The following is a 122209-nucleotide window of genomic DNA, read 5'->3' as shown; positions in this document are numbered from 1 at the left end:
GATCCCGCACCTGCCAGCCAGATGGGACCTACATACAGCAGGAGCTTAATAGATGCAGAGCAAAGGGCTGCCCAGGCCATGGGGTGGGGAGGGCAGAGGAGGGGTCCAGCCAGGCCCCTGGACACTGTCCCCCCTGCGGGGCCCTGCTTGCTCTTTCCCTTCTTCCCCTCCTCCCCTCCCCTCCCCCTCCCCTCCATCCTTGCCCCCCTCCACCCCACAGCTCTCCCACTTCTCGGGTCCCTCTCAGGAGCCATTAGCAGCAGCCTCTCCAGGTGCCCCGCCCGCCCGCCAGGAGGAGCTGGGTCAGGACACGCTGCCACCCGCCTGCTGCAGAGTCTGCAGTCCTGTCCGGGCCCTAAGGGGCAGCCGCTGGGTGGGGACCCGGAAATAATGAGCCAGGCAAGCCTCCGGTCTCCTTTCCCTTCAGCCAAAGCCTCCAGGCCATTCTCAGGAGGCACCAGCAGGGCGGGGAGGGGGGGGTAGGGGTGTGTGGGGTGTGGGGGGAGGGCCACAGGCCCTGGGGATGATAGAGATGCCCCAGGTGGGGCACCTGACACATCCCTACCCCATATATCCCCTCAGGTTTCCTCCAGGCCCCCAGGGACCCCCACCCCCAGAGGGGCCTGCTGCTGGAGGTGAGCAGGGTTTGCCCAGGCCCAGAGGAAACATTAGGGGCAAAGGCCCTGGGGCAGGAAGCACTGTGTGGGAGGAAGGAGGAGAGGGCGCTGATGCTGGCTGGGCACCAGCCTCGTGGGGTCTCCTGGGCTGCGGGGAGGCCTTGGGTCTTTCTCGGGGGGTGTACTGGGGGAGGGAGGAGGGAGGAGGAAGGCGGCAGGCTTTGACCTGCTTTGACCGGGCCCTCTGGGTGCTGGGGGCAGGGAGGAGGCCGCAGCCAGCAGAGCCTGAGCTCAGGCAGGGATGGAGAGATGGGCCGGGTCCCAGAGCCCTGGGGGTGGGGTGGGGGGGGGAGCCAGGTGGCAGGAGGGGGTCCGGGGCCAGGAAGGGGTGCCGGGCTGTGGCCGTGGGCCTGCTGGCCCCTCCAAAGCAGTAATTAAGGGCTCCCGGCGTCCCCGCGGCATGATGTATGTGCGCCTTAACTAATCATTTATTAGGTCACTGATGTTTCGTCAATATTAATTCATTTATTTAAACAACTCGGCTCCGTAATGAAGATGTTGCCTGAGAGGGGAGGCCGGTGGGTGGCGGGCCAGGGCTGCAGGGAGGGGGCTCAGACCCGGGTCTGGGGGTGTCCAGGGCGTCAGGGGCCAGCTGAGGGGGTCATGTCCCTGGAGGTCATCCCGCTGGGCCGGTGGAGAGACTGAGGCCAGAGCAGACGATGAGCTGCCCTGAGGCCCCTGGGCGGTCCGTGAGGGTGGGTGGGACTCCGTGGGACCCCTCCCTGCCGCCCTGCCCCGAAAGGCAGACAGTGGCTGGGTGCCCACTGCCTAAACTGCTAAAAGGTTGGCTCTTTTTTTAATTTTATTTTTATTTATTTTATGATAGTCACACAGAGAGAGAGAAGCAGAGACACAGGCAGAGGGAGAAGCAGGCTCCATGCACCGGGAGCCCGACGTGGGACTCGATCCCGGGTCTCCAGGATCGCACCCTGGGCCAAAGGCAGGCGCTAAACCGCTGCGCCACCCAGGGATCCCTCTTTTTTTTTTTTTTTTTTAAGATTTTATTTATTTATTCGTGAGAGACACAGAGAGGGGCAGAGACCCAGGCAGAGGGAGAAGCAGGCTCCCTGCGGGGAGCCCGACGCGGGACTCGATCCCGGGACCCCGGGGTCACGCCCTGAGCCGAGGCAGACCCACCGCGGAGCCCCCAGGTGCCTGAGAGGCTGGCTTCTCCTTTACCCGCACCGTGCGGCGGGGACGTAGAGGGGACGTAGAGCAAGCGCCCCCGCGTCCGTCCTCTGCTCCAGAGCTGCCGTCTCCCCAGTGCCCGGCGAGGGGACCCACCCCTGTCTGCCGACCTCCCTGAGCACCACCTGCCCCCATCACGTCCCTCGCTCCGCTTGTCTTGAGGATCGACCTCCCTGCCGTCTGTTCCCCGGTCCAGCCTCACCTTGGGGTCTGTTCCACAGTGTGGGTGACACCCGGCATCTGCCCCTCTCCCGGAGCAGCAGACTCCGTGGGGCCCCCGCAACCTCAGCACAGCTCCCCGCTCCTGGCACCCCGGGCACCTGCTCGGAGGCCGCTTCTCGAAGCGCCCGAGGTGCAGGGACCTGATGGCTGAGCGGCAGCCCCGTGCCCTTGGCCGTGACCACCCCACGGGGTGTCCCCAGTGGCCCCTCGCCTCAAAGACAACCTACCTCTCCGAGTGAGCCCCGCTCTTGGCCTCAGCTTCCGGGGAGCCCGCATCGCGATGCCATGGTCGGGGTGTCTGAGGCCCACGCGTGTGAGCAGGGACCGCGGACCTCGTCCTTCCTCGGGACTCTGCCGTTTAAACTCCGTGTGTAGGGGCGCCTGGGGGCTCCGCGGTGGGGCGTCTGCCTTCGGCTCAGGGCGTGACCTGGGGGTCCCAATTCGAGTCCTACATCGGCTCCCCGCAGGGACCTGCTTCTCCCTCGGCCTGCGTCTCTGCCTCCCTCTGTGTGTCTCATGAATAAATAAATATAATCAAAATAAAACAAAATAAGCTCCACGTGGAAACCCAGGCACCTCCTGAAACCTGCATCGAGGGGCAAACACACATGAGGGTGGGGAGCAGGGGGCCCTGGGTTCTGGATGTCGGGACCCCCGGATATGGAAATTGGGCATTTTAGGGTCCGAGATCTCAGGATCCTGTGAACTCTGGAGGCGAAGGGCTCCTGTGTCCTGGGGGATCCGCGGGCCGTGGCCACTGGGCGGTCAGGGGTGGACACCGGAGGTGACGTGGCCACCAATGCCCAGGCCAGGATTCGGACGCCTGCCTTGAGCTGGGATGCCTGGTCTCTCCCATGTGCATCTGGCAGCGCCCTCTCCCACCCACAACCTGCCGGGGCTCTCCTGTCCACAGGTCAGACCCTGTGCGGCCCGGGGTGCTCCCCTCCTGGCCTCGGCACTCGCCTCCCTCCACCTCCCTCTGCAGGCGGAGCTCAGGCCCCCCCTGGGACCAGGAGTCTCAGCTTCTGCTCACCGGGCACGTGCAGGGGTCCCTGGGGAGGCGGCCAGCGGCCCTCTGGGCCTCCCTGTGGGGTTGTCGCGAGAGGAATGTTGGGGCGTCACTCCCTCCCTTGTACATGCCGGTGCGCCGCTCTGTCCAAGGAAGGGGGTGTATGTAAGGGGGAGGGCGAGCCCGGCAGAGGGCGGGGTGGAGGGCGCCCCTGGATGCTGCGGGCTGCGGCGGCGTGGGTGACCCTCAGGCAGAGGCCTGGGTTCCGGGGTCTGCGGGGTCCGTGCCCCTCGGCAAGGGCCCTGGGGAGCCTTGGGACGGCTCAAGCAGGGGATGGATGTGTCCCTGACTCGGCTCCGGGTCTATAAGGCCACCCTGGGTGCGAGCGGGAGCAAGACGCGCTGACTGAGGGCCCCGAGCTCAGGCCCTTGTCACTGGCCCGGGCACAGCAGGGGGGCCCCCCGCGGGCTCCGTCTGTGTGCCCCCCAGGGCCTCCTGCGCCTTGTGCAGCGGGAAGCCGTGAGGCTGGCGGAGCTGGTCGGTGGCCGGCCCGGGGTGTGGGGGCCCCGCTCGGCCTGGTCCCCCCTGCGGTGGCGCCGGCGGCGGAGTTAACTTCCCCTTAAACAGACCTAATCGGCCCGTCCAGTCCCGCAGGAATGGCCACGGTGGCCACAGAGGCTGCAGCCAGATGGGTGGGCGCGGACCGCGGAGTCCCCGGAACACGGATCTGCTGGCTGCATGGGCCCCGCCGAGGCCTGGGGGCGCGCAGCCCCGCCCCAGCTCCAAGCCTCAGCCTCCACCTGTGAAATGGGGTGAGCCTGCCAAGGAGCCCGAGGGGAGACGCCAGGACAGCCGCTCGGGGACACCCGCCCGCCTGAGGAATCCCCCGCTGACCCCCGGCCGCACCTCTGCTGGGTGTCCCCACGGTGATGGCAGGGCCGGGGCCCCAGAGCCTAGTTTAGCCACGTCCTGGGGGGACCTCCTGCTCCGAGGTCACCTGGGGCACTGATTGTGCGCCTGCTGTATCCGGGAGGAGGCCAGGAGGGGCTGAGAGTCCCCAGGACGCCCTGCACCCCAGACTCTGCGGGAGGAAGGCCCCAAGTCCTCAGGAGTCACTAGGCTTGAATAGGATGCAGGGGGGGTCCCAGGAGGCGAATGTGCAGGCTGCTCACGGGTCACCCTCTGGACAAGCCTCGTCCGGTGGACATGCCCTCCCAGGGGGGCCAGCGGGGGTCACTCCAGGGCCAGGACCCGGCATGCTGCACGTCTACACCTGTGTACCGGGTGCCTCCCGGGCACTGACCCCTGACCTGGGTGCTGGGGACATGGTGGCGGCGGCAGCACGCCAGTGACCTCTTCCTGTTGGTAGAGACAAACTGATGAATGTCTAAGTAGAAAACTGGAGGGCTCGGGGAGGGCTTCTTGGAGGCGGGGGTGTTGGCTGAGACCCGGGGGAGGCCTGAGGGAGAGGGAGGGGTGGTCAAGGGGAAACTGAGGCCACCGGGAAGGGACGGAGAGCGGGGGAGTGCCGAAGGGGCTCCAGAAAGGCCGAAACTTGGAGCCTCCTGGAGGAGCCTGCGGGAAGCAGGGCGGGTCAGCAGCCAGAGCCGGCAGGGTCCCTGCAGTCCCTGCGGGGGGCCTGGGGTCAGTCAGCAGGGCCTCCCCCCCCAGGGAGAGTTTGGACAAAATGGAGACTGATCGCCACCAGCATTGTGGGGCCCAAATGAGGCCTGAGAGAGGGAAACAGGGCTGGGGGAGGCCCCTGAAGGGGCGACGGAAGCTCTGCTTGGGAGGCGGGGAGACCTCCCCAAGGAGGGGGCTTCGGAGAAGGAGAAGGTGCTGGTGCGGTGACGTGCCAAGGCCCTGAGGCAGGCACAGCACAGAGGAGGCTTGCTTGGTGGGGCTGGGGGCTGGCGGTGGCGGGGTTCAGAGATCAGCTGGGGCAGGGACCGTCGGGAAGGGCGGGAACCCTGCGGGGCTCCGGCAGCTGTGGAGGGAACAGTGGGATTTTCCTTCAGGAAAGTCTCCTCTGCTCCACGTGGCGACTGTGGGGGGGGTGGGGGGGTCCAGGCAGAAATCTGGGGGGTAGGGGGCAGGGCAGCCCAGGTGGCTCAGCTGTTTAGCACCACCTCCAGCCCAGGGTGTGATCCTGGGGACCCGAGGATCAGAGTCCCACGTCGGGCCCCCCACAGGGAGCCTGTTTCTCCCTCTGCCTGGGTCTCTCTCTCTCTGTGCCTCTCATGAATAAATACATAAAATCTTAAAAAAAAAAAAAGAAATTGGGGGGAGGGAGCAGCCTGGCCCAAGACACCTCCCTGCTGGGCGAGGGGACATGGAGGGCGCCTATCCCCGACCCCCAACACCACCCAGCCTCCCCCCCAAGCTGTTTGGAATATTTTTCACTAATGCGCATCAGGCCCAGCCTCTCAAGCCCGCCCCTCCCCGCCCCCCTGCAGGAGGCGCTGCTGACAGGGATCTGGGAGCTCCAGGCCTGGGGTGGGGGCGCGGCTGGGGCGGGCATGGGGGTCCCCCTCTCCGGCCTCAGTGTCCCCATCTGGGTGTGGCTGCGCGCCAGGCAAACGCACTAAGAATGAAGGTGACGCTGGTGGGTCCCCACCATGGCCGCTCCCTGGGCAGCTGGGCTTCCATCCCTGGGCCCCGTGGGGGGTGGGGGGTGGCCTGAGAACCCTGCTGAGCCCGGCTCGCCCCTCCCCTGGAGGCCCGTGTGAGCGACTCCCAGACAACCCCTCCCAGTCTCACCAGTCTGAGTGCGGCTCCTCCCTGCCTGGCCCCCTGCGGGCTACTTGCACCCCCCCAGGGACAGGGAGCTCACCCCCTCCCCAGCTATGGGGGAGGGTGGGGGTATGTGTCAGGCTGGGGCCTGGGGACAGACCCGGCGGGGGGGGCAGTTCTGAGAATAGGTGGGAACAGTTCTCAGAAACCTCGAGACCCTGGGGACTCCCCTCCCTTCTCAGAAGTGCCCCCCCCCCACTCCAGAACTGTGGGTGGTCAGGGCACCAGGCAGGGACCCCCTGGTCTCCCCCTGCACAGCACGGTGCCCCCGGGACAGCATCCTCGGCCTCCCCGCCCTCCCGCACCCCTCGCCAGCGTCCCTGCTCCCCTGCCCTGAGCTCTGTCCTCCCTCCCTGGGGACGCTCACTGCCGTCCACGCTTCTCTGCCATCAGCAGATTCGGAGGCTCCTCTGGCCCTGTGCCCCCGCCGTCCAACCAGTAGGAATGGGACACTCTCCCCGCCCCCTGAGGGCCCCCAGACCCAGCTGCCGGGGCCCCAGGGTGATGCTGGACAGAAGCAGCCCCTACGGAGTGGGACATCTCTGGTCCCCTCCCCAAGAAACAGCCTCAGGCCGGGGACCCCCAGGTGCCTTGGTTGGCGGCCCTGGAGCGGTGGGGATGCCTGAGTGTCAGGGCCGGGAGGGGCCCCACCACGCTCCCTGCTGTTCTTTGTGCTGGGGGGGGTCTCCCTGGGGCCTCCCAGGACGGGAGGCACTTATCCCCATCCAGGTGCAGACTCACCCAAATCCTGATGGGGTCACCCTGGTGGCCGCGGGAGGATGGTGGGGCTCCGGGCGCCTGGGCAGCAGCAGCAGTGGGGGGGGAAGACCCCGCTCTGCTCCTGTGCTCCACTCAAGGATGTGTGGATCCTTGCATGCTCGTACCCCCCCCACGGAGCAGCCACGGCCCCCTCAGGATGGGCACCCCTGGGACTCCCGGCCTGTCGAGCTTTCATAGCCTAAAACTTCTCCAGTTTCAGCTTAAATACCGGCACCCATCACAGCGTTGTCAGGCGGGGGACAGCCTGAGGGGGAGGGAGCCCGCGTGGGCGAGGACCTGCGCTGCGGGAGGCAGGCAGGCTGGAGCGGGGGCGGGGGCCGAGGCCGATGGGCCCCGGGCCTGGGCGGGCACAGTTGCAGCCTCAGGGGCAATCCTGGAGCTTTGGAAAAGTGGGGTGACGGGTGCCTGGGCGTGGCCATCGGCTGAGCATCTGACTCTTGAATGGGCTCGGGTGCTGCTCTCAGGGTCCGGAATGTGCTGGGGGTTCTCTCCCTCGGCCTCTGGCCCAGCTCACCCCTGCTCTACATAAATAAACACATAAATACCTAAAATCTTTTAAAACATAAAAATGAGGGATCCCTGGGTGGCGCAGCGGTTTGGCGCCTGCCTTTGGCCCAAGGCGCGATCCTGGAGTCCCGGGATCGAATCCCACGTCGGGCTCCCGGTGCATGGAGCCTGCTTCTCCCTCTGCCTGTGTCTCTGCCTCTCTCTCTCTCTCTCTCTGTGACTATCATAAATAAATAAAAATTAAAAAAAACATAAAAATGAAAAGCCGGGTGGAACTGCCGTGATGTAAAGCTCTACACGAGAGCCCACGGCTCAGTGGTTTTTAGGGCACTCGGTCCCTTCTGCCGCATCCGGGAGCAAGCCGTGCGCGCTCCCCCGCAAGGACACGGGTGGCTCCCCTGCCCAGGGCTGGCGGGCGTCCTGCTGCTGCCAACGGGCACCCCGCGGGCTCCTGTTCCTTGGGGGTAGGTGGCAGTGGGGTCACTGGGTCGCACGGTGACCTTACATTTGTCTTTCGTTGGACCTGCCGGACTGTTGCCCAGGCAGCGGCCCCACCAGGGCTCCTCCATTTCACCCTCGCCCTCCGGGGAAGAGCGCGTGGGGGTTAGGGTGACGGAGCCAGAAGGCTTGGGGCGGGGGCCCGCAGCCCAGCCCGACCCCTGCAGACCTCCGCTCAGCACTGCTGGGTCTTCCGCCTGCTGACCCACAGTTTCGACCGTGGGTTTCGGATCTTCGCCCGGAGCAGCAGAACGCTTAGTTCGGGGGACCGATCTGCAGGAGGCCGGTGGTCGGAAGGATGAAGCAGGGTCCTCTCCTCCAGCTGCGTGCGGTTTTGGGGGCATGGGGGTTTCCTGGTGCTGCTCTAATAGGTCGCTACCAACTTGGCCACTTAAACCAACTGCTCACACGGATGCTCTGATGGGCTCAGAAGTCCTAAAACCCAGGTGCAGGCAGGACTGGTCACGCCCAGGTCAACCCCTGGGGGCCCCAGGGAGACCCCCTCCTGCTCTCCACCTTCCAGGGGTGCCCCCTCCCCGGCCCACGGCCCCTCCTCCGTCCTCACCACCAGCAAAGTGGGGTCTGCCCGTCTCTGGGGCTTCCCCCCTGCCTCCCTCTTGGGGGGACCCGGGGTCCTTGACCAGGCCCTCTCTCCACGGGAGGTGACATGCCCCAGGTCCTGGGATCATGGGTGAACGTCCTTGGGGCCACCGTTGGGCCCATCGCAGAGGACGCCGTCCCGCACTAGACCTCCCTCGCCCCCAATCCTACCGTGGAGCCAGGACACTGTTCACAGTCTCTGAGGCTGTGGGCGCAGTTTGAGCCCCCTCGGGACTCGATGCTCTCCAGCCTCCTCGGATCCCTCGCTTCCTGAGTGAGCATTTATTCAGCACCTGCTGTGTCCCAGACCTCTCCGGCAGGGTGGCTTTGTGGGCGCATGACCTGTGCAGCTGCCCGGAGTCCACCCTTGGTCTAATGCTGTGCTGTCACCGCCTTGAAACTCCTGCTAATTTGCTATTTGAACACATGTTCACTAGTGGAGTCCGATGGGACGAGGGAGCAGGACACGGGGGCGGGGGGAGGCCGCGGGCCCACATAGCTCGTCCTTGCTCCTTGCTTCTCCGTTTGCACCCACTGGCTTCTGCATGTCAGCAGCATGTTTGCACGTCCACGGCGACACATGGTGACGTGAAAGCAGGTCGGTTTTGCACAGTGCAGTGTTTCAATCATTCTGGCAAGAACAAAACGCGTAGGCGTGAACAACCTGCGCGATGCGACCGTGCACTTCCGGGGACCGCGTGGACGGGCGGCGTGCCCTCCGACTCGCGGACACTTAAAATTGGCATTGCGTGGCAGAAACGGGAACATTCCCGCCGATTGTCCTAATGTCTGGTTTTTCTTTATTTACATGATGTGCGCGGAACAGCAAGAGGAGGACGCCGTGACGGTGGAGGGAGACAGAGCCCGGGAGAACGGGGAAAGCGCCGCAGTTTACCGTCTTGGATGACTCTCCCTTTCCTGCTTTTTGAACAAGCAGCGAGCCCTGCGTTTTCACGTCCCAGGGAGCCTTGCAAATCCTGTGGCCGCCCCGAGCACGGGGGTCCTGGGGACAACGTGAAAGACAGGGACCAGACCTCCTAGTGCAGGGAGATGGGTGAGAAATAAACGAGTATTTTCAAATGTAAGTTATGCAAGAAGGTGGTGTGAGCCGTGGGTGAAGTCAGGCGGGGGGCGGTCGGGGAGGTGCAGGGTGTTTGTGTGTGACATCCGTTGAATGACCATTATGTGCTGGTGACGTCGAGTTGTGTGGGTAGAAGCGGGGCCTGTTTCTCTCTCTCACGCCAGCCTCCCCGCAGGTTGGGAACACGTCCCCGTAAGGCTGAGCCCATGGCCTTCTGGCTCCTCAGTTCCTCCCTGCAGCTGAGGGAAAAAATCCCAGGGAAGGTTTTGATTGGCCAGCATGGACCACATGTCTGTTCCTGGACCAATCACCACAGCCGGGAGGAGGAGCTGCCACGTGATTGGCTGGTACCCATGGTCACGGCCAACACATGATTGGGAAGGATCATCAAGATTGGGAGAAGACAGGGCTGGACACCTATTTCCAGGCCCAGACAGTAAGGACTGGGTTGGGGAGTGGAAGGGCAGAGGCCAGGGCGTGGTTAAAGGCTATGCTTGGGACCCAGATGCCAGTTCCCAGAGAAGGGGGTGTGGGGGCTGGGGCTTTGAGGGATGACTAGGAGTTGGCCCAGTGAAGGTGTTGGGCAAAGGGAAGACCGTCAGAGAGAGAGAGAGAGAGAGAGAGAGAGAGAACAGCTGTAAAAGGGGTTGGTGTTGGAGACAGGCTAAGTTAAATCCTTCCACTCCAAGCCAGGAGAGGGGGACGTTTTTCCCCAGGCCGTGAAGAAGCACAGAAAAGTTTTAGAGCAGGGAGGGTATGTAGCAAGTCTTCAAGTGAGAGGGACGCCTGGGGTCTCTGCGGTTGAGCACCTGCCTTCAGCTCAGGGTGTGACCCCGGGGCCCCAGAACGGAGTCCCGCATCAGGGTCCCCGCAGGGAGCCTGCTTCTCCCTCAGCCTGTGTCTCTGCCTCTCTGTGTCTCATGAATAAATAAATAAAATGTTTTTAAAAAGTTCTTCAAGTGAGGAAGAGCCTCCTGAAGTCAGTGTTGAGGCGCTCTAGGTCAAAAGTCAGCGAACTATGGCCCAAGGGCCAAATGAGGCCCTTGGCTCGTTTTTATAAATAAAGCTTTATTGACACACAGTCATGCCGAGTCCTTTGTTCACCATCCGTGGTGCGCTGACAAGGGCAGAACGGGGCGCTCCTCACAGAGGCTGCCGGGCCCAGGAATCCAAACATATTTAGCGGCCAGCCCTTCACAGGCTGCTCTGGAGGCGAGGGCAGAGGTGGGAGGCCCGGGGGGACACGGGGCCACCGGGAGCTGCGGGGGAGTCTGTGCCGGGGGGACTCAGGGCTAGATGGAGGATGTTGGAGACTGAAGGTGGGAGCCGGTGGGGGGGCGAGGAGACCGCGCGTGTGGCTGGGAGGCGGGTACACGGAGGGTGGTCGCCGATGGGGACACGGGAGGACTCCGAGGCCAGGTGGCTGGCCGAGTCACGGGCCCAGGACGAGGGAGGGGCTCCCGGAGAGGCCTGGGGTGGCCGCGCAGGCCTGGAGCCTCCCGTGGGGCTGGCGGGGCTGGGCAGGCCTGTGGGGAGCCCCGGGGGCCTGCCGGCTGTGTTCAGAAGGGCCCCGCGAGGCTGCGTGGGAGGCAGACCGCGGTCCGGGAGCTCCTTGGGCGGCCCCGCTGCTCCGGGGGCTGCTGTGGCCTCAGGGAAGGCCTGGGGTGCCAGGACGTCCCGCCCGGGCCCCCCAGCCACCCGCCGCGGTGCTTTCGGAGTCTGTGCAGGCACAGTCCAGCGCCAGGGCCGAGGCGTGGGTGCCGGGCGCCCATGGGGCTTGGGCGCAGCCGGGCAGAGCTCCGGACACCCACCAGAGGCCAGGGGCCGGGCCCACGCACAATGGGGACCCTCGGCCTGCACCAAACGCTCGCCGGTCCTCCTGTGCCCCGTGAAGGCTGCCGGCACGGGGCCCCCAGCTTGTCCGGGCGGCTGCCCCTGCCCAGCACACAGGAGCCTGGCTGGGCCCCCGCGGGCCTCCCTCGGCTCCCTGTGCCCTGCCTGGCACGGGCCCTGGTGTTCCGAGGGTGCCCGGGAGGACGGGCCGGGGCAGGGCAGCGCGATCAATAGTCCCGGCAGCCGCTGGGGCGGACGGAAGCCAGACCCGGGTGGCCGCCTGCTGTCCCCCACTCCACCCTCCAGGAAGGCGGCTGGGACTCGGAGACCCTCTTGAGCGAAGCCGGGCACCCGCCTGCCACCCGGCACCCCTATCTGCCGCCGAAGGGCTCAGTTCCTGAATTGCTCCCCCGGCCGGGCCGCAGGCCTTCACCGGAGCCTCTAATAGCCTGGGCCTAATGTTTTATTGTTGGTTTTAAAAGTGTAATTAGTTCAAGTGTAAACAGAAAAACCTGCTTAATTAAGAATTTTTAAACAGGGGCATAAAGCGCTAGCGGAAACGTTGGCGAACCCCGAGCTGCTTTCATAAAATCGATCGCAAGAGGCTCCGCGCGCGGCGGGGCAGGGCGGGGGCGTGGGGGGAGCCGCCCGGCCTTCCGGAGGATGCCGCTCGCGCGGCGCGGGCCCCGGGGACCTGCTGCTTTACGATCGGGGTCTCGGCCCGGAGCCTAATGATTTTTACGCATTATTGGAGAGGACAGGCGGCCGGCACAGACTGCTTGGGAAGCCTTTGTGGGTGGCTCGGAGCTGTCCGGGGACCCCGAGGCTGGCCGGTGGCGGAACCCCCACCCTGGCCGGGGAGGCCCTGGTCCCGCGTGTCCAGCCCCGCGAGGCACCCTCCGCAGCGGCGCTGTTCTGGGCGAGCCCGGCGCACAGCCGCGGACCCAGGCCGCAGTCACTGGGTCCTCGCCCGGCCGGCCAGGCCTGTCCCCGCCGCGGCTGTCGTCCTCCCCCAGCCTTGAGGGTTTCCACTGCTCCCTTCGTGCAGGCGACGCCGCCTCCCACCGGAGATGGGGCAGTGTCCAGGGCGGCGGTGCAGGGCTGCCATGAACCGGGCCGCGAAAGAGATCCGTGGGACCAACACCGGGGAGGCACTGGTGGGTGGGACTGTCACCTATTGCCTGGAGGTCGCAAAGGCCCCAGGTGCGGCGCAAACCCTCGCTCCACCTGGGAGTCTGGCTGTTGCAGACAGCACAGGGCTTGAGAAGCAGCAGAAAGTTTCCAGGCGGCAGAGTGGCCGGTGGCACTGCACCCGTGGGGACCGGAGCCGGGGTCCGCGGTCCTGGGGCTGGGGGCCGCGCGGGCAGGGCCTGGGGCGTGGGCTCGGGCCCAGTCTCGCTCTGTCCTCTGTGTCCCATCCCCTCTTCCCACCCCCGCCCCAGCCACTTTGCGAGAACGAGAGTACCTGGCGCTGTAGACGGGTGCACAGGTGGAGGCTGGCGGCTGGGGTCCCACTTCCAGCCTCGGGGCCTGGCAGATGGAGACGGCTTGGTGGTGTTCTTCACCTCGGCCCCCCAGGGACCCCAGGACCCTCCTCGGGTGTGCCCAGCCCTGCTCCTGAGGGTGGAGACGCGAGGAGCCGCCTGCCTGAGGCCCCTGCACGCCAAGCGCTGAGGGAGGCTGGTGCTGCTCTGGCTGCATCCCAGGTGTCGGATCCACCTATGGTGGCTCCAGGGCCTGAGCTTGGACCGCCGGGTGCCCTGGAGACCACTGGAGAGAGTCCAGGTCCAGGCCCCAGGAAGAGACCCTCTGTTTCCAGAGCAAATCCCTGGAATCTGGGAGGAAGGGGGTTGGGGGACACCTCTCGAGCCATCACGGTGGGTCAGGATAGGGGCCCAGGACCTTGGCCTTCCTCTGCCCCCACTTCTCTTCCTAAGAAACAGAGATGAGGTGGGTCCCCCTTGGCCCACCTGCCCGCTAGTGTCGGCAGCTGGCCCCCCAGGGCAGTCGCTGCTCCCAAAGCATCCTAACGATTACGATGCAGGGGGGAGGCTGGCGGCCAGCACTGAGGCCTCTGCCTGGAGCCCCGCCTGCTCTCAGCGGCGACCGAGGCAGATCAATAGCTGGTGAGACAGCCGGAGGGGGGCTCTCTCTCCCCCGACTGGGAGGCGATCGCCGGGGCCGGGGGCGCTGGGTGCCCAGCACGACCTTGGGCCAGCAGTCAGGGTCAGCCTCCCCGGGCCGCCCTCTGTGGGTCTCCCTCGGTCCCTGTCCCTCCCTGTGTCTCTCCCGTCTGCCCCTCTCTCTCTCTCTCTGTTGGAATCCGAACGAGGCCCTGAGACGTCCCTGAGACGGCACCCCCCGGGGCCTGCGTGCCCACCCCGCAGGCGAGCCCACCCCAGGATTATCCCCTCCCGTGGTCTTCGGGCCCCCACCCTGGCCCTGCTTGGGTCTCCTTTGTCTGCAGTGTTCAAGTCTGAGCAAGCTCCCCACACGGAGAGTCCGTGACATTGCCATGGGAAATCCCACTGGCCACGGGGCCACCGCGGTCTGTCTGCCCGGAGGGGGTCCAAGTCCCCCAGCACCGCCTGGCTCCCTGGGCACAGCCAGTTTGGACCGTGGTCATGTGTGAGGTGGGTCTGGGCTGCGGATGGACCAGCAGACCCAGGGCTCCCCCGCCTTCCCCTCCACGCCCACCCCCGCTCCAGCCCCTCCCAGGGGGACCCTGGCCCGGTCCTCAACCCTGTGGAGCTTCAGGCCTCTCATCTGCAACGAGGGGGCGAGTTCCAGGAAAGGAGCGCGGTTCCCTGACATGAGCAGGGCTCCGTCCTGTGGGCGTGAGAAGCAGGAGCTGGATTCCAGGGGCCCCAACAACAGAACCCCGGAATAGACAGCGGCTGCAGGTGAGGCTTGGGCCAGTAGCACAGCCTGGTCACCGGGACCCCGAGATGGTGGCCAGTAGCCTTGCCTCCCTCCTGCCCAGAGGTAGAGAGAAGGAGAGACAGAGACACATCCCTGTGTCCATCTAAGCAAGGCAAGGCCTGGGACGCTCTCTGACTGCGTCAGCCCGGGTCACATGGCCACCCGGGTCCCTCCCGCAGCCCCAGGATGGGCAGCTCTGACTGGCCCTGCCTGGGGCCTGTGAATTCCCGGGTGGGGGCCCCTGGGAGGGATGAGGGAGTTGGGAGGGTCTGCAGCCAGTACCTGTGCCCCGGGGTTCCTTCTTGGAGGGGGTGGACCGAGGGGCAGCAGTGCCTGCACCCCTGGGGCTGTTGGGGCGCCGAAGTGCCCACCACGGTGTAGCCCCCACCTCTTTGCACCCCCAGTGAATGTGCCCCTCCTGCAGGCAGCCTTCCTGACTCCTGCAGGGGCAAAGAGGCTCAGAGAGGCCAGGAAGGGTCCTGGGGTCACACAGCAGGTCGAGCAGTCTGGCCACAGAGGTACGCGGAAGGGGCCTCCCAGAGACAGGTGTGATGGGGGCCTCCGGGCGGCCCCATGCTGGCACCTCGGTCTCTGCGTCCCTCCCGCAGCCCCACCAGGTGGATGGCTCCGGGGTGTTTGCAGCCCAAATGGAAACAGGTGGGAGCTGGGGGCAGTGTGTGGACGCGGAGCACAGGCGTGCCAGTGTGTGCGTGTGTGCACGTGCGTGTGCTGGGGCAAACAGCAAGGTTGCGTGGGGCACCTGCACGTGCCTGCGTCAGAACCTGTCTGCACGCCCGTTGCCCGACGTGGACGTCCATGTGGTGTGCGCAGGTGTGTGTGACTGTCTGTGCTCGTGTGGAGGGGTGTGCGCCCCCGGTGCGTGCCCGCCGACTGGCTCGGGCTCCGGTCCGAGGGGGAAAGGTCACCCCTGGCCGTTGGCGGTGGCAGCAGGACACCGGACGACACCGCCCCCCGTGGACACCAGGCTGCTGATCCCGCCGGTACAGGAAGGGGCAAGGCCGGCGGGGCCTCCGGGGGGCACCGGCCCACCACCCCTACCCGCGTGAGCCTCGGCTCCACTCGCAGCCGCAGGAGGGGTCGTGCAGGAGGGGTCCTCCTCTGCCAAGGGCAGACTTTTCTCCTTGCTTTGGGAGCCCGGGCCTGCCTTCTGGCCAGCCAGTGCAGGGTCAGCGTGGGGGTCAGGGTGGGGGTCAAGGTGAGGGCCAGGGCGGGGTCCACAGTGGGGTCAGAGTGGGGGGAGGCAGGGTGAGGGGAGGCAGGGCGGGGTCACGGTGGGGGGGGTCCAGGGTGGGGGTCAGGGCGGGGAGACCCCACAGCCCATGGACGGAGCCCCGTGTTTGCCCCCCAGCCGTTTCCAACCTCATGCCCAGAGTGTGCCGCTCTCCTGAGAGCCTCACAGGCTCCCCATCGCCCCCAAGATCAAACAGGGACACCCCCCCCCCCCCCCCCCCCGCAGAGGGCCTCAGCCCCACTTCCGAGTCAGGCTCAGCTCCTCAGCTCCGATGGGCGGGAGAGGAGCTCCTCTTGGTCCAGGACCCCCGGGCCCCCCCAGGACAGGGAAGCACAGGGCGCTTATTCCCGGGAGAGCCCTGCTCCTGGCCTGGTGACTCGGCGGCACACGGATAGGCCTGCGCCGGAGTTGAAGCTCTTAGTTCCAGGGCGCAAGTTCCAGGGCAGCGGGGTCCGTATGTGCTGAGGAACTGGGGGCAGCGAGACACGGCCGTGACAGCGAAGGAGGGACGAACAGTGTGGACACAACGTGGACAAACGATGTCCCATTTGGGCCACTTGGCATGGAGACCAAAAGGACCACAGGGCCCAGGCGTCGCTGCATTCCAGCAAACTGACCCTCATCCGGGCCCCAGATTATCCAGAAAAGTCACAGTCCATTCCTAAGCCTTTGTTTATGTATTTATTTATGTATTTATTATTATTTTTTTAAAAGATTTTATTTTTCAGTGATCTCTACGCCCAATGTGGGGCTCGAACTCATAATTAGGAGTCACGTGCTCCACTGTCTGAGCCAAGCAGCTCCCCCTCTCGGCCTCTGTTTTCTTTTTTTTTTTTTTTTTTAATTTTTATTTAGTTATGACAGTCACACACAGAGAGAGAGAGAGAGGCAGAGACACAGGCAGAGGGAGAAGCAGGCTCCATGCACCGGGAGCCCGACGTGGGATTCGATCCCGGGTCTCCAGTCTCCAGGATCGCACCCTGGGCCAAAGGCAGGCGCCAGACCGCTGCGCCACCCAGGGATCCCAGCCTCTGTTTTCATAGGTCAAATCTGATCAAATCTCTGTCTCTGTTTCTGATTTAGTTTTATATATTAAAATAATCTGGCCTTTATTCTCCTTACAAAGGTAGTATCTTAACATAGCAGACATTTTGGAGAATGCCTGTAAAATTAGCAGAGAAAATAAAAGAAAAATCAACGCAGTCTTTCTGTTGTGGGTTGAATATAGTGTCTCCTAAAATCCACGTCCCCCTGGGACCCTCAGAACGTGACCTCATTTGGAAATAGTCTCTGTGCAGATCTTGAGATGAAATTGTCCTGGATTTAGGGTGAATCCTAAATCCAAAGAGCCGTCCTCGTAGGTAGGAGACGAGAAGGGACGCAGAGACACAGAGACGGTGATGCGGAGGCAGGGGACGTGGGGCCACCAGGAGCTGGGAGCGAAGGGCCTGAGGTGGCTTTTCCTCCAGAGCCTCCAGGAGGAATTGTGGTAGTTGACGGGGGGCGGGGGGGATGGAGAGACAGCCGCAGGGACAGGGACAGACGTGATAAACAGGCCGCCCAAAGGATGGGCTGGTGGGTGGAGGTGCGTGGGAGCAACGTGGGAAGAGCTTCCAACGGGGCCAGCAGAGGGTTAGCTTTTGGTGGGGCTGGAAGGAGCTAGACAGCGGAGCAGGTGAGCCTCTGGGTGGTACCAGGACTGATGAATGAATGACTGAAGCTGTGATGGACAGGCCAACGCACAGGTGGACCAGACGAGGAAACATGTGTCTGCTTCAATATGTAAGTAAATGCTTGGGGGGGCCGGGTGAATGGACAGACGGGGGGATGGTGGACGGCTGCCTGGTTGGCTGCATCAGGATGGATGGATGGATGGTTGGATGGGTCTATGGGTGGGTGATGGGTGACATAGGAATGTGTGAATGAACATATGGGGAGATGGATGCAAGGACGTATGGAGAGAGACGGATGGATGGTGGACGGATGGAGCTATGGATGGGCGGATGGGATGGATGGGTGGGTGAAGAGAAGGGTATGTTGTGGATGATAGATGGCTGGATGGCCAGAGGGCTGGATGGCTGGATGGCTGGACCACAGATGGACGGAGTGTAGGGGGATGGACGCAGGATGTAGGCTAAATGCATAGACGGAGTGACGGCGGGGTCTATGGATGGATGGAAGGATGGAAGGATGAAAGCCTGCACGGACGGTGGCTGGACAGATGGGGAGGTGGCGAGGTGAACAATTGTCCCCGAGAGTCCCACATCCAACCAGGCTACAGGCCATCCCTTCCAAGGCCATGCTGGCTGGCAGGTGCTGCTCCTCCAAGACTGGACGCAGCCGCGGCCGCCCTCTGGGTCGCGGTGTCTCCTCACAGGCTCCCCCCGGGGAGGGGACACAGGGCCCCGGAGGTGGCTCCACGACCCCCTGCCACACCACCCTGCCTTCCTTCCCCCCAAGAAGGGTAGGTCCGGGAGCAATAAACGGGGTGAAGACGCAGAAAGGTAATTAATCTACGCAGGGGGAGGAGTGTTAATACCTTGAAGACACGGGAGACACACTGTCAGCTCCTACCAATTAGTGGCCTAACCTGTGTGGGTGCTTTCTGTGGCGCGGCTGAGTTGATTACTCTAATTAATTTTGCATCGACCTCATGGATCTGCCGGGAGAGCACTGACTGGCCCGGGAGACGGATGCGGCCCGCCCGCCTGCAGCCCCCCGCCAGCCTCCCCTGCACCGAGCCGCTCGGGCTTCCCTCACCGCCCGGTCCCCAAGGTCACGCGCGTCCTCACCTGGCCTTCGAGGTGCTGGGGACACCCGGACCGGCTTCACTGTACCCCTGCGGCCCAGGCTCCTTGTGGCAGTGGTGGACAGGAGGCATCTCCCGGGGAGGGGTGGGCAAGTGACCCCTCAGCTGGCCTGGACACACCCGCGGCCTCCGGCGGCTGCCCCACGGGACGGGGTTCGGGAGGGGGCGCCCCACGAGTCAGATGCTGGTAGCTGATAAAGCTCCTCTCCTGTGGCTTCCGGCCACAACCAGATGCACCCTCCCTGAGCCCAGGGAGCTTCCCCTGCGTCTGGGGGGCGGGGGTGTCCTTCTTCCACAACAAATCAGCACAAACTTGGTGGCGTAAGACCCCATGGATATATTTTCTGACGATTCTGGAGATCAGGAGCCTGACATAGGCCTCCCGGGCTGCTGGTGGTGAGGACGGCGGTGGGGGGAGCTGCAGGCCGGGGAGGGGGCGCCTCTGGACGCGGACCAAGGCTGGAGGGGGTCTCCCCGGGGTCCTCAGGGGGAAGAGGCAGACCAGCCCTGCCCGCCCCTGGGGCCTGCCTCCCTCTCAGGGGGACCTGGTGAGGACACCGGGCCCCCCGGGAACCCAGGGTTACCCCCCACCTCCAGGCCTTAATGTCACCTGCCAAGTCCCCTCTGCCACTAGGTTTCATACCGTGGCCCCCAGGGCTGCGACGGGGACGTCACTGGGGCCGTTACTCGGCTGAGCACACGGGCACACTCACTGAGGCGGGCCAGGCCCCCAGCTCCATGGGCAGAAGCTGGACGCAGCCGTGCCTGAATGGACCTTCGGGCGTGGGGTAAACAGCCGCACGTCCAGGGAAAACGTGGGACCGGCCCCGTCCCCACAGCACCCCGGGGTCAGGTTCGCGTCACCAGAGGGCTCCGTGTGGTTTACGGCTAAAAGGGTACACACAGGCAGGCCCGTGACCTCCACCCCGAGGAAGACCTACGACGTTCCCTTCACCCCAGAGGGTCCCCTCGGGCCCCCAGCCTATGCCCCCTGGAGGTGATCACTGCCCCGACCGCGGTCGCCAAAAGTTAGTTCCACTTGTTCTTGAAATTCTTATCAATTGAAGCTTACGTGTGTTCTTTTCTTTTTCTTTTTTTTTAAGATTTTATTTATTTATTCACGAGAGACACACAGAGAGAGGCAGAGACACAGGCGGAGGGAGAAGCAGGCTCCCCGCGGGGAGACGATGCGGGACTCGATCCCGGGACCCGGGGTCACGCCCTGAGCCCCGGCAGACGCTCACCCGCTGAGCCACCCGGGCGCCCGTGGGTGGTTTCTTTTCGCGAACACGTCTCAGAGACGCAGTCATGATGCTGGACGCGTCGGCGCCTTGGCTTTCCTATCGCTCCGCAGGATGCCCTCGTGCGACTGTCGGCTCGCCCATTCATGCGTCAGCCCCGCCGTGGGCATCGGGGCGGACGGACGGACGCCCAGGCTCCGTCCAGCTTGGGGCCATGGTGAGGAAATACGCCGTGATGGACCCCGAACGGGCTTCTGTTGTGGACATACGCCCTCCTCCCTCGGGGTGGAACTGCCCGGGCACAGGGCGAATTGATGCGGCCAGTCTTCTCAGGTGGTTGAACCAACTCACACCTGCACTGGCGTGGATGAGGGCTCCCGGCCCTCGGGTCCGGGAGGGATGACCAGCAGCCAGGACACCCCCGAAGAACCCACGACCACCATTTGATAACAGAGAGTGATCATTAGGGACACCCGAGTGGCTCAGCAGTTTAGCGCCTTCAGCCCAGGGCGTGACCCCGGGGTCCTGGGATCGAATCCCGCATCGGGCTCCCTGCATGGAGCCTGCTTCTCCCTCTGCCTGTGTCTCTGCCTCTCTCTCTCTGTCTCTCATAAATAAATAAATAAATAAATAAATAAATAAATAATAAATTTTTTAAAAAAGTTCAAAAAAAAAAGAAACTGAGAGAAAATCTAGAAGTCCTGGAGTTTGGAGATGACTTTTCTGACGTTACTCTGAAGGCGTAACCCAGGAAAGGCGTCGCTGGTCACCTGGACTGTATTAAAGCTTGAAAACTCACACTGAGAAATGCCACTAGAAGGACAAGAAGACACTCTGCAGACCAGAAGAAAATATTTGCACACGACGCCTCTGATAAAGGACCATGATCCGCAACACACAAAGAGCACGGAAAACTCAACAACAAGAAAACAACCTGATTGAAACATGGGACAAAGACCTGAGCAGACGCCCACCAGTGAAGATGTTCAGATGACAAATGAGCAGGTGACAAGGTGCCCTGCTTCACGGGTCGTCATGCTTGGCACAACAAAGAGGTGAGCAGACACGCGGACTGCGCTCCACCCAGACGCGGGAACGTCATTCAGCCCCGGAAAGAAGCGAGCCGTGGAGCCAAGCAGAGACGCGCAGAAGCCACACACGCGTGGCTCCAGGTCTAGGACCTTCTGGAAGCAGAGCCACGGAGGAGGCGTGACAGGGTCCGCAGTGGCCGGGGTAGGGGAGGGTGATTCCACAGAGCAGAGGGTCTGTAGGGCCGGGGCCGCCTCTGTGCAAGACCACACGCGACATTAGGCAGCGAAAGCCGTGGCGCGCGCGTCAGCAAGGGCGAGTGCGCGTGGACCATGCAGGCTCACCGAGGGTTACAGATGTGCCCCTGATGGGGGACACGGGTGACAGGGAGGCCGTGGGCGTGTGGGGGCCGCTCATAGCTTCCACTCAGTTTTTCTGTGAACCTACAACTGCTCTAAAAAAAATTAAATATACATTTTAAAAAAAAAGGCAAAAGACTGGATAAAGCCCAGAAAGGGCCACAATTCTGACATCGGACAAAAGCAGGCTCAGAATAAAAAGAGCCCAACACCAAAGGAAGGCCATTCGTTGTTGTTACAAAGATAATGCCCCCGAAACGTGGCATGCGGCTGTCACCGAAAGGACAGAGCTTCAGAAATCCAGGAGGCGGTGGCCGGAGGCCTCGCGGCCGTCCCCGCACTCCTCAAGGTTAGAGCGACACGGATCAGCGTAGTCTAAGTAACGAGATCGGGCTAATAAGCACGTCAGGCTCTGCTAGGACAGCGGACAGACTTCCTCCCCGAGACCCGGGGGGCGCGTCGTCGGGAAGGCGGGCGGCCTCCTGGGTCCCGGGCGGTGCCCCACAGCCCTGGCCAGGAGTGCAGGCTGCCAGGAGCAGCACCAGAAATAAAAACAAAGACTTTTATTTTAGATTTTATTTATTTATTTGTGAGAGACACAGGAAAAGGCAGAGACACAGGCAGAGGGAGAAGCAGGGCCCCTGTAGGGAGCCCGATGTGGGACTCGACCCCAGGACCCCGGGGTCATGACCTGAGCCAAAGGCAGACACTCAACCACTGGGCCACCTGGGCAACCCAAAAGAAAGTCGTTTTAAAAAATATTTTATTTAATTTAATTTATTTTTTTTTGAAGATTTATTTATTTATTCATGATAGAGAGAGAGGGAGAGAGAGGCAGAGACACAGGCAGAGGGAGAAGCAGGCTCCATGCAGGGAGCCCGACGTGGGACTTGATCCCGGGACTCCAGAATCGCGCCCTGGGCCAAAGGCAGGCGCCAAACCGCTGAGCCACCCAGGGATCCCCCCTAAAAATATTTTATTTTTAAGTCATCTCCACACCCAATGTGGGGCCTGAACTCACAATCCTGAGATCCAGAGCTGCAGGCTCCCACCGGCCCCCCTCGACTGAGCCTGGCTGTGCGTTCCTCAAAGAAAGTATTAAAAAGAACTAATTTGGGGATCCCTGGGTGGCGCAGCGGTTTGGCGCCTGCCTTTGGCCCAGGGCGTGATCCTGGAGACCCGGGATCGAATCCCACTTCGGGCTCCCTGCATGGAGCCTGCTTCTCCCTCTGCCTGTGTCTCTGCCTCTCTCTCTCTCTCTCTCTGTGACTATCATAAATAAATAAAAATTTTTAAAAAAATAAAAAGAACTAATTTTTGGGTCAACATAATTCTAGAGTATTTAGGAATAACAATAATGGGAATTCTCTCCACCAAAATATACAGGTGGTGGCCGGGCACAAATCCATTGCCTTAAATGCTTTCATCGTTACAGAAAAAGAAAAAAAAAGTGAATATAAATAAAGTCAGCAACTCAGGAGGAGAGCAACAAGCCCAAAACAGAACTAATGAAAGCAGAGGAGCAAATTAATAAAGATAAAAGCCAAAATTAATGGCTTAGAAAAGGGGAAAACAGCAGAAATAATAAATAAATCCCACGGCTGGTTTTCTGAAGAAAAAGAAAAAAAAAATAAAGCACTCTAAAATAGATAAACAGGCTGTGTAATCAAGAAAAACGGAGAAAGAAACACAAATGAAAATTAGGGATGAAAGAGCCTACGCAACCATAAATACCAGGGACGTTCAGATGCACCAGGATAAAGGCCTCTGTGCTAATGAACTTGAAGGCGGGAATGAATGAAATGCACGATTTTCTTGCAAAAACACAAATCGCCAGAATGGACCCCAAAAGCGGCAGGACGCAGAAAGAGAAACATGGGAGGTGCTTCCTTTTCTTGAGGCTGCAGGTCTCTGCCCAAAACAACTGGGAAGAGGGGTAGTGACAAAAACCTGCACACAGAGGACCCTGAGCCCACGGCGCTCGGGGAGGGGACCAGACACAGGAGCTCCATGGGCTGTGAGTCCACGCGTGTGACACGCAGGACGGGCTCGTCCACAGACGGGGAGGGGCCTCGGGGGGCCGGGAGGGGGTGAAGGCTGATGGGGCAGGGAGTTCCCTTGCGGTTAAAGAAAAGAGAAACAGCCTTGATTCCACTCACCATCCTGAAGCCTAGAAAAGGGGAAACACCCCCGTTCTGGGTCCGTGTCCTGTCTCCCCAGCTCATGTCCCCTCAGAACCTCAGCAGGTGACCTGATTTGGAAGAAAGTTCTTTGCAGCTGTTACGCGGCTACGAGGTCATGCTGGAGCAGGGTGGCCCCGAATCCAACGACGGGAGTCCCCGTAAGAAGGCCGTGGGGGAACCCAGAGAGCCTCGCGGGGGAGACAGCTGTAGCAGGACAGAGGTGCAGGTCCGAGACCCCCCACGGCGCCCCGGGACTGCCAGCGCCTCCGGGAGCCGAAAGGACGCAGGACAGAGTCTCCCTCGGAGCTTCTAGGAGGAACCAGCCCCCCGGAACCGCCAGGGGTAGACGTTTCTGTTGTTTGAAGCCACTGTACTTTGTGACTCTGTTCCAGTCGCCCCGCGAAATTAAACCAGCCCCGTCCCCCGTTACAGTATCTTACAATACCAGCAGACCCCCAATACCCAAACCCCGCCGGAAATAAGACGACGAAGAAATCTGCAGGCCGCTCCCATCCATTAAAACATAAAGGAGCACAGAGTCAAGCTCTTGTCTGGACGAATCCAGAGATATTTGAAGAAAAAGCAAAACAACAACAAAAAAACCCACCGTCATCAAATAAGGCAGAAGTTGTGGTCGGCGTTAGGACATCCGTTCCCACACTTCAATATCCCAGCGGGTAGGAGGAGATGAAGTAAAGGCTTCGTCGGCAGGTGCCAAAAGCCTTCCACAGAAATTCTAGGTGAGACAGGAATAGAAGTCTCTGCCCTTAATGTGATAAAAAAAAAAAAAAAAGAAAAGAATCAGCCAGCCTCGTTATTAATCACAGGAAATCTTCACAAAATCTTGCAGAAAGAGGTTCTTGAGAGGACGCCTGGGTGGCTCAGCAGTTGAGCATCGGCCATCGACTCAGGGCGTGACCCCAGGGTCCCGGGATCGAGTCCCGCATTGGGGTCCCTGCATGGAGCCTGCTTCTCCCTCTGCCTGTGTCTCTGCCTCTCTCGCTGTGTCTCTCAGGAATAAATAAATAAAATCTTTAAAAAAAGGGGGTTCTTGATAATCTCTTCCGCTTTCCCACTGGTGTCTTGTAAGCGCCCTGAACAGGGACGCAGTGGCCATGTGGGAGCTGAGAGTGGGACGTGAGGTCCACATGGGACGCTGCCCTGAGTGACTGTCCCAAGTCTCTGAAGTGCAGGCCCGTGGACGGTGAGCGCCGAATGGGGGCCCTCTGGTGGGGTCAGCCCCCTTCTATGTGTTTTCCAGGAAGCCTTCTGGTCAATGCCTGTTACCGGAAGGGAGTTGGCAACTTCGCCAGCGTGTTTTCACGCCCACTGGAGGTGCCAGCCCACGTGATAAGACAGGATAATGAAATAGTCTGGGTTAATGATGCAGCAGGTGAGCGGATCTCCTGCCGGGGCTCTGAAGTCCGTGGAGGGCACCAGTCCCCCACCCCTCATTGTTTCCAGAGGGTGTCATCCTATCACGGAAACACCAGGAGGACTTACGAAGAAGAACCAGCAGGCAGCTTATTCGAGGCGGTTACAACGTAAATATACAGCCTCCCCCAGTCTGGCAGCCTCCAGTGAGAGCATATGTTGCAAAAAATAATAAAAACAATTCATCCATGACAACAAGGATGAGAACAAAAACTCAAAAAACTCTTCAGAAAAAAAAAGAAAAATGGGCAGCCCCAGTGGCTCAGCGGTTTAGCATCGCCTGCAGCCCGGGGTGTGATCCTGGAGACCGGGATCAAGTCCCACATCGGGCTCCCTGTGTGGAGCCTGCTTCTCCCTCTGCCTGTGTCTCTGCTTCTCTCTCTCTCTCTCTCTCTCTCTGTCTCTATGAATAAATAAGTAAAATCTTTAAAGAAAAAAAAAGAGAAAAAAAACCCACTTAAGGCACATGCAGGCTGTAAAAATATCAGCTCCTGAAGGACACACACAAAAGCAGCACGGAATAAACAGAGATGCCCCAGTCGCTGAGCGGAAAGACCCAATAATGCAAAAATGTCGATTTCCTCTAGATTAATCCATACATTTTTATTTCAATACCAATCAAAATACCAATCAGTTTTTTCGTCTCCCCCCACGGGGTGAAGGAGAACTGAACAAAACGATTCTAGAGTTCGCGTGGCGGAAAACACACTTGGGAGTTGCCAGGATTTTAGGAGCCGTGGAGTGTCGGGGGGGACTTGTTTCCGCGGAAAAGAAAAGGCAAGGGGGAAGGTATTGTGAAATTAGAATAATCAGGGAGTTACAATAATCACGAAGCTCCCCTGTCAGTGGCCTGAGAAGCACATGTCTCGCTAGTGTCGCGAGGATCGAGGTGTCTTCACTTGCAAGTCGGGGGCTGCTGTTGGCCCAGCAGGTAGAGTGAGGGGGCTGTTTCCTTCGTGACTCGGAAGAAAACCCGCTCCCGAGGGCCTGGAATCTCTCCCAACCGCAGAGATCGTTGTAGGATGATCTTTGCAGCATATTCTTTGACTCGTTTTTTTTTTTCTTTTATTGGAAAGAATATAAATGTCTGCATCAATCAGGGTCTCCACCACAGCAGATTGATCGCAAAACAGGCTCAATCTTCAGATTTTCTTTCGAGAGCTCTGCCTCGGCGGGGAGGGCCAGCGGTCACCCCCCCACCCCCCCCACCCCCACCGTCCCAGCTGCGCCGGGAGGTCGTGAGCCCAGCAGCTGCATCAGCCTTAGCGTCGCGGGGGGACTGTGTCGTCACCGTGCTCAGGTGTGCAAGGAGGCCACCCCTGCGCAACACAGGACAGCGGTGTGAGGGCCCCGGACGACCCCCCCGGGGACCTTGCAGTTTCCTGGGTGGGATTCTGGGCCCCGCCAGAGCCGCAGTGGCCTGGTCACCTGGCCGCGCTCCTTCTGCAGCCCAGATGCCTCCTCTAGGCCCCTGCTTATTGGCAGGAGCCAGATCCTCACAGCGGGGGCCGCGGGGACCACGGGCTTCCTCAAACCAGCAACCGGGACAGGGACAGTCCCAGCCGCAGGACTGGCCATAAGGAACACCCGGGCCCCCTTTGCATGAGGGCCCCGGTTTAGGTGAGGCCCACCCCGGGTCACCTCCTGGTCACAGGTAACGGGCCAGGTGGGTGTTCAATGGGAGGGGTCTAGACGAGGCTGTGACTCCTGGGGGGGGGGTCACCGCTGGTCTCCGGAGCGCGCTGCACACCCAAGTCACCCCGGCCGACCCGTCAGCCTCGGCGGCGCAGACAAGACCGGCAAGCCCACCGTCCTGACCGAGTCAGCGGCGTGCCGGCCCGTGTGTTGGTGTAAGTGCAGGTGTCGTGCAGCATCTCTGAGATGCCTGGGGACTGACGGACCCGCCGAGGAGTCTGTGCCGGGGAGAGATGGTGCATGCACATGAGGAAACTGAGGCATTTCGCTACCCACCACCGTGGTTCAGTTTTCGTGTCTGCTTTTATGGAGGCTGGACGACTCGGGAAGACACGGGGACGGTGCCTCCCTGCGCGTCTCCTCGCCCCTCCCATCGCCCGTGAGAGCTCCTTGGTGGCCGAGCCCAGATGGGAACCAGGGAGCACAAAGCCCCGGGGTCCGGCCTCCCAGGGCGTGGAGCAGGCTGGCAAGGGGCCCCCGAGCGGGGAGACAGGTTTGTCCAGCGTGACGTCTGGCATACAGCAGTGGCTGCGTCCCCGACAAGGCCTGCACACGCACTTGCAGGCACGCAGGACAGTATGGGGCCGCGGAGCCAGACGGCGCTGCCTCCCTACCTACACAGGACAGACGCACCTGCCCAGCATCTCCCGTGAAGGGACGAAGCCAGGGACGTGAGGCTCCTGCTTGTGTGAAGTCACACACACCCACATCCTCTCCTTATCTGGGGGGTAGGAGTGAACGTGGACGGACGGACAGCCGGCCTGGGATCAGAGCCGGGCCCACCGCGGGCCAGCTGTGTGACCTTCAGCAGGTGGCTTGAGCTCTCTGTGCCTCGGCTTCCCGACCGGGATGCTGGCTAGTGAGCCCAGGCCACGGGTTCCTGTGAGGATTGCGCGACCCTCTGAGCGAGCACTCAGGGCAGCCGCGGCACCGAAGCGAGCACTGCGGGAGCACGGGTCTCCCTCCTACTGAGGGCGCTTCTGCGCTGTTTGGGCTCCTTTGTGAGGAGCATGCAAGACCATGAAAGGGGATAGATCCCCATAACTAAGGACAGTACATCCAGCCACACTGAAGGACACGTGGCGATCTGGGGATAATTGAATGTCCGTTGGGATCCCTGGGTGGCGCAGAGGTTTGGCGCCTGCCTTTGGCCCAGGGCGCGATCTTGGAGACCCGGGATTGAATCCCACGTCGGGCTCCCGGTGCATGGAGCCTGCTTCTCCCTCTGCCTGTGTCTCTGCCTCAATCTCTCTCTCTGTGACTATCATAAATAAATAAGAAAAAAAAAAAAAAGAATGTCCGTACCTCGGGGTTGGAGGGAGACTTTTACAGCGAGAAGCCCAAGGCAGACGGTATAAGGCATAAAATGATAAGTCCTGTGACAGAACATTTAGGCAAAAATGACAGCAAATGATAAACCTACGAAAGTGTTTAAGAGTGAACGTCAGCAGGCTCCGTTGGTGAGGCTTCTGCCTTTGGGTCAAGTCATGATCTCGGGGTCCTGGGATGGAGTCCCGTGTCAGGATCCCCACTTGGCAGCGAGTCTGCTCCTTCCTTTCCTGCTCCCCCTGCTTGTGCTCTCTTTCTCTCTCTCTGTCAAATTAATTAAAAAAAAATCTTAAAACTGAATGGCAAAGTTAATATCCTCAATTTACAAAGAGATTCTCTACCTTGTTAAGAAAAAAACATAGGCTCCCCGAATGAAAAATGGGCAAAACATCAGAACAAGCAACTCACAAAGGCAGTGACAATGGCCAGAACCTGATGAGACGATGAAGATGAGATCAGCAGAACTGAACAGAGTGACAATCCCTACTGTCCCGGTGGATGTGGGTGTCACCGGCACTCCGGTGAGAGCGTGGGGCGCACAGCACTTCACAGGCCCATGTAGCGATCGTGCTCAGAAGACCTCTTCTCACTCGGCGGCACTTCAGTTTGCGAGGCCATCAGAGAAGATGCAGCACAAGGATGCTCATCACGGTATCACAACGCTGCTCTTTTTTTTTTTAATTTTTATTTATTTATGATAGTCACACAGAATGAGAGAGAGAGGCAGAGACACAGGCAGAGGGAGAAGCAGGCTCCATGCACCGGGAGCCCGACGCGGGACTCGATCCCGGGTCTCCAGGATCACGCCCTGGGCCAAAGGCAGGCGCCAAACCGCTGCGCCACCCAGGGATCCCCCACAGCACCGCTCTTAATGAGAGAAAACTGTAGAGGCTTAAATGATAGGTGGCTGAGGAAGTGAACCATAGGGTCACCGTCTGACCCGCCAAGCCCACGCAGAGGTGTAGACCCCAGGAAATTGAAAACAGGTGCCCAAGCATGTATGCGTACACACGGGCCCACAGGAGCAGGACTCACAAGTCGAAAAGTGGAAATGAGCCAAGTTCCCATGCACACTTGGATGGATACACACGATGTGGTCCATGTGCCCACAGGGGTGTCCCTGGGCCACGAACCGGAGTAAGGCCCCCACGTGCCACCCCTGGGGATGGACCCCAAGCCCACGACGGTCGGGGAGGGAACCAGACACAGGAGGCCCCGCAGGGTGTGAGTCCACGTGTGTGACACGTCCAGGACGGGCTCATCCACACACAAGGAGGGGGCTGGGGGGCCTGGGGGAAGGGAAGGGTGGGAGGTGATTATTGATGGGGATGGGGCTTCTTTCTGGAGTTTGATAGCAGACGTGATTGCATGACTGTGACTATCATAGAAACCATTTAATCGTACACTTTAAGATGTTTAATTTTATGATATGTGAATTTCACCTCAATCTTTAGAAGAAGGAAAAGGGAGATAAATAAACTCGGTTATATTGGCAGACACAATGCAGCTACCGAAAGCTGTGAAAAAGATGTTTATCTACTGGCCGAAAAATGTTCACAATATTACACTAATTGGGAAAAAAAAAAAAGAAGTCACAAAACAGCGTTTCGATTGCCTATTTATAAGACCGGTGTATTCACATCCCCGAGTATACCTGCGTGAGAAAAGCCCTAATGAACATGGATCAAAACGCGATGTGGAATCCTACACGGGATTCTGAAAAACCTGGCAAAATCCGAGTCAAGTCCGAAAGCTGTAACACGGAGCTCGCTTCTCACTCGTAACACACACACGGTGGGAGTGTAAGATGCTCCCGCGGGGGGAAGCTGGGGCCGCGGGGGCTGTCTTACCTTTGCAACTTCTCTGTGCATCTAAAATTATTGCAAAATATAAAGTTCATTTAAAAAAAAAAAAACAGAAAAAAATAAAAAAATAAAGAAAACAGAACAAACTGCATTTAAATTTTTAAAATGTCAAACTAAAGAAAGAAAAAAGGGAAAAAATAACATAAATTTAAAAAAACAGAAACAGCAGTTCTCAGAAATGAAATTATCAATGATCACGTTTTTCTCCATGAAATTTTCAGCATTTGCCAATCGTTTGTGACCCTGGTGATGTGTTTTTTAACCAGAAAGAACAGCTAACCTCTTGGTCGCGACGTTTGAAGCCATATTTGTAAACTTCTTTAATATTCAAGTACGATTATTTTTACACAAACAGGTATAGGGTTGCGTCTGAGAAATCTCAAGGTTTCCCCCCGGAATGGCAGCACAGCTCTTTTTTCACGGTGGTGGATGCTTCTCGTCATTTTACTACAATTGTGCCACCGTACACAGGCGGTGTTTATGTAATAAAAACTAATAACGGGATTTATTTTTTTTCTACCCCTGAAACTTCCCCCATGGCCTCGTGGGAATTTGCCCAATGACCTTTCCCGATACCCGCAATAATTGATCCTTAATCAAATATTCAAATGGGTGCTTCAGGGAAAGACACAGTGATTCGGCAACTTTGATGATAAATACTATTTCCCTGCCTTGCTCCCTGCCCCCCTGCCACTCGCTCCCCCAGCCCCCACCCCAAGTCTGGCCCCAGTGTTGCCCCCCGCCCCACTTGAGTCCTGCAAATATCTTTTGGTTTTAAGAGTTCCCCGGGGAAGCCTTGTTCTAAATGAGGTGTAAAAATCTAAGCGGCACAAAAAAAAATAGCGCGAGGTTGGAATCAATATTCTCTTCACAGCTCCATCGATTAACAACCATATTCTTCATTTATTAATTATGAAGGGGGTTTCAGAGCCGCTGCCTCCTTCTTTCGCTGTGACATGGCAGCTTTCCCCATCCCTGCTCCCCGCGGCTGCCTCCCCGGCTCCGGGCCCGTGGTGCTGGGGGTTCGGCCTCCCCAGGGCCCGCAGAGGCAGGCAGGCAGGCTCCCGTCCCCAGGGCCCCGCCAGCCGCGAGCCGAGGGCTTTGGAATCAGCCTCGCTGCAAATGATTCCGCTTCTTTGCTGCTTTCTGTTTCGTTTTGTTTTGTTTTTTTTACTCTGTCTCCCCAAGTAAAACACAAGCTCCATGTGGGGCCTCAACTGCTTCCCCCACCTCCCGTTGTTTCAGAAAAGATTTCGGGGGTGGGGGGCGCAGGCGGAGAGAGAAGAGGGACAGCAGCCCTGGGTGAGGGCAGCCAGGAGGAGCAGAGTCAGAGAGCGAGCTTCAGCCATGGTCAATTCTTGTGGGGTGGCCACAGAAGTCCCGCTCTGACCGCCACAAAGGCGACAGCTGGCCGCCCCTCTCCCCAACTGTGCAGGTTTCTTTTTTTTTTTTAACTTTTTTTTTTAATTTTTATTTATTTATGATAGTCACAGAGAGAGAGAGAGAGAGAGAGAGAGAGAGGCAGAGACACAGGCAGAGGGAGAAGCAGGAGGCTCCATGCACCGGAAGCCCGATGTGGGATTCGATCCCGGGTCTCCAGGATCGCGCCCCGGGCCAAAGGCAGGCGCCAAACCGCTGCGCCACCCAGGGATCCCTCTGTGCAGGTTTCAATTTGCTCTTCTGTACAACAGCACCTCCTTCACATGAGGGGATACCTCACGTCAGCCCTTGTCTGGGCTGGACCTAGTTCCTCGTGCGTGGGTGCCATGTCCTTGGTCTCGGACTCATGGTGTAGAACTGGGTCGGACTCACCCTTATCCCCAGACTGCAGCATCAGGATGGCCCAGAAATGACCACAGAAAGTGCATGTGGTAGACATGAGGGGACAAGTCGATTGGTAAATCAATGAGTGGGTAGGTGGGTAGATGGGCGAGTGGATAGGCAAGCGGATGGACAGGTGGACAAGAGGGTGAATGAATCATTGGATGTATAAGACGGTAGTTGAATGGGTGGTTGAGTGGAAGGGATGATAAGTAAGTGGGTGTGTAGGTGAGTGGGTACATAGGTAGGTACGTGAATGTGTGGAAGGGTGGATGGATGGGAGAAAGGGTGGTGGACGAATGAGTGAATGGTGGAATCGGCGAATGCGTGGCTCAGTGGGTGAGAGGTTTGGTGGATGGATGGATGCAGGGATGAACCATTGGGTGTGTTGGTGAATATATGGCTTGTTGACTGTGTGGGTAGACGGCTAGAAGGATCGCTATACGGATGCATGAATGGACGGATGAGTTGGTGAACGCAAGGGTAGCTAGATGAGTGGTTTGGTGGTGGGTGGGTGGATGGTTGGCTAGACGGCTGAGTGGATCGGCGGATGAATGAATAGGTGTGTGATGTGTGGAAGACTGGACGTATAAATCGGTGCGCGTGTGGGTGGGTGGACGGATGGATGGCTAAAAGGATAGATAAATGAATGGATGATGGGCAGGAGGATGGATGGGCGAATCGATGAGTGGGTGAGTGATGGACGGATGGGCGAGTCGCCGGTACAGTGGGGAGTGTGTGCTTTGTTGGCTTGCGTGGGCGGATGGTGCATGGTTAAATAGATGCGCCTTGGTGAAAAGGCAGGTGTACAGGTGGGCTGGTGAGTGAATCAATGGGCAGGTGGATGCTCAAACACATGCGTGGGCATGTTGGGAAGGGGGTGGACGAGTGGGCATATAGATGGATGAACAAAGCCGCTTTAGTGGGATTGTTTTGCGCAGGTTACCTGTGCAGCCTCTGTGCTTTGTGGGAATCCCTTGCTAAGTATTAGGTGCCGTGGGAGCAAATCTCATGCTGGCTCAGGAGCGCCCAGCGTGGTCTGTGGAGCATGACACCCGGGCCCCGGGGGAAGGGGGGATCTGTAGGGAGCAGCCCAAGAGGCAGAAATAGCCACTGAGTTAGGAGCTGGGATCCGGCCTAGGCCCGGGGACGGGCAGCAGGAGATGGCTGGAGGTAGGAGCCTAGAGCCCCAGCCTCTGCCCTCCCCCAGCCGGGCCTCCTTCCCCGGGGAGCTTCTAACACCCCACAGCCACTCCCCCCGCCCCCGCCTTCCAGGGCTCTCCCCCCTGCAGGCTGACACCTCCTCCCCGTGGCCTGTCTGTGCCCCCCACCCCCAGTCCTTCAATCCGGGCAGGGTGCTGGGCCGCAGAGCCAGGCAGCAGGAGCTGTCAGCGCTGGATCGTGGGGAGGGGCGCCTCCGCCCGAGGTCGATGGGAGCGGGGGCCCAGGCTGCGGTTTACACTGAATCCACGAAAATCACCGAAGCTTGAAAAGTGCTCAATACGCCATCGATCGCTCTCTGCTGATCGGCGCCGCGGCAGCGAGCTGGGAGGGAGGGCGGGTGCCCCCCCCCCCCGGCAGCCCCACGCGGGACCGGCACCGCGGCCACGCACCTGCCCCGCACAGCCTGGGCTCCCGCCCCACTGTGCGCCCGCAGAACCCGGCTGGCTCCAGCTCCCGGGGTGGCTGCAGGTGTGCGGACGAGGCACAGCGCCCCCTCCCGCTGCCCTCAGACGGCTCCGACCCGTGCCCTGGCCGGCCCAGGGAGCTGTGGCCTCGTCACCAAATGCTTCTCTAGGGGTTTTGGGTGACTTGGAAGTGACACAGAAAGCCTGACTCCTCCACTGCCAGGCTGTGTGACTTCCAGGGCGTTTCTCGACCTCTCTGGGCCTCAGTGGCGTTCTCTGTAAAATGGGTATTGCGGCACATGCCCCGTGGGGAATTCGGGCTTCCCCAGGGTTGACCGGTTCTGCATCTCCCTCATCTTTCCGGGGCGAGCGTCCCCTTTCCCTCCTGTCCCTCTGAGCCGCGGGAAAGGTTTTCAGGCGGAGGCAAAGGGCAGAGGCTGGCGGGCTGGACACGATCTGGGGCCCTGGGGAGACCCGGAGGCCGCGGGGCCTGACCTGTCCTGGGAAGGAGGGTGAGTGGGAGCAAGGTTGGTGCAGTGTTGGGTGCAGCTCCGGTTTTCGGTCCCCAGGGTGGTGGGGGGGGACAGCGAGCCTCGGGATTCTGAGGGACAGGACCGGGTCAGCATCTTTCCCTCCCAGCTCTGCCCGGTCCAGGCCCGACCTGGCCTCCTCTGCCCCAGCGACAGTGCCCACTGGCCCTTCCTCCTCGGGACTCCCTCCCCGGCTGATGCCACCCTGGCTCCCCAGGGACCTTTCTTTCTCTTTCTCCCCCCTGGGGACCTTTCAAGTCCAATCTGGACCACCTCTCCCCTGCTGAGTCCTCCCATATCTCCCCATGTCCCACGGCCCATCGAGCTGCACATCTAGCCACCGCCAGCCGTCCTGCTGAGCTCTGCCCATGCTCTAGCACAGCCCAGCTGTTCTCACTGGTGCTGTCACCCCAGCTGGACTTTGTCCTCCTGCCTGATTTCTGTCCCCACCCAACACCGGAACCCCTCCCAGCCCCCAAGCTTCTGCCCCCCAGGGCCCTCCCGGGCACAGTCTCCCGGAGACTCCAGCGCTGGGGCTCCTTCAGGCTGTGTGGGTGTGTGTCCCCCAGGCCAGGACTGGGGGCTCCCAGGGGCCTGGGCACGTGGGAGGGTCAGCGCAGCTGGTGAAGGAGAAGGTAGGAGGTGGAAGAGTGAGACATTGTGGCAGAGACTTGGGGTGGGGCATGTTCTAGGGGACGCAGAGCCAGAGCCTGCCTCCCACGGGTGGGAGATTAAAGCCCAGCTTGGGGGTCCTGGCCCCCAGGCCCTCAAACCTTGGTGCCCAGCCCTCATCCAGCCTGACCCTGCACCCCCAGCGGCCCTCGAGAGGGAGGGAGAAAAGGGAAATAGGCCAGTGGCTTCCCTCTCCAACTGGCTTCATCAGGCCCCTTCTCCAGACTCCCAACTCCTGGGACTCCTCCCTCACCCGCCCTGGTGTCTCAGCCCTCGCCCCGGAACCCCCACGGGACCTCTGCTGGCACAGGGGCCGCCCCCTCCCCACCCCCGTGTCCTTCTCCCCAAAGGTCAGGGAGCTAATTTCATTCCTCTGTATCTCTCACACCTCGATGATTAATAATTGAAGAAAATGTATTTCTTCGGGGGCCCGGGATAAATCAGAAATAACTACAGCATTCGTATGCCGCTGGCGGGCTGGGGATGCCCGGGAGGGGGGGAGAGCCGGGAGGGGGCTGGCGGCTTCTGAGGGGCTGGCAGTCGGAATACCACAGGAGAATCATTTCAAAACCATCATAATAGCCGCAGCAAGAATCATTCGCTGAGGACTTGCTCTGAGTGGCCGAGGCACTGTGCTGAGGCTTTTGTGGTAAAGGATCTCACTGCTTCCATTTTACGGATGAGGAAACTGAGGCCCAGATCAAGGGAACTGATCTGCCCAAGGCCATGGGGCTGGGATTCAGACTCGGGGGGTCCTGCCCCACACCTAGGACTCTGCCCAGGACCCCTCTTGGCATCTTCCCTGTAGTTGGGACCTCCAGGCTCAGTCTCGTGTGGGGTGCGGTGGTGGCCCCACATGGGACCTGTTCACTGCCCCAGGTCCTGAGAAGATCACAAGTCACTGAGGCACATCCATGTTCACAGCAGCAGGTTCCACATGGCTAAGTGGTGAAAACACCCCGTGTCCGTCAGTGGTTGAAGGATACACACAGGGTGGTCCGTCCACACCCAGATATGACCCAGCCCCAGGTAGGAAGGGACCCCGGCCCCTGCCCCCACATGGACGGACCCCGAGGACACCGGGCTCAGGGAGGGGACCCAGACCCAGAAGGACGCCTCCCGCAGGACCCCACTCCCAGGAGGTCCCCAGAGGAGGCCCGTCCACAGGGACAGAGAGGAGGTGGTGGGAGCCAGGGGTGGGGCAGGGAGCGGGGTGTGGGGAGATGGAAGGTTCTGGAAACGGTGGTGGGGGTGGGGGTGCTTCATGCCGCTGAGCTGTGTACCTAGAGACGGTCACAATGGTGAATTTTATATATATCTTACCACAATTAAAAAATAAATTCTTTTTTTAAAGATTTTATTTTTAAGTAATCTCCACATTCAGTGTGGGGCTCGAACCCGCAACCCTGAGATCCATCGACTGAGCCAGCCAGGTGCTCCCAAAGGGATGCATTTCTGACACGTGCCACGCCGTGGACGAACCATGAAAACACGGACGTTCGGGGAAGGAACCAGGCACACGAGGCCGCATAGCGTGTGATTCCATGTGTGTGAAATGTCCGGAACCGGCTCCTCCTGGCAGAAAGTGGGGCAGTGATGCCAGAGGCCGGGGCCCAGTGGTGGGGAGCGGCTCGTGCGGGGACAGTGTTCCGTTCTGGGGAGATGGAAACGTTGGGAAGTGGGTAATGAGGGACAGCGGCGCCCTGTGAACGTCCTAAGCCCCTCTGAATGGTACCTTTTAAAATGTCGAATTTTTGTGCTATGTTTTGCCTGAACTAAAAAGAAAAATAGGCAAGGCTGAGGCAGCACATCCTCCTCACGGGGAGCCTGCCTGGCTTGGGGGTGCTGGCTCCCGATGGGGCAACGTGCTTCAATTACTTTGGCTCCAGTTCCAGATGCACAGATGCGGGCTCTCTAGTGCCCACAAGCTCATCCCTAAGTGATGCCGTCCTGCTCCACCCCCCAGACACCATTTTGCCGGTTCCCAGAATGAAGCGCGCTGGGACCAGCCCTGCTGCCCCAGTGGGGGGGTGGGGGGTGACAGGCAGTCACGCCTCTTCTGTGGGTGGGATGCTGGGTGCCTATTAAAGGTGATGGGGGAGGAGAAAATTCAAAGACACGGGAATATGCCCACACGATAAAGTGAAAGACCCAGACCACGTGACAGCTGGAGGTCACACGAGCCATCCTGTCAAAGCCTCAGGCCTCTGTCCACATCTTCTCAGGGTCCAAGCCCAGAGCCAGTTGTACCCGACAATTCCTGGGACCCTGGAGAAGACCTCTGTGCCCACCTGTAGCGAATTGAATAGTGTCCCCACCCCCCCGAATCACATCCACCCAGAACCTCGGAATATGGATTTCTTTGGAAACATAGTCTGCACGTGTAATCCACGTGGATGAGGTCATCCTGCATCACGGGGACCCCTAAGTCCCATGACTGGTGTCATTATAAGAAGAGGAGAGACCTACAAAGGCACAGAGACAGTCACGGGATGATAAAGGGACCGGACGATGCATCTACAAGCCAAGGGATGCTAAGAGCTGCCAAGGGCCCCCAGAAGCCGGAAGAGGCTGGAAGGACCCTTTCCTGGAGCCTCTGGGGGGAGCACAGCCCCGGGACCCCTTGGTCTCGGAGTTCAGGCTCCAGAACCAGAGACTGTAAATCTGTTGGTTAAGCCACTCCGTTTGCGATACCGCATCGCAGCTGCCCCCCAGGAAACACCACCAGCCTTGGGCAGGGCGGAGGAGGGCAGGGAGGTGCAGGCGGACACGCTGTGGCCTGCTGGCTGCTGGGCGCGGGGGCTCTGTTCCCCACGTTCGTGCCTCCCGCGACTCTTCATTCCCACACACCCACTGGCTCTGCTTATAAAGCCGGAGGACAAACGGTGGTTTGGAAGGGACAGGCCAGCAGCTGGAAGCCACGCAGCAGGCCTGCGGGCCAGGTTGGAGGGCCCCTGTCATGGGAGGGGACGGCGAGGGGTGGCTCCAGGCGCCCCAGCTGACCCTGTGCTCCTCCCCGGCCGCGGCCCTCACCCATGTGGGGCTGAGCAGGGGCTGGCCCGGGACTCAGAGACCTTTCTCACGTCAGCACCCAGAGAACCTCTGGGCTTTAAAACCAAAGACCTCAGAGGATGAGGAGGTGAACGGCGGGTGCAGCGAGGAGGGAAAGGCGGAGAAGAGGAGACGGTGGAGGAGGAGGTGAAAGGAAGGGGACCACAGGGGCCTCGTTTGGGACGCTCTGGCTTTGCCTTTCCTGTTTCCTCATCTGCTAAGCGGGGACACCTTGTCCAGCGCCCGGGATCTGCCGGAACCGATGCCTTCCACCGGCGGAGCACTTAGCACAGTGCCCGGCTCCCTGCGACGACGCTCAGTGGCTACTATGCAGGAGACGAATCCCAGGCCCCCAGGCCGAGGGGAGGCAGGAGGCTGGGGAGAGGCTGTGCTGTGGCCTCGCTGTCCCTGAGCCGGGGACTTCCCTCCCCGGGCCTCAGCCTCCCGCCTGATGCCCACCGAGAAACAAAACAAAGCGCTGCAAGTCACACCTCCCTGAGTCCCCAGGCCCCCCTCCTCCGCAGGCACTGTCTTTACCCCCAGGTTACAGGTGTGACCCGCTGGAGGGGTGGGCGGCGGGGGCGGGGAACAGCCCAACGCACACCTCCCACCTCCGGGACGGAGCCGGGCGCCGAGCGACCCCTTGACGGCACGCGGGGGGACGCCGGGCGCGGCGGTCCAGCAGGCGGGAGGCGCTGGAGGAGGGCGGCCGCCCTGGCTGTTGTCGTTATTATTACCGACGGGAGCGGGAGGGGGGGCGGCGGCGGCGGCGGCGGCGGCGGCGGCGGGGGCGGGGGCTCCCGGGCCCCTCCCTGAAGCCCTTCTCCGAGCTTATTAAGCGCCTCGGGCCGCGGCGATCGATGGCCACTGGGCGCCGGCTGCAGCATCCCTCCCGGCCGCGGGCGGCGCATGCGCGCGGGCGCCCGATTGATCGCGGCCGCCTCGGCTCCCCGGCTGCGCCGGCCCCGCCCCTCCTCCCGCCGCGTTGCCCGGCAACCGCGGCTCGGCGCGCTCCCATTGGCCGGCGGCGCGCGGGGCTCCCGGCGGCGTGGTCAGTCGGTCAGCGCGGCGGGCGCGTGGCCGGGGGCCGGGCTGCGGGCGCGGGTCGATGCCGCCTCCCGTCTGACCTTTCCCGGCGCGCGGAGGGGGCTGCGGGCGGGAAGGGGCCCGGAGGATGCAGCGGCCCGGGCCGCCTCGGAAAAAAGTTTATTGACCCGTTTCTTATCTCGGGGCCGCACGGCTTCCCGCGGTGGGGGCGGCGGCGAGGACCCCGGCCCGGCCCTCCCCGCGCCCCCAGCCCGTCCTGCCCGTCCTGCCCGGAGCTGCGAAAAGCCAGACGACCCAGGGGCTCGCCCCGGGTCACCCCGGGTCACGGGGACCGAGGGGCCGGAGGTGGCCCAGGGGCTTGGGGGGGCCCCCCGCTCCTCCCCCCACCCCCCAAGGAGGCCAACACTGCATCCACTGCTCCCACTGCTGGGGCTCTGGCCCCCACACCCTCACCGCCCCTCGCCCACCGCCCTGCAAGGAGGCACCGCGCACCTAAAGTGAAATGTGATGTTGCAAAGGGCCCGGGATGCTGTGTGATCTGGGGCCTGAGCAGCAGCCCCTCTCTCTCACGGAGGGCCAGGGAGGGCCAGGCCCTGGCTCAAGGCTGCAGACCTCATCACAGACACTGGTTAGTGGGGGTGGGGGTGGGGGTGTGTGTGCCCTAAACCTTCCAGCGCAGTGAGAAAACAAAATCCCAAAGTCGCCGACAACTAACTGGGTTTGTTCAAATGAACAAGTGGAAATAAATAAAATTTTAAAAATGAATAAATAAATAAAAGGGCAGCCCGGGGTGGCTCAGCGGTTTAGCACCACCTTCGGCTCAGGGCATGATCCTGGAGACCCGGGATCGAGTCCCACATCGAGCTCCCGGCATGGAGCCTGCTTCTCCCTCTGCCTGTGTCTGTGCCTCTCTCTCTCTCTCTCTCTCTCTCTCTCTCTCTCTGGGTCTCTTCGTGAATAAATAAATAAAATTCAATAAAATATAAAAGTTAAAAAAATGAACAAGTGTATTTGGTCAAAGGAAACTTTATTGTAAAGATAAAGATGCTGTTTATAACATGCTAGGGTTCCCTGGATGGGGGCAAAAAAATTTTTTTTCTTCCTTCTTCAGGGGTGATAAACAAGACTGGATCGCTAGCTGTGAATGGGTGGGTTTTTTCTTAATTTAGTGTACACAACGGTTTTGATATGCATGGCGTGCCAGGTCCGGTGCTGAGAGGTTTGTTTAAATGATCCCAGTTAACTCCCACCCCCACACCGGCTGTATCAATGCGGTTTTACCAACGGGGAAACTCTGAATGCGTTGCTAGTACCGCTTTGGAGGAAGTGGAACAGGACAAATCTGTTGGCCACTACCTCGCCCACCTAAAATCAGCTGCGGTCACTTTGCGGGGTGGGGGGCCTGGCTGGTGCCGCTCACAGACATACCCTACAGGGCTGCTGGCTTGATGTTGCCCCCACCTACAGTTTGCATTTATGTTATTTTATTTTTCACATAATGCTGCACCTGAGGAGTGTCCATCCCCTTCCGTGGCCTTTGCATTTCTAATTCTTAACAGCTGAGGAAGGCTGCATTGACCGGTGGATTGTGTGGGGGTTATTTTTGAAAGCAGATGCTGGAATTCAATTTTTATTTTAACCTGGTTATTGAGTGGGGAGGGGGAGGGAGGCGGCGGTTAGCCAATTCGTGTGCAAGATGAAAAAGCTGGATTTTATCAAAGGATGAGCTATTTTGAAAATGGCTGCTTGGGTCTGTAACACGTGAATGGCTCAACAGCAGCTCTGAATGTGTGTGTGTGAGTGTGTCCGAGTGTGAGTGTGACTCCATGTGCCTTTTAGTGTAGGATCGTGCAAGCAGATGTGCAAGAGTGGGGTTGTGTGTGTGTGCATGCATGGGTGTGAGCAGGTGCCTGTGCATGTCTGTGTCAATGGGCACGAGTGGGTGTGTGTGCACTGCATGAGGGAGGGCAGGAAGGAAGGGAAGTGAAGACTGTATGCAAACATGTGTGTCCCTGTGTGTGTGTGTAAGTGTGCACATTCATAAGTGTAAGGGGTGAGTGGGTGCGTGTGTGTGGTGTGGGTGCATGAGTGCATGTGAGTGTATGGGTGCCTACACATGAGTGCACGCCAGTGTATAACTGTGAGCGTGTATGCATGTGAGGTGTGGGGGGTGATCGTAGGTTACTTGTGAGTGTGCATACACACGTTCCTGTGTACATGCATGTGCATGTGAGGGTGTGTGCAATATGGGAGAACCTGTGTGTGTGTCTGCATGTGTCGGGGTCGTGTGGAAGCACGTAGGTGGCGTGCATGTTGGTGCATGTGTGTAGGCGTGTGTGAGTGTGCCTCGGCCCCCCCGGCTTTCTGCAGCTGCTCACCCCTGCCTGGCTCTGCCTTCTCTCCTGCTGTCCCCACCTCAGGGTCTCTGGTCTGTCCCCGCCATCTGCTCACCTGCTCATCCTCCCTCCTGGGTCCGCCAGCCCCAGGTGCCTCACCCGGGGAACCTTCCACGGTTCTACTTACGTGCTCATTTGGTAAATGCTGGAGCTCTCTGAGGGCGGGGGCCTGCACCGGAGCCCAGGACGGGCCGGCTGGACAGTCGTCGCTGGGCCACGACACTGCCGGCCCCGGCTGCACGCACCCAGCACCCGGCACCACCGCCAGGGTGGGGGCCCCCTTGATAGATGGAGAAGCTGAGGCCCAGACAGCGGGTCTCCCACCCCAGGGGGTGCCTCCTGGCCCACCCACACGCCAGGCCTGACGGGTGTCAGCTCCTAGAACGCTGTCCCCGTTGGACATGCCCGGGCACATGGATTTCCGAAGTCATCTCCCCATCTGGCTGCTTTATTAACCCAATTCGACTGATCGAATGATTGACATATTTGCTGATTGGCTTCTCCTGCCCCTCCAGGGACCTGGGCCAGGTGCCCCCTACCTCCATCTCCACGAGTCCAGGAGGAGAGGGGAGGGAACCAGGAACCCCTCGCAGCCCCGTGTCACACACACACTCACAATTACGATGATACACGTCTGGTGATTGGGTCAATGTATGTGATCTTTCTGGAAGGCAATGTGCCAACATCTAACGAAATTAAAAGGGCAAATTCAAGGTGCAGGGGTGGTGAGGACAAGAACGTTTATCCATCATGTTCCCTGCTGGGTCCTGACAGCTACGCCAGCGCATCGTAGGTGCTCCCTAACAGGTAACTGGATTTCCCCGGCCCGCGTGTTCCACTAGAAATTCGTCCCATGGTACAGGCACAGACGTGTGCCAGGATTGATGGAAGGGTATGCCCCCCGCGGCCTTCCCCATGTCAGTGCCAGTGTGGACGCCACCCGGAGCCGGCAGCAGGCGGCTGGCGGGACGCAGCACAGGGCGCTCCCCGGCTGCACCCAAAGGACGGTGCTGACTTGGCGAAAGGCCGCCCCGCCCCGGAGGGGTTGGCAGCTCACGTCCATGCAAAAACCTGCACATGGACGCTCACAGCGGCTTGGTAGTCGCCCAGGCTCGGGCGGCCAGGACGCTGCCACGAGGGTGGACATGCGGACCGTGCTCCACGCAGACGCGGGAACATCGTTCAGCCCCGAAAGAAGCGAGCCGTGGAGCCAGGTGGAGCCACGGACCAGAAAACGCACACGCGTGGCTCCAGGTCTACGACCTTCTAGAAACAGCGACGGGATCGGCGGTGGCCGGGGTGGGGGCACAGGGGGATGAACGCAGCCCCGGGTCCCGAGGGCAGCGAAACCCTCCCTGCAAGGCCCTAACGGCGGGCGCGGCGTCACGTGCAATGAAAACCGTGGGAAAAAAAAACCGTGGAAAGTACGAGGCAGGGTGGGGACCCTAATGTTCCACGTTAGTTCACGTGCAAGTGTCCTGTGGCGGCCCTAACACAGCCGTGACTTAGGCAACAGACATTTTTTTTTAAAAGATTTTATTTATTATTTGACAGAGAGAGGGAGAGGGGGCAAAGCAGACTCTCCACTGAGCAGGGAGCCCGGCGCGGGGCTCGATCCCAGGACCCCGGGATCACGACCCTCCCACCGCTGCAGCCCCGGGCGCCCCTAAGCAACAGGAAGGTATTGTCCCTGAGCCCCGGAGGCCAGAAGCGCAAGGGGGGGCTCCGGCGGTTGGGGGGATCTGGTGCTTGGAGTCCCTCGGCCTGTGGAAGCCTCACCCCACCTCCGCCCTCACGTCCACCTGGCTTCTCCCCGTGTGTGTCTGTGTCCAAACGTCCCCTCTGGAACGGACACCGGTCCTGCCGATGAGGACCCACCGCGGGCCCCCTCTCCACCTGCCCGCGGAGCGAGCCCCGCGCCTCAGTGAGGCCACGTGCACAGGCCCTGGTGGTTAGGACGTCACCACCTGCTGCGGGGGCCACGATTCAAGCCGCAGCCATTCCTGATGATGTGGAATATCGGTTCGTTAATTATGACAAGCGCGGCTCGCGGGGGACAGCGGAGGAAAGGGGGGGTGTGTGCGAGGCCCCACGATGCTCAGCTCTTCTGCAAATCTAAAGCTATTCGGGGGGCGCCTGGGCCGCTCGGTCGGTGAAGCGCCTCGGGCTCAGGTCACGATCCCGGGGTCCTGCGTGGGGCTCCCCACTCAGCGGGAGCTCTGCTTCTCCATCTGCCCCCCTCCTTAAATGAATAAATAAAATGTTTCTTTAAAAACATTTTTTAAGGGGCAGCCCGGGTGGCGCAGTGGTTTAGTGCCGCCTTCAGCCCAGGGCGCGATCCTGGAGACCCGGGATCGAATCCCACGTCGGGCTCCCTGCGTGGAGCCTGCTTATGTCTCTGCCTCTCCCTCTCTCTGTGTCTCTCATGAATAAATAATAAATAAAATCTTTAAATAAAATAAAAACATTTTTAAAAAAGAAAGAAAATAAAAATAAATAAATAAATGAGAAAGAAAAAGAAAGAAAAGAAAGAAAGAAAGAAAGAAAGAAAGAAAGAAAGAAAGAAAGAAAGAAAGAAAATGTAGCAAAAGAACGTGAAGATCCCTCAGGCCCCTCTGCTCTTCGGGTGACTCTGTGGGAGGCTGTCTTGTGCCCTGAGACCCCTGAGACCCCCGAGACCCCCCCTCTGTCCTCCTAACTCAAGAGCTTTGAGCGGGAAGGGGGCGCAGCGCGTATCTATGACTCCGTTCCCCTTCTATACACGAAGATAACGTCGCCAGCCTAACTGGAAACAGCGCTTATTGTCACTAAGAAAATAATAGTAACTGAACCCCATCTCACCCCGGCTTCAGCCCCTGTCCCGGCAGCCCCTCACTCTCAGGGCAGGGATGCACCCCTCATAACCCCAAGCTCCTCCGACTGCCGGGCCTTAGCATATGCTGTTTCCACCGCCGGGAAGGCTGTTCCCGTTTGTCTTCTGAATTAATGCCCACTCGGCCTAGGCTCTCAGGGCAAACAGTTCCCTTCTCAAGAAGTCTCCGGGGCCCCTGCCCGGCCCCCTGCCCGGCCCCCAGCCCCTGCCCTCAGCCCCTGTTGTGCTGTAAGATCTGCACGCACCCCCCAGGAGCTCCCCAGCTCCCTGCGCGCACAGTAGGTGCAGGAAAGATGCTTCCAGCAATCGCAAGCCAGATGAAGCGAAGCAGAGAACCTGTGGCTGCAAGCAGGGCCCTTCGCAGCCGTCTGGAGCCCCCTCCCTGAGCCCCCAAGCCCAGGGGAGGGGGAGCAGAGGCCCCTTTAAGGGCCCAGCGCCACCTTCTTTTCTCAGCCCCAGGCACCCACCCACCTGAGCGAGCCTCAAGCAGCCCATTAAGCGATTTTTTCCCTCCACTTACAGCTACCGGCATCGACAGGGATACTCAATATCTGAGGGGCCGCTGGCCTTGGAAGAGAGATCGCAGCCGCCTCGATAAAATATTCTCTCTTGTCAGTGGCTCCCCCACCCCCGCGACGCCCCGTGCCTCATCCCCTCCTCTAATGAGCTCCGCTCTCCCCTCTCTCCCTCCCCGGCCCCTCCTCAGCCCTCCAAGCTCAGCTCCAGGCTTGGGGGGTGGCGGTGCGGTGGAAGGAGAATCATTCCCACTTCCGACCTGTCCAGGTCCTCGTGGGACCACTTCCCCCAGGAAGTCCTCCTGGATCGCTGCAGCCCAGACTCCAATGCCCGCAGCCCTGATCATCTCAGGCTGTGAGGTTGCGGGGGCGGCGGGGACACAGAGTGACTGGGGTCCACGTCGGGTTGCACAGAGGGTCCAGGTGCTGAGATCCTCCCCTGTCCATTGGCCCAAGAGGGAGAGGCAGAGGTGGGCTCCGTGATTCCCAGGGCTGAGCCCAGGCAGAGCCAGGCAGGAGAGGGTGAGGGCAGGGGGCAGCCGAGACTGCATGCAGGGGGCAGCGGTGATGACCTGGGGGGGCATACAGGCCCAATAATGGGGGTGGGCCATCCACCCGCCGGGGAGGGGGAGGGGACCGCGGGGCCTGAGCCCGGGGCAGGTGGGGACTCAGATGGCAGCCCCTCCAAGGCCCCCTCCCCAGGCCCGAGCTGCCCATTCACTTCAGCAACAAAAACAGCTCCTATACCCACCCCCGCCTGGACGGCCCCCCATCGCGTGACCCCTAGATGGACCCCACTGCCTCCTGGCCGGTCTGCGGGGCCTCCAGGGACCCCCTTGGGCCTCAGTGTCCTCATTAAAGTCAAAACAGTGCCTCGTCCTCAGGAAGCAGGGAGGATGGGGGCAGCGGGGGGCAGCATTGTTCGCAAACTAGGGTTCCTGGTTGCGGGCCGCGGTTTTCCTCAGCACCTAGAGCACCCCAAAGTCTTCACACGGAAGGGACTCAGGCACACATGAATGTCTCCAGGATTTCTTTTCTTTTTTTAAGATTTTATTTATTTATTCATGAGACACACAGAGAGAGGCAGAGACCCAGGCAGAGGGAGAAGCAGGCTCCACGCAGGGAGCCCCATGTGGGACTCGATCCCGGGTCTCCAGGATCGCACCCTGGGCTGAAGGCGGCGCTAAACCACTGAGCCACCCGGGCTGCCAGTCTCCAGGATTTCAAATCGGATCCTGACCCCTTGTTTATAAAAGGGGAAACTGAGAGGGCAGAAGGATGGGGCTCAGCCCCTCCTTCCCAGCCGGATTCCAGAATCTTCTCTCCAGGCCTACAGGCCTACTGCGCAGGGGGAGATGGGGAGGGACAGAGGCCTCTGGGGGGTGGGTGGGAGCACCGTCACCCAAGTACTGATCCAACATGTGGGGCGATGCCAAGGTCCCCGAGGGCCAGCTCCAGCCCTGCTCTCAGGAAGCACACAGGCCTGGGGGGAACCAGAGGGAAAGCTCCAGGGTGGGGGGGCTCGGGGGGGGCATGAGACCCGCTGGGGCTGGGGTTCTTTCTGGGAAGGGAGCAGAAGGTGGAGAGAGGAGGAGACATTGGAGCTGGGCTCTGCAGGTAGAGTAGGAGTTTCCTAGGGCAAGCAGAGGGACAAGGGAAGAGCACGAGGCTGGGCAGGGAGGTGGGAGGACACGGCCCACTGGGGAGGTGTCGGGGGGGGGCTCCCCGCTCCTGGGGAGGACGGAGGTGGACTGAGGGTTGGGCTTGCAACTGAAGCCTGCAGGGGCTCAGCCTCGAGGAGGAGGAGCGGGTGGGTAGTGGGGGGGCGGGGGGGCTGGGGTCGAGCTGCACGGAGGGACCCAGGCACCCACGGGGGCTGGGGGTGGGGGGAGACGGGACCAAAGCCTCACCCTCCCGCCATTCACCAGACATCAAACCCAGTGTCTCCCCCTTCCAGGATATTAATCTTTCAGAGAAGAAAATGCTTTTTATTTTTTTTTTCGAGGCAAAATATTGATAATGGGCTTAATGTGCCTTTCCTGCTTTTGTGTGTTGAGAGGGCTTTTCCGTCCTGGTTGCTACAGAGGCTGCACACCGCGCCCCCCGCCCCGCCCCAGCCCCCATCCGCAGCCCCTCACTTGGCCGCCCGTGTCGGGGAGGGGGTGTCGATCGCTGCTGAGGGCTGGCGCAGCCGCCTCCCGCCCCGAGCCCCCCACCTCCGCCTCCACAAAGCCAGACACTCGCCGCCCCACGGTGGGTCGATGCGCCCCGCCAGGGGAGCTGGTGTTTCTGGCGGCTCCAGGCTGAGATACATTTCAGGTTGTTTGAAATCGCCTTCCTTTCTCTCGTGGCCACGGGGAAGCAGGAAGGTGGGGAGGTCCATTCATCCACGCACCCCCCGGCCATCACCCCTCACTGTGCACCTACTGTGTACCTGCCGGGCGTGGGGCCACAGCCAGCACTTGGGCAGACCCCAGCCCCTGGCTCCCTGGAGGTGGAGTCTGGGAGGGACAGGAGGGCGCTAAGCAGAACATTCCTGGAAAAAAAAAGAAAAAAACCACTAAATCATGACAAGACCTTGTAAGAGAGACACAAAGTATGAGATCATGAAACGGCAAGGGGCTGATTTGAGCTCGGGGCCCGGAGGCCTTTCCTAAGGGGGGGGGGTGACACTAAGTGGGACCTGGAAGAGCAGGAAGAGTGGCCCCTGCTAAGTGGGACAGTGAGGAGCTCAGCCTTCCTCTGCAGGGAGCAGCCTGTGCCAAGGTCCTGAGGCGTGAGATAGCAGAATCTGCTCCCTCAGTGGTTCTCAAGCGTAAACATGCACCAGGATCCCCCGGCAGGCCCCCCGAAGCCCAGCCAGTCAGCCCCCCACACCTGGGGATACCCTACAAGTAATTCAGCAGGTGGGATCCTCAGCCGCTGCACCAGCGGAAGAGCGCCAGTAGCTTATGAGATGCAGGCCTGAGCCAAACCCCGGGGTGGGCCAAGGGGGCCCTGGAGCCAAACGACCTCTGTGTGTGTGTGTGCTCTGGGGGTGCTCAGGGAAGCCTCCCGGCCTCCACCTCTCCATCCCCAAAATGAACACCATGAGCACCCCAGTTCCCTGCAACCGGAGAAAGGACGGACCAAGAAGCTTGGTGCAGAGCCCGGCACACGGCAGGTGCTCAATAAACGTAAGTGCCAGCAACGAATGTCTGTGTGATTTTTTTTTAAGATTTTATTTATTTATTCATGAGAGACACAGAGAGAGAGAGATACAGGCAGAGGCAGAAGCAGGCTCCCTGCGGGGGGCCCGATGTGGCACTCGATCCGGGACCCCAGGGTTACACCCCGGGCCGAAGGCGGCACCAAACCGCTGAGCCACTGGGGCTGCCCTGTCTGTGTGATTGACGACGGAGCAGGAGGCCTTTGCTGAGCCAGGTGCCCGCTCAAGATGCAGGAAGCAAGAGCACGTCACCCACGTACTCGGTAGCCATTGCTGCGTAATAAAGACGCAGGACCCCCAGCGCCAAGCGAGGCGCATCTATTACGTCTCGGTTTGCAGGCATCACCAGGCTGTGCGTGGCTTAACTGGGCCCACAGGCAACACTCAGAATTCAAGTCCTTGTGGCTGTAGGACTGGCGTCCGTGGTTGCTTCCGGGCTGTTGTCTGGGAGCGGGGCTGCTCTGAGTGACCAGAGCTGTCTCCCGACACGTGGCTCCCTCTGCGGACCCCAAAATAACACGGCAGCTCGTTTCTTCGAGGCCAGCAGGAGAGTGTCTGCTAGCAGCACGGGGTCCTGTATCACATGACACGGTCACAGCAGAGAGATCCATCACCTCTGCTCTATTTTGCTGGCTCTAAGCGTGTCACGGTAAGGGACAGGGGCTCTGCAGGAGGCCACACCAGTCGACGGAGGCGACAGAGACCGAGCCAGCTTGCTGCTCACCGCCCAGGGCCCCCGGCCATGACTCCCGGTGGCCACAAAACTGTGAATGGCCATAGATACGGGCCTCCGGGCCTCCGTGCAAGTGCTTCTCTTTTTGCGTCGCCTGCTGGGGAGCTCAGAGCCAACCCTGAGGCCCGCCTGGGACAAGAGAACCCCCTGACGCGGCTTTAGTGAATGAATTTGTCTGCCAGCTACAGCTTCTCTCAATGACGTGTCTGATTTCTCCCCCTCTGGCTGCCTTGCCGACTGCCACCCCTCCGCCTCAACTTTCTGGACCCCGAGCGGACCCCTAAGGACGGCATTTGAGCCCCGATGTCTCAGCTCAGTCATGCAGCCCCCGTCCCTGGTGCGGACAGGGCAATGCTGCGCAGGGCAGTGTGAGAAGCGGCCCGAGAGCCCAGCAAGGAGGTGGGTTAGGGAATCGGGACAGAAGCGGGGCCGGTTCTGGGGCGTCAGGTCTGAGAGCTGGGGCTTCGGGCACCACACGCCTTCAGTCAGAACGTGCACAGAGACGAAGCGACCTCCGGCAGGTTGGACCAACCAGGAGGGTGACGGCTCGGCAGCGACCTCCTGCCCAGGTCCTGCACCCAGGCCTGGGATGGGGGCGGGGGCTGCCCTCGGCATAATCACGTACCTGCGTGCCTGCACCCACACGTCATGCATCTGCCGGCAGGAGAGTCAGGCCGCCTCAGGGACACATGGCGGCTGGGGACCCACGCCAGGCCTGCCCAGGACCCCTCTAGCCACCGAGCCCCCCAGATGGGAGGGGAGGGCCCAGCGCCATGGTGTGTGCTTCCTCACGCTGAGTGTTCAGCTGTCCTCGTGAACTGGATAAGCCCTGACCCCACACTCCGGGTGCAGTAGGGCCGACCCCCACCCCATGAGCACGCTCCTAGTGTGTGCCACCTGGCCTGAGCAGGGCCCGGGACACCAGGGCACCCCGGGCCCTCTGCGTGCCTTCCCAGGACTCCCAGGCTGGGGAGAGAGACAACAGTCAACGGGGAGGGGACCCGGTGGTGCGGGGAGCAGAGATCCCACAGGACAGGGTGGGATCAGCTTAGGGCCCCCGTGAGGTGCTGTCCTCGGACGTCCTCCCCCCCCAGCCATCCTCTTCCCTGAGCAACCTACCTGCCTCTTTTCGGCCTGGCCTGGCCCCCCCACCCGAACCCAGGGCCAAGTCTGCATGAGGACCACGGCTAATGCGGGTGAGCGCTTCCCACGCACCAGGGCCTGCTCCGACGCGCACCTAACTTGTATCAACTCACAACAATTCAATGCGATCCCGTTTTCCAGATGCGGAAACCGAGGCACAACACATTGGGCGCCTCACTCAGAGTTCCTGAGCAGGGCCCTGAGTCCGCACCGCAGTTCTGGAACTGTCAGGTAGCCAGAGAGCCGAGGCGTGAAACAGGACGATCGCCCTGGCCTTGCCCACCAGCGGGGGGGGGGGGGCACCTAAACTGAGGCTGACGGACTCTCCAATGGTGCCCAGGGATGCTGAATCCAGGACCGCCGCCCCACTCTGAGCGACCCCCAGGACGCCTGACTCTGGCCTCTGGCCTGCTTGCCCCACTCTCAGCCCCCTCATCTGTGCCCCAGCGAGAGGAGTCCGACAATGAGGGGGGTTTGTGCACAGAACACACGTGAGGCGAAGGCGGGTCAGCCTGAGGCCGCCTGCCCCACCTGCTGTGGCCCTGCTGCTGCCCGAGCAGCTGGGGGGGAGTCCCCACCGGCTGTGGCTCAGCCGCACAGCCTGGAGGGACAAGGAGCAGCCCCCCTGCCTGCCCAGCTCCTCCCTGTCCCGCACCCTCTTCTCCTCCCTCCTCCCAGGCCCAGCTGGAAGCCCAGGCTCAGGCCCTGGTCCTCTGGGTCCCTCTGGCCTCACCGCCCACCTGTTTTCGCTCCCTCAGCCCGGGGTAAGGACACAGCTGGGTGGCCGCACCTGCCACGCGCGGTTTCTGAGCCTCTGCCAGGTGCACCCGAGTTTGCCCTGCATGTGTGGTTTGTGTCCATTCCACGGCTAAGCCAGCGATGGGGGTGAGGGGGTGCTGGGCTGGCCCCGGATCGTGCGTGGGCACCAGAAGGCCCTCAGTCATGTTCCCCATCATCGCTGGGCACCACGGCACCCACGGGACGATGGCACCCCACACGCTAGGGCTCAGTTGCCCCACAAAGGAGCCAGGGTAGGACTCAGTCTCCCCATGCGGGAAATGGGCAAGTGCAGGAAGCTGCCCCTGGGGGGCTGAATCAGCCACAGCCCCACCTAGCGAGGGGGGGGCTCGGGGCTCAGCCTACACACACCTCCTGCACCCCCCATCTTTCTTTCTGCATCTGGGATCCGCAGGTCTTTGATCTTCCCAGGCAGCTGAGAGGCACCTGCTCTGGGAGGTGGTCTCACCTGGGACACAAGCAGGGGTGGACCAGGTGACCCTCCGTCCTTCCGACCCCTCCCGACAGGGGGCCCTCCCCACCAGCCTGTGCCCAAAGGACGCCCCCACTGTCTGTGTCTCCCCAGCTCCAGGCAGGGGTGAGGGGAGGCAGGGGCTCGAGGAAATTCTGTCCTCCACCAAGTCGCCCAGCCAAGTCCCAGGAGAGTCCCGAGAGGGGACACAAGCCTCCCAGGCGCAGGGATTTCAATAAGAATAGAAATGTGTTGTTTGTTTTTTAAAAAATGTGGGAGGAAGAGAGGAAAGCCCAGCGATTCCTCTCGCAGTCGCAGAAGTGCGGGGATTTATTACGGAGGCAATGACAGAGGGAACGTGGGACGTGGGGGCTGCTCCGAGGGGCCGGGTGCTCGGGAGGGAGGTGGGCTAACCCGCAGTTACAGCTGTTAGCAGTGGGTGGGGGGGGAGGGGGGAGGACAGAGGAGGGAGGAGGCCTGAGAGGAAGAGAGTGGGGAGGGGAGGGGCAAGAGGGGGGTGAGAGGAGCTGCACGACTCCCCTTCCTTACCCGGGGAAACTGAGGCGGCCCTCAGCGCCCCCAGGTCCCAGGGCTCTGCTTCTCCACCGCCTAGGCTCCCCCAAGGGTCAGCTCTCACGGTACAGGTGGGGGTGGCCGTGTCCTTCTGGGGGGGGGGAGCCCGGTTGACCCTTCCCCTCTGGGTCCCTCTCATGTTTAACCGGCTGCTGGGCGGCGTGGGAGGGTCCAGGCTGTGAGCAGCCCAGCACCCGGCTGCTGGTTCCCAAGCCCCAGATGCAGGGGCGGTGGGCGGGCTGTCTCTCCCCATCCCTCCCACGGCCTCCCACAAACCTGCGGTGGGGAGGGGGCATGGGTCCCTGGGATTGTCACATGACTGATCAGAGGAACGTTCCGTGCACCTGAAACCCCTGCCTCCCAAGGTCACCGGGACGCGGACGCGGCGCTGCCAGCTGGACACACCTACGTGTCCACGCAACACGTGCAGACTGCAAGCCCCTGAGGGCGCGGAGCCAGGCCACCCAGCCCTGCAGGCCCTGCGGTCGCAGGTCCGCAAACCTACCTCCCGGTGCCTGTTTCCTCATCTAGAAGGGGGTATAATCAGAGCGGCTGCCCCGCAGTCCCACCTCCAGCAGCTCCAACAGCTCGCAGGAGGCACGCGGGGGAGGGGCAGGCAGTAGAAGGGGGTTCTGCTGGGCGTCTGACTCCCCGGGGGAATCTGGGACCCCTCACCCCTGGGCAGGGCGGAGTGACGCAGGGGAACAGCACCTACCCCCCAGCAGGGACTCACCTGCCAGGCTCAGCTAAAATCTCTGCCCCCCACACACACATGCCATGGGCTCGGTCCATCCCCACCACATCCGTCCTGAGCCCCACTCGTGCACACCGAGTCTGGGAACAGTTGTTCTAGAGGCTGCCTGTCCCTCTCCTGCTTGGCGCTTTGCATCGGGACTGGCACTCAAGGCTTGGCCCTGACACTGCCCCACTCGGTCCGCTTTATCTCATTGACTCATTCAACAAGTATTTCCTTAATGAAGGCCTGTGAAGGGCCCAGGGACCGAGAACGCCAATCTCCGGGGCCCTCCCCTGCCCCTGCCCCCCCCTTCCCCGATCCTAAGGGGTCTTTCATCCCTTGCACCCACCCCATGCAACTCCTACACATCCCACAGGACTCAGCCTCAAGGTCCTCTGCAGGGAAGGCCCCTGCCCTGCCCCTGGTCCTTACCAGGAGGAAGAAGGACCAGAAGGACGGTGTCCATCCCTCCTCCCCCTCATCCCTCCTCCCCCAGCCCAGGAGCCCCGGGGAGGGGCAGAGAGGCCTCAGCTCTGGGGAGGGGCTGCCCGGGGAGCTTTGCTCAAATCCGGGAGCGGCCCAGCCCCGCCCCCCCCCACCTGTAGGGCCTGCACCCGGACCCCAGGGCCCCTCCGAGAGGGCCCCCCACACCCAGGGAGGCAGCGAGGGGGTGGGGGCCGTCTGCCCTGCGGGATGGACGCGGAGTCTCTGCCTCCCCCTACTTCCTGGCCGGGCGGAAAGGGTGCCATGTGTTCAGATAAATGGCGCGTTAATGGGGCGCCAGGTCGGGGCGAGGCTGCGCAGCCGGATGCGCCCGGTTACCTGGCGCGGGGCGCCCGACCCTCCCCGAGCAGGAGCGCGGCGTCCTCCCGCCCGGCTGGGGCCTCGGGCTCCGGGCCTGTGCCCCCCGCCTCGGCGCGGCGCCCCGGGGTCCTTGGCCCTGCGCTCGGGGGTGTCCCAGCGGGGGGGGCGGGCTCCGCAGGCCAGCGCCGCGCCCCGGGAGAGGCGCCCCGACAGCGCCCCAGGACCGCCGGCCTCCGCAAGGCCCCGCCGCGCCCCCGCGCCCGCTCCGGGGGTGCGCGCCCCTTTCCGCCCCGCGCGGAGCTCCCCGGATTAGATGGAGACGTTTACGTGTTTAATTGTTGCAGGAACCTGCCTTCCGGGGAGGGCGGGGGCGCTCGGGCTGCGCGGGGGCGGGGGTCTCGCTGGGCCGCGGGGGCCGCAGCTCCGCGGGGGGCGGCGGGGGCCCCTCCGGAGCCGCGCGCCTGACGCGGGTTTCGCTGCGCCCGGGAACCTCCGCCCTCCGCGCCCGGCCCCCAGCGGCGAGCGGAGCTGGGCAGTGCGGCGGCTCCAGCGGCTCCCGCCCCCTCCCTCAACCCCCGGAGCCCGCGACCCGCGTCCGGCCGACCTGGCCTCAGTTTCCCCGACTGCTCGCCGCTGGGTAGACTCGTAGTGTCCTCTCCAGCTCGCGAAGGAGGAGGGGTGCTGTCGACCAAGCCCGGACGAGAGGGTCGGGGCCTGGCGTGGGGGGGACGATGGTGCCCCCGGCCGCTGGCTGCGCCCCCCACCCCACCGGGCCTCACCTTTCACTACTTGGGCGTCGCAGGCTCGCCCTGCCCGGCTCCGGACCGCGCCGCGCTGGCCTGGCGCAGAGGAAGGGGAAGCAGGTGGAGGAGGAGGGAGGAGAGGGAGCCGACTTCGGGCGCCCCGGGGGGTCACTCTCCAGATGGGGAGACTGAGGCAGGGACGGGGGGGGGGGGGTTCCGGGCGCCCTCCCCTCCCTCCGGCCTCCACCGCCCTCCCCGGAGGATAGAGGGGGCGCGGCGGGGGAGGGATCCCTCTAACTGCATCCCTGCCACTCCCGGCCTGCGGGGGCCACGTCCCAGGGAGGGGACAGCACCCGGGGCCCCAGGGTCACACACAACCCCGCGCCCCGCAGACGCCCGGCCCCGGTGCCCCCGCGCAAACAAGAGCCTTGTTTGCCGAGAGCGCGGCGGGCGGCGCGGCCCGGGAGCGATGAGGATTCGATGGAGCCGCGCGGCGGGGGCAACGGAGCCCGGGCGGGCGCGGGGATCGATCGGGCGCAGCTGTCGCCGACCCGCCCGCGGGAGCATCCGCCCCAGGCCCAGCGCCCCCGGGCACGGCGGACAGCGGGCGGGCAGCTTCGGTCCCGCCGGCCGCCAGGGGCGAAGCCCCAATGTCTTGGCGCCCCAGGGCCGGCCCTGGCGCCCTCCCCGCGCCCAGCCTCCGGAGGTGGAACCTCTGCGCCCAGCCCTGCCCGGCCGGACCAGGATCCCCACGGGGCCTGAAAAGCCTCGCACCCTCCCCCCAAATCTGAATCAAGTCCTCCGACCCCGCCTGAACGAAGGCGCAGAAGTCTGGCGGGAGGCTGCGGGCCTACCGAGCCCCGGCCAGGATTTGGGGGTGTGGGCAGGTTCCGGGGACTGGAAGTGGGCCGGTGCGAGGCCAGGCTGCGGGGCAGCTGGAGGGGGACACCGACCCCCACTGTTTATTAAAACCTTCCTCTAATAAAGACCGGGGTGAACAGAGGCCGGTGACTTTCATTTCGGTGGGGACGAATCGAATCACAAAATCAGCCACGGGGCACGGAGGGACCTGGGGGAGGCCCCAAAGGGGAAACCTGGGGTCTGTCCCCCTTCTCTGCTCAGCTGCGCCGACGAAGGGGCCAGAACCAGACGGGAGGGGCTGGACCGCACTTGGTTACGGAGAGTTTCCAGCTTGGGAGGGAGACGTGCTTGAAGCCCCGGAGGCGGCTGGGCTCCCGGGGTGGGGAGGGGGCCGGAGCCGGGCACAGAGAGGGTGGGCGGCAGCCGGAGGCAGCCCAGCGCGCACAGACGCGGGGCCGGAGTTAAACTCAGTTTTCCTGTGGGGGATACTGAGGCTGGAGAGCTTCGGAGAGGTGGCCAAGGTCCCCGTAGGAAGGAGGATGGGGGTTTCCCTGCCCCCATCCAGCCCACCCCCCACTCCCACCACCCCCCCCACCGCAATTTGCCTAATGACCCAAGATCGATCAGGGCCTGAGCCTCCCGCCTGCCCCGGAGCCGGCTCAATTCTATTTTACTAATTACTAAAAAGCCGCTGGTGGGGGAAGCCGGTTCAGGGGTTCCAGGGGGCCTCCTTCCTCGCTGGATGCTGGCAAATTTTTGTTCAACTTCCCAGTGGGAGCGCTGCCCCTCTGGGGAGCGAGATCCCTGTTCCCGAGGGAGTCCCAGGCCAGGTCGATGGGGGGGGGCTGCTTGAGGGGGGGCAGCCACCCTGCGCTGCGGGTCTAGGCCGGGGTGTCCTGAGGCCGCGGGGCTCCGCCTCCAAGCCCCTGGCTGGCATCTCTTTTTTTTTTTTCAAAATGGAAGCTTTCTTCTAGAGAAGAGCCCTACAGGCCTGTGACATAAATGAAGTGATAATGGAGCTGGGGGAAATACATAAAGAAGGAAGCAAAAGCCTGCATGATGTGGGTCCCCGTGGGGCACCCTGAGTCCGCACTTGGGGGTACTTTCTTCTGCCTTGGTTTTCCCACCCCGGCTCCTCCACCCTGCCTGAGCTGCACCTCCTGGGCCTGGGATGTGATCATTTTATGGAGCCTGATTGATTTTTAGATCCCGCGATTATTTTTAATTATCTGTGATTGTTGGAGGGTAGGAATGGGGGGCTCAGGCTGGGGTTCAGCACTATCGAACCCACCTCCCAGACTCCGTCTGCATGGGGAGGGGGATATTCAGTGATCTGGACTCGCCGCTCTCCATCTCTGTCTTCCCACCTGGAAGATGGGTGTAAGAGTGGAAAATGTGGAATCACATACAATCCCCAGAATGGAAAAGCCCGGGGGCCCGGACCTGGGGCAGTGTTAGCACTTGGACAGAACCCAGCGACCAAGCGGAAGGCCAGCCCTGGCACCACCAGGACTGAGGCTGCGAATGGTGGCTTGACCCCTTCTTGGGACTACGTGAGGAGAGAGTGCGTGGCTGGAAAACAGGAGGCAGCTACTAAAAGCTGAGTCCTGAGCACGAGGCACTGACCCACTGACCGGTCCGCTTTAGCCCTATCCTCCCCAGGACTTGGACCAGGCCGTTCTCCTGTGTGATCCCTCCAAGCAGGGGTCCTGTTCATCCAGGCCCCCCAACTCCCTTGCGCTTAGAGACAGCACCCCTCCCCCAGCTGGCTCAAAGGTAGCGGGCAGGAAAGCAGCCCCCCATCATGGAGGGGAAGGCAGACACAGAAAGGGCCCTGGCGCAGGGGCCAAGCTCAGCCCTGTTCCACATCCACAGGGGAGGTGAGTGGTGGTGAAGGGGGGTGGAGGGGGGTGAGGGGTTTGCATGGAGTGGGGGCTGGCTCCCTGCCAGGGTCTTCCCTCCCCCCACATCCCCCCCCCCCCAAGCAGCAGCTAACAGCCCAGGTCCTCCCAGCAGAGATGGGCCTGCCTGGGGGTGGGGGTGGGGGCTCCAGCAGAGGCCTCCCTGCCTTTCCCCACAAAAGGTTAAAGGGTGGGGTTGATTTGGGGATGCCCTCCCCACTCTGGCCTTGAGACAGAGGCAGTCTTTGGTGACAGGCCTGGTCACGGGGGTTTCCCCTCTGTGATCCACCTCTTACCCCACTGGAGGGATCCCGGAAGGGGTCGTCTTTCTGAGGGCGGGAGCCTCCCTGTGTCTCCCAGTTCTCAGGTGTCCCTGGGCCTCAACTGTCTCCAGGTGGGGAAAGGAGCACCTTCACTCCCCCACCCAAAAGAGCAACCTTGGCCTTGGACACGGAGGCTTCTTAGGAAGGAGAGAAGACGTGTTGTCTGCCCCCCTGCGCTGGAGAAGGACAGGGGCCTTTAAGGGTGACCCCAAGCTGCTCCCACGCTGGAGACGGAGGAAACTAGGAGAGCTTGTACGTGGGAGGTGCCTTTGGCACCCTGGAGGTCCGGTGCTGCAGTGTACGGCTAGGGAAACTGAGGCCCAGGAGCAGCTCCAGACACTTGGGGCAGAGAGCCCCTGAGGACCCCGCTTTTCAGCAGCATCCCCTGGAGAGGTGGGAGGGGGCCGTGACTCCCTGTCGAGTGCCGGTTAGGAGGACGCTGCCTCCCCGGGTCTGTGTGCGCCGTGGAAGCGGCCCCCACCCGGCCGCATTGCTACGCACTCCCTGGAGGCGGACTTGGGGGGCGTCGCGCGGGACGGTAGCCTCCTGACCCTCTGCGAAGAGGCGCAGACAAGAGCGCCCAGCCGCACCTGGGGGCACAGTGTGCCCTGGGGACGCCTCCCCAGGTGCGCGGGCGGGACCCCGGAGCCCGAGCCTGGCCCGGTGGGCGCGCCCGGGCTCGAGGGGGCCGGGGCGGGCGGAGGGCGAGGCGGGAGGCGGCGGCAGGGGAGCGGTGGGCGGGGGTGCTGACGTCAGACCCGGGCCCCGGCGCCGGCGGCCGCTCCCCCGCCACATCCTGGTGGCCGCGCTCGCAGCCGGGCCGGGCGGTGCGCCGCGCAGCCGGGCAGCCTCGCAGCCTCGCGCAGCCAGCGGGGAGCGGGCGGGGGCCATGCGGCGGCCTTGAGCGCGCCGGCCGGCGGCCGAGCATGGAGCTGAGCCTGGAGAGCCTGGGGGGCCTGCACGGCGTGGCCCACGCGCAGGCGGGCGAGCTGCTGAGCCCGGGCCACGCGCGCTCGGCGGCGGCGCAGCACCGCGGCCTGGTGGCGCCCGGGCGCCCGGGCCTGGTGGCGGGCATGGCGAGCCTGCTGGACGGCGGCGGCGGCGGCGGGGGCGCCGGGGGCGCGGGCGGCGCGGGCGGCGCGGGCGGCGGCGCCGACTTCCGCGGGGAGCTGGCGGGCCCGCTGCACCCCGCCATGGGCATGGCCTGCGAGGCGCCCGGCCTGGGCGGCACCTACACGACGCTCACGCCCCTGCAGCACCTGCCGCCGCTCGCGGCCGTGGCCGACAAGTTCCACCAGCACGCGGCGGCCGCGGCGGTGGCCGGGGCGCACGGCGGCCACCCGCACGCACACCCGCACCCCGCGGCCGCGCCGCCCCCGCCGCCCCCGCCGCAGCGCCTGGCGGCCAGCGTGAGCGGCAGCTTCACCCTCATGCGCGACGAGCGCGCGGCGCTGGCCTCCGTGGGCCACCTCTACGGGCCCTACGGCAAGGAGCTGCCCGCCATGGGGTCGCCGCTGTCGCCCCTGCCCAACGCGCTGCCGCCCGCGCTGCACGGCGCCCCGCAGCCCCCGCCGCCGCCGCCGCCGCCGCCCCTGGCCGCCTACGGCGCGCCGGGCCACCTGGCCGGGGACAAGCTGCTGCCGCCCGCCGCCTTCGAGCCGCACGCCGCGCTGCTGGGGCGCGCCGAGGACGCGCTGGCTCGCGGGCTGCCCGGAGGCGGCGGCGGCGGCGGCGGCGGCGGCGCGGGCGGCGCGGGCACCGCGGGGCTGCTGGCGCCGCTGGGCGGGCTGGCGGCCGCCGGGGCGCACGGGTCCCACGCGGGCGGCGGCGGCGGCGGCCCGGGCGCGGGCGGCGGCGGCCCCGGGGCGGGCGCGGCGGCCGAGGAGATCAACACCAAGGAGGTGGCGCAGCGCATCACCGCGGAGCTGAAGCGCTACAGCATCCCGCAGGCCATCTTCGCGCAGCGCATCCTGTGCCGCTCGCAGGGCACGCTCTCCGACCTGCTGCGCAACCCCAAGCCCTGGAGCAAGCTCAAGTCGGGCCGGGAGACCTTCCGCAGGATGTGGAAGTGGCTGCAGGAGCCCGAGTTCCAGCGCATGTCGGCGCTGCGCCTCGCAGGTAGGAGCGCGGCGCGCCCGGCGGGGCTGGCTCGGCCTCCCCAGCACCGAGCAGGGTGGCCGCGGGGTGCCCCAGCGCCTTCTCCCGCGGGCCCGGGACTCCCCGGCAGGAGGCCCGAGTGCGATCTGTCCCCTGCCCGCCCCTACCGTCGCCGCCGAAAGGGAGAAAGGGCTTGCGCCGCCTCGCCCCCCAGCAGCCCGCCGGCCCTCCCGGCTGGGGAGGCGGCCCCGGCTCCCTCCACACTGTGGGGAGGGTCCCCGAGGCCGCCTGCAGGGTCGCTCATTGTGTGTGTGGTGCGTGCAGGGGGCGGCTGGAGGCAACGCCGCAGCCCCGGGGCCCCTCCCCTCCTCCCGCAAGGCCCGGCCGCGCTTCCCGCTCGGGCGGGAGCCGGACCCCACCGGCCGCGGCGCCAGGCGGCCAGGCCGGGCCCGCGCTCAGCCCTCGGCCCAGAGCGCGCTTCTTTGTAGCTCGGCCTGGGCGATCGATAGCCCCCTCCCCCTCTCCGGCCGCTGGCAAAGGTCACCGGAGCGGCGGGGGAGGGGCGGCCCCGGGGACCCTCGCCCCGCGGCCCGGAGGCCTTCACACCCCGGCCGCCCGCTCGCCCGCCCGCCCGCCGAGCGCGGGTGCCAGGGCTCCGGTGCGCGCCCCCGCCGGCCCGGCTTTTCCCTTGTTTCCCTCATCTCCACCTCCGCCGGGGCTAACCGGCGTCTATTTATCTTGCACTTGCTCTGGCTGTGCTCCCGCTCCTCCTTCCGTCTCCCACTCTCCGTCCCCTCTCGGTCCCCCTCTCTGGCTGACTCTCAGCCCCCGGCCCTTGGGGACCAAGCTCCCTCCCCCCTCCCAGCTGGCAGCAGCTGTGTCCACACCTGCCCCTGGCGAGGCGGCCTGGCCGGGCTCCCTTCTCCTGGGTGCCTGTGGGGTGCAGGAGAGCCCCTGCCACTGTCACCAGGATGGGCCTGCCCCCGAGGGGGTGTCTTTCCTTGGCGGCAGGGGGAGGGGGCTGCGGCCGCCCCTGCCTTGGGGACAATAGCCGGCTCGGGCTCTGGATCGATCGCTTCTCTGCACACAGGGGCAAGTGGCGCTGGAGTGGCTGCCTCTCAAACTAGGCGCCCCTGGAGCAGGGAGGGGGGAAGGATTTGTGCCGTGAGTCCACGGGGAGGGAGGGGGCGAGGAGGGGGCATAGGTTGAGGGATGGAGAGGGGTCTGTGTTCGTTCCTCCCCTCCCCCGGCATACTGGGCAACCCCAGGGAGCCTGCACTCACACCTGGCCTCAGTTTCCCCTTCTGCGGAGTGAGGTGACAAGCTGAGCCTCCCATAGGCTTCTTAGATTCTCCACTTGAGGGAACGGGAAAATAAATTCTCCTTCCTCTGTGGCAGGTGACCCAGCGTGCGGGGAGGTCGCCGTGACGGTAGAAATGGCCTTAGGAACCTAGGCGGGTTTTGAGGAAGGGCAAAGCTTGCTCCCGTCACCCGTGCAAGGACGCGGGTGTGCTCACGGAGCACGCTAGTCACACCAACACACAGCCACAGCCTGCTGTGCCACGGAGGTGACAGTGGTAGCCTAATGGACACCCGCATGCCCTGCAGGGCTCTAAGGTGTTAGACACTAAGTGACATCCTCCAGACCTGGCCAACCCGGTCATTAGATGTGTGGCCAGAGCAGCCACCTTCTACCTCCCCCTCCCAGCGCATGTATTTTGGGGGACATGGTGTCTGGCTTGGGTGCACCCCCAAAGAACGGAGGCCACTTTCCATTTTTCTCACGGACACGTATGGGGCCACACAATTCAGGGCTCCCTGGAAGGTGCGCCAGGGCCCCCCCCAGCCACAGACCCACAGATCGCGGGTCGGGCGACCCTGCAGAGGCCCATGCGCACTTGGGGCATCCAACCCTTCCTTCCGGCCGCCGGTTGCACTGCAAGAGGGGAAACTGAGTCCTCGTTGGCGTCCTGGCCGGGCCTCCTGGGCTCTTGTGGCTGTGGCTGTGGCAGCAGGCTCACCTCCGCACCTCAATTTCCCCTTCTGAAGAAGGAAAATCAAATCCGTGGTGGGGTCAGGAGCACCTGAGGGGTGAGGGGCGCAGGGGTCGCGCCTGGGGCGGGGTGCTCGGCCTGGGACTCTGCTCCTCCACCGCTGCCCACGCGGTGACCGCACCCACCTGCGGGCTCGCAACCCGCGCGCTCCAGGCCACGTCTACACCGCGGGGCTCGGACTGCGAGTTAGAGGTGGCGGCGGCCCAGGGCGAGGGGTAATTAGGCGCCGGCGGCTCAGAGGCCTTTAGTTCCGGTCTCTGCGCAAATGAAAAGCGGTTAAGTGGCGGCAAATCGCCCCAGTTAGGGGGAGGCAGCGGGGCGTCCCCTCCCGCGCCCAGCTCCCGGCCTGGAGGGCTCCCGCCCGCGCCTCCCCCTGCACACTCCCACCCCCACCCCGCAGGACTCGCAGCCCCACAGCCAGGCCCGGTGCTCGGCTCTCCCGCCTCCGGCGGGGCCACCCGGTGACCGCGGGCACAGGCACAGGGGCCACACGACAGACAGGGCCCACGAGGGAGGAGGACACATGCGGAGAGATGGACTCGTGGAGGCAGAGCCGGGTCTGGAGAGACAGAGACAAGACAGAGAGAGAGAGAAGATAAAACTGGAGAGACGGAGAGACGGAGAAGCAGAAACAAAGACGGGGACGGAAGAGAAACCGGAGCAGAAAGAGAAAGACAAAGAGAAAGGGAGAGAGACAGAGGCAGAGACGGGAAAGCTCCGAGAAGGGGGGGGCCGCGGAGGGCAGTCGCGCAGGGTCCCCCCGCCCCCCAGCTTCCCACCTCCCTCCTTCCCAGATCTGGGCCCAGGGGCAAAGGGCTGGTGGCTTTGCTTCTCTGAGGCAACTGAGGAATCCGGCCAGGGGCCTCAGGGTCCCCCCCCTGCTCTGTGCGCCTCAGTCTACCCATCTGTAAAATGTGTGTGGGGGGCGGGGGCGGGGGAGCCAGGTTCTGGGTCCGAGATTCTGGGACGGGACCGCGAGTCCGGAAGGCCCATCCTGCAGCCCCCTAACCGCTGCTGGGGGCCTCATCTGCCCACCCCAGGGTCCTCACGGAAGCCTCCCTGGCTCCAGCTCAAGCAGTGATTCTGGGGGGGCCTGGGGGAGGGGGGCTCTCGGCTCTGGGGCGGGGTGGTCGATGAATTCGAATTACCGTCTCTAATTCATCACCGCCGCGGGTCGATAGCTTTGGCCGTCTTCAAATATTGTTTAAATTGCGACTCTGGAGGAAAAGTATGTTTTGTAACTGATCAGAAAAAATATACATAAAATAAATACCGGATGGAGGCGATTGGCCTCCTTCTTGCCTTGCTGGTGAGTCAGGTGCCCACAGCCCTGAGGGGTGGTGGAGACCAGCAAGGGGAAACTGAGGCAGGGAGGGGACCATGTCTGGAACCAAGTTCCTGAGGGGGGGGTGGCGGCGTGGGGCCGGGCTGCGGGTCTGGAGGGGAGGGTAATGGACAGGAAAAGGCAAAGGGGCTCCTCCAGCAGGGTAAGGCCGCAGTGCCCCCCAGCCTCCCCCTGCACCCACCCAGCTTCCACTCTGCAGCTCTACCCAGACTGAGGGGCGGGGGGGGGGTCTTGAACAGGAAGGGACCCAGCCCACAAAGTCCAACAGCGTCCCCCTGGGGGGCTGGCTGTGCAGCCTCCGTGAGCACCCCCAGGACCCCTGCACCTCTGTAAAAACCTCTGCGTGAGCAGCACGGGCCCACGCCTCTTACACATCCTGCCAGACCTCCCAGCGGGGGCCTCGAAAACCTGGGACCCCTGGGCTCCCTCACTGACAGGTGGGGTGAGTGTCCGAGGCTCAGTTTCCTCATCTGAGAAGTGGATGGAATAAGATGCCACCTCGTGGGCGCTTGTTGTTGTTGAGGTTTTTCTAATCAGTGGCTCCCTGTGACAGCCCTGGGGGTGCCCCCACGGGCTCTGCACCCTGAGGTCACCTTGCTTAACTGCTCCCCATGCGCACAGGTTTCCTCATCTTCAGGTGGGCCCAGGGCACCCGGGATCTGGAGATGCAGAGAGTGGACAGGGAGATGGGACCCCTTGAGCCCCTACAGGGGTGCATGGGGTTATGGGGACTGCGTCTGGGATTGTGTGATCTCTGCAACATGCCCAGGGTGACCCTGGGTGCCCCCACACACACTCACCAGGCCCTCCTCCAAACCACAGGACCCCGTCTGGGACACGGCAGGACCCTGCCCCCATTCAGTGCTTCTGTGTCCCTGACACACAGACAGGGGGCAGAGGGGACGGCAGGCTCTCAGATGGGGAGGGGGCTGGCTGGGGGGCCTGAGGCCCTCCCCGTCTCCTTGGCTCAGCCACCAGGGATGAGAGATGGAATCATCTGGAATGACCACTTAGGCTGGATGTGATTGTCGTGCCCACTCTGCAGAGGCCGAGGCCGAGAAAGGAAGGCAGTTGCCCAAGCCCCCCCGCCCCTCCCCACACCCTGTGAGAGGGAGTCCGTTTCCCGTTTCCCGAGGGGGGCTGAGTCCTGAGGGGCTACCTCAGGGCTTGAGAGGCCAGGGCTCCCACCTCCTGCAAATGGGGGGACACTCCAGGTGGGTGGTCCAGCGGGGACAAAGGCTGGCAGAGGCCTCAGTGCCCTGACGCCAAGGACAGTGGGCATCTGTCAAGGTCATGGCAAGTTCTGGTCTGTAAGCGGCTCCGAGGACCGCAGGTGGGCGGTGGGGCTGGCTGGCCCGGCCTGCGGCTTCTCCTCGGCCCCTCCGCGGGTGACAGGACCCACGTGGGCCCCCACGGACCAGGTGTGGGGCTCAGGCCCCAGCTCCCTCCCATCCGCCCACAGCCACCCCTGGATCCCTGCCTCTGCTTCTCCCTGAAGCTGGCCCTTGGGTAAGAATGGGCCCAGCCTCGGCTTTCCAGCCCTGCTGGAACCCGATGCCCCCTCCCGGCCTGCAGGATAGGGGTGGTCACCCCCACATCAACACCCCCCCACACCACACTTAAGCACATTGACAAGCCTGCAGCGTGTGGGGGTGAAGCTGGTTTCTTACTCCTTTACTCTGAAATCCCCTTCGCCTAAAATCCTGGACCGGGCACTCTCTTCCCTAACTTCTCTCCCTTTCCTATGCTGCTTCCCCATCAGCCATCACCACTCTAGTCTGAGCGACCCACCCAGCTCCGGGCAGCCCACTCCCATCCCCGGTGCCGCTCCTTCAAAGCTGGAGGGGTCACTTTGGGGCTCATCACACACCTGCTCAGCGTCCTGCCACGAAGCCCCTCGCGGCCGTCGGGATATAGGGGAAGCTCCCTGCTCGCGGGCCCTGGGGCGCCCTGACTCCGGCTGCTGGACCCTTGAGGACAAAGGACGCGCGGGGAGGCGCGGGCAGCTGCGCGGCCTGGGTTGCTGGCCCTGCGGCTGCCCGGCCTGCGCCTTTGTATGGAGCAGCAAGCCCAGCTACCCCGGCAGCTCAGGCTGGTCTGAATCAAGTTTTTAATTAAATGCGGCCCCTGATCAATAAGGACAGCAGCGCTGTGGGGGAGGGGACAGGCAAGGCCAGGAGCCAGGGGCTGCCTGGAGGCCCCCGGGACCTCAGGCAGTGCAGGGCACCTGCGGCCTCAGTTTCCCCTCTGCCCAGCGGGTGTAGGTGTGGGTGTGCTTGGGAAGCGAAACCCTCCTGCCCGTGGACTCTTGCCTTGTACGCAGACGTGGGGAGGGGTCCCCTTAGACCCAACAAGTCACAGATTCCCAGCACATGGACACAGGGCCAAGGAGAGGCACTGGTGACCAGCACAGACTGCGGAAGGGAGGTGCTGCCCGCAGGTGGAGGTGCGCCGGAGGCTGGTGTAGACCTGCCCACGTTCACAGCGGGACAACCGGGCGCAGACTCAGGCTCAGGAACCCGATCCTCTCCGTGCTCGGATCCCGGATCTGGCCTGTTCGAGGCGGCCTGTGGCGCTGGACCGCGGGAAGGGTCCCTGTCTCTCCTAGACCTGTGTGGCCACTGGGAGCCGTCCATGCGCGCCAGCTGGGCTTGCTGGAGCACCTGTCTCTCCCGCATCTACGCAGTCACTGGACTCACTCTGCAGTGCGTGGGGGTTGAGAGGGGGTCGCGTCCACCTACAGTGACGGGGAGGGTGAAAACGGGGCAGCAGGGGCCCGGCTCCGTGTTGGGGGAGGTGTCAGCGCCTCAATGTCCCCCGCGAGGCCACCGGGAGGTGTGCCGCCTTCTGCACGACTGTCCTCTGCTGGGTGGGGGGGTCCCCTAAAGCGGAGAGGAGCCTGGAGTGCCCTCGCCTTCTGCAGCCTGGCGGGGTGCGCGCAGCCCCACAGAGGCCCAGAGCCCTGCAGGGCGGCAGGGAGCGCGGGGTACGGGACTGGGCGCGGGACTGGGCCCGGTGGCGGCCTGCAACGACGCTGGTGACCTTGGACAGTCGCTTCCCCCTGTGCACTTCCCAAATGGAGACTGGAGTCCCCAGGCCCAGCAGTGGCGCCTCCACAAAGCCCCCCCCCCGTATTATTATTTCCATTCCCCTGGCTCCAAATTGATAGAGCAGGACGGCTCCTCCGTCACCCCCCTTCCTGCGAGCCAGTGTCCGCCAGTGTCCGCTCCTCCCGGAGGCTGCCCTTACTCCCGCCGCTCCTAGGGCGCCTTCCTCCGGTTTTGGTTTTCCTTTTCCTCTTTTTGGACAGAAAGCCCGGTTCTGTTTTGCTTCCGCCTCCTCGACACCCAGAACTTTCCACAGCAGGAGAGAGAGAGCCTCCAGGGTCTGCTGGCTACTCTTCTCGTGGGCCATCCCCCTGTTCCCCCGGCCACCCCGGCCACCCCCTTCCCCGAGGCCAGTCAGGCCAGTCCAGACGGTTCTCCCCACCCGCGCAGGTGAACGCAGGGCGCAGGGAACCCGGTTCTGGGAGTTGATCTGTTGACTAGTGTCCTAATCACTGACGTGCCCGGTCATGCCCCCTTTTCTGGGTTGGCCTCTCTGTTCTTTTCTTTCTTATCACTGCTTCCTTTCCCGTCATCTTTTTCAAATCTATTTTCAACCGCTGGCCTCGGTGACTTCTTAATAGGTTTTTAAAAATCCAAGCCGTGCGCAGGCTGGGTACGGGTGTGTCCGTGCACCAGCGGGTCTGCCCCTGTGCGAGGGTGTCTGGTGTCTGAACGGTTGGGGGGGGGGGGGACTCTCCATGGCCGACCGTGTAAGTGTGAGCTGCCCCTACACACCCCAGGCCCCCACCCCGTGCACTGCACCCCAGGCGGCCTGTGGTGGGGGGGGCACCCCAAAGTCCTTCATTTTTCTGATTAGTCTTTGAAAGGCTCAGAACTCCCCTGCAAAGGTGGCCGTTAAGGCCCCGTCTGGCGGAGCAGTGGGGAGGCCTCCCCAAGGCTGGGCGCTGGCCCAGGTGCGCTCAGGAGGCCTGGGAGGGGGAGGGGGAGGGGCAGAGTGGGCGCCGGGAAGGCAGATGAGGACGGGCTGCCGGCTGCCTGCCGAGGTCTCTGAGGGTCCTGGCCTGAGGGCAGGGCCTGGCTGTGCACCTGTCTCCTTGGAGATGACTCCGCCCGAGCAGGAGCCCCTTTCTGGCTCCCTCCGGGGTACAGTGTAGATAAACAGGGTCAGTGTCCCTACTCCAGGCCTCTCCTGGTGACTCACTGTGTGACCTTGGGCAAGTCACCCACCGTCTCTGGGCTGGGGAGGCCTTGGCGGATGCCCAGGGCAGCTCAGCCCAGTGGGGACAAGCCGTCAGGGTGGGGGCATCCGTGCTCCCCACATCTGGGGCCGGGGCAGCTGGCGGCTGGGGCGGGACACGTCGCCAAGGAAACCAGTCATCATCCCAGCCGGAGACCAGGCTCCGTATTGAATTGTCTGCTCTGCGAAGCCTAAGCTGAGCACAGGAGGTGGCCAGAGGGGAGGGGACAGCCCTCGGCTCCTGCTCCACACCCCTGCACACCCGAGCCTGTGCCCAGGTGCACTGCGGTGGGGGGAGGGACAGGCGCTCGGTGCAGGCAGGGGCACACGGGAGCGCCCACTGCACACGGTGTCCCAGCTGAATTCTGGTGCCCCGGTCTAGCTGCTGTCCTTCCCTGGCAAGCCCAGCCCTCCCGGTGGCCCTCTGGCTCGTCCCTGTCGTCGTGGGGCTTCACGAGACGCCCTCCCCCCAACCCGAGACCCGGGCTGGGACCCCAGGCCCGCAGTGCTGCATCCCTAGCTCCACCCCACCTGGAGGCCTCCTAGAACCTTCCCCCTCCCCAGAACCCCGGTGCCACCCCACCCTCGGTGCCACCCCACCCTCACCGCTCCGAGGGGGAGCCTGCACTCTGTTTGGGAACAAAGTCAGCCCTGGCTTTCCACGTCTCCTTGTCCGTGGGATTACTAGCCTGACCCCTCTTACCCATGAGACCGTGGCTGCGTGAGGGGAGGGGGCGTCCTGCCCCAGCTGTCCCCAGCAGCACCTGGCACACAGTAGGCGCTTGATAAATGTATGAAGCAGGCAAGGAGGGAAGGAATGGGCCGATCCAGCTTGGGGGCACATTGAGAGCGTGCCTGAGCCTCATGACGGCGCAGGGTGGGACTGACCCGCAAGGACGGCAGGATCACGGGGTCGCTGCCTTCACTGGCCTGGTGAACCAGGAGACCGACGTCGCAGAGCGTGTGTGCAAGGGCTGGTGAAGGGGGTGGGCGGGGCCGGGCAGGTGGACGGAGCGTCCTGAGGGCCTAGATGCTCCCTGGGCTGCCTGCGCTTCCCCTGGGGCACCATCCGCCTTGGCTGTCACCCACCGTGTCACCTCACCACACTGTGTCCCCTGCACCCCCGTGGCCAGCTGCAGGCAAGCGTCAGGCTGCTGTCCGCTGGCCCCGGGCCTCCCACACTGCCCAGCGACCCAGCCACGCCCTGGGGCCTCTCCCCACCCAGCACCCTCCAGATCCCACACCCCTGCCTGTCACGTGCAGACTTGCTGGGTCACAGGAGGTCCCTGGGGCTCACGCCCCTGTGGTTTGTTTACCTGTGGACACCTGCCCAATGGTAGTGAAGTGCACTGCACACACCTCAATGACACGTAGCCCCTCACCCAGCCGGGCACTCATGGCGGCTCCACGTGGACACCCCAACACGATGGGGCCACAGACAGATGCCCGAATGGTCAGCCCAGGAATGGCCCAGGACAGGCACAGCAGTGGCACTCCCCTGCCCCCAGGCACCGACCCCCCCCCCACCGAGCACCTCTGGGGGAGGGGATGGGAGGAGGGGGAGGAGAGGAGCAGTGAGAGGAGGAGGGAGGGGGGGAAGGAGAGGAGGAGTGGATGGGAGGAGGGAGAGGAGGGGAGGAGGGAGAGGGGGAGGAGAGGAGGGGGAGCAGGGAGAGAAGGAATAGCGCATCTGCGAGAAGATGGGGGTGACCAACCAGTGACTCCGCTCCTGGCCCTGCAGACCCCATTGCCGATTGTCCCCCACCCACCGTGCAGGGGCGGGGGGGAGGGGGAGGCCCCACCTCAGCCGCCTCAGCTGCTCCCTCCCTGACTGCAGATGGGTGCCCGCTGCTGCGGAGGGTGCCCAGGGGTTGCCCCGGGGGTCCCACAGGTGGCCACGAGGGGTATAAGTCGTCGGGGAGGGAACTCAAGCTCAGGACTGGGGACCAGGGGGAGCAAGCCCAGCTCTTCTGGGATCCAGAGAAGGATTTCCTGGGGGAAGGTCACCGCCGTGGGGCCTCGGCCTGGTGGCCGAATCCCTACTCCCTACCTCAGTTTCTCCATCTGGGCCCTGTCCTGGAAGATTTGGGAGATGCAGAAGTCTGAGGCTGAGCCTGAGGTGGGGGGGACTTTATGGCCATTCTCTTCCAAAGGCCCCCTAGATGGGGCCCCAGAACCTCATCTCAGCCCCCACCGTCCAGGGTCCAGGACGTTTCTGGCTAAATCTCTTCCCCTCGCTGGGCGAGGCAGGGACCAGGATTAAGAGCGTTCAGTTGAGGAAACGGAGGCACAGAGGGCTGACGCAGCGAGGTACTGCAGGGGGGCAGGGCCTGACCGCCCTCCTGGCCTTGGGGGGACCCGGGGGACCAGATGGTCTGCAAGCCCCAGCGCTTCCCAGGAAGGCAAAACAGAGGGGCTATGGGGGAACGGTCCAGGGGCACTTGAGGGTCCCCCCATTCACCCTGGCTCCCACCTGGATGAGGACCAAGGAGCCCACCCCTCCTCCCTGGAGCCCCGCCCTGGGCCTGGACGGGCCCTCCTTGGCTGGGGGCTGGGTACCCATGAGTGGCTCAGACTTGGGAGTAGGCCCGTGGTCTCTCCTGGGCCACCTGTAGTCTCTTCCCAGGGCCTTGGGGGCCCCCCAGGACCCAGCCGCAGCCCAGCATCATCCCTGGACTCCAAAAAGACAGAGGGAGGTGGGATGGGGGCGGACACCAGTCGCTCTAAGATCAGAGCATCTCTGAATTGGTGTTCTTATTATGTTTCTGAGTCCCTGGAGGCATGGAGAGGGGCCCCAAACCCACATTTGAGGGGGGCCCTGGATAGAGTGGAGGCATCACTGTAATGCTATGAAGAAAATAAAAGAAAGGAAAAGGGGGCCGTGGAGATGAGAGCAGAGAGGCGGCGGGGTGGGGGTGGTGGGAGGAGGAGGAGTGGTGACGGTGCGCTGAGGGTGTGAGCTGAGGGACGTGTGACGTTTGTGACTTAGGCGGAGGGTCCTGGTTTTGCAAATGAGGAGCCTGAGGCCCTGTTGGGGGACCGGTTGGCCCAGGGTCCCTGAGCAGGTCTGGTGGCCAGCTGGTTCCTCCCCCAGCTGCCATGGCAACCATGGTTGGTGGTGAGGGTCTGTGCCTGGGGCCACTCCCTGTCCCCTAAGCACAGGCCCCGGGGTTGAGTCCTTCTGCGATGGGCTCTGCCTTGAGGAGAAGGGCGTAGGAGGAGGTGCTGGTGCAGGTGTGGTAACAGGAGGTGGGATGGAGGGAGAGCCCTAAAGAGAAAGGTGGTGTGGGAGCGACTGCAGGGGAGGCCATGAGGGTGGGGCAAGTAGAGGAGGTGAGAGGTCAGAGGTGCCATAGGTGTGGTGATGGAAGCCCAGGTGATGGAGGTGATGGTGTTGAAAGATGTGGTGGTGCTGGTGACGGTGGAGGTGGAGGTGACAGGAGTGCAGGTGGAGGTGGCACTGATGGTGGAGGAGGTGATGATGATAGGATTGGCGCAGGTGGTGGAGGAGGCCATGGAAGCGAAGTGATAGTAGAGGATGCAATGCAGGTGGAGGTGATGCAGGAGGAGGCGATGGGGGAGGTGATGGGGAGGTTATGGGGGAGGTGATGGGGAGGCGATGGGGAGGCGATGGGGGAAGCAATGTTGGTGAAAGGGATGCAGGTGGAGACAATGGTGGAGGAGGGGATGATGGTAGGATTGGTGCATGTAGTGGGGGAGGCAGCGGTGGCGGAGGTGATGCAGGAGGTGATGGAGGTGGAAGGGATGCAGGTGGAGGTGGTGACAGTGGCGGAAGTGGTGATGGCAGAAGGGCTGCAGGTGGTGGAGGAGGTGATGGGGAAGGTGACGGTGGCGGAGGTGATGGAGGTGGAAGCCACAGTGGCGGTGCCCGGTGGAGCCCATCCTGGAAGAGGTGGCCATAGCGGTGGCATCCCAGTAGGAAGCCGGTGGTTGGCGCTGTGGGTAAGTCCGGGTCCCCCAGGCGCCCTCCCCGCCCCACCGTGGGCAAGCGCGTCCGCCAAGGGGCTCCCGCCACAGCCTGCCCTCTGCTTGGGGCACCCGGGCCGGGGGTGGGGGCATCTGGGTGCCGGGCGGGTGCCGCCCAGGGGAGGGTGGTGATGGCGACAGTGCCCCCCCCCACCTCCGGGCTGGCCTCGGGCTGGGCTCCGGGCCTGTGGGGGATGGACGCAGGACAAAAGCGGCTCCCGGTAAACAGCTCTGACTGGAGCCCAGATCGATCGGGGCTGTGAGGAGCTGTAATTAGATTGAACACTGGGAAAGGGGAGAGGGGAGCCTCTTTTTGCTGCGATCGACAAAACACGAAGTTTTTTTCATGACTCTGCTTGGCCCAGCCCCTCCCCCTGCCCTGGCCTCTGGGTCCCCCATTAGGACTTGATTGGAGAAGGGGAGAGCGCTGGGTGGGGAAGAGGGGAACCCCGAACCCGCGTCTTACCTCCCTCCCCTTCTGGGCTCCGGTCCTGCCCCTGCTGGGACCTGCTGCAACCTTGAGCACGTGGCTCCCCTTCTCTGAGTAAATCAGGAGAAGGATCCCTGCCTCCTGGAATTATCATAAGAGTAAAAGATAAGAGACGTGCAGGGTTCTTGATGTGTAAAGCTCTTTTTTAAAAAGACGTTATTTATTTATTCATGAGAGACACACACGGAGAGAGGCAGACACACAGGCAGAGGGAGAAGGAGGCTCCTCACGGAACCGATGTGGGACTCGATCCCGGGACCCCTGGATCACGCTCTGAGCCAAAGGCAGATGCTCAACCGAAGAGCCCCCCAGGTGCCCCCTGGGGTTTCTTTATGCAGACAAAATAGGAGCATATGTTCCTGCTCCCCAAGGGCTGCCTGGTGCACTCTTCACCTGCCCGGGTTCGGCTCCCCGTCCTTGCACATCCGTACCACACCCCCTCCCTCTGCCAGCTTCTCACTACACGTACAGTCTTTTGCCTAAATCGATATCCGGCATTACATCGTTATGCTTTCGGTGAATATTGTCCACAGCTGAGCCACACAGAGTACTAGGATTGCATTTTTCAATTCTTATCTGACTGTTTGTTTTTCCAGGAGTTAGTAGTTGCCGATCACAAGTTCTTCCCACAGTCCCTACACAAAATGCAAACCAACTCAGGATTTTTCCATACATATTAGGTCATGTCCCCTTTCCACTTGCCTTGGTGCTGGATGGGGCTGCACTCCATGACCTGGGTGCCTCTGTTCCACAGTCTTCTAGGCTCTGTCCTCCTTGTCATCCAGAGGACTCTTCCCTTTTCCTGAAGGTTGAGTCTGACTTCCTGGATCCCACTTTTTTTGGATTCCACTTTTTTAAAATAAAGATTTTATTTATTTATTCATGAGAGACACAGAGAGAGAGGCAGAGGTATAGGCAGAGGGAGAAGCAGGCTCCATGCCAGGACCCCAGGATCACACCCTGAGCTGAAGGCAGATGCTCAACCACTGAGCCACCCAGGTGCCCCTGCACATTTTTGTTTTTTAATTTCCCTCCTCATTTTGGTGAAACACATCCTCCAGGAGCTTCCTGAGAAAGGGTGCACAGAAGTTGATTTTTGGAGGCCTTGATTTGGCTGAGTAGGTCTTCACTCCACCCTTCTGCTTGATGTTTGGCTGCGTATCCGATTCTAGAATTTCTGTCAGAATTTTGAAGGCATTGCTTCACTCTCCTAGTTTTTGAGAAGCCCAAAGCCACTTGACTCTCATCCCTCCCAGAACATCCGGCTTTCCTCTCCCAGGAGCTGTTATTGCCTTCTCCTCACTCTGGGTCTCAGAGAAGTCAAAAGGATGAGCCTCAGGGCATATCTTTATTCATCCATTAAGTTGAGCACTTCCTGGGCTCACTTATTTATCTATTTATTTATTTTTAAGTATTTTACTGTGCACTTGTTTGAGCAAGAGAGAGAGAGGAAGAGTGCATGAGTGGGGGGAGGGGCAGAGGCAGAGGGAGAAGCAGACCCCCCTCTGAGTAGGGAGCGTAGGGGACTCCATCCCAAGACCCCGGGACCAGGACCCCAGCCAAAGGTAGATGCTTAACCAACCAAGCCACCCAGGTGTTCGTGGGCTCTCTTACACAGGGACTCTTGTGTCCTCCAAACATGGATCTTTTTCATTATTTACTTGGCAGTCTTGTCTTGTCTTTTCTTTTCTTTTTTTTTTTTTACTTGGCAGTCTTTTTGTCCAGTTTTTGGTTGCCTCTGAATCAGACGGCCGGCCTGCTCCATCCACCCTGTATTATGCCCTTTCTCCCATTTCCCATCTCTGTGCGTAGGCCCTGTACTATTTCTGGTGGGGGGGGGGCTTCCTGGCGCTGGCTTCCAGTCCTGATGTTGATTCCTTCCAGCTCTTACAGGTTTCTTCCTAAGAGCACAGCCTTCCCTCTTCGTTGCCCTTTGTGTTGAATAGCAGCCTGTTCTTGTTTCGTGGATACAGTACTTTTACCCTCCAAGAGCTTTGCCTCTTCTGACAGTGTCCTCCCCCTCTCCCCCTACCATTTTTTCTCATTTGTCTACTCTGTTTCTCCTCCCTCTTCCCTCCCCTTTCTCTCTCCCTCCCTCCTCTCCCTCCTCTCCCTCCCCTCCTGCTTCCTGTCCCCTCTCCTCTTCCCCTCCTCTCTCCCCTCTTTCTCCTCCTCCTTCCCCCACTTAGAGACTTTTCTAAACTACCCAGTAATCTCCAAACACAACCTTTATTCAACCATAAAACCTGAAAGAGCTGTTGGAAGCGCAGTGTTTCAGGTCAGAGGGAGGCAGAGTGAAGGGGGTGTCGGATCTCAGGGGAGAACCCGTTGTCTCTGAGAAATGAGCCACTGCTACAGGGACGATTTATCTCCTTTTGCAGACGTGTGTGGACATTGATCTGGCCCGCCATCTGGTTCTGACTCTTCCAGAACCAAAATAAGCCAGTGTGGTGTGTGGTCCCTGTGGGTCACGGGGGGGGGGGGGGGGGGGGGGCTGGTGTGCACACCAGCACATGCGGGGGTGATAGTGGCCGGTGAGAGTCCTGGGGAGGCAGGCTCTGTGCCTTGTGCAGCCCCTGGTCGTGCAGGGCAGGGAACTGGAGCCTCTGACAGTTTGGTGCCTGAGCCTCCCCCCCACCCCTGCCCTGGAGGGAGGTGGCCGCCCCAGAGCAGGCTGGCCCCGCTGCATTGAGGGGAGGGCTCCCCTGTGGAGCTGGGGCCCCGAGGAGGAGCCTGGGGTCCTGCTCTGCTCGGGGCCCTGATGGGGTGCCACCTCCTATAGGCAAACATCCATCAGCCGGCAGCCTTCTCTATGCTGCAGAGGGGGAGCTGGGTCCTACGTGCCCCCCACCCCTCCTTAGATCCCCCAGCTCCAGGGGATCCCTTGGGCATTTGAGGGAGGCCAAGCCCAGGCCTCAGACTCCAGGGGTGGGGGCAGGGGTGGGGGCTCAGCTGTGCCAGGCAGGGCTGTGGCACTGTGGGCCCGATGACCGGCCCCTGCGCGCATCAGGCCCGGGAGCACAGCCGGGTAAGGAGGCACAGACTGGTCCCCGGGTCACCGGGCGGGCGCGCCCCCAGGACCCAGTAAGGTGCGCTTCTCCAGCCGGGTCTACACCGGGCCTCCCCGCAGGGAGGAAGCAGGGGAAGCGGGGCCTGAGTGCCGGCGGCGGTGGGGCCGCGCTGACGCTATCCCGTCTCTGTGTCCCCCACGTCCCCGTCCCCCCCCGCCCCCCGCAGCCTGCAAGCGCAAGGAGCAGGAGCAGCAGAAGGAGCGCGCGCTGCAGCCCAAGAAGCAGCGCCTGGTGTTCACCGACCTGCAGCGGCGCACGCTCATCGCCATCTTCAAGGAGAACAAGCGGCCGTCCAAGGAGATGCAGGTCACCATCTCGCAGCAGCTCGGCCTGGAGCTCAACACCGTCAGCAACTTCTTCATGAACGCGCGGCGCCGCTGCATGAACCGCTGGGCCGAGGAGCCGGGCGCCGCGCCCCCGGGCCCCGCCGGCAGCGCCGCCTTCTCCAAGGCCTGAGCCCCGCCGCGCCGCCCAGTGCACAAGAAGGGCCCCCTCCCCTCCAGGCCAAAGGGAGCCCTGCGCCCCCCGGAGGGGAGGGGCGGCAGGAGGGGCTCCCCAGCCCCCTCCTTCAGGACGCAGAGGGCCTGCGAAAGCCAGGGCTCCCCCGTGTCCCCGAAAGCGGGTCAAGAAGCACATACTAGAAATATAAACCGGGTATTTAACAGAAGGAATTTTGAGAATCACCCCCCTCCTCGGCCAGGCCCCCCTCCCCAGGCCGGAGGAGCCCTCCTCCCCAGCGGTCCCTCCAGCGCCCCGCCCCCCGCCCCAAGACCAGCCCCTCCGCCGGCAGCACCGCCCACAGCCGAGGCCCCACCCCACCCCACCCCCACCCCACCCCCAGCCCCGGCGGCCAGGGTTCCTCGTGCCAAGAATCGCCTGCCTTAACGTCTGGGGAGGGGGCGCCGCGGAGCCGAGGGCGCACGGCGGGCCCCCCGCCCCCCGGAGCGGACGGCCAGCGCACACATGCGGGTACAGTCCAGACGCCTCCCCCGCGCCCCCGGACCCGTCAGGTCACTTTACCTTCAGGCACCTTGATGACACTGGGAGACACGGATCGGGAAACAGAAGCAGAAAACCCGCCCGCCCGCCCGCCCCAGCCAGACCACGGGGGACGAGGCGCACGGACGGAGCGCGGGGGCCCACCCGGAATCCGCGCGCGCGCCCCGCGTGGAACCTTCCAGAAGCCCGGCGCTCGGGGGGGTGGGGGGGTGCCGCGCTGGGCCCGAAGAGGGGGCAAGGGCGAGCCGCGCTGAGACTCTCTCTCCCAGGGGACAGGACGGAAGACGCTGGAGACGGTGGAATCCGCTTGCCCTTTTTATTTTTTATTTTTTTTATTTTTTTTTGCCAAAAAAATTGAGGAGGGGGAAGCAAGGGTGAGAAGGGACGCCGGCGGCACCCCGAGCCCGGCGCCTCCCCTCCGGGTGACCCCCAGGGCTGGCGGGCAGCCGGATCCCGAGAGCCCCGCCCCCCACCGTTCAACATCTGGAGGCGAGAAGGAACCTCACCCCGAGCCCCCGCGCGCCCGCTGCCTCCCAGGGAGGTAGTCAGCCCCTCCCCCCTCGAGAATGCAAAAGACATTTCTAGAGAAATGCCCTCCCCCTCCCCCAGGTAAAGGCTACCTCACTCTAACGTTCTTGTCTGTGATTGGATAAATCACGCCTGATACCAAAGATTCCCCCCAAGGACCTGTGCTGGATGCTGGAATTCCCGCGCCTGGGACCAGGGGCGCCCCGCAGGTGCGCCCCGCTCCCCCGCCTCGATGGGGGGAGAGAGACAGAGAGAGACAGAGAGAGAGAGAGAGAGGGAGGACGGAGAGAAGGAGGGGAGGAGAGAGAGACAGAGAGGGAGAGGATACTGAGGTCGATGAGTGCCTTTTTCTGGAACCAAAGATGTGTGTGACATGTTCTCTTGTCCTTATCGACTCGCTATTCTCCCAGCTTTTTAAGCAACCGATCTGAGTGATGCTTCTAGAACCTCTGGGTGTTGGGGAAGAATCCTAAGCGTCCCTGTCCCCGCTCAGCAACCAACTCCTCCCGCACACGCACACGCACACGCACACACGCGCCGCTGCCCTGCGCGGGCGCCGGGCCCCCTCCTTGCACCTCCGCTGTCCCCGGGCTCCGGGGCGGCGCACCTGCTGGCGGGGGACAGGGCTGGGTAAGGCGCCTGCTCCCCCAGCATTTAAGATCCGCGGCTCACACGCCACAGGTGTCTGTTGTGGCCTCTGTTGGAAAGTTAGGAATTGGGGGGGCCCTGCTGCTGGTGGAACTCTCGAGCTCTGGTGACCTGTGGTCAGGGCGGTCACGCCCCACCAGCTCCGGGCACAGAGGAATCCCCGGACTCCCGGGTCCCCATCAACCCCCCAAACACTCACGCGCGCGCGCGCGCGCGCGCACACACACACACACACACACACACACACCCGCCTTCCCCCACCCGCTCCCGAGCCCCCTTGGGCCCCACCCCGCTGTCCCCAACACCCAGCTGGTTGTCACAATACCAAAGACCATTCTCCACGCAGGGAATGACACCTCCAGCACAGCTCCTTAGAGCCTTTGACAATTTTCTCTGAAATACCTCAAAATATTTAATGTATAGTTTATGTGATAAAAAGAAAAATCCTTAGCTAGTTTTTGGAATACGTGACTTGAAGCTTTATACCGTTAAATTATAATTTTGCAGACGATGGTATGTCATTTCTTTGAAGAGTTCCGTGGGAGACACATTGAATGTCAGGGCAGCGAGCCGGGTGGTGAGAGGCCGCGGGCGAGGCGGCGACAGCAGAGGCCGCGGGCGCGGGGACCGGCGTTTACAGATTTCTTACCCAAAACGAGTCCTTTTAGGAAAGACAGGAAGAGAGAGAGAGAGTGTACCTTTCTGTTCTCCGGCGTGTTCTGTTTCTCGTTTTTTGGAGTCGTGTCTGATAAGAGTATTTATTATTCTATGTGTTCTGTGTTCAAATGTAATTTAAGAAAAAAAAAGTAAGAAAAATCCCAAAAAAAGACAATGGAATTTGATTTGCTGCATGACTAATGTACTCTTTCTTGACGCTGATGTGCTGGGGGGCGGGGGGGCGGGGCGGGGCCCCGGGGTCCGTGTCGCATGGTTGTGTTTCACGCTCCAGTTGGGTCGTGCTCCTTTGCGCTGCTCTGTGTTCGTGTCCCCCTGTCTGAGGGTCTGTGTCCAGCGGCGGGAGGGGGGCGAGGCCTCGGGTGGGGGGACGGGGACGGGGGACTGGGAGGCGGGGGAGTCGCAGGGCCTCAGCCTGAGCCCCGTCTCCACCTCCCGGTACCCACGTGCCACCTGCCTGTGCCAACTAGGTGGGAGATCCTGGGTCTCCCATTCCTGGTTCTTGGGGGGCCAGTGGGTGTGGCCGCCACCCCGGACCCCCTACCCCAACCCAGCTGGTTTCACGTGAGCATGAATTCCCAAGTGTCTTGTTCAGAGGAGAGAGACAATCAGCCAATTCGAGTCTTGTCGCCCAGGGTGGTGGGGGCCGGGGCGCACCCCGACTTCCCGAGATGCTGAGTGCCCTCCTGAGACAGTCCCCCACCCCCACCCCCGCCCCGGGCAGGCACCCAGGCTCCAGGCCCTGGGCTGGACGGGAGTTCACCTTTCTGTCTGGCCTGGGATGGGGGGGGGGGCTCGGCTGTGGAGCCCCCCTCCTGGCTCCTCCCAGTAAGATTCCCGAGAGGGGGCTCTGGGGTAGTGGTCCCACCTCTGCTGAGCTCCCACGGGGAGGCCCCCTCGAGCCAGGCCCCAGGAAGGGGCCTGGGGGAGGCGGGACCTCACTCTGAAGGTCATGGAGGACCCCCTGGAGGCCCGGGGTGGGGGGCAGGCTGCAGGGCCCCTCCCGTCCAGCCCAGCACCACCTGGGATTTGGGCCGTTCCACTCTGGAACCAGAGCAGCGTGAGCCCCCCCAGCAGCCCCTCCTGGGCTTCCCCGCTGGGGCCCCGGCACCCCAAGGGCTGGTCTTTGGGGGGGTTCTCTCCGGCAGGAGGGAGGGAGTGCCAGGAGCCCATGTGGCCCTGAGTGTTTAATCAACACTGGACACTAAGGCTGCTCCCACGGGGCACCGGCTGGGTCACCCGAGTCCCCCCCAGGGCTGGAGGGATCAGAAGCCCTCCCCCTCCCTCCCTCAGGTGACAGGCTGAAAAGTTAAAATCATCGTCATTGTTAACCATTGCTGTGCTGGATTTGTTGTTTTGTTTTTCTCCAATAAATTATTTTCTACTCACTCCGCTGATTTGCGTGTTGGGGGACGGGGAGTGTTGGGGGGCGGGGGAGCGTGTGTCTCCCCGGGGGGCCTCGGCCTCCCGCTTGGGGCCCAACGCGGTTGCTCTGAGGGGGCGCCTTGGGGCAGCCTGGATGGGGCCGACCTAGTCCCAGGAGAGTCGGCAGGGCGGAGCCGCGCTGGTGGGGAAGCTGCTCCCCTCCCCGCTCCCCTCCCCTCCCCACTGCCCTCCCTGCTCCCCTCTCCCTTCCCCGCTCCCCTCCCCTCCCTGCTCCCCTCCCTGCTCCCCTCCCGGTTCTCCTCGCCTCTCCCCTCCCCCCAGGACTCTTCCTGCAAATCGCCCCTCGGGCCAGCAGAGGGAGGTGTTGGGGTCGCCCGCGCGGGCCGGAGCGAGCCCGGAGGAGCCGGGAAAGGTGGGTTATCGGTTTATTAGCAAAGGACACGGGCGCGGAGCGAGCGGGCCGTCACTGCTCCCCGCGGGCCGAGCGCTCGGGGTCGGGCGGCCCCCGCCGGACCGGCTGCAGCAGCCTCCGCCAGCTGGAGGGCCAGGTCCCCCGGGGCGGCGGCGGGACCCCCCACCGCGACGCCTTCCCCGGGGCCTCGGGCAGGGGCTGCGGCGAGCTCCCCGCGTCCTGGGCCGCGCCGGGCTGCCGGGCGTGCCGCTGGTCCACGGTGGCGCAGGAGCTCGCCGTGCGCGGCTCGTCCTCCGAGGACACCCTGCCCTGCCGCCGCCTCCCCACGAACGACAGCGTCCGCGGCAGCCGGGGGGCCTCCGTGGCGCCGGGCGGCGGCTCCCGCGGCGGGTGGGCCTCGTGCGCCAGCAGGTCGCTGTCGGGGCCCGGCGCCCTCCGCAGGCTCGTGCCCTGCGTGATCAGGTCCGCGTAGCCCTCGCGGTGGGAGAAGGCGTAGCTGGAGCGCCGGCCCCGCGACTCCCGGCGGAGCTGGGGCCCCTCCGCCGCCGCCGCCGCCTCGCTCGGGGCCGCCTCCGCCTCCTGCACGCGGGACAGCCCGGTCACCGTCACCTCTCGGGACCCGCCCCCGGGCCGCCCCCGCCCTCGGGGCCCCGACCCTGGACGACCCCCGGGTGCCTTGGGTGCCCCCTGGTGGCGATGCCCACACAGGTGGGCCTGGGAGGCCGAGTGTGCAGCCTGAGGGCAGAAGGGGGCAGGCTCGGGTCCGCTATTCCGCTCAGCCCTGGGGCCCCTCTAGGCGTCGGTCATGGGAGCCCCTAAATTCCCACACACACTTGTTTTCTTTTTAGCAGAATACGTGTAACACAAAACGTACCTCCGTGACCCCCGTAGGTGCACAGCTCAGGGCACGGAGCACCCTCACCCGCCGCGCACCCACCCCCACCACCATGTCCAGAACCTTCCATCTCCCCACACAGAGACCCCGTCCCCAGGAAGCACTGACCCCCGCCCCCCTCCCCTGGCTCCCACCACCTCCTCTCTGTCTCTGTGCACGGGCCTCCTCTGGGGATCTCCTGGGAGTGGGGTCCTGCGGGAGCCGTCCTTCTGGGTCTGGGTCCCCTCCCCGAGCCCGGTGTCCTCGGGATCCATCTATGTGGGGGCAGGTGTTGGGGTCCCTTCCTTCCCAGGGCTGGGTCGTATCCCGGGTATGGACGGGCCACACAGTGGGTACCCGTTCCCATCGGGTGTGGACGGACCCCAAGTTGCTCTGTCCTGTGGAACCCCAAGCCTGACCATCTGAGGGTGACCCTGGGGCCTGTTACTTGGTGTCCCCTGCTCCAAGGGCACCGGATGTGTGCCCGGGTCTCCACTCCTCCCACCGCCCCCTGTGTCTTGGAGCTTCTGTCTTCCCGCACAGGCTGTGGCTGAGGGGTCCCAAGAGAGTGCAACAGGGACCCCTGGCTCTCACCTTGGGGCGAGGCTTCTTGAGGGCTTGGTAAATGACACGCAGGGCCAGTGTGGGCAAGGTGTTTAGTGACACATTCAGCAGGATGACCAGCAGGATGGAGGGGTGGGACAGCACGTTTCGGTCAGCATCTAGTGACAGGGCAGGGTCACAGCCCAACCCCGGCTGGAGCCTCCACAGAGCCTCCTGACACCCAACACCGTCCCCTCCTCCCGCCCCCCTGCATGCACCCCTGGGGCAGCTGAGAAGACAGAGGCTCCGAGAGGGGCAAAGCGGGTCCCCCTCTCCAGGGCCCACCACCCACCCCCTGCTGGGGGCTCACACAGAAATGGGAAGGTCTTGGGTGAGATTTGGAAGAGCCAGAAACTCTGGGTGACCCAAGTTACAACCACATAGAAGAAGAGGCTGAGGACAATGGCCAGCACAGACAGGACTGTCCAATACTTGATGATGAGTATGACCTGAGTGGGGAGACAGGACGAAGCCAGGGTGGCACCGAGGGCTCCAGTGGGGGCCAGATCCCCGGGGCCCACGAGTGGCACCTGCTAGAGCCCCCGGCAGGGTCACTGCGCCGGGAGACCGCGGTGCCTCGTGTCCCAGGGCCCCGAGTGGGACCAGCTGGTGGCCCGCCTACCTCCATGGTGATGGATAGCAGGCCCGACAGGGCCACGACCACCGCGAAAGACTGGTAGTCGCTGAAGCTGATGGGCCCAGCTGAGTCTTGGGTGACCCACAGGGTCATGAAGAAGTTGACCAGGGAGGTGACCATGCCGTGGGCAAGGGCCTGGACAAAGACCCAGTAGTTAAAGAGCTCGTCCTTCTGGCCAGCGACGTACAGCTCGGGCAGCTCCAGGCTCCGCTCGGCACTCACATCCTGGGGGTGGGGCGGGGGCGAGTGGCAGGCTCTTGGGACCTGGTGGGGAGTGGGGTCGGCCCCTCGCCCTCCGGGGAGGGTGGACACCGGAGCGTCTCCAGGGGAGGGGGAGGCGGTGGCGGGGCCGGGGGCTGCTCACCTGCTCGAACAGGCCGACGTAGAGGATGGGGAGTGTGCTGTAGAGCAGGTTGAAGAGCGCCAGGAACCAGCCTTCATACAGAGGCTGAAAAGTCAAGTTACAGACCTGCTGAGACCAGGGGCGGCCTACAGGAGGCTTGATGAAGGCTGGGAGAGGAAAGGCCGAGAGGAGAGGCGGGCGTCTAATTACTGCCCAACTGCCCCCTTTCTGTCCTGTGTTGTTTTTGTTTTTGTTTTTGTTTTTAAGATTTTGTTTATTTAGTCATGAGAGACACAGAGAGAGGCAGAGACACAGGCTGAGGGAAAGCAGGCTCCCTGCGGGGAGCCAGATGTGGGACTCGATCCCAGGACCCCAGGGTCACGCCCTGAGCCGAAGGCAGACGAAGGCAGACGCTCAACCGTGGAGCCCCCCAGGCGTCCCTCCGTCCTTTTAAGGCGGTGGCTTCAATGCAGAACCACAGGAGGAAAAATGACCTGAGGATGTGGGGTATTTTGTCCTTTTAGGTTGCGGGAGGTGACCACGCGGAGGAGCCCTTGGGGCGAGTAGCGCTCCTGAGGACGAATGCAACCCCGCTAACGGAATATGGGCTTCGGCTCTAAAATCCCCGTACGTGCGCTCTGGTATCGAGCAAACAAGGGACAATAAAAGATCTTGCAAGAATCAGGTTTCTCACTGTTGAGAGAAGAGAATCACAAATGAGAACGTGGCAAAGGCTACGCGGAGCCTCGTCCCGCGGGACTGGAATCACGCGGATCGCTGTGAACTCATAGTTCTTAATATTCAATAAAGATGGATGGATGGACAGGCAGACACCGAGGGGACACAGGTGTAGACGTTCACCTCCACGGGGTTAATATGACGCGGTTACATGGCAGGGCCGGCGAGCACACAGCGCTGAGATCCCGGTGTCTCAGCACCGAGGGCCAGGGCTCCCCGTGGGCAGGGCTGCGGCAGCGCTGGGGCAGGAACGTACAAAATGAACACGGGGAGTCCTGCAGCCCCGGGAAGTGGGGAGAACGGCGGGCACGTGTCCGAAGGACAAATCAGGGACAATCTGAGCACAAAATACACAGTGAGTAATACCCCCGAGTGCACCCTGCTAGGAACACACGCCGAATGGACAAGTAGAGCAGAAGCCGCGGCTCCTCCAGCTGACACACGCGCACAGGAACCGCCGCTGTCCCGCACGGGCCCGAGCACGTGCGACGCCTGCCTTCAACGCTGCGCGACGTCGCGCTGCGAGTCCTCGCCTGAGCCATCAGATAAGGAAAGGAAATAAGTGCTATTCAGGTAGAAAAGGAAGAAGCAAAGAGATCCCTGTTTGCAGAGGGCACCATCCTATACGCGGAAACTCCCATAGGATCCACCAGGAAGCTGCTAGAGCCGATTAACAGATTCAGCAAAGTTGTGGGGCACAGACCAAAACTCAAAAAATCACTCCTGCTTGTATACACCGGCAGCGAACAGTCCCAAAAGCAAATCAAGCAAACAATTCCATTTATAGAAACACCTGAAAAAGGGGGCACCTGGGTGGCCCAGCGGTCGAGCGTCTGCCTTCGGCCCAGGGCGTGACCCCGGGTCCCCGGATCGAGTCCCACATCGGGCTCCCTGCAGGGAGCCTGCTTCTCCTTCTGCCGGTGTCTCTGCCTCTGTGCGTGTGTGTGCGTGTGTGTGCGTGTGGGTGTGTCTCATGAATAAATAAATATTCTTTTTAAAAAGGAACATCTGAGGAATACCTATAAACAAAGAAGGAAAACAAACCCACACCACACGCTCGTGTCTGGCGCCTCTGGGCCGCGGTTTCGGTGACGGGAGCTCATTCCCGCTGGCGCGGGCTCGGTGGCTCCGCCGCCTGCCACCCCTTCCCAAGCTCCCGAGGGCGCGTGTCACCTCTGCCGCGACGCGGCCCAGAGCCCAGGGGTCAGGGACGCAGCCCCCTCGCCCCTGGGGGCCAGCGCCCGGGGCCCCGGGCGGCGCAGCGCACCTGCGCGGTGAAGCCGCTGTAGAAGGCGAACCAGACCTGCACCATCATGCTGGCCAGAGACTTGTAGACGAAGTAGCGCAGGAACTTGCAGACGCGCACGTAGGACCAGCGCCCGTGCACCAGCAGCAGGCGCCTCAGGAAGCTGAACTGCGCCAGCGCGTAGTCGCTGTTCTGCACCGCCTGCATGCCCTCCTGCCCCGCCAGCCCCACGCCGATGTCCGCAGCTGCGGGGGCACGGCCGTCAGCCCCGCGGCCCGCCGCCCCGCCGCCCCGCCGCCCCCGCCGCCCGCTACCCACTCTTGATCATGTTGACGTCGTTGGCGCCGTCCCCGATGGCCAGGGTCACCACGCGCTGGTATTTCTTGACCAGCCCCACGATCAAGGCCTTCTGCTTGGGCGTCACCCGGCAGCAGATGACCGCTTGGCACTGCGAGGCCAGCTCCACGAAGGCGCGCTCCCGCTGCACGCACAGCATGTCGCTGCTGCTGGAGGCCGCGGCCTGCGGCGCCAGGCCGGTGCCCCGCAGGGGGATCCCCAGGGCGCGCCACATCAGGGACATGCGCCGGGCCCGCAGGAAGTCCGTCTTCTGCTCCGCCGGCTCCTGCCAGGGCTCGTCCACCTCCACGTTCACGCTGTGGACCAGCGCCCGGGGCTCCCTGCGCAGAGACAGCAGCACCTGGTCCTGGGGGGGGGCGGGGGGGGCATCACTGGCCGCAGCCTCGGCTCCAGGGCGCCCCCACCGGCCCCTCCTCCCGGGCCAGGCGATTAGAGGCTGAGCCCCCGGTACCCGGGCCCTGTCGCAGCCCTGAGGGGACACTGACCAGGAACTCCCCGGTAATGACCATGGCCACCTTGATGTGTGGCAGGAACTGGTTCTTCCAATGGCCCTTGCCCTTGCCGTGCGGCTTGTTGTTGTTGCTCTCCCAGTAGGCCTCCAGGATCTGCCTGCGGACGACGGACGGACGGCGGGGTCACCAGGCTCGCCGGGGCCCAGGCCCCCCCGCCGCCCCGCCCCACCTCGTACAGTATCTCCCTCTCCTCCAGGATGAGCATGCTCTCCGACAGCAGCTGGCAGGCAAAGCCGATGTTCACCGCCGTCTCTGCAAAGGAGCCGGCTCAGCGCCCGGCAGCCCCTGGCTTGGGGCCATGCCCACCGGCTGCGTAGACGCGGACCCGGCCCCTCCCCCTCCTCGCCAATGACGGGCGGCCCTGAGAGGTCGGCTCGGGTCCCCACCGCGGTCGGTCCGCTGGCCCAGGCTAGGCCCCCGAGGAGGGGGGTCCGGGGGCCGCGGCCAAGGAAGGGCTCATTAGACATAGCACGGCCACCCATGGGCGCTTCTTGGCACCCACAAAAATGACTTAATTTCTTTTAAAATCAGAAGAAAAAAGAGAACATAACCCACTTGGGTATCTGTGTTTATACTAATGCAGCCGCAGGACGTCAGTGCAGGTACCTTGCGGGTCGGCGCCCAAGGCCTAGGTCCTGATGCGGCCCTGCTGGCCCCTGAAGAGCCCAGGGCAGGGAGAGTCGGGGCGCCCGGGGCCTGAGGCTCCTTGCTGCTGTGGCCCCGAGTCCCTGGGCTGGCCCACGTCACACAGGGGTGACGGGCCCACGCTCCGTGCCAGCCCACCCGAAGGAGATGCCCCCCTGCGCTGGGCGTCACCGCCCTGAGACCCACCTTGCTTATCACCTGTGAGGACCCACACCTTAATGTTCCCCTGCTTGAGACACTTGATGGTGTCGCACACGCCGTCCTGCAGTCTGTCCTCAATGGCTGTGGCTCCCAGCAGCTGGGGGCGGGGGGTGGGGACTCAGCTCCGGGGCAGGTGTGGGGGCTGCGGGCCCCCCCTGCACACGCGGCCCACCTGCAGGTTCTGCTCCATCTCCTCATACACCTGGTGGAGGGCCTGCGCCCGGTTCTGCAGCAGGATGCTGGCCTCCTGGTGCCGCTGGCGCCAGCCCTCGAACACGGCCTCGTCCACCTCCTTGTAGGCCAGGCACAGGGTCCGCAGGGTCTGCTCTGCGAAGGACTGCGGGCCGGGCCGGTGGGCCTGGCACCACCCTCTCGCTGCCCGCCGGCCCCCTGCCCCGTGGACCCCCGCTCCCCGGCCCCCCAGGGCCCTGCCTCCCCAGCCAGGAATGAGGCCATTCGTAACAGACCCTAAGACCCTCCCTCCTGCCAGGGCCGTGGGGTTAGGGATGTCTCTGCCCCACTCAGCCTCCCTCTTCAAGGGCCCTCTCGGGGTGGGGGGGCAGGAAGGAGGGATCCTGCCTCGGGGACATCCTTGCACATCAGAAGAAACAGATAGGTCTTTGCTGCTCTCGTGCCTCAGTTTACCCCTTTGTTCCCCAAGGCAGTTGAGCCGAGCCATGTTGCCGAGCTCCTGGGCTCTGTGTCATTACTCTGTGTGCGTGTCCCCAGCTCAGAGTTGGAGACCAGAGGCCGCCCCCAACCCCCCCCCGCAGAGCAGGGCACAGGGGGAGCCCCGGGGGATGGACACAGGACAAGCTCTCCCCAGACACACCCACGGCCCCCATGCTAAGTGATGCTGGACACCCAGCAAAGCCCTGGGGGCCTCACAAGGTCCGGGCTGGGCCAGGGAGGACACCTGGCAGGACCCGACAGCCTGTGTCAGGGCTGAGGCAGGAAAACCTCCCTGGAGGTGGGGGCCTCGCATCTGAGGTTTGAGGACCAGAAGATCCTGAGTGACAGACAGGAAGGGGCATGCCAAGTGGACGGACCAGTGTGTACGAAGGCCCTGAGGCACCACCTGAGGTGGAGGCAAACTGCCACCTGGAAACTGGGGGTCCCAGGAAACCCTCTGGGGACAAGGAGCCACGAAGCTAGAGAGGCCAGCAGGAGACAGGCAGATGGAGTCTCAGCAGCCAGGCAGAGGACTTCGGGCGTCACCCACGGAGCAGAAGACTGGAGGCCAGGAGGCCAAGGCTGTGTTAGCACCCAGGCTGGGAAGAGGCGGACGGTGTCCAGGGCCAATGTCCAACCACAGGGTGTCCTTGTGAGACTTAGAAGAGGTGCCCTCTGGACACACACAGCTTAGAGTTCAGCTCCTTCCCAGCCTGGGGTGGGGCTTGTGCAGTGCACAACCTGGACACCTGGACGTGGCCAGCCGGGTGCCTGCCATTCCTTGGCACACTCGCCTCCTCGGCCTCCTCTCCCGGTCCCTGTGCCCTCACCCCCGGTCCCCTGCCCCCCACAGCCTCTCCTCCCACAAGGACTCACAGCCAAGGCCTCCTCGGTAGTCCACTCTTGCGTGCCTTTGTTGCGCAAGCGCTGAAAGATGACCGTGTCAGCGCCTTTGGTGTAGAGGTAGATGGAGCCCTCGGGGTTGCGGACTGCAGAGCAGAGGAGGCCTGGCTGCCCACACTGTCCCCCGCCCCCGCCCCCCCCCCCAGGGCCCGGGCGCTCACCCAGCACCGACATGCGCTTGCGTATGCTGTTGAAGTCCATCATGGCCAGCACCTGGTACACCCGTTCCTCCCCCAGCTCCATCACCGTGATGCTGTCCTGCGTGCGGGCCACGAACACGTAGCCAAAATTCCGGGCCGCGGTGACCAGCGCCTCCTCGTCGGGGGACGCTGCCTGGTACACCAGCCGGTCTGGGGGAGGGAGGCACAGGGTGGGGCGGGCGCCCTCCCACTCATCCCTAGCGGTCCCGTCACAGCTGGGGGGCGGGCAGACCCGGGGGGGACATGGGGTGCCGGTGCGGGCTGCTGGGGCGAGCCCAGCGGAGGGGGCGGGTGCTGGGCCTCAGGCCTGGTCGCCCCCAGGGCCAGGGAGCGTCTGAGGGCCCGCGCCCCCGGCGGGGAGGGGTCGGCGCACGCACTGTCCCTCTCCTGCGCCATCACGGTGTGGCAGATGGCCAGCAGGCGCCAGAACTCCCGCACCAGCCTGTCCTCTCCCGCGCGGACGGCGCGCAGCAGCCTCGAGTTCCGGTAGAGCAACTTCCCGTCGGCAAACTCGTTCCAGAGGTAGGGGTCCTCCTGCGGGCGCGGTGAGGCAGGCAGGGGCTCGGGGCCGCTGCTGCCCGGGCCCCCACCACCCGGGGCAGGGCGGCCGGGGCTCACCTTAGCTGGGGTGTCCTCGTCCTCATCCGGGCCTGGGGAAAGACCCCGCGTCAGGCCTCGCTCCCCGGACCCCCGTCGGGTGCAGCCGACCAGCTGGGCCCGGGGCTCTGCACTGAGGAGGGCCAGGTGCAGCCGCAGCTCCCGGGGTCCCCACGGGCGGCCCGGCGAGCGGCTCAGCCCCATGGGCCACACCGCCTGTGGGGCCCTCCTGGGATCGGGTCACAACAGGACTTGGCTGCCTACTTTGAGAAACTGGGCGACTCCGCATAAGAACCTGGGTCCCCAGCCCTTCTAGACACATCAGAAGACCTGGCCTGGGGTCCACGCCGCTCGCCACAGACCCCGCCGCCTCCTATTGCCCCCCGACCCCGGCTGAGGGTGGGTGGAGTCCACAGGAGGGCACGAGCCACCGGGTCCCACCCAGCGGGCCCTCTCTCGACCCGCGCCAGTCTACAAGGCCCGGGGCCCGCCCACCACAGCCCTGCGCCGAGAGCTAAGGAGGCCAACTGGGGGGAAAGCCGAAAGGAGAACGCGGTCTCGTGACACATGGAAAGGTTTCCGTGTAAAAACCCAGAACCCTCCCCACGTGTGGGCAGATGCCTTGACGGTGGACACCCAGCACCCCGGAGGCCGACACCCGGCGGCCCCAGAGGTGCACAGCCCGGCTCCGCGGCCCTCGGCGGGTCCCGAGACCACGCCGGCAGCTCGGGCAGGTCAGGCTGAGGGAGGCTGAGGGAGGCTGTGGGGCGCTGCCGGGGTCCCCACCATAGATGACGCCCCCGATGCAGCACTTCTTGAAGGTCATGATGTTCTGGGTGAGCGTGCCCGTCTTGTCCGAGAACACGTACTCCACCTGGCCCAGCTGGTCGTTGAGGCTGGTGCTGCGGGCCTTGGCGGGCTTGTCCTGCGGCTCGTAGTACATCTGCACGTCCCAGTTGATGAAGATGCTGTTCCCCAGGTAGATGAATTCCACCCTGAAAGGCAGCCGCGGGGTCAGGCCCGGGCCCAGGAGGCGGGGGGGGGGGGGGGGGGGGCTGGGACTCACATGATGAACATGGCCATGGGCACCATGACGCTGAGCAGGATGAGGAAGCCCCAGAAGATGATGAAAGTCTCGGAGGCCACACTGTGCATGTAACTGGACGACACGTAGTGGTGCTTGGCCTTGAACTCGCTCACCTTGAACCAGAAACCGAAGCTCAGCCCCATGGAGATCAGCACCAGTGACAGGAAGATCTGTGGGGACAGAGGGGCCGCTGGAGTGTGGGGAGTCCTGGAGTGAGGACACAGGGGATGCACCCGCGGCGGCGGGGGGTGGGGGGAGGGGGCTGCAAGGGGGGGCTGCGGGGGCTCCTGGGGCCAGGCAGGGGGGCTTCAGGGAGAGGGGTCCTGCAGTGGGGACCTGGGGGGGCTGTGGGGGTGCCGCAGGGGGGCAGGCAGGGGCCAGGCAGTTGGGCAGGCAAGGGGCAGACAGGGGGCAGGCAGGGGGCAGGCAGGGGGACAGGTAGGAGGGCAGATGGGGGGCAGGCAGGGGGGCAGGCAGGGGGACACTCCTTCAGCGACAAGATTTCAAAAGAGATAAAACTAACGGGGCAAAAAATTAACTGCCAGTCAGGGGAGGCCGGCGGCTCACACCCTGCCCCTGCCCCTGCCCCTGCCCCTGCCCCCTGCCCCTGCACCCTCCGGGGCCTGGGAACCAGCAGCTCAGAGTTCACCACGGAAGGAGGAGACGTGACTGCCAGACGGCTGTCCTCCGGGAACCGTCCCAGGAGGCGGCCGCGCCATCCGCACGCAGGGACACTGAGGCCTGGAGGCGGCCGCAGGGACCTGGGGGACCCCTCCCCTGCGGGCACCAGGCCAGGCCCCTCACCAGCACCACCAGCCGGTTCATCAGACGATCTATCTTGGTTCTCTTCAGGTGGACCTTGCCGCAGTTCTTCATGATCTTGGTGTCGAAACCTGAGGGGTTTGCACCTGCTCAGGCCCCCCGCCCGCCGCGGGACAGGTGCCCGCTCCCCGCAGACCCCCGCCCCGGGCGCCGGGCGGCCGTACCCGCGTAGATGACCATCCCGTAGCACGTGTCCGTGTTGCGGACCTTGCAGCCGCGCAGCAGCAGGTTGCCGCTGTCCAGGGGGTGCTTCCTGCCCTTCCACTCCAAGCACCCCACGAAGTGGTGCAGCCGGCTGTTGGGCTCTTCACACACCACTTTGCCTGGGGGCAAGCGAGGTCGGGGCGCTGAGGGCCGGCCGCCTCCCCCCGGCACGCCAAGGCCGGCCCCTCCGGGCACCAGGACTCGCGCCTCCGCGCAGAAGCCCTCCCCCAGGCCCCTTGCTCGTGGATTCGGCCCTCGGGTGTCCCTAGACATTGTTCGGGTGCTGGTGTCCCTGACGTCCGCCTTGGCCTCGCCAGCACCTGGCATCCAGCAGGTGCTCAACAAACGCTTGAGGTGGAGAGGAAGGGAAGCACACCGGCATCGGGCACCCTGAGACCACGGGGACAAATGCGGGGGGCACCGCGGGCTGTTCCAGCAGGTGGCGGGAGAGGCCCTTCCCCCACCGCGCAGCAGGCATGTCCAGCCCTCCTCTGTCTGAGAAAATAGGGGGTCACGGGCTGGCCACGGGCAGGGTGAGGATGACGACGAGGTGGGGGCTCGGGCCCGGGGGGACCCAGAGCCAGCGTTCCTTCTGGAAGTGCACATGGGGGCTGCCCACGGCTGGACCGGCTGGAGAGCCAGGGGCCGGCCCGCGTCTCCTGCCGCCTCTGTGACCTGCTCCCCGCTCTGGAACCGGGGGCCTTGCCCTGCAGGACCTGGGGCGGCTGGGGCAGGTCGGGGCCCAGAGGGAGGAGGCTGCCCCCCACACCAGGGAGGCTTTCCCCCGGGGTAGCGTGACAGACGGGCACCTGTCCGTGGGTGTCGGGAGGGGGGCCGTGGCTCAGGGCGAACTCTGCTCCGGAACCCTCTAGACCGACTGCCCCTCACAGCGGGCCAGGAGAACATTGGGCCTCTCCCGGTGGACAGATGGACACTAGGGTGCCCACGGGTGCCACCCACGGCCCTCCCGCCCGCCGCGCAGGTGCCTTTTCAATCAAACTTCCAGCATCTTATACGTGGAACGTGTCGCCTGATAATACGCAGCCCTGGGAGCGTGACCGCGGGGCGACGGAGGGCCGTGGAACAGGCCGGGGCCAGCCGCCTCCCCCAGCAGGTGGGAGCTGGCACCTTGGAACGATGCCATCTTGCGGGGGCTGGTCAGCTCGTGGTGCGTGATGGGTGGCGCCTGCCTGAACTTCAGGTTGGTCTCCCTGGTGGCGGGACGGGGAGCGGGGAGCCGGTGAGCGGCGGGGGGGCGGCGGGGGGGCCTCCGGGCTCTGGCCCAACCTCGCCGCCGCAGGGGGACGCTCCAGGTCGCGCTCACCCGTCGATGTCCGCCGTCTCCACGTAGCACAGGCTGCTGGGCTCGGTGCTGGCGAGCAGGAGCAGGTCGGCCTGCGGGGGAAACGGCGTTGGGGGCGGGGAGCGGGGCGCCGCCCCCCAGCCAGCCGCCAGCTCACCGGGACCACGCTGTCTCTGTGCAGGCACACCAGGTCTCCCACGCGCAGGTTCGCCCATTTCTTCCACAGGAAGCTGCGGGGGGACGGGCCGAGAGGGTCCCTCTGTGCAGGGGGCCGGCCCTCGCTGACCCCCACTCCGGCCCCCCGCCCTCGCCGAGCCCCTGCGCCCCGGGTGGACGCCCCGCCCCCCCCCCCCCCCCCCCCGCCGGCGCCTCACCTCTTCCCCACCAGGATCTGGCAGGGCCTGTTGTTGACGATCCTGTCGCTCCTGTGTCGCCCCTGGGCTGACAGGGGGCGGGTCAGAGGGACGGGACGGCCCCGCCCCGCCCCGCCCCGCCCCGCCCCGCCCGGGCCCCCAGGTAAGGGCCAGGCCCCGTCCGCGCCCGCCCCCACTTACGATGTCATCCACCAGGTCCCGGGCCGCCCGGATGACGAGGAGGCACAGCAGCGGCGCAAACAGAGTGAACCAGGGCAGCGTGGAGATCTCGGGGAAGCCCTGGGGGGCCGCGGGGCTCAGGGGCCGCCGGACGGCCCCGCCCCCGCCGCTCACCTGGCCCCGCCCCCGCCGCTCACCTGGCCCCGCCCCGCCCTGGCCCCGCCCCACCCCCAGCCTCTCAGCCTGGCGGCCCATGTCCACGTGCTGCCCAGCCCCCTCTCCGCCAGACGTGGGGACAACCACCCCTGTCCCTCGGTCCCCTTTGGTCCTCTGTCCCTCTGGTCCCCTCTATCCCTGTCCCCTCTAGTCCCTTTGTCCCTCTATCCCTCTGTCCCTCTGGTCCCTCTGTCCTTCTGTCCCTCTGGTTCCCCTCACTGCCCAAAACTTCTCCCCAGCACACTCCTCCCTTCCCCGCCCAGCTCCATGTCACCTCCTCCAGGAAGCCCTCCCAGCCCAAGTCCATTCCCTCCTCAGGCTGTCCCTTGTCCCTCTCACAGAGCACCCCCCCCCCAGCCCCACGCCTTCCAGTCATCCCTCAGGTCTGAGCACCACCACCTAGCACGGGACCTGCACACAGTAGGTGCTCAGTAAGGTTCAGTGGATCTTTACTCAGAACAGAGGGCAACGCTGGGTGAGGGTCCGGGTGCTCTGGAAACCGCCCAGGGCTGGACCTCGGCACCACTGCCCTGCCCATCCCACCCAGGCCACCCAGGCAGTTCGGAGACCACCCTTGACCCCCGCTCCATCCTCGCCCTGGGGTCAGCACCGCAAGGGCTAGCGCCACGGGTCCTGTGTCCCAAACTGTCTCCCCCGGGGGTGGGGGGACCGTGTCCTGCTGGCGCCTAAAGGAGCCACGCTTGCACCTTCATCATTCAACAAACACTGAGCCCCTCCTGTGTGCCAGGCCCTGGGCCGAGCCGTCGGGCCCCAGCCACGGACCCGCTGACCATGCGCACCGCAGCCCAGGGAAACTGCCCTGGGTCTACAGGGCGCTGGGGCAGGGATGGTCAGGGTGGGCTCCCTGGAGTAGGCGCTGCCTCCAGCCCGCCACACCTGGAGAACAATGATGAAGAGGAAGTAGAGATTGGACGTGCGGTGGAACTGCTCATACAGGTTCAAGGGCAGGAAGGAAAAGACGTTGTACTTGGCCGTGCAGATGACGTTGCTCTGGAACGGAAGCCAGCATGAGATCGCCCGCAGGCCCGGGCCCACCGGCCCCGGCCCGCCCTCCGGCTGCCACCTGCACTGACTGAGCGCCCACTGAGTGCAAGGTCTGGAGCCAGAGTCCACCGAGTGCCCGCTGAAGGCCGAGCCGTAGCCAGCATTTCTGAGCCCCCTCGGGCGTGAAGACTCAGGGGGCAGAGCCGTGACTCAGTATCCCCCAGGATGACACACGCATGGGTTGGAGGTAGAGCCCTGTCGCCGCCCCGCGCTCTCCAGGGCCCTTACTAACTCATGCTAACGCAAACGGGCGCGGGGCCGGGGTGGGGGGAGCTGAGCCCGAGGCCGCAGTCCTGGGGTGAAAGCGGGGAGCACGGCCGCGGGCCCAGGGCGCCCACCTGATGCTTCTTCTTCTGCCAGCACAGGAAGCTCTTCTTCTTGAACTGGCTGTTGTAGGACCTGCTGTTGGCCTGCACCTCCCAGGTGAACGCTGCGGCGGACACGGCAGGCATCGCGCACGGCCGCGGGCACACTCGGGCTAACGACGCCCCAGAGGACGGCGGGTGGCCCAGGGGACCCAGCGCTGGAGACGCTCGGCTCGAGGCCAGGCAGCCGGTAAACAAGCGGCACGGCCCCCCGGCCCCCCTGCAGGGAGCCCGCCGGAATCCATGGGGTGACCCCTCGCCCGCCACCCCGGGCCCATCCCTGGGCTAAGAGAACAGGCTCTGGGAGACCCACTCTCACCCGTGCCCTCCGCAGAGGCATAAACTGAGGCCCAGCGACGGGCTCCAAGGGGATGGGCTCCAAGCCCCGAATCCTGACCTAGCGTTCAGCCATCAGCTCCGGGGACACGTGTAACCCGACAGGAGCCCACACTGGGCCCGTTGCATGGGGTCCCCTTCGCCCCCCCCTCCCGGACCCAGGACACACACCTGAGTTCTTCTCCTCCTCGAAGTCCTCTTGGTAGCGGAGACTGCCCATGCTGGTGGGGCTGGGGTGGGGGGAGCAAGGTCACATGGGGGCCCAGCCCTTGCTGGTCCCCATCGTCCAATTCTCTGCCCTCCGGGAACTCACACCTGAGAGCAGACCCTCTAAAATGTCACCTCCCGTGTCCATCAGTGGCCCCATCCCAGGGCTCAAGTTCCCGCCACTGGCTGGGTCCTCTGGGTGTCCTCAGGCCCAGGGGGTCCCAGGCTGACCCCCGAGCCCACAAGGGGCTCACATCAGCAGCCCCCAAGTTAGCAACTGACGGTTGCCTTGTCTTCCCCATTAAAGCCCAACCCCTGGATGAAGGCTCTTCTCAGGCCACTACTCCCACCCCGCCCCCTCCCCTGGGATGCCCGCGCCCACCTCCTCCGGGTGGTCCTCCGGGGTGGTCCTGCCACCGTCTCCTGCCCCAATCCCCGATGCCAGGCCCACTTAGGGGCTTGATGCGTGTTTGCTGACTAAGGGGGGCCCCCAGATTCTATGTCGGATCTGGAGGGTGTGTGGGAGGCCTAAGCATGGTCTTGGGGCAGCCAACCACGGCGGGGGGGGGGGGGGGGGGACAGGGGGCGGACACCACACCTTCTCTGGAGCCTGGAACCTCCCACCATCCAGCTCAGGCCGGACTCAGACTCTGGCCGTAGGCGCAGGAACCTGAGCCTCCTGCAGCAGCTCCCCCGGGGCCCCGGCCCCCACCCCGAGCCCCTGACCCGCGGTGCCCTCCACCAGGAGCAGCCTCGCCGCAGCGGGTGGGCGCCTCCTCACCCTTCTGCTCTCAGCTCATACTTCTCAGACCGGGCCCGCTGGTCCCCGTGCCTCCTCCGGGCTCCCCCTCTCCCTGCGGCGTCCCCCATCCCAGCTCGGATCCCCCCTCTCCGCTCTGCTTCTCTCCCTGTCTGAGCTGCGAGCTGGAGTCCGGAGCGCGCGGCGCGGAGATGGCAGGCGGCTCAGGGCACCGAGTCCCCAGGCCCCGAGGGGGCGGGCCTGGCTCAGCGCCCATTCGCCAGACGAGGACAAGCGAGGCTCGGGGTGAGCGGGACCCAGGGCCCGGGGAGGCCCCGCGGGGCAGATGGGTCGGGGGAACGCCCCGTGGCCAGGGTCCACCCCAAGTTCAGGTGGGGCAGGAGGACGTCCCCTTCCTCCCACTCGGCTCACCACAAGTCTCGAGCATCCCGCGGCGGCGGCGGCCCAGACGGTTCCCCCGGGACCCCGGGACCCCGGGGCGGCGGCGCTCCGCGGACTGCGCCCCGCGCAAACCTCCGGCGACGCCCCACGGAGGCCGCCGCGACCTCACGCCCTCAGGCTGGGCGGAGTCCAGAGAGGGTGCGCGGGCGCCGGGGGACGCACAGCAGCGGGAGCGCCGCCGCTCACTGGCGCGGGCCGGGGCGGGGGTCCGCGGGCGGCCGGGGCGGGGCGCGCGGCGCAGCTGTTGGCCCCGAGCCAACCGGCCTGAAACGGGCGGCGCGGGGCGGGGCCGGGGGCGGGGCCAGGAGGGTGGGGGCGGGGCCTCTTCGAGATGGGCGGGGCGGTGGGCGGGGCTGTTATGTGGGCGTGGCCTGTGACGTGACGCGCCCGAGGGGCGGGGCCGGGGCCAGAAGGCGGAATGTGGGTGGGGCCAGGGCAGCTCTGGGGGTGGGGTCTTGTGAATTGAAACAGGCGGGTCCGGGGTGGTGGTGGGGGGCGGGACCCCCCAGGGCCGGCAGGCCCGGGGGGCGGAGCCCTGAGCCGGGGCTGCGCTAGGGGCAGGTTCTGTAAATAGTGCCCGAGGGGCGGGAAGGGGCGGGAAGGGGCGGGAAGGGGCGGGGCCTTCCGGAGAAGGCCGGGGGTGGGGGCGTGGCAGAGGTGGAGCCTGGGGAGGAGGTCTCTGCAGAGGTGTGCCCAGCCGAGGGTGGGCCCCGATCTAGGGTGGGCGCTTCGCACGGAGCGGAGGGGTGTCAAGGTGGGGCCAGGCTGGGGCTGGGGAGGGTCAGTGGGCCGGCCGGATGAGAGGGCCTCTGTCCGGGCCAGGGGACTAAGGGGACCATGATTTAGGAGCAGGGCCTCGGTAGGGCGGGTTGGACCTAGCCAGGGTTGCGGAGGGCCGGAGTGGGGCTGGGAACACGGGAAGGGCGCACAGGCATCACAAGCGCAAGCTGCGTGCCGTCCTGTACCTGCTAAGGGAGCACCTTCTATGCGCAGGTGTAGTGTTGGGCGCAGGGCGGGGGAGGCGTTAGCGGAAGCCCACGGGGTGCTGGACGGGTGTGTGTCCACCCAGCGGGCGGCCAGGGCTCTGGGAGTCTCCCTGAAGGTGACAGGGGTGGGAGACAGCCGTGCAGCGGGGCCATGGCCGAGGCGGGAGCCAGGGCGGGGGTATGTGGGAGCGGCTGCTGACGCTAGGGCCCCCGGAGTGGGGTTCAAGGGGAGGGGCAAACTTGGGCGACAGAAGTGGTGATTGAGCGCTGCCTTTCATATTTTCACTTTTAGACACGGTCTGGAGTGTGGAAATTAGGAAGGTGGTTGGTTCTGGGCTTCCCCACCCTCACCACCCTTCCCTCTGGGCCCTGGGACCCCTCCCTCTAGCCTGTTTCTAAGCCAGCGGACCTGGTACCTGCCCCCCGTGCCAAGCCCCAGACGCCCGGCTGCCTGGCGACACCTGTGAGCAAATGCTGGGTGAATGAACGAATGAGTGAGTGCTGGTGTGGTGAGGGCGGCACACAGGATGTGACCCCCCCAACAGGGCAGCCACCTCCCACTCCACACACCTTCCTGGGCCTGGGGAGGAGGGGGGCAGGTAGGCCTCTTATTCAATCACCGAGCACACATCCAGCGCCTATCCACGGGTGTCCCGGATGACAGAGGAGGGCTTGCACAAATTGTTCTAATTTTGCCAGGACTGGCCATGAGGAGGGGCCTGCAGACCCCATCCCGTCCCCAGGATGTGCAAAGGCCCTGCAGCCTCCAAGAGTCAGCATCTGGCCAGCTAGAAGCTGGCAACCATTCTCAGGGCCTCCCCGGGGGCTCGTTCAGCTCTGGGGAGGAAGGAGACACCACCAGGATCACGGAAACCGGGGGCGCCTGGGTCGGTGAAGCACCCGACTCTTGATCTCAGCTCGGGACAGGATCTCAGGGGCGTGGGATCAGTCCTGTGTCGCGCTCCACGTGGGTCATGGAGCCTGCTTGAGATTCTCTCCCTCTCACTCTGGTCCCTCTCTCTAAAAAGAAACAGAAACCCCACAGAAACAGGCCTGCACCATTTATTTAGGAAACTACTACTTGTTTTCAGAAGAGGTGGGAGAAACTCCAATGGTCACAAGAGCACAACAGTGGCTGGTCGACACTTGCCCCCCGGGGCCCCCAGGATCCAGAGGGCAACCAGTCCTCTGCAGTGCTGGCCCAGGACACCTCGGGGGTAGAGGCTGCTGTGTCCTCAGCCTGGGACCCTGCTCTCCAGGCCTTCGGCAGAAGCCTGACACGGGCCTCCTCCGGGCAGCCCTCCTGCCAGCACCTTTGTGTTCCTGCCTCCAGACCCAGGGACTCCAGCGCCAGCCCCTCCCTCCGTGAGGTTATTTCTGGCTTCACTTTGCATTTTAAATGAACCAAAGGTGGACAGCTGAACAGCCCCGGCCCTTCCACCCCCGAGAGGCACATTCACAAGGCAGCCGATTCCGAGGCGCCCAGGCTGGGCGCGATGCACAGCAGCACCTCCTGGGAGCTGCAGGCCGGGGCACGGCGGGCGGGGGCCACCCTTCCCTTTCTGTGGTAGCTTCTCAGACGTGCATTGCACAGGTGTGGCTCTCTGGGACTCCTCACCCCACCCCGCCCCCGCCGGGCGCAAACCCCCTGCCTCACAGGACTTGGGTACTGCCCCCACCATCACTGTACCCAACGGGGGCCAGAGCGTGACACGCCCCACACCCAGACCGCCCAGAGCTCTAGGGCCCAGAGCACCCCTGGGCCAGGGTGGCAGGTCCCGGCACTGCTCAGGCACCGACGGAGGTCAGGGCACGTCCTGACCACAGGGACAGCCTGCATGGGGCCTCGTCTGGCACAAGAACACCACCCGACGCCAGGGAGCTAAAATCCATACAAACATTTATTCCGTCCCTGCCTCGGGTTGGGGCTCGGGGCTCAGGGCCCTAGGGGGGCTGCAGGCCTTTACAGACAGCCCCTGGGGGAGGGCGGGGCTCTGGCAGGAAGACAGGGTCCAGAGGCTGATGGGCCCTGGAGGGGTCCGGAAGGCGAGGCCCTGGGGGTGGGGGGCAGGGGGGCTGGCTTGGTTCCCAGAGGTCACGGAGTCCAGGTGGGTTTGGGGAGGCCAGTTCCCACCCGTCCGGCCCAGGCCGGGCTGGACTCTCGGTCCTGGTGGCTGCCAAGGTGCCAGCTGTCGGCTCCCGGCCCTCCAACTCCTCCCCCCTGCCCCACCCCCCACAGGGAAGGCAGCACCAGGGCTTCTCCAGCTGGGGAAAGACAACTGTGCGAGTAGTCGAGTAGTCGTCAGATTTAAATTACAAATAATAAAAATAACAATACAAAATAAAAAAAAAGAAACCCCTGTCTCAAACACACCCACGAAAAGCCTGCCCGGCAGAAGGGGCCGGAGCGGGAGGCCTGGCTGCCGGGGACTCAGCAGGGCCCACTGGGTGCCAGGTGGGGTCTGGCCCAGCCTCATGGGGCATCAGCAGCAGTCTCCAGAGGACAGAAGTCGGGGGCAGAGAGGCGGGGCGGCGCAGGGGGCCGGGTGGGGTCAGGGCTCCAGGTGGTCTCGGCGTGGGCACTCGGCCGCCGGCTCCTCCCGCTCTCTCTGTTTCCATGTCTCGGCGACGTGGACAGGGTTAGCTCTCGAGATTTATTGCACTGTTTTGGAAGAGGCCTGGGGTAGAGGCCGGGCCGGGGCTGCGGGGAAGGCGGGCAGGCGGCAGCGGTCACCGCTTGGTCTTGGCGTCTTCTCGGATCTTCCAGATCACCAGGTGCATGCAGGCGCTGGCGTCCTCGCTGGAGCTGTGCCCGTCCACTGTGGGGCAGAGTGGGTGGGGGATGTGTTGGCGTGGGTGCACCCCGCCCCCGGGCCCCGCTGCCCCTGCTCGCCACCGCCCCCTGCTCACCGTTGTCCTGGATGATCTGTCTGAGGTAGTCAGCCATGAGGTTCCGCAGGGAGCGCTTGTAGGGGAGGCCCAGGCGGTGCGGGAAGAGCACAGACGTGTCCACCACGGTGCTGTGGATGACCTGTGGGCGAGAGGCTGGGCAGAGACCGCGGGGGCCAGGGCCCCAGGGGGCGGGGGTAGGAAGGTGCCCGGGGCTCAGCCCACCCAGCTCCCAGTGTCCTCCCTCCAAGGACCCCAGGCAAGCAGAGCCTGGGGATGGCAGTACCTTCAAGGCCAGCAGGTCACTCTCCAGGCTGTGTCCGATGAGGACGGTGTCGGCGCTGAACATGCTCAGCAGGACAGCCTGGACGTCCCGGAGCGAGATGCTCGTGTCGGCGAGGTCAGCCTCAGTCACCCCTGAAAACCTGGGGCGGGTAGAGCAGGGGCCCTGAGGGTAGCTAGGGAGGCAAATCTGGGGTTCCCACCCTGGGAGCTGGGGCAGGGAGTGGGGGGTCGGGGCCGCACCTGGTGTTGTAGTCAACAATTTCATTGTCCGGCTTGACGAAGGTGTCGTAAACCACCTGCATGTCCGTGTCCACCACCGTGACACGCGTCAGCTCCAGGCCATACGTGGTGTAGGACTGCAGGCCAGGAGGGGTCAGGTGACCACATGCCCCTCCGCCCCCCACCGGCCCCCAGGACCACGGGCCAGACACCCTGCACCCCGAGCCCCAGGGAGCTCCAGGCCTTCTGTGGGAGCGGGGCTGGGCACGAACCCGCGGTGCCCTCACAAAGCCCCAACAGCCCCCTGGTTTGCAAGCCAGTCCCGAGGACCTTGGCTGTGTCGCACGGTGTGCCTGGTGTGCCAAGGGGTGAGACGAGAGCTTCTACTCGGCGGTGGGAGAAAAGCTCGCTTTCAGAGGACGCCGGCATGGCAGCCAGACACAACCTGAGGCACGAGGGAGGCCAGCACCCCACCGTGGTCCGCGGCTCTTCCCCTCACCTGCTCTATCCTGAGACCCACGCCGGCTCCAAGCTGCAGGTGCAGGCGCCCGGCCACCACTGAGTGCACACGGCGCTCAACTCACCATTTCACAGTCAAGGGCGTAAATCCCCGGGTGGGCGTCTCCTGAAAGTTCTTTATCGAAAGTCTTCACAAAGCCTTCGAGGTTTTCCTTCCGGCCGTCCTGCACGTGTTGCTGCGAGCAGAGCGGTGAAGGCCCGTGAGGCTGGCGGGCGGGGGGCGGGTGGTTTCTGGGGGACGCCCCACTGTTCCTAAGGCCGCCATCAGAGGCACACGGATCAAAGGACAGGAAAGGGGGATGCGGGCTCTGGCCCAGGCTGCACCTCATTTCCAGCCAGGCCGGGGGTGCTCCCCAGGCGGGGGAGCAGGGCCCCGGAGACCTACCTTGGCGACCTGACAGCCAGTGGAGCCGATGGCAGCCGAGCAGCACGTGTACTGAGTCTCCCAGCCGCCAGCCACTGAAAGGGAGGAGGAGGTCAGGGCCCGGCCCCCAGCAGCCCAGTCCCACGCCTCCCACGCACAATCGTGGCACCTGATGTGCTGGGGCAGGGGCTTCTCAGCAGAGGAGGGGTGGCCCCTGTGAGGCGGGCATCTACAGCCTCCTCTCCTCCTCTCCTGGGGGGCACCAGGGCCCCTGAGGGAATGAGGATTCGGGACCCCGGAGGAGGGGCCCTCCCCCGGTGTGGCAGCAAGGACACATGTGTCTCGGGGATGGGGGGGGACCCTGGCACACCCACCAGTGGGCAGCAGGCGGCCTGCAAGGGGGAGCACACCACGTGGCCTGCAAGGGTGGGAGCCAGGGTGCGTGGGGGCTGGGGGTTGTGGGGGGGCCTCCCCACCATCCACGCTGGGACACGGCTTAGGAAGGGAGAGGACACGCAGAAAGAAAACCGACCAGTGTTGGTGCAAAGGGACAGCCTCAGCCTGACCAGGAGTCGGCGGGGAGGTTGTGGGGTGTGGTGTCTGCAGAGAGGGCTCACCTCGGTTCCGGCGGAGCCGCCCCCAGTGGTAGTAGCACTCCTCCTCGCGCACGCAGCGGCCCGACGTGGACACGAGGTACTCACTGCCACACCGGCAGCAGATTCTGCAGGAGGCTGTGGGGCGGCGTGGGGGCATCAGGCCCTGAACCCCCACCCTGGGCTGCGCCCCGCCTCACGGCACACTCCCCCTGCCCAGACGGCCCTCCGCAAGCAGGGGGGCACAGTCCACTCACAGTCCTTGGGCTTCTTCTCCTCAGCCGTGAAGATGACGGCGCCCCCTGGCCGCTCGGGGTGTGGGAAGGGGTACCCATTCTCCTTGAGCTGGTCCTCCGTGAGCAGGTACTCCTTGAGGCGGCCGTACAGGGCGGCCCCTGGGGACAACCGGACACGTAGTAAGCCCGCAGCAAGGCCACAGACAGCTAAGCAGGGGGAGGGCCTGGCTGGACGGCTGCAGGGACCAGGCTCACCTTTCAGATCTTCCACCCGGGGGCTACTCGGGCGGCTGAGCGAGAAGCTGGTTTTGGTGGCCAACTTGCCCCCCAGCACCATCTCATGGGACACGACCCTCCGGCCGCTGGTTTCTGGAAGTGGGGGGACAGTAAGCCATGCTCAGACTCCTTCGTCCCTCCTGAGTGCACTCCCGCCCTCCGTGGTGACCTGTCCCCTGGCCAGCTCCTCACCACCCTGTCAGAGAGGCGAGACTGCCTGTGACCTTGGGCAGTCACCCTGCCCCCGCCTAAGCTTTTTGGGGACTGGCTGCTGGTTGCCAGAAGCCCCAGGGCACGTAGGTCAAGGGGCCTTCCAGGGGCTCCGTGGAAGCCTCCCAGGAGGAGCTGTGGGGGCCCAGGCGGGAGCAGGGAAGTGTGCGCACTGGCGGCTTAATGTGCCTTCAAGAGGCAGTAATGACGCGTCCTCCCGGAGCTGAATGCACGCAGCAGGCTGGGCGAGCTTCGCCTTTCAAGAGGCCTCCCCATTAGCAGGCGGCCCCCGGCTCGGGAGAGCCAGCTCGCTAAGGAGGGCGGTTAAGAGCGAGAAGATGCAGGAGTGAGGGTGTGGGGCGGACACCACCTTCCATGGAAGCCCGCCGACCAGGAGCCAGCACCCACCTTTTTGTCTGAGAGCCTCCCCGCGCTCCGAGCGGTAGAAAGCCGGCTGGCCAGGGCCCCACGGCCTGGGGGAGAGTGGTCCCCAGCCACCCGTGCAGCCCTGGGCCCCCTGCTAGAGGCACAAACCCGACTCTTCCAGACATTAATGCCCCGGCCACCCCCCCGGTCTGACTTACTGTTGAGACCAGGCACGGAGCTGGGGACCAGGCCCCGCAGCTTCTTGAGGGTGTTCACAGCGACGTTCAAGTAGATGTTCTTGCTGGGACTGCGGTCATAGGCCACCTTCTCCTCGTTCAGCGCCTGAGGACGGCACACTGCTCAGCCTGGGGGCCCCGGGCCTGGCCGCCCCCGAACTTGGGACAGCCGTGGCCTCCTCAGCTGACCAGCAGCCACCCGCCAGGGTCACGCACCTTCTCTATGGCTTCCTGGTTTGAAGAGCAGAACTTGAGGCATTCCTCAATGAACAAGTTCAGATACCGCTGGCGGATGACCGTGGGGACTTTGCCCCCGAACTCTTTCGGAATAATGGGCTTCTTTAAACTCTAGGGATGACACAGAGCCATCGGAGGTGGCACAGCCCTGCCTGGTCCTCTGATGCATTTCTCAGAACACACAGGCTACAACACACACATGGTGGACCCCGCCGGAAACTCTGGGCTTCGGTGCCCGTGAGGGCTACCACTGGCTCATCAGGGCCAACAGACCACCACAGCGGTGTCGACCAGAGGGGAACCAAGGGCAGGCAGGGTGGCGTACATGGCACCTGTGCCCCCTGCTCTCTCCGAACAGACACTGCCCCAGGGATGAATTCCTTAATGAACAGAAGAGCGGAGGGAGCGGGGAGGGTGCCAGCGAGCTGCAGGGAGGGGGATGCTCACCTGTAAAGATGGGCTGTGGGCAACGCGCTTGGGGGTGACGGTGGTGGTGGTCTTGGACGCCATGCCTGACAACGTGCGGGCCTTCAGGGGCTGGCTGCCTGGCTCGGGGCCATTGGGAGGCTGGCTGCTGCTGGCGGCGAGGGTCCTCTTGGCACCTGTGGGGGCTGGTGGGGCACAGGGCATGTGAGTGCAGGAGGAGAGCACGCCCATCACTGAGCTGCAGAGCACCAAGCAGCCGCGGTCATTGAGCGTCAGCAGGACGTGCATCTCGGAGCACAGGGGGAAGGGCTGGGCTGGGGGGCACGGGCTATGGAATGACATTAGGCTCTATCTGCTTTCGGGCAAGTCCATTGAGAAGGGGGAAACACAAATGGGGCTCCGGAGGCCGGCTCAGGCAACGTCGCCGCCGGGGTGGTCCGGCGAGTGGCAGGGCACGGGTGGAGCCTTTGCCACATGTTCCGGCCCCCAACTCCGAGGCATTGACGCAGGAGGGAGGAAAGGCCCTGGCTCCTGGGCTGAGGACCAGAGGGTATAGGATGCCCTCCCCCCCCCCCGGCCCGGTCATTGTGACCAGCCGGCCTGCCCACTGCTGCCTGTGTTCCCTTTGATGAGGTCACAAACCAAACAGTCTCCCGCCCCCCAGGGAAGAGGGTGCCTGCCTGTGGGGCCGTTTCCAAGGGCTCCGGGGCAGGCGGCAGGGACTAGGGGAGGCGGTGGGGGGGGCGCACGCCTGCGTGAGCTTGGGGCTTCTGGCCAGCCCCGCTCCTGGGCCCCACCCTGCCCAAAGAAGGGGAACAGATGGAGAGCAGAGGGCCCCGACCCCGGCCTCCCGGGAGGACAACGGCACGCAGGCTGGCGCGGCTCAGCCCACACTGGGGCAGCCTCTGCTGATGGGGCAGACACGTGAGCTTTTCAGTAAGGAGAGACAGCTTTTAGATTCATTCAGACTTCCCACGCAGCACTCGGGGCACACGTGGAAAGGAAAGCCAGTATGAGCTTCGGACGGGACTGTCCAGACCTCAGGTGAGTCCCCCTGTCGCTTGGGGAGGCCGCCACAGTGCCTATGGATACTGGACCACCTGCGGCTGATGCCACCCGCCGTGGGCACAGCGAGCAGTGTGCCAGGGCTGTGCCAGGGCTGCCCCAGGCCATCGACAACCCGCGAGACCCGATTGCAGGCAGAAGCTGTGGGTTTGTGAGAGCCGTGTCCAAGGATCCACACGGTTCAGGGCCCTTTTCCCTTGGCCGCTGCTAAAGCCCCTTAGCCAACACCTCTAGCCATTGAGTTCTAAGGCAGGAGCTCCAGGGAGGGGAAGGTCAGAACGCAGACAGCTTATCCTGAAGAAGGTTCTTGGCACCAGGGAAAAGTGGGGGGGGGGGGGGGGGAGTGGCTGCAGATGCCTGCATTTGTGGGACAGCCTTGTCGGGCCAGTTACTCAAGGGAACGTTTAAACCAACAGCAAGGGAGGCCCCTGGGAGCCGATCAGGAGGCAGGGGCCTCTCCAAGTGAGGCTGACTCTACATGTGAACAAGCCCACCCCCCCACCCTGCCAACATCTCCTCCGTTCCAGAGGCGGCTGCCTTAGAGACTCTCACCCGTCAGACAGCAGAGGCATGACCCGGCTTCCCTAGTGGGGGAAGGTGCCCCTCAGAGCAGCAGGGCATCATGATCTAGCCCGACCCCCTCCCGATGAGCTGAAAGCCTCCCTGACACCAGCTTTGGGCAGGAGCCTGGTGCCTGTCCCCACACACCACCCGGAGGCCAGCTCCCTGTTCCTGGCATCACCGTCTAGAGCCCGGTGCCCACACTCAGACTGGCCCCCACCAGGCCACCCGCCTCCAATACCCCAGGAGTCCGGGGGAGGCAAGGACACAAAGACCAGGGACAGAGGGAGAGTCACAGGGAGGCTTCTGGGTCAGGGCCTCTGAGGGAGGCTCTGGGTCTTCCAGATAGACAAGGGATGGGAGGAAGACAGGAAGACATCCCCAGACTCTCAGCCAGCCGCCCACTCCCAGCACCAAAGCCAGGAAAGGCCCAGAGCCGCTGGGCACTGCACCAGGCCTGACTTGGCCTCCTGCTAACTGTCGGAGAGACGTTTATCCCCATGTCACAGACAAGCACACTAAGGCCCCAGCCAGGCCACCATCGCTGGCAGAAGCGGAGCCCGGCCTGGGGTCCCTCCTGTCGCTCCCGAGCCCCTGTGCCCTGGGACTCACCTGCAGCCAAGCGGGGGTTGGGGACATGGGCGATCCTCCTCTTCTCACCAGGAGCTGAGATGTGGATGGAGGATGGCTTCTCTGTTGGCTGCTGGGCAGCCTGGAGCCAGGTGGCTGAGTCCCTCTGGGCCTGCTGGGCCCGCCGATAGCACACCTCCTGGGCAGTGGGAGGCCGGGCAGGGGGTGCTGGGCCTTTCCTCACCGGCTCTGCCTGAGTGATAACAAATTCCCGGCTGGGGTCGTATGCTGGGGGCACCCAGAGCAGACCACGTAGGCCCGAAGGCTGACAGAGCAGGCAGGAGGGCAGGGGCGCCGGAGCCACGGCAGAGTGGGCTGCCCTGGCGCCCTCCTCTGAGTTCCTGGATACCCTGGCAGGAACCGAGCTCGGCAGGTTAGCCCTCAAACTCATGTTGCCTCGCTGTCCCAGGGCACCTCCGTGGTCCTGCTCTCTTGGCTGCTGCCTTCAGAATGCCCAGGCCGTGCCCTTGGCCCTGATATAGGCACAGCCACTATGTGGGTGGGAATCCTTGGGCCCCCTGATTGGATTGGCACGCCAATCCAATCACGCTTGATTCAATCACCTCCAGCCTCCAGCCTCACCAGGGGAGGGGTCTGGCGATTGGATCAAGCAAAGCTCCCAGGTGCTTGGCCAGGAGCCCGCCCTCTACCCGTATTCCCCTATGCCTTCCCCTATGCTTGCTCGCCTCAGCCACCAACATCTGCTCCTGTCTTCAGGGTGGAAACCAAGGCTCAGAAAGGTTGGGCCTGTGCCTGCGACCACACAGCACACCTCACAGCCAGCGCTGGGCCCGTCCCCTAGGGGGCCCTCCCTGCTCTGTGCCCCGCTTCCCCCCAGCAGGGAGCACAGCTCGAAGACCGGAGGTGGGCTCCACACACTTCAGTGCCAGGACACAGGAGTGCCGGGTGTATGTGTGCTCATGGGCAGAGGGACACAGGGATCTGATTCTGCAGACGGGGGCCTTCCCTGCCCTGCCAGCCTCCCCTGGGGACCCAAAGGCAGACTGACCTCCTTGCCTTGCTTGGAGAGATGAGAAATTCTCCTCTTCTGCCCAGGGAACAGAGTAGTCAGAGCAGAATGACCCTTGTCTTCGCTCTTGTCTTCCTTAGGGGGCTGAAACACATCCAACCCTCAATGAGGCTCCCTCCCTCGGGCCTCGCCTCTCCTCCCACACCCGTCTCGGGCTCCTCTGGGCTGCTCCAACCACCAACCACCGAGAGCCTAGATGCAGTGAGATGGAAAGGCAGGAACGCAATCAAGGAAGGGGCTCCCAGGTCTTGAAAGAGATGATGTGGGACCCTCACCTCCAGCCAGGGGGCGCACCCCGCACGCTCGCAGGTGAGGAGACAGGACCCCCTGCATCTCTTGCAGACACACCCCAGCCCTGAGGGCAACACGGTCTCAAGCCCAGACCACTGCCTCGGGTTCCTCTCCCTCACCCGCTCACATGGGGCAGCTCAGAAACGCAGAATGGGAGAACAGGGTGCAGAGATCTGACCGGCCACACCTCAAAGGTCTGTGAACGGAGCAGGGCAGTAAAGGACAGAGCACCCCAGGCGGGACCTTGCAACCCTCACATGAGATGTGGGTTTCAGAGCAGGGACCAGCACGGCGGGCTCTGTCGAACACAAGCTCCCTCTGGTGGCCGACATGGGGGCACTGGACAGTGGGTGTGGGGGGGATGGGGAAGGGAGGGGAGAGAGAAGGGGGAGAGGCAGAACACCACTGCGGGACCCTGCTGGGTGGGCCTCAGGGTCCTGGCAGTGGACAAGGGTGGGAGGGGGGATGGCACACAGCATGCAGCCCCCAAGGGCTCCTGACCGTAGGAGGGGAGCACCCCCACAGAGGCCGCAAGCCCTGGGCAGGGGGCTCACCTGCCGGGCTAGCCGGCCCCTGTCCTCCGTCTTGACGCTGGTGGACTCATTGAAGATGCGCAGACACTCCTCCATGGGGTCGGAGTCGAAGTCAACCTCCTTCTCCAGAGCCGAGTAGTCCACACTCTCACCGGCCTCAGAGGAGGAGGAGGAGGAGGAGGAGGAGGAGGAGGAGGAGGAGGAGGAGGAGGGTGAGGCAGGGGCGGGAGTGGGGGTGGGGGCGGGGGTGGGCTGGGCAGGCGGAGGGGCCTTGAGGCGCTTCCGGGGCCCCTGAGCCGCTGAGCTGCCCAGGCTGCTGTCGGAGTCGGAGTCGGAGTCGGAGCTGAGGTGGGGCGGGACGGGGGGCGCTGTGGGCCCGGGGCCCTCGTCTTCGCTCTCGTCCCCGAAGAGGTCTGCGTGGCTCAGTGCCCGCTTCTGCAGCTTAGGGGCATCCCGGGAGGCACCCTCATCCAGCGAGCGGGCCTTCCGCTCGGCCAGCTTCCCAGATGGGGTCTTCCCACCTGTCCTGACTGGCAGCTGGTGGGCACCCCCGCGGTCGGGCCGGCTTTTCCCTGAGCTGGCCACTGGGGTGGCCGAAGATGGCTTTTTCTTGGTCCCTTCGGGCTGCTCAGCCCTATGCCGGGGGCTGCCGGCCTGCGGGCCCCTCCGGTCTGCCCCGGGCTTCCCGGCCGGCCTCCCGTGCTCTCCGTCTCTGCCTTTGTCCTTCTTCCGGGCGCTGTCCTTATGGGTGGTGACAGGCAGTGCCCCACTTTTCTTCTTCTTGGGTCTTCCCTGCTTGGGGCCGCCAGGCTCCCGGGTGGCCTTGGCGGGCGAGCTGGGCTTGGCCACAGGCGCCCCAGCAGGAGCCTTGGGGGGCTGCCCGAGGTCCTCCACGTCATACTGCACTGCCATCTCCTTGGTCTCCCGCAGGCCACCCTCCTCAGTGTCTTGGCCCTCCCTGGAGCCGGGCTGCCCAGGGGCCTTGGTCTCGGTGCCCGACTGGGCCCTGGGGGGGCTGGTGGTGATGGGCCCGTCCACTGGAGCCGCGGCGGCATCATCATCTGAGTCTGAGAACCTGGCATCGCAGCCGGCGAAGGGGTCGCAGGGCTTCTTGAGGGCAGGCGTGTAGGGTTCGCTGCCCCGGGAGCCCCTGGGCCTCTTGGGGGCCCTGTCATCCTTAGAACTGGCTCTGCTGAGCAGCCGGGCAGAGAAGTTGGACAGAGGGTCATACTCCAGGTCTGTGGACGGCTTGGAGTCATCCAACACATACTTGCTGCTGGGGATGGGGCGGCCATATCGCTGGGGCTGGCTCACAGCCTTGGGGACGTACTCCAGGGCACTGCCACCCCCCCCACCATGGCCCTGCGCCCGATCCAGAGAGGCCAGTGAGTACTTGCTGCCTGCCTCGGCAGCAGTGGCCAGAGGGGTGGGCTGGTAGCTGGCATCAGGGCTCGACAGGCCGGGGCGGCCGCCAGGGTTGTAATCGAAGGACAGCGGGAAGGCGTCCTCATCCAGGCCAGCGGCGGAACAAGTGGTGGGGCCTCGCGGTGCCACGGCGGGGGCTTCGGCTGAGCTGTGCTCACGGGTCGTCTCCAGGAGCTCCTGGTACCGCCGCTGCTCAAGCTCCACCTCAGAGCGCACGGCCTCGATGGCCTGATTGACCAGCTCCAGCTCCAGGATGTCTGAGCGGGGCTCGTCCCCTCTGCCCAGGGCTCCATTCTCCCTCTGCACGGGGGGCTTGGGCAGCTCGGGGTTGTACGGATCATAACCAAGCCCTGAAACGGGAAGCAGGAGAGAGGAGCGGTGAGCGGGCCCCTAAATAGCAACAAGTTGGCCACCCCCGACCTGGGCGTCAGCCCCGAGGCCCAAAGCTCAGAACCCGCAGAGAACCAGAATCAATGGGGGGCTGGGCCTCCAGCAAACCCCCAGGGAGGCTGTGCCAGAAGGTGGAGTTTTCCACAGTGGGCTCCCCCTCCCTGCCCGCACAGGCCCCAGCCCACGCAGGCTGCCAGGCAAGCTGAGGAAGCACAACTGGGCCCCAGAGCCATGGCCGTTTGGCCTGCACTACTCCTGGCACAGCACAGCTCGCGGTGCAGGTTGTGGCACTGGCACGATGGAGGAGGGACATTTCACCGGCTGGACACATGGAATCCAGGAGCTGGGGCCAGAATGGGATTCCCCGTGGGCCCAGCCCTCAGGGAAGCCGCAGCATGCTACTTCCTGCAGACAGGAGCTGGGTGGTTGTGCAGAGAGGGCCTGCCAGCCTGGCAGGACACAGACACAGTGGGGCCAGGGGGTGGGGGGGACGTCCAAAGCTTTCCCTGGGTCAAGGCTTGGGTGGGAGGGGAGCAGAGGGCCGCCGCAGAGGTGTCACCTGTAAGGCTCTGTCCCACAAACACGCTCCCTGCCTCCCTGTAGTGAAGTCCACGGGGCTGTGCATAAGCCAGGAGAAAGTGGAAGCCCACCACCGCTAGGGAGCCCGACAACACTTTTAAGGAAAAAGGTGAGGCAGGATGGTATCTGCTAAGGGTCTCACGGTGTAAAGAAAAAGAAAGCATTGTACGTTCAAATTCCACTCTGAAAACACCAAGTGGGGTGGAGAGCAAAGCTGATGTCCTCATAACTTTTTTTTTTTTTTTTTTTTTTTAGTAATCTTTACACCCACCGTGGAGCTCAAGCTCAGGATCTTGTCCTTTTATTTTTTTGTTTTTAAAGATTTATTCATGAGAGACACGAAGACACAGAGAGAGAGACAGAAACACAGACAGAAGGAGAAGCAGGCTCCTCACAGGGAGCCCGATGCAGGACTCGATCCTGGATCCCAGGATCACGACCTGGGCCAAAGGCAGGTGCCCAACCACTGAGCCACCCAGGCGTCCCAGGACCCCGTCCTTTTAATGTTCCTATCAACCTGAAGGGTCCCCACCCCTAGCAGCGACGGTGGGATAGATGACTCCGGTTATGTACCATCTTCCAGGGCTTATGCTATGAGCCCAGCACCCATGTCACCAATGTCTGCACAAAACTCCCAGAAGACTCTCACTTATGGACAGAACTATGGACACTTTAAATAAAACATAAGCAAAAGAAGCCCAACATTCCAAGAGAAGGATAACATGCCATACTCAATACACCATGTTCAAACATTCCAGAATCGAACGGGTTCATCATTAGAAATCCTATCTAAAATTTAACAACACATTTTATAAAATGACAATGAAATTTTTGAAGCACTAAGTTGTACACCTGAAAGTAACATAACTTCGTGTATCAACTATATACTCAAATAACTTTTTAGGTCTCACTAGAGGTCACTCTGAAGCGTCTCAAGAGAAAACCTCCCTAGATCTCACGCTCTGCCCGCACCTGCAGGGAGCCCAGGGGGACCTATCCTGGACCTCCGCCCTGCAGAACTGTCCGAGAAGGAGTCTTGATTTAAGGCCCCCCGTCCAACGTGACGAGCTACGGCAGCCCCAGGAAACTCCAGCACCACGGAGCGGGAAAGCCGTGGAAAGAAACCGGCACGGCTGGGCGCCGGCCTTCACCACAGGGAGCTTTGTAGGGCACAGTGGCTGGGCCTGGGGCCCAAGGGAGGGAAAGGGATCATTGTGGGCGTGTTGTTTGGCTTTTACCCTGGAACCCAAGTTTAGATTATACTTAGAAGAAAGAAGCGCGTAGCTTCACTTCAGACCACCGAGGACGGGCCAGGACCATGGGTCAGAGAGAGGGAGGCCGGTCCATCACCCACCACCACCGAGTGGGGCACTGGGGAGTGGTCATTTCCCCTCACTCGGGGCAGGATGCATGGCCGCCGCTGCTCAGAGGTGGAGGGACCAGCCAGATGGAAGGCCGTCGTCCCAGCCCACCCTGACCCACCACCAGTCCAAATGCACGGATGGGAGGCCCACTCTGGGCCAAGTCCGCCGGAGTGAACAGAGAGGAGCCAAAGCCTTCCCCTCGGAAGTCTGGGCTGCCAGCGAGGAGGAGGGGCCCACACCCAGCGAGGGGCTGGGTTGGCAGTTCTCAGGGGGCCTCCAATCCAGCCCAGCTCATTCCCCATCCTCCCTCCTGTGGCTAAGATTCCTGCCCTTGCTGTGGGGACGAGAGTGCAGCCTGCCTAGCAGGGATCCCCCTCCCCCAGGGGCTGTTCGGGATGAACGGACGGTCCATCACTGGGCAGTAGGGCCACAAACAGTATGCACATCACCAGGAGCCCCTCAGCCGTTTCAGAGTGATGAGGTCCAAGTTCAGACCTCAGGCCACTTCACACTTTGAAAAGAAGGGTTCTCCCCCCAAGTGCATCTGTGCTTAGGGGGGACCCCAAGGGAGGGAAGGAGGAGGGCCTGCAAAGGGGGGGCCCTCAGGGGAGGGGACCTGAGGCAGGCCTGTCTTCCTACCCTGGAGCCTGTACTGACATTATAAGGGCAATCACACCTGCTCCACCTCCTCTAGCCTCCTGGCAGCCTGGCCTCTCAGATGAGAAGGGGCAAGTGCACTCAGGGTCCCAGCAGCTCAGACTCTGAAGGGGGTGCAGCTCCTGGCTGAGCCCAGTCCAAGCACCCAGCCCCCTGATACGAGCATTCCCGAGCCTGCCAACATGGGGCATTTTCAGCCCCAGCTGGAGGCTGCCTCCCCCACCATAAGGCAAAAGAAACTGCCCTCGGAGTGCCTAAGAAGGTCAAGACCCTGCCCCACTGGGGCCTCAGGTCCTGTAAGACTTCATCAGCAGCCTGAGGGGCTCCAGACAGGTCAAGAAACTTCGAGCATAGCTGCCAGGAGCTGCTACAAACCTGTGGCTTAAAGTGAGCACACGGAGCCCAGAGCTAGGTTACCTGAGGCTTCTGGGAAGGGGACCCTCGTGGCCTCTAGCCCCCTGCCCCACCCTGCTTCCAAGGGCCGGGACCGTGGGGAGCCTGTCAGGACTCAGTTGGTTTACGAGCTGCAGGTGCCCATGGGCCGTGCCCACCCACCTGACAGAGCCCAATGGAGGGCTCTGGGTGGGTGGCAGTCACAGAGGTTGGGAAGGGCCATGGGGCACCTTGGAAGGCATCTCCTAATTATCGCAGAATTAATCTGGATGGAAGCCAAGGGGCGGTTCCTTTGGGGGTTTGCACCTGGTAAGCGTGCGTTTGGTAAACAAGATTAATTAGGCTGAGGAAGAAGTCACGAACCCCTCTTCCCACACCCACTGCCCACCCCCAGCACACCTAGGCCCAGCCTTGCTTCTGTGCCCGCAGAGGCCCCACACCCCCCAGGCCATGCCCAAGGAGAGAGCTGCCCTTCCCCGGCTCCTGTGTCCCGACTCTGACCATTCGCTCCTGAGACAGGCTTCCAGCAAAGGGGGATGCCAGCACCCCGACCCCACAAGGAAAGGTCAACCCCCACTTTCCAAGGCTGCAGATCCCTGAGTGCAAAAACTCACACAAGGCTGGGGCAAGGGTCACTGTGGAGACCACACGGGGCTGAGTGAGCAACAGACGGGGCAGTGGTGTAGCTGCCTCAGATCCCTCCCAACCTTACCTCTGCCGGGACACCCCCGGGCGTGGGCCTCATCCGTGGCTCTGCCCCTGCTCCCACCGCACCCCACCTTCAGACAACACTACACACCCTCCCGTAAAGGCACGTGGAACTAACGATGGCCAAGCACAGAGGCCCCACTGGGGCGGGTCTGTGAGCCCCACCGTGAACCTCAGGAGCCGCTCAGGCTTCCCCTCACATCGTCAGCCCCAAGTCAGCCCATTCCACGGATAAGAAGGCCAAGTCTTGGCCAGCCAGGCTGCTCCCTAAGTTTCACCCAGCTGGTGAGAGGGCTGACCCCAGAGCCTAGGTCCTCTCCCACCTGGAAGGGAGACCTGGTGCTGCCAACGACCATCTCTGCCTTCCTAAGGGCTGGCTGTCGCCCCAGCCCTCCCACCACTCTGCCCAAGGTCCAAAGCCGATAAGCACACACTGCACAGTGGTCCCACCCCGGCTTCGTGCTCTGATAAAACATTAGTGGGACGGTCTTCCAACCCCGGTGGCGGCGGCCGTAGCCTGCTGACCCTGCATGGGGGTGGCAGGGACACAGGGAGGAGTCAGTCCCTCAGCACTCGAGATAACCAGGACACAAGGGCTCATCAGTGGAGAGACTAAACCCACCCAGGCTCCGGGAGCTGCGTAGGGGGCAGAGGCCTTACAAGGTGGTGGTGGTGGGGGGACGTACCCATAAGACCACAGTGGTAGGTAGGGCACTGGCTCACAGCCAGCCCCGGCTTGGCTGGAATGCAGGGTGGGTGGCCAACTGGGGCTCAGAGGGTCCAAGCACCCAAGCACCCACCCCTCACTTTGGGCTCTTCTGGCCACTCCCCAAGTCCTCAGAGGCACTAGGAGCGTCACTACTTCCCTCCAGGCCCAAAGGCTCTATTCCTGAGGACCTTCCTTCTGTCCAGGCCCAAAATCTCCCCTGGGTAGGACGCCCTTACACCTGGACATCCAAGTGCCCCACTCGACAGGGCAAGAGCCTGAAGTCCAGGATGAAAGTACCTGGCCATTCACCCATTCTGGAGCAGAGGGGAGAGTCCTGGGGCACACCAGACCCGTGGGAAGAGAACGGCGACAGCCAATGTAAGTAGATGCACACGGGAGACACATGCTACGTGCCTGACAATGAGGCTGGGCTATGCCTCGGGGAGCAGAGCCTGAGGTCCACCTTCACCTCCAGGACAGTCTGATGACACTGGACAACCTCCCCTCGCTGCCCTCAGCTCTAAAGCCTCCCCCCCCCAAGAAGGACAAGGCCAGGGTTCCCAGGGAAAGAGGGCCCCCGCCAGGCCTGAGACCACCCCCCAGCTCGGCTCCCTCTGGGCATCACTGGCCACCCCGCTATGGGGCTGCCCCTCCCGAGGTCTGATCCCGGGAGGACCAAGACAAGAGTGCCCTGGAAGCAGCCACCGCCCGGCACACAGCCTGCTTGCCATCGTAAACACACCGGGGGCTCAGCTACGCTGCAAACATGCAGGGAAGCATGCGGGGCAGGATAAAAACCAAAGGAAACCCAGGAAGACACAGAAGAGCATGAAAATGCAGAAGAAGAAAAAAAAAGAAAAAAGAAAACGCAGAAGAGCGCCAGAGGGACCGGCTGTGGTGGTCACACGGGCCTCCCGGCAGGGGGCCTCCTCTCTGCTGCCCTCATAACTGGGCTGGTTATTTTTTTTTTAACTTTTATTTATTTATGATAGTCACAGAGAGAGAGAGAGAGAGAGAGAGAGAGAGGCAGAGACACAGGCAGAGGGAGAAGCAGGCTCCATGCACCGGGAGCCCGATGTGGGATTCGATCCCGGGTCTCCAGGATCGCGCCCTGGGCCAAAGGCAGGCGCCAAACCGCTGCGCCACCCAGGGATCCCCAACTGGGCTGGTTATGCCCCCTGGGGTGTGGGGGGCACAAAATTGCTTTCACGGTCCCCAAACAGAACATTTTACAGATTCTCTCACTCCGGTCCTGGGACGCTTCCAACTCCCCAAACACGGGTGGCCAGTGGCTATCCCGGGGGTCACCTTCCTCCACACCACAGGCTCCTGGGAGGTGCCCCGGCCAGCGGGAGGCCCAAGAACACTGCAGCATCCTCTTCCTGGAACATGGAGTCAAGACGTGGGGGCAGCTAGCTGTGTCCCCCAGCAAAAAGCCCACACACCAAAGTCACACATGAGCATCAGTGCCTTTTATTATCTGACCACACAGGTAGGTGACGGGGAAGAGTGGTGAGGGTAGGCTTTCCAGGTGGGCCAGCCCCCTCTTCTCCTTCATACTTGGAATCAGCTTCCTGCCCAGAGCCTGATAGCCTCTACCTCAGCGACTCCTCCAGGCAGCCCTCCAAGATCCTCCCTGCAGAACTGGTAGGACTAAGCGGCTCAGGCAGGCCTGTGCTCTTCCCTAGGTACCCAGCACAATGCTGTAACAGTGGCGCCTGGGGAGGAGGCCCCAGGGCTTTCGGGTCCTGCCTCCTGGAATAGTACCCACATTCCTGCTCTTTGAGGGCTCTCTGGGCCACTCGGCTAGAGAATCAGACACACATCTCTCAGGACAAACAACTGTGATGTGTGACCAACTGGGTAGGGACGGATCTGGCCCCGAGGGACAAGCATGACCAGGATGTGCCTGGAGTGAATGCAGTCCCAGTGCTGCCCAGATGTGCCCTCCATGTCCCCTGCTGTCCCGGAGCTCGACATGCTGACCACCTGGCTCCTGTCTACACCTCGGCCTCCGGTGAGCTGGCCGGCACAAATGTCTGCAAAGCTTTGTGGACGGAGGGAGGGAGTAAAAGAAATACTGGCCGAGGGTCACGGGCCCCCCATGCCTTGAGTGCACGTACTCCCGCGACACAGGCCCCTGTGGTGACTGGAGGACACGGTCCCACGGGACAGTCGGCCCCCAGCAGCCACACAGGAGATCCAGCGGCTCCACGCACAGCCCCCTATTTCCCCCTATTTCCGTCTTCCGGGGCTGAGTGGCCAGACAGCAGCAGCAGCAGCAGCAGCAGCAACAAGCTCTAGGGCGATTAGGAGTCAGTGTGACAACAGTGACCCCTGCTGGACCTGCTGGGGGCAGCAGCAATGCTGGGGAGCAAGTGCCCTTCCACTCTATCCCCAGTCCCTCCAAACCACACAAGAGAACATTCGGGCCTTCCACTGCGCTGCATCCTTGCCCCAATCCTGGATTACCATCCCCCCACCACCACCTTTGCTTCCAGCCACGAGGCAAACTTCTACTCATCCTTCAAAGCCCAGCTCCGTAACCATTTATTTGGGGAAACCTACCTGATGTCCCCGCAACCCCTGCTCTCTGCCCTGGACCCCAGCCCACAGGTAGGTACTGAATTCAGACGCATCCAGAAGAGCCCTAGGAGGGTCCCAGGGCTAGCTCCCAATTTTGCAGAAGACCCCGAGGCCCAGGTACCCCTGCGTGTAAGCACGTGTCAGGCCCAAGCCCCACCGCAGAGCACCCAGGTTCTGGGCCCCCCAGCAGCCTCCCACCCTGTTTTTGTCCTGTAAACTAAAGCACAAGCGGGCGTGCAGTTTCCCCTGGAAGTGCTCCGGGCTTTTCCTCCTGCTTGCCCCCCACCCAGCCTGCTGTGGCCAGGTGCTCACGCGGCCGTTTCCAGAAAACTTCAGTACCTGGGGAAGCCGCCAGACCAAAGGCCCTCAAATGGCAAGCACACACCTGCTTCCTAAAAAGACACTGGCCAACCACGGCAGAAAGTCTGAGGAAGGCTGCGATTGGGGAGGGGGAGAGCAAGCAGGCAGAGACACCCACCCCCGACGCCCCGCAGGCCCCAGATGGCTCCGGGGTCACTGGGGCCCCAGGGACCCGAGCACCTCCTTCCCCATCTTCGCTTCCCTCTTAGCATCCGGCTCTCGGGTGTGAATGAGACCACACCAGCCGGCCGCCCCGCTGCACACGCAGGCAGAGAGCTGAGACAATCCTGTGCGCACACCTCAGTGGCACCCAGTGTGACCCTGAAAGGGGGCCCTGAGTGCACAAGGGGTGGGTGGGGACGACGACGCAGGAGAGCATTCCCACGACACTGTCCATGGAGAGCCCAGGTCATCACCCGTTTTACAGAAGGGCTAAGTGAGGCACAGGAGCCACCACCGGCAGCTGGAGGACAGACCAACCCCTCCCCCAAGATAGGCTCTTTGCAAAACGGAGAGGGAGCCGGATGCCAGCATTTGGGGCTGCCCTCCACCTTCGAGGGCTGAAAGCCAGCCATGGTGCTCGCACCTCTCCTCTGGAGCCCCTGGAGAACTTGGGGGGCACAGGTCCCCCAAGCTCCTCTCAGCTGCCCCAGGGGCTGGGTGCTCATCAGGTTCCTCCATCTCAGTTCAGGGCTGGACAAACCTGCGTGTGTAGGGAAAGGGGCACTCTGGGCACTGCAGGGGGCTGAGCAGCATCCCTGCCTCCCCCCCACCCCAGGGCACCACTGAACTGAACCACACACTTCCCCAGGCGCCAATCCTGGGGGCAGGTTTGCAGGGAGAGACTCAAGGTTCTGCTAACACTAAGCAGATACACTTTCAAATAACAAAAGCAGGGCAGCCTGGGTGGCTCAGCGGTTTAGCGCCGCCTTCAGCCCAGAGTAAGATCCGGGAGACCCAGGATCGAGTCCCACGTCGGGCTCCCCGCAGGGAGCCTGCTTCTCCCTCTGCCTGTGGCTCTGCTTCTCTATCTCACACGGATAAATAAATAAAAATCTTAAAATAATAATTAAAATAACAAAAGGAGCTTTCTGGGCAGACACAGCAACACATGTGTGGCTCAAGCCAAGATCAGGGCAAGAAGGCGGGTTTTGTTTTTTGTTTTTTGTTTTTTAAAGGCTCTCAGGCCATCCAGAGAGGCGGCCAGGTGTGGGAACCCGGGAGGTACAGTCCCAGGATGGCCTCACGCCTCAGAAAACAGAATCCAACTTAATCAGTGCACAGGATCACGACTACAAAGGGCACAAAGCCTCTTCTATGGAAGGCGGGGAGGGAGCACAGCAAGCTGGCAGGGGCAGGACTCGGGGCGATTTACAAATCACGTTTCTTCTGACTTTTCAGTATTGTCCAACGTTTTAAAAATGAACATTACTCTGAGCCCTGAAGAAAAGTGCTATGAACAGAAGCAACGGGTGGGCCTCAACCGGCTGGGACTCTGCCGCCCAAAACCACAACTGTGACGCAGCCCGCGGTAAGTGGTGAATTCAGCGCTTTGAACACCCCAGCACCTCGCCTCTAATCCCATCCTCACGAAAGCCAAGAGCTACAAGACAATGGAAGCACCGACGGTGCTGCAGGCTTCTCCTCTGGGAGCCCGCACGACTGTGTCCCTGGGGGCTGTGGCTTCCTGGGGAAGCAGCGGGGGGGGGGGGGGTGACGCTTGAAAAGAAAGTAAAGGGGCCTCAGCAAGAAACAGCCTGTGACCAAGAGACGCCAGGCGATGCCTAGGTACATCTGTCATCATCGCAACCAGGGTAGGGGGCGCCCCAACTGGGGGTGCTCCTGGCATTGAGCAGGCGGGGGCCAGGGATGCTGCCCACCCAGAGCAGGCCTGGCCCAATGTCCAGTTCCCACTGTTCCTCTGAGCAGCTTCAGAGCTCCCACCCCAGACTAAGCAGGAGGCCCCAGTGGGCCGAACTCAAGGCCACGCTGCCCACCGGCTAGCAAAGACACTCCAGGTTCCTTGCAACCCCCGCCGGGCCTCCAGGCACAACAGGCAACGCTGCTGGCTGCTGAGGTCCTCTCAGGATCTGTTCTCTCTCGGTATCAGGGGACAGAAATCTCCGCAGAATTCACTGGTGCTGAGAAAGTGCCGGATGCAGGAGAGCACACTTCCACTGCATCTCTGAAGAAACCATCACGTGACAGTGAGAAGTCGCCCCCACACGAAACCCGCTGGCACCCTGCCCGAGGAGGGAGCAGCTGAGGGGCAGCGTGGCCGGCGGATCTGCTCAGCGCAGCCATGCCCTGGGGACTGCCTGTTACTGCGGCTGTACCCCTCCTGCTCCAAGCCAGCTCACACAGAGGAAAGAAATTCCACCCTTTGCTCGAAGCCTTAGTTCTCTGGCTCCATCCCCCTCTCTGCCTGACCTTCCGGGCTCGGAGCTTCCCTGAGAAACAAGGCTTGCTCTCCAGACCATAAGCTCCCCCCAACCATGGCCTAATAAGAGGCCCAGGGAGGGGGGGCTGCCCCCACCACGTAGCCATGACCACCCCTGTCCTCAGGTTTCAGCGCTCACGTCCTACTGCTCTCTTTCCCAGGTCTCACTGTTCCCAGCCAGCCCCAGGGCAGAGCATGGGCTGACACACACGGGGTGCTGGGGTGTGTGCGGGACTCACAGGTGCTCGGCAGCTGGCACTGGAAGGAAGAGGTGAGTGGGGCAAGGGCCTGACTGCCCAGACTCAATCCCATCCCCCACTTACCAGCCATGCACACACAGGAGAGTGGCTCCCCATCTCTGGGCCTCAGTGTGCTCATCTGTAAAATGGGGACAATCATCCCTACCATTGAGAGTCCTAGAGCCTACCCAAGGGTGTGCTGCCAACTGGACAATACCACGCAAGAGTCTGGAGAGCCTGCAGCCCACATGGGGTGGGCTGGGGGCAGGGCTGGAAGGGACAGGATCCCGGCCCAGCCCCCTCACTGGCCTCAGACTCCACTGCAAGGCTCAGGTGCCCACTGGCCCAAGACTGGAGGTGCTGGGCCTCACAGGGACCCCCACAGCCCACCTGCAGGCGGCTCCCACCCAGCACCTTAGCAACTTTGTTGCTTAAAAATGAGTTCAAGCAAACCGGGCCCAGCCCACCCTTGCCAGAGCACCTCTGCTTGGGCCTGCACATCTGGACTGCTGCAGCCTCTTCCAGCTGAGAGGAAACGGGGCCTGTCAAAGTCTGGAGCAGGGGAAGCGGAAAGGGAGGGAAAGGACGAGGCACACACGCTCCCCTGGCCTCCCGAGAGGGCAGCGACCCCGTGAGCATGCCACAGAGAAGGAAACGGAGAGGCTCCCCAGCAAGAAACAGGCTGAGCTGGGAACTGACCCTGCCCCTCTGCAGGGGGACGCAGGGTTCTACCAGAAAGCAGACCCCCTTCCTTTCCTTTCCTTTCCTTTCCTGCAAAAGGAACACGCAGACCTTCTGCGGAAACAGGTAGGCGGCTGCGTTTTTTCCCCCACGGCAAGCGGGGCAGACAGGACCACATCACTAAACAGGTTCCCCAAAACGATCCTTCGGGAAACACACTGGCCATCTGTGAGGCAGGAAGAAATGTGCGATGTGACTTACCCTGGGAAGAACGAACGCATGAGGCGAGAAATCAACACCCCAGAGTTCGGGAGGCTGGAAGGCAACATGTGGACTTGGGGCCGAGTCACCGAGTCACCGTGTCAGAGGCCTAAGGGTGTGGTCCTGCCCTCTTTGGACTCACCGTGAGGACCCCAGAAATCAGGGGGCTCTCTGCAAAGCGCTACACACTCCACCAGGCGGTAAATAAACTGCGCTTCAGCGGGAGAGCTGGGCGCCGACTCCCCGCCCTCCCTGGCCCGCACCGGAGCCGGGAGTACCATGATCCGCGTCCAGGCACCAGCGGGCACACGTGTCCTTTCTCCCCGACACCAGCTTCCCCAGGGGCCACACCCGGCGCTCACGCGGCTCTCAAGCCCCCGGCTCCCCGCACAGGTGCGGAGGCAGACAGGGGGGCACTGCTCGCATCGGGCTGGCTGCAAACAGCTGCAGGTGCCAGGGGGCCCGAGCACATTCCCGTGAGATTAGAAAATGCTACTTTTCTTTTCCTGGCCACACGGGGCAAGGGGCCTCTGGGTTGAGGCTAGCCGTCGCGCCCCCCTGAGGGAGAAGGTTCGGAGACCGTGGTCGCTTTTTTGGGGAGAAAACTCGAAGCCGAGACACGATGAGGAGGGAAAGGGCAAGTGGGTCCTGGAGGGCAGAGGTCACCCGAGGGAGCCCGAGCCGCCCCCCGAAGGGAGGGGCACGGCAGCACTTAGTCCTCCCCGTGACACCTCCTCCAAGAAGCCCACCGCACCCGCGGCCTTCCGCAAACCGCCAGGACGGTGACATCCAGCGCGAAGGGACGACGGACGACGCGCAGTCCGCCAACGTCCTCTGCGCAAACCCGGGAGGCCTGGAAGCCCGCGCCGCGCCCGCCCAGCCGCTCGGCTGCCGCTGCCTCCCGGTCCAGCCGCGTCGGACTCCGACTCGACTCCAGCGGGTGCTGCTACGACCGCCCGACGCGGCAGCGGCCGCCGCGGGGGGGGGGCGGGGGGCGGGGGGCACCGGAGTCCGGCCGCGCTCGGCGTTCGGCCTGCGTTAGTGCCTGCGCCCTCGCGACGGCCCAGGACGGCTTCCCCGCCCGCCGTTCACGCCGTGCGCCCACGGGCACCGAGGCTCCCCGACACCCCGCGCCGGGCCCCGGGCTCCCGGGCTCCCGGGGGGGGGGGAGGTCCCGGCCGCGGGGACGACGCCCGCCAGCGCGTGGGGAGGCGGCTGGGCCGAGGCGACGGCGCCGGGAAGGCCGCGGCCGTGGAGTCCAGGCCTGGGCCGGGGAGCCGAGCCGGCTCGGGCGTTACCTGCTGCGGGGGGCGCCGCTCCGCCGCCGACCAGCGCGCCGGGGCCCCGGGCCCCGCGGTGCCGGAAGTGGCAGTAGGGCCGCCGGCAGGGCCCCCCGGGCGCCCCAGCCCAGTAGGGGCAGTCGATGGCCCGGAAGAAGCCGGTGGAGCGTAGCATGGTCCGTCCCGAGGCCGGACCCCGGCCCGGAGCCGCCCGGGCCCCCGGGCCGCTCACTGGCGCCGCGGTCGCCGCCGCCCGCGCCTCACGGACCCCGCCGCCGCCATCTTGCTCCGAGGCCCCCGCAGGCCCCCGGGACGCCGCCGCCGCAAGGGACCTCGGGAGCGGCTGCCCGCGGCGCGCCTGCCCGGGAACGCCTGCCCGCGAGGGACCGAGGCGCGTCGCGCACCCCTGGGCCGGGACAGGCGGCCGCGGGAGCGGGGATGGCGGCCGCGCGCGGCCTCCGGGGGCTTCGCCGGCGCCGCCGCCCGGCCCCCCGAGGCGGCCGCTCAGCCATCTTCGGCCCGAGGCCCCGACGGCGCCGGGGCTGTCCACCGCGCGCCTGACCAGAAAGAAAAAAAAAAAAAAACCTCCCTCAGGACCCAGCTGTCATTCCCTTGCTTCTAATTTGCGTTTTATTAGTGTTGCCCTGAAGTGCCCCCTGCTGGAGGAGGCGAGTCCTGCGGGCGCATCTCCCAGAGTTCCCCCGAAAACCCACCCCCGCCCTGCTGTACAGTTGGCTGTCAGGGAGGGCCTCGTGCCTCCCACCTGCACGCCCCCTGCACGCCCACCTGGGCTCCCACGTGCACGCCTACATTCACGCCCACCTGGGCTCCCACGTGCACGCCTACATTTACGCCCACCTGGGCTCCCACGTGCACGCCTACATTCACGCCCACCTGGGCTCCCACGTGCACGCCTACATTCACATCCACCTGGCCCCCCCCTGCACACCCACCTGGGCTCCCACATGCACACCTACATTCACGTCCATCTGGGCTCCCACGTGCACGCCTACATTCACGTCCACCTGGCCCCCCCCTGCACACCCACCTGGGCTCCCACATGCACACCTACATTCACGTCCATCTGGGCTCCCACGTGCACGCCTACATTCACATCCACCTGGCCCCCCCCTGCACACCCACCTGGGCTCCCACATGCACACCTACATTCACGCCCACCTGGGCTCCCACGTGCACGCCTACATTCACGTCCACCTGGGCTCCCACGTGCACGCCTACATTTACGCCCACCTGGGCTCCCACGTGCACGCCTACATTTACGCCCACCTGGGCTCCCACGTGCACGCCTACATTCACGCCCACCTGGGCTCCCACGTGCACGCCTACATTCACATCCACCTGGCCCCCCCCTGCACACCCACCTGGGCTCCCACATGCACACCTACATTCACGTCCATCTGGGCTCCCACGTGCACGCCTACATTCACGTCCACCTGGCCCCCCCCTGCACACCCACCTGGGCTCCCACATGCACACCTACATTCACATCCATCTGGGCTCCCACGTGCACGCCTACATTCACGCCCACCTGGGCTCCCACGTGCACGCCTACATTCACGTCCACCTGGGCTCCCACGTGCACGCCTACATTCACATCCACCTGGCCCCCCCCTGCACACCCACCTGGGCTCCCACATGCACACCTACATTCACGCCCACCTGGGCTCCCACGTGCACGCCTACATTCACGCCCACCGGCACGCCCACAGGAATCCTGCTCTCACACATTTGCTCACAAGAAACCGAGTGCTTGCTGTATGTGAGCCTCTGCCCTAGATGCTCCCTTGAACCAGACAAACCAGGGACAAGGTGGGCCGAGGGCAGGCTCACAGCCTGGTGGGGAAGGCCAACATCCTAATGAACTATTGAGAATGGGGTGTCAGGTGGGCTCAGTCCATGGGCCCTGGGACTCTTGATCTCAGGATGGTGAGTTCGAGCCCCGGGTTGGCCATAGCGTTTACTTAAAATTTTTTTTTGAGACTGACCCATTGCTTGATGGTGGGATTACAAAATGCTGCAGCCAGTCTGCAACACAGGATGGAGGGTCCTCAAAAAGTCCAAAGCTAGGGATCCCTGGGTGGCGCAGCGGTTTGGCGCCTGCCTTTGGCCCAGGGCGCGATCCTGGAGACCCGGGATCGAATCCCACGTCGGGCTCCCGGTGCATGGAGCCTGCTTCTCCCTCTGCCTG

At 63.3% G+C, this 122209-nt stretch overlaps 3 protein-coding genes across 6 annotated transcripts; 1 reads left to right on the top strand and 2 right to left on the bottom strand.

Annotated features, from left to right (window-relative positions):
• Nucleotides 1–57038: 57038 nt before the first annotated feature.
• On the top strand, nucleotides 57039–73917 carry ONECUT3 (one cut homeobox 3). The gene is made up of 2 exons (XM_055343521.1): nucleotides 57039–58230; nucleotides 73628–73917. Exons 1-2 carry the CDS (start codon nucleotides 57039–57041, stop codon nucleotides 73915–73917), a joined length of 1482 nt encoding a protein of 493 aa, XP_055199496.1.
• A 4191-nt stretch (nucleotides 73918–78108) lies between these two features.
• On the bottom strand, nucleotides 78109–94103 carry ATP8B3 (ATPase phospholipid transporting 8B3). Of its 3 annotated transcripts, XM_055343518.1 has the most exons (28): nucleotides 93947–94103; nucleotides 92740–92798; nucleotides 92206–92297; nucleotides 91700–91813; nucleotides 90608–90706; nucleotides 90428–90489; nucleotides 90211–90283; nucleotides 90075–90145; nucleotides 89879–89961; nucleotides 88711–88869; nucleotides 88529–88617; nucleotides 87704–87894; nucleotides 87424–87632; nucleotides 86659–86690; nucleotides 86418–86574; nucleotides 86002–86190; nucleotides 85814–85926; nucleotides 84438–84602; nucleotides 84251–84362; nucleotides 83596–83671; nucleotides 83393–83516; nucleotides 82869–83253; nucleotides 82572–82795; nucleotides 80588–80671; nucleotides 80209–80448; nucleotides 79897–80035; nucleotides 79578–79705; nucleotides 78109–78688 (listed from the first exon to the last, which is right to left on the bottom strand). In XM_055343518.1, the coding sequence occupies exons 2-28, from the start codon at nucleotides 92786–92788 to the stop codon at nucleotides 78161–78163; spliced, it is 3987 nt and encodes a 1328-aa protein (XP_055199493.1). In that variant the 5' UTR covers nucleotides 92789–92798; nucleotides 93947–94103; the 3' UTR covers nucleotides 78109–78160. The 3 variants fall into 3 exon arrangements, with proteins under 3 accessions (XP_055199493.1, XP_055199491.1, XP_055199492.1); XM_055343516.1 differs by lacking the exons at nucleotides 89879–89961; nucleotides 90075–90145; nucleotides 90211–90283; ... (4 more) ...; nucleotides 92740–92798; nucleotides 93947–94103 and having other exon boundaries at nucleotides 88711–89693; XM_055343517.1 differs by lacking the exons at nucleotides 89879–89961; nucleotides 90075–90145; nucleotides 90211–90283; ... (4 more) ...; nucleotides 92740–92798; nucleotides 93947–94103 and having other exon boundaries at nucleotides 82608–82795; nucleotides 88711–89693.
• A 2742-nt stretch (nucleotides 94104–96845) lies between these two features.
• On the bottom strand, nucleotides 96846–120287 carry REXO1 (RNA exonuclease 1 homolog). Of its 2 annotated transcripts, none has more exons than XM_055343519.1 (16): nucleotides 120019–120287; nucleotides 105950–107703; nucleotides 105084–105188; nucleotides 104057–104267; nucleotides 101840–102003; nucleotides 101372–101503; nucleotides 101138–101261; nucleotides 100323–100436; nucleotides 100089–100226; nucleotides 99856–99969; nucleotides 99260–99333; nucleotides 98940–99050; nucleotides 98377–98492; nucleotides 98138–98276; nucleotides 97873–97993; nucleotides 96846–97781 (listed from the first exon to the last, which is right to left on the bottom strand). In XM_055343519.1, exons 1-16 carry the CDS (start codon nucleotides 120173–120175, stop codon nucleotides 97693–97695), a joined length of 3663 nt encoding a protein of 1220 aa, XP_055199494.1. In that variant the 5' UTR covers nucleotides 120176–120287; the 3' UTR covers nucleotides 96846–97692. The 2 variants fall into 2 exon arrangements, with proteins under 2 accessions (XP_055199494.1, XP_055199495.1); XM_055343520.1 differs by lacking the exon at nucleotides 120019–120287 and adding an exon at nucleotides 117863–119742.
• Nucleotides 120288–122209: the final 1922 nt, after the last annotated feature.

Source organism: Nyctereutes procyonoides, unplaced genomic scaffold (assembly GCF_905146905.1).
Source record: "Nyctereutes procyonoides isolate TBG_1078 unplaced genomic scaffold, NYPRO_anot_genome, whole genome shotgun sequence".
NCBI classification, from domain to species: Eukaryota; Metazoa; Chordata; class Mammalia; order Carnivora; family Canidae; genus Nyctereutes; species Nyctereutes procyonoides.
Note: the sequence above shows the minus strand (reverse complement) of the source record. Positions and strands in the feature narration are given on the sequence as shown.

Bases quoted from the DNA above. Each gene is read 5' to 3' on its own strand.
- ONECUT3 (XM_055343521.1), top strand. From the start codon at position 57,039: ATGGAGCTGAGCCTGGAGAGCCTGGGGGGCCTGCACGGCGTGGCCCAC. The intron at 58,231-73,627 runs GTAGGAGCGCGG...CGCCCCCCGCAG, and splicing joins GTCGGCGCTGCGCCTCGCAG to CCTGCAAGCGCAAGGAGCAG.
- ATP8B3 (XM_055343516.1), bottom strand. From the start codon at position 89,656: ATGTTCTCCTGGCCCGCTGTGAGGGGCAGTCGGTCTAGAGGGTTCCGG. The intron at 84,603-85,813 runs GTGAGTCCTTGT...CCCGGCCCGCAG, and splicing joins CTACCGAGGAGGCCTTGGCT to TCCTTCGCAGAGCAGACCCT. The intron at 80,672-82,571 runs GTGCGCTGCGCC...TTGACTTTTCAG, and splicing joins ACAGCGGCTTCACCGCGCAG to CCTCTGTATGAAGGCTGGTT.
- REXO1 (XM_055343519.1), bottom strand. From the start codon at position 120,175: ATGCTACGCTCCACCGGCTTCTTCCGGGCCATCGACTGCCCCTACTGG. The intron at 99,051-99,259 runs GTAGGTCTCCGG...CTCTGCTCGCAG, and splicing joins CTGGCTGTCAGGTCGCCAAG to CAACACGTGCAGGACGGCCG. The intron at 97,782-97,872 runs GTGAGCAGGGGG...TCTGCCCCACAG, and splicing joins ACAGATCATCCAGGACAACG to TGGACGGGCACAGCTCCAGC.